This window comes from Pecten maximus, chromosome 13, assembly GCF_902652985.1.
Source record: "Pecten maximus chromosome 13, xPecMax1.1, whole genome shotgun sequence".
Taxonomy (NCBI): Eukaryota; Metazoa; Mollusca; class Bivalvia; order Pectinida; family Pectinidae; genus Pecten; species Pecten maximus.
Window position 1 is genome coordinate 33857822 of NC_047027.1, and position 114521 is coordinate 33972342.

Here is a 114521-nt window from a genome sequence, read left to right on the forward strand (position 1 = left end):
TGTGTTTTATCATGTCTATGCTGTTATGTAATGTCAACCTGTATATATAGGTGTCAGATTTAAATAAGTGTCTTGATACTTGTTTCTGATTCATTTTTGTATCATGTATATGTTATATATATATTTTTACATGAAAATTGACAAATAAAACACAAGTTTAAACTGAAAACAACGTATAAATAAGATACAGCCAGGAAGACGGATTCATTTCCTGTTCAGACAAACTTATAACCGTATTTTCCTTTTCACAAATAACTTAATTAAGTAAAAGTTATAAAACTGATAAAAAAATCCTCACCTGCAACACATTCCAGTTCAGAACATTTAGTCCTTTAGATTGGAATTGTAAAATGTATTGGAGAAATGACAAGTTTGATTACAGCAAACTTTACGATTCCATATCCTATTTAGCAGTTTAAACTCCATTTTCTCACGGTCCTAGATATAAGCCTGTGTTTACGCTCACGAAGACCATTTGAGGCACACCCGGATATTTCTCTGAATAATTCATAATTCGACATTTAAAGTTTAACATAGTTACATTTTTTGTCAATTAGACATTTTACGTTATGATTATACGTATACATAAAATAGTTGGTATGCATTATATATATTCACGTGTAAACCTCCCCTCCTGCATGTATCCGGAACTTGCGCCTCTGAAAGACTTAATATGATTTGTGGGGCATACTACCCCTGACTGTGTGAAATGCAAGAATTTGGAAAGTTTAATTTTACCTCCGGTGGATTTCACTAGGCAGATAATTAGTTGGGCAAGCACATGAGACGTAGCCGCAGTTATACGGTATAGAAATGTTTGCCGGGTAACGGTCTTACAATAGCTAGCTTAGTGTTAATCTCGACCAAGTATGCCAATTGGTTTCTCGGATACAGGGCTCTGTGGAATTAACAAAAAATACACAACTACTCACCTGTCGGCGGGATGTCCCCCATGGCAGTGAACTGATCCATGTGGTCTAAATAAACCTCTCGTCGACTAGTAAACGGTGTGCACTCTAGCAGACGTAATTAAAACTCAAAAATTGTATCTGTCAACCTAGTCCGGATCACTCCGTCACCGAATTTGGGTTTAATTTTAGAATACTACGTCAATTTGTCATTCCGTCTGTTATACAATTAAGATGATCGTATGAAGAAGTTGTACATAAAATACTTTTTTTTTATGATTCTTATCACGTGATCATTTGGTCAGACCTTTTAAATATGCATGAAGACAGCATTTGATGTCGTGAAGACTCCTTGTCCTACAGTATAGCGCGTGCTTGTTAGCGTGCTGTAAGAGCGAGATTTGATTGGTTAAGAAAAAGCTGCAGACACTGGTGATGACAATAAAGGATCAGGATGAAGTAAAGTGTTATGCTAGTTTTTGTGTGTGAAGTTTCTGAGCTCTTTAAAGTAAACAACATTAGTTTCTACGTGTATTTGTAGATTAAATGTTAATTAAAGATAAAAGCTCGAATACAAGCCGTAATGGCTCTTAGAGTGACAAAGATGTAATTGATGCTCTTTTGAAATATCATCAGACATAATGTTGAAAATAGCATAAACTCTGGTGACTTAGTTTAGACCGTTTATGACGAAATCATGTTAAAAGGACTGTTCAGCCTAAATATTTCAATTGCACTCAATTTCTCTTACACTTTCTCTCTTTTTCGGTTTTTTTCTGGGTTTTTTTTCCCTGTCTCTTCTCTATCATTTCATATCATCCGCGTATTTATATTGAAAATGACTCTTCTTACAGTTTGGGAACTATTTCCAGGGCCCAGTTGTTCAAAATGTGATTAGCTTAACCACTTGATTAGTGAAGTTATCTCAGTTCTCCTTTACTTCAAATCCTATGTGTTTATATTCTTCAAAATAAGCAGATCGAAAGAGACTGATAAGTGTTATAGTTTTATGACATTTTGCTAAGTTAGTGTTACCAGAAATTACTATATCAGGATTTTGATTTTGTTGTTTAACTGTGAATAGTCTAATCACCTTTTGAACAACTGGGCCCAGATGATTTGTGACGTCACTAATTTCTGTCGGATTTCAATGGGGCTCTCGATGGGGGCGTGGACAAGGTGACCATTCCACATGAGGGCTCTTTTGTGTTTTTGTATTTTCTGTTTTTATAAGAACAACATTAGAAATTGCAGCTGAATATGAAAATGAGCAAATAGAAGTAAAAGACGAAAATAACTTAACGAATAAATAATAATGAAAGCTTTTAGAATGGAAACTGACTCTCCACACATTTGAAATTGAAAATGAGAAGACATGATGAGAAATTATTACCGAGGGTATCAAATAATTTTGTACGCAAAAATAGTTGTACAGTATATCGGAAGAACTTCAAAGGACAAACTAAACAAGAAAACGCCAGGGAATTTGTCGGACATTGACAGAGTGAAGTTTTCAAACTGTAAAGGAGGATTTAAGAATAATTGACCAGGATTGTAAACAAGCAGAGAGACTCGGATTTAGATGTAGACGTGCTTGACTTTGTGCCTCCTCGGTGAAAGCAGCAATACGGATCTGATCCCTTCAGTTACAGGTACAATGGCCGAGACGCCCCTCCCTCGCTCTCCGTCATCAATTACTACTTTATCACCGGATTAGGGAAATAAAAATCGCAGCTTTTAATAAAATTTGAATAAAGTCGTTACATTCCTCCAAACTCTTATCCTGTCTGGTAAAAGCAGAAAACTGGAGGTGAATTACTAAATATACCGGTATTTATACCTGGGCCTTGGTTCAGTAAAAGGCTTTCCGGGATAGTATATGTTATTGTTCTTCTAGTTTAAAAACTGGCTTTATTGAATAACCGGCATATCGAAATTATAATATCAGCTTATAGTTAAAAGTGGAAATTTTAAATGAATAACTCTTCAAAGTTAGTATAACATTTAAAAAAAGAGTTGAGTTTTTAAAAAATATCTTGATGCATAAAATAATATTTTCACTTCGGGATAACTGATTTGTTTTCGAAATATCCGAGTTTTAATTAATAAGAAAAAGAAGGATTTTTGCTGGGATCGGAATAATACTTCGAGTTAAACGGGGTCTTTAAGATATCCGAGATCGAGTTGACGAAGTTTGATTGTATTTTAGATATAAAAAATTTCAATTTGTTTAGTAAATTCATGATGGCATTTCTGTAAAGAATAACTTGCAACGCTTATGATTGAATTTTCATTTTAGTATTCAAAAATTCTTAAATTGTGTGAAAGTGAAATTTCCTATTGATGAAAATTAAATACCCAAATTATATTCAAATGCATTTCTACACAGCTAGTATCAATATCCATTGAGTGGTAATATTTTAGTGTGCTGGGTCCAATCGAGTTTTTTTCACTAATCTGTATTGAACACTAGTTGGTCATGCAATACAATTATATGTACTTGAATCTATTTCGCGCGAAAAGGGCTTTATATCTACTTGGTTTGAAGCATGTGTGCTTAGATTGAGTGACCTAATTAAAAACTCAGATCATTTGGTATATGACGAAAAATGAAGTTATATTTCCTGAAAAACCGTTTACGCAGCTAATCCTCAACTTCAGCCACTTTAAACATGTTCAGTTTCTTAATCTTTAAACAGGAGAGATTGTGTACAAACTAATTGGCTAATTCAAACTCTGTATAACCAAGTTAGACTTCAAAGGAAAGAAGATAGAGGTCAGACAGTCATTTTTTTTTTAATTTCAGATCTACATCGCTACCCGCTTTTGTAATGATCGAAGTCTCAACACCAAGTCACCAATTACAGTTCAACAGCTAAATTATGCTATTAACTTATTCTTCCTTATAATTTAAATCAAAATATTTTAGCAGGCTTGTTTCGCGGTGGCCGAGTGGTTAAGGTGTCCCGACACTTTATCACAAGCCCTCCACCTCTGGGTTGCGAGTTCGAAACCTACGTGGGGCAGTTGCCAGGTACTGACTGTAGACCGGTGGTTTTTCTCCGGGTACTCCGGCTTACCTCCACCTCCAAAACCTGGCACGTCCTTAAATGACCCTGACTGTTAATAGGACGTTAAACAAAAACAAACCAAAGTTTCGTGGTGTGCTTGTAATGAGAAATATTGCGTGATAATAATTTCTGTTGTGTCTTAGTTCACAGGCGTCTGTGTCTAGCATCTGGTTGGTATTTACAGAAAAAAAAGAAGATTTTCCCCTACATGTGTATATCTGGTAGGATTAATGACTATTATAACCGGATTCAAATGCCTGTGCTCAGATGTATTAATTTATACTCAATGCCAGTAGATAATGTGATATCTATTTGGTGTAGACTATTTTTTTTTTTTTATTCGTTTCTGAGGATTTAACAAAAAATTAAATTGACAGCAAACAAGAAACAAGTCCATGGCATGATGGTACATGCAATTCATATGTGTGATATTGTTTTCATCGAAAACAAAGGTTAAGAATTCAAGAGTTCACACTATTAGATAAAATAAAAAATATTCTCTGCCAAGCAACATTTGTGAAGTACATAAACATATCTATGAGCAATTTTCAAATTTTTAAGTTTGGAAGAAAATATCAATGCAGTCGTAAAAATAATTAAAAAAAAACACGTAAAACTGAGATGTATTCAAGAAGACACACATTGTTTATTTAAAGCTATATTTTCCCTTCAACAAATGATTAAAACAGAAAAAAAAAAAAAAAAAAAAAAATGAAAGAATTCCTTACATGTATTACATTCAATTTCTAAGCCTTTAGTCTTTTAGATTAGGATATTATAACACATTTGGGAGATGACATTTTTGTTTAAAACAAACTTTGCGATTGTGTTCAGATTTTAATGTAAGCCAGAATGTCATAACTTTCTTTTGAACGACCATTTTTAGTCCATGGAATGTTTAAAATTCATTGATATAGAATATCTATTTCGTCAGAAACAACAGAGAATATATAAGTATAAATATCTAGATATAAATATACATAGTATATACAGTACATGTATATTGTACCTACACGGTATGAATGTTAAACTTCACTCCATTTGTCAAGGCAATACAAATGTAAATATTAAAAGAGATTTTGTATATCTTCAAATGACGACATTTGTACAGAAATATAAATGACTAAATAAATAAAATATAGATGTATTAATGAAACGGCCATGAACATGATTTTCATTCTACTTAATTTGAAGCATGTGTGCTTACATTGAGTGACCTAATTAAAAACTCAGATCATTTGATTTTCTACTCGTTTGATGAATCTATCATTTGCACACCAACTTTCTATAGTATCATGGACTAATAAATGCACTACAGCACTTTCTAAGAAAACATAACACTTATTTAGAAAGACCCTCTCTGCCAGCTATACCACAGCTTTAGAAAATATTTTTCAAGAGTAAAAGATGATCAAAATATTTCTATATTTGTATTCTTACTCAAACATTGTTGCCAATTGGGATCAGAAAGTGGAACCAGGAGTTTGATTTTGATAAAGAACATGGGCCAAGATATCTAAAATACCCTTTTCTGCTACTATAAGTTCAAAGTTACAGTGGTTCCAATTTAGAATCATATATCATATTTTGGTTACAAATTCTTTCCTTTGTAAGATAAACATAACTGTTAGCCCGTCATGTACTTTATGTAACATGGAACATGAGACAATGGTTCATTGTTCATGGTGGGGTCAAGAGGTGCAACATTTACTTCAGAGATTTGAAACTCTGCTTGACCTACATTGTATAACTTAATTAATTTGCTTATAACAAGGAATAATTTCATTTTGGAATAGTAACACAATATTATCATCATGTGGATAAAGAAATTTTAATTATCATCAAACATTTTATCTACAAAAAGAGTATGCTTGAGCAACTCCTTAACATAAATGCACTCATCAATGTTATCAAAGATCATTTCCTGGTTCAAAAATGTGTAAACAAAAGTAAAAATGAGCGTATCAAAAAGGATTTTGAAAACGGTTGGAGAAAATGGAAACCTCTTTTGGAATTATAGTAATATAATTCAATAATATGTATGGTATCTATCAATATTAAAAATATATTATGTCTAATACATTCTTTTTCTCTTTCTCAAATGTGCGTACATATATGTGTTCATGCATTTATGATAAATGTGTGTGTGTGTGTTTGTAAATATTTTCTTGGATTATTATGAATGACAAATATTGATATAATGGATGAGCTGTGTATCTTGAAAAAAATGAGGTAATTTTAATTGATACTTTTATATACATATAATTACATATCAGTGTGACAGTGCTTTTTGTGTTGCTGTTGACAATGTTGATGACGATGAAATCAACTGTTTCATTGGGATTTTTATTTGATTTTCATTGCTAATACTATTATTATAATGATGATGTTAACGGTATGGAATATACTGACGACAGATTGTGTGAAATGTACTGACGACGACGACAACAACGACGACGATATGAGATAAGAAATATATTCATACATCAAAAACTCAATTTCAAAGTGATGATTATTGTATGAGTGAAATGTGCCAATGAAGACGATTACTTATATACCCATCCGTATACATTATTGTGTGTGTGAAAGAAAATGTGTGTGGATATTTTTGTAATGTAAAAATCTTTGGAAAAACAATAATAATAAAAAAAAAAAAATATTAAAAAAAAAAATAAACAAATAAATCGGCCAAGCCTAGTCATGCTTATAAAGTAGCTTGTTTTAGAATTGGACAAATATATAAATACATGTAATGAAAAACTATTCAAAAAGTATATGCAGCTTACCACAAAAGATAAAATTTCACTCATAGTAAAATAAACGGCCTGACAGTATACTGTGTTGTGATAGTCTAGCCATTAAACGATATCTTTCCCGTTTCTCAAATACAAATAAAATCCACAATTAAATACAGATATTTCAAGCCCATTTGCCGGTATTAATACACGCACTGAACACCAGCATATGCAAAACATGATTAAATCCGCCTCATGTCGCCTCCTTATTAATTACGAGTGCTGGAGCATAGGGCAGAGTGACACGGTCAAATTAGTAATCGGTTATCCCTCGCGCGCGTCGCTCATATTGTCAATCACGAGCTTAACACGTGCGTGACGGATGCATTTTGAAGTAATAGAGATTATAAGAAGTAAAAACGATTGGTTCTTCAAAATTCCACGACTGACACGCTTAGCCATCAGGGTCATACATAAGATAGTAATAGATTGGCTTATGATTATTTATGGTAATCACGTGACTAGTACTGGTCACAAACCAAATGGAATGGAAATTATCATCACTCATCTTTTTTAATGTGAAAAAGAAAAAACTTCCACAAACAATATTCATACTTGTGTAAGAGAATCCTATTGGAAAGTTGAAAGCCATTTTATGAGTATACAGTAATTATAATTTTGTATTATTATGATGTAGGATAGACAAGGCCATTCATTTCATGTGAAAAATGGAAAACTTCACAAACACCGTTACATTATTCAAAGAAACATTCTCTTTCAGAAGTTAAATGATTTAAAATTACATTACCCTTAGATTTAAACTTTCTGTTATATGGTAATCAAGAAATGTCTTTTAATATTAATTCTGAAGTATTCTTATGTGTTCAACATTTTATAAAGGACAGTAACAGGTTTTAAGAAATCAATCGATTTATATTCTAAAGTAAAACGTGTACCATTGTGTCTTAAATGGACTGTTTTCCTTATTACTTGTTTGTTATATGCGTTATACGTTATTGAATGTATAGAGGATATCTAACAGTGTCTTCAGTAATACCAAATATATGTCACGAGTGGGGCTAATATTTTGATATTTTCCACGAGTGCGCAGCACGAGTGAAAAATATCAAAATATTAGCCACACGAGTGAAATCTATTTGGTATTACTGAAGACACTGTTAGATATTCTGTTAATTACATTTTTTATCAACGAAAAACCTACCCTGTATGCTAGCTAGCCCTACAGCGATAATTTGTAAACAAAAAAGTAGTTCCCCCTGTCCAGGTGCTGACATATATGTCGGGCTTTCTGATTGGTCAATTATTTTCGTATTTTCTAATCATTAATTTGATTGGTCAAATCAGCAAAAGTGATATTTTTCACTAGTGAAAAATATGATATTTCTCACTAGTGAAAAATATCACTTTTATAGAATGAATAATTTTTGATATTTCACTGGTAAAAATGTAATAAATACCATTGTTGCCTGTGTCATTTTGTACATTTTTTATTGCCCATCCTTTAATTATCTCTCTCTCCCTCTCCCCATCTCTCTCCCCCTCACTCTCTCCCCTCTCTCTCTCCATCTTTCTATAAAAATATATATCTATTATTCAATACTAAATATGTATTTTAAAGCATTTTGTAATTATTTATATGTCATTGTGTTAGGAGAGGGCGTTTATAAGTTGTAATAACTTGTGCCCAATCCTGTAGTAAATTTGTTACAATAAAATACGTTTAAACTCAACAATATTCATTCCAGTGAAAAATAATCCCATTGGAAAGTTTAAAGTAATTTTCTGAGTATACAGTATTTAGAATTTTGTATTACTATGACGTAGGATAGACAATTGCCTATTTACACATTGAATTATCTCATTGATATTACAGCATAATGAAAAATTAAAGGTAAAGTTGATATCAGTAGGTGTTTACATCAAAAAGAGGAAAAAGTCTCCATATAGAACATCTGTATAGACGAGATGTCAGAACGATTAATTATCTAACGAACTGTTCATTCAACGATGTAATACAGGACTTATGGACCAGGGGGTAAAACAGGGGACAGCGATGACTGGAAAATCGATGGATTCTAACAGAGGACGAAGTGCCGCGGATTTTAATCAGCTTGGATCACATATTTGAGTTTGGTTTATTTTGTTTAACGTCCTATTAACAGCCAGGGTCATTTAAGGACGTGCCGGATTTCGAAGGTGGAGGAAAGCCGGAGTACCCGGAGAAAAAACCACCAGCCTACGGTCAGTACCTGGCAGATGCCCCACGTAGGTTTCGAACTCGCAACCCAGAGGTGGAGGGCTAGTGTTAAAGTGTCGTGACACTTTAACCACTCGGCCACCGCGGCCCCACGCACATATTTGAGTCATGGAAGGAGATCAAAACATGATTGATAACGTCGAAGTGCTTCCTTTTAATGGTAATTTAATATGGATGTTAATACTGTAAAAAATTTTTTATATATCAATTGATCTTATCTCAAAATACAAACGAATCGCGAAAATTACCACAACGCGTATAGTTTACATATCGAAATCGCGAAGTTTTGTTACCCCTGCGAGATTCATTTATCATTCTTGAACTTTTAAGAATAATATATGTTTTTCATTCTTGAATGTCCATGCAATATTTCATTCATGAGAATTAATCATAGTTTACAGTTCATGCAAATTCATGAAAATTCATCAACTATAATGAATCCATGATGAAAAACTTTCTTACATAAATCATGAATCTTCCTGAACATAATTTGAAAAAATGAATAATTCATGAACTTTCATAATCATTTCACAGGGTAAACCCCGCGTAAATAACCACGTTAACAGTATGTTGATATGATAGAATTGTACATTTAGGGTGTATAACAGTTAAACGTTCCAACGTATCTGGTTTATAAATTTTAACATTTGTATACATCTGATTCATACCAGTTCACACATGTGTGCTCACCTGATGTATAATAGTTACATGGTAGACAGTTTTACATTCCTTATTTCTAATACAGTAGTAAGATACATATTGAATTACACAGACTTGGAAAAAGGGCTTAATGGGCGATGGTTAAACTATTGTTATGGTTCTCCCATACATTGTATCGGCTTGCATTGTTTTGATAGTTCAACGAGGTTTACTAAACGGGGAAGTGTTGATATAATCTCGCATATCCTCATAAACGTCACCGTCACCATCTTCATCAGCATGTACTGTACACGGACGCGATTCACTTCCTTGATCTCCATTAACTAAATCTGACTTTTGATATATTTTATCATCTTGTGGAAGATTTAATCCACTCATATCTAAATAGTACTCTGACTGCTGGTTGTCGTCAATAGTATCCGGAGCTTCTACTTCTTCATACAGATCACCATGAGTTGTCTCCCCTCCCTTTTCCAGACCACTCGGACCTGGTTCATCCATATCAATGTATCTGTAAAAAATATCGAATCGATTATATTTATCAACATTTATTAAAGTATAAACCGTATTTTTTTTCATAAAGATGAGTTTTATTCATATGTGAGGTTGTTATTTTTACAAGCAGTTAAAAAAAATCAGAATTAAGTTGTTGAATTTAAAGCAATCTGTAAGCAGAAAGTATAATAGATAAGAAGAACAATTGATTCAACGAAAAAACAAATCACACAAGTAGCATCGATTCAGTAATTGAAAAAGGAAGGGAATAAATAGTTTTTTTCCCCGATAAACTCAAAATATATATATATATAATTATATATATCGCTGCAATTTCTCTTTACAAAATTGAATACTTTATTTTTGGAAATGAAAAGTTATGTATGCTGTTCTGTGTACAAGGACGCGGTACTACATTAGTGACAAAGGCCACACACACATGACAAAATGCTATATCACAATGAAAACAAATGATCAATATATTTTAATGAATATAATGTCAAATCAACAGATTGAAAACACAGGAAAATATACCAATGAAACAAATAATAAACATAAAAAACGGAAAAAACCCCGAAAACCCACCAAAACTAAAAAATTCAAACTCAGCCAGGATGAACAAGGCGTGAAGAAATAAATATAATTTGAGATGAAGATAAACATGGCGTAGGAGGTTCTATTATTTCCCCCCAAACCAAACCTATACTCACCGTTGCGGTTTGTTTTGCTGCTTTTTCGATTGTCGTGTTCTCATTTTCATTCCGATGGTGTTCACTGAAAACAAAGTGTAAACTCTATCAAACCATGCTATTTAAAATGAGAACACAAAATAAAATAGCTAAAAGAAGTGTAAATAAATAAAACATATCAACATATTAATATATTTATATACGTAGACATATTCCAACCTATCATACCTGTTATAAAACCAGTCCGTGTGTACAAGCAGCGTGCACTATATAAATCCAGGTATTCAATGACACTTTAGCTGTACCTTGTTTAGGAGTCATGCCTTTTGTTTGGTGTTTTCGATAACAATACATGTCTGTCTATTGATAAAACATGTTTATTATTTAATTTGGAACGAATAAAAATATTTATTATTGTCTTGAAGAATTAATTGTATAAATACCATTCTGTAAACAAACTGAAATCTACATGTTAATGTTTTTTGGCGAGTACCAATAAAAAGTGATTACCACAATTTTTAATTAACCTGCAATGCTTGCATGAGAAAATATAACTCAGAAACCGCAGTAAGCGTGGACATCAATACATGATTGTAACACAACCATCATATGAAGTTTGAAATGCGTTTAAAAATGCTAGAACGCCGCGAGATTTCCGCGAGATTTCCCTCAATACCAATGGTGTCTTTGACCTTGACAATTCTTTTGAGGTGTACTCATACTTGACCAATTTATGAAGTTTATTTGGTATCCGATTAAATACGTAGTCACTAGATCGCCGACGACGATTTCCTGTAACTAGCAACGGTGGCGCCGCCATCCGATCGAGGTATACTGACTTCCCTAACTAGTCATGGGCAAAATACATCAAAATTTATTCGAAAATGCCCAGTTACCTCCCCTTTCCTCAAATCTGTTTAGACTTCTTCATTACAAGCCCAATCTACCTGTATTTTTGGTGGACTCAGCCAATTCCTCGGATGTGTTAGGAAACATGTCGAGGGTGTTTGTTTTTATGTTTAAAAATTTTAAACAGACAGCTGATGATCTGGCTATTGGCATGAGGACAAATGCAAATAAATTTAATGCGTGCATATGATTATAAACAGGTAGACACATTATTGATAAATATTACATTAATAACTTAAATGTCGTTGGAGACATTTACCTGACGTTTTGCTCATGCGTCGTTTTTGATAATTCCGGCAGACCAGCACATGCGCAATGATACTAATGAAAAGGAGGCTACCAAGTGAAGATGTTGAAGCGATCCAATTAGTATATTGGCCGGATTCCAGTGATTCCAGAGATTCCGGAGATTCTGTAATTGTATGACAATGAATACAAATTGTTGAATCGGCGAAATTGTTACCTACTGTACACACATGACCTAAATGCTTTATATTTTTTCAATAGTCAGAAATTTTATGAATATCTTTTCAACATCCATCCCAATCAGTTAACGAGTTTGAATTTAATATAAAGTACAGTACTGGAATTATGAATATATACTATAATAAACAATAGTTTTCTCATTGATACCAACAAACTGAAACACTGAAGCATAAATTCTCCAAATTTTCCATGTAACCCATGAGACTAAAATCAATGGTCACGATTATTCATTTGAAAAAAAAAACAAAAAAACAAAAACAAAACAAAAAAACTGAAAACAAAACGTTACAACCTTTCATCCAACCATGCTTATGACCAAAACACAACATACGCCTGCTGATGAATAAATTAAACATACTTCCACCTAGTCATCTTGAATGAAGGTCAAGATAATTAATTTGAACAAATGTGGTAATCTGATATCACGACCCTGTATATTTTTGACGTAGTTTAAAGTAGGTTAAGGTCATCTATATGATCAAACTGGGTAGACATAAATCATAGCACTTTCTCTTAGTTATTCACAAGGTATGAGGAGATTTTAAATAGTTTGATTCCTGTGACCTTGAAGGAAGATAAAGGATATACATTTTAACAACCTTGATAGCCATGGCCCTGGTATTCCAAATACCAGAACTGTAGACTTTGTAAAACTAGACGATACAAATAGAACACTTTTGAACTTCGACCCCATGTTGAAGAACAGAATTTTACCTGTTATCCACGAAAACTTTTGTTTTGCCAAACGCATCCAAAAAAGACTTCCTACTAGTCATCAAAGAAATATTTGCGATTTAGTTAAAAACTTAATCATCACTGCGACCATTTTGTTTGAACAAAGAACACACAGAGAAACTTTTACAGAGAAACTAAATGAAAAAAAAAAAGAAAAGAAAATTTCTCACACATACTATGTTAAACACACTGCCTGTATTTTAAAAAGATGAATGGGAATGTTGATAATTGTATCAGGGCGAACAGGAAATCAAAGTCATCAGGATGACGTACTGCACAAAATGGTTACCTGGTACCCGTTAATGAGGACTTGGTTTGTACAATAATGTAATGATATATAACAGGAAAACGTTTTCTCAAATCTGTCTCTACATATGATGTAATTGCATGGATGCTGTATATTTAATGGTTTTAAATTAAGATAGATTTTTGAGGTATACTAATTAGTTTACCCTCTTAACATTTTTACAATGACCCCTCATGCAATAATCTTATGAACAACAACAACAACAACAACAACAACAACAACAACATTTGGATGGTAAATTGAACTAGATAGATTGCACTCTGTGACCCATCTTCGCTGATTACGTTCGTGCAGTATAAAGTAATCAGAAACCTTGGCTAGCGAAGATATCTTTGACCAGACTCATTACATCATTCCATGCTATCAAGACATTTCATTTACACAGCCGTTACATGTTTTCATTTTTAAAATTTCGAGATGTATAACAAGGGCACTCACTATATTGTGGCATCTGTCTGATATAACATTTTGATATACCAGAGTTTTTTCCCTTCGTTTAGGTAGAGAGTAGTTACAACCTCGACAGCTGATGGGAACAGCCATTGCTACATGTAAAAACCTAAACGATTCCCTTATTGGCCCTATTTAGACAAACAAAACAATCTGTTCTCTCTAAACGTACAAGCAAAGTGACGAAATCCCCGGAACCTATCTATGAATCAATCGAATAAATTGTTGTATGGACCTCAATGTCAAATTTATTTAGATTGTTGATGACAAATGTACTTACCAACCACATCTTTTACTTTGTATGACATTTTGAATGTCGAACTCTCGGTGAAATGACGAACGGTAATCAGAACGAATCTATTCATGGATACAGTGAAGTAAAGAGGACGTCCAATCAAAGCCGATTCCTGGGAAATTTCAATCGTTTTTTTATCTGTGGATTCATCTGTGAAATAACAATGAATCAACACGTAAAACTCCCACTCCAATGAGCGCACCAATAACTGTTTGAAAAAAAGGAAACAAAAAAGGAAAAAAAAAAAAAAAAAAAACCTAAAAAAACAATGAAGTTAGATAAGTTTAACTTAAATATTGAAAATCTGAAGAACATCCTCAATTATGATTTTGATAATGTGTTTTGGTCACACTGTACTAGTGTAGTCTTCTCACAATGGCCTGGCATTATGAGGTGCACACCCAGTTGACAGGACGGATTGTTCCCATTATCAATGGTGTTAAAATCAAAAATATATTTAACATTGGTTCAAGAGTAGAACTGCTTCCGGAACATACCTTTTTTTATTGGTTGACATATGGTCAACCCACTAATACTATTTCAAGAGTGTCAATTAAAATCTATGTTGGTAATTTGTTCTTTTGAGTTTGGAACGATTTCGTTTGAATGTCGGTATTTTATGTTGTTTTTGTAGCATTTATATATCGGAATATTTAAAAGTAACAAAAACCGATCGGATCCATATTGTTTATCATACATTGTTTATCATACATTGTTTAATATATAATAATATGTGTTACTTTTGGTTAATGCCTGTCAATAACTGATGCCTATAGATATAGTTTATACTATTAATATTTTGATGATCAAATACGAAGTATATATATATTATCAAAATGTATGAATGATGTGTGAATGTTTCTGTTTGAGTTACCTCCCTTATATGTTTGGTATACATTTGTTTTTCATTTCAAAGTAAATCTATATTTCTTAATATTTATGTTTATAAGATCATCTAGCCACTTGAGGAGAGAACACATGGGCTTTGCCTGTTATTCAATTCTTTTAACTTATAACAACGAATGTTAATAAAATATGTTGAAATAAAATGTGGTTATCAGAAGGGGTAACAAACCTTGGAAAATGTCGAGCTTTGTCGATCCTGTGGAATTAAATTCCTCCACGACAAGCTGTAGTTCCTGGCTGGTGTCTTCACTTAATGTCAAACAGGGGTCTGTTACGAATACCATCCATTCGCAGATACCATCACTGAAACAGTGTACTTCATATCAATAAAACATCACAACTGAAATGATTACAACATTTTGTCACCATGCAAACTTTGTGAAATTATGTTTAACGATTTCATAATTTTTTGAAAATGTCTGGATGAAAATAGTGTTTGCTGAAATCTTTGATATTGATTAAGCCTGATTCTAACGGTAGAGGGCCAACGTTACATTAACACATTGGGTGGCATCAACTATTTGAGTGAGATTTTGTAATGCAATTAATGTTTGTATTTGATAAAAACACTTAAGTTTGTTAGCATGATATCCATTGCTTATATCTTAAATATAAGGCTGTCGACTATAAACGTAATGTGTATATTAGAGCATTTATAATATCCGGATTATTAATGAGCGGTACCTGCTGTATTCCGGATAGGAGGACGAATATATGTATTTATATTCCTCTATTGCAACCAGCGCAAAAGCTTGACAACCGAACACTGATGTTTTGTTTGTGACGTACAGATCTGGAAAAGACGAATACATAAATAAATAAAAAAGGTATGAAAGCACGGGCACTTATCTAAAAACGTAAAATAGGAATTGTCAAGATATTTTGATTAAAAAACAAAACAAAAACAAAACAGCAACACCATATTACATATACCACGTACATGTACCATGGTTTGTTGATTGTTGTGGTGGATTTGCGTCCACTTAACAACCGGATATGTACCTCATCAAGACGACGGCGACTGTACCATTCATTACACATATACAATTTATACGAATTTACATCATGAGTAATGCACGAAAGACGTGTTATAGCTATTGTGTCAGTCTGTATTGTAGATTTCACATATGTATGCAGCAACTCACCCATAGCCGAGTATGAAATATTAAATCCTATTCCACTTCTTGAGGAATCTGATTGAAATCCAAGACCTGAACTTAAACCAGGGATATGATACACATGACTCGGCAGCATGTCAATGGTTCCATCATCTGGGTCAAAAACAAATAGATTCAAGAAATTATGCTGTAGTTTGTATATCTTAATCACATAACAACATAAGCTAAAGGAATGAACAGGCTAATTAAGTTCAATGATTAGATAAGAAAAAGTTAACAGCACAGCACACTAATTCATTCTTGATTGTTTCGGTTTAGGTTCAACACATTCGAAAGTAATATTTAGTATAAATCTTAGCAGTCATGTTTACATTTTTCAACGTCGGAATCAATGCAATATATATATATTGTTTGATGAGGAAGATATTGTTGCTGAAATACAATTATAATTACCAAACATCAATGTTTTACATTCTGATATGTACTGTTTCGGTTTATGTTCAATATCATAATTCTGATATGTGCTAAGTTTAAATACGCTTACATTAAGTGGAAAACAAATGAAAGTGGGGGAAAATGTTTTTATTTTTTAAATGTTAAATGTTGAAAAATTACAGTCACCTAAATATGACCGTGTTATGGAAAAAAAGAAAGCAAAAATCTATATAGAGCAAAATAATAACAAAAATCAATAGCAATAGTCCTAGGGTATAGCTCGACACCGGAAATTTCGGTTACTAGATCATATTAGGGACAACAACAATATGCTATTTCGAATTAGTCTCCCATTGAAACCTCTTCAAAACAGGAGATGAAATATGATTCCGGTTTACTGCTTGGAAGGGCCAGAACAATATGCAAAATCTATATAACCTGTGAATACATAATGCATAGAGAAGGCAAAAGTAAAGATATAATGTAGATTCAGACTTATATAGCACATCTCAATTTACTTGAAATGTAGCTTCAGACATCTAAAATAGCTGGCTATCGTGACAAACCGTTACACAATACAATACTAAATTATGACATCGTGAGTGTATATAACCTAGTGTTGATTGTAAGGGAACAATGTTAGGTCGGGACCTGTCTCGTTGGGTTTCCCGTACAAAACATGACTAGAGGAAATTTTGTTTGGGAGCTAGTCAAGGCTTCGTCTGATCAGCGAGATCCATTTTGTCCAACTATTCATATTTTCCTGTTTGGAAACGAGTAGAAAAATTATTGAAAGGTAATTTGTCACAGCACAATTCTGTTCTTAATCCCCCTGTTGGCGCGCTACCTCTCCCAACAAAAGATGGCTAACTTTCAGAAATTATAAACTCAGAACTTGGAAATTGCGTATGGAAAGGGTAAATCACACAAATCTTCTGACGGGACATTACACGAAGGAATGCCTACTTAAGTATATTATTAGAAGATGTCCTAATTTAAACAATCACATGTGCAGATATAGTATAGACTCAAAATACATCTTTCAAAAGTTAATCGTCAACTTAAATAATACTTATATAATAAGACTACTATATGTCTAGGAATAAATAACACTTTTGTTAAGTGAATTTATTTCTTGTTGAAAAGAACAGAGTTAACATACCGTATGTCAATTTCAACTTGTCTCTAGCCTCGATTTCAAGATGGACGACTTCCAGCCTCAGAACACTACAAGTTGTAGACAACGTGACGTTCCATCCGCAAATAATGTTTCTGAAAAAAAAGAAGATGTTAATGTTACTCAGGCGTAAATTATGTAAGATCGTAATGTCTTTAATTATGTTTTGAAAAATACAGGTCGTTTTGAACGGTATAGGTTGTTAACATAAACTCATATTGTTACGAAAACGCAATCTGAAAAAAAAATGTTATGGTAACTTCCTCAATATCTAGGTTATAATTGTGTTAGTTGTAATGGCGTTCCTATATAAAACTGCTGTTTGGAGTTGTACTCACGTTGAGTAACCGTACGGGTGTAAGGAGTTGTATTCACGTTGGGTAACCGTGCTAGTGTTTGGAGTTGTACTCACGTGGGGTAACCGTAATAGTGTTTGAAGTTGTACTCACGTGGGGTAACCGTGCTAGTGTTTGGAGTTGTACTCACGTGGGATAACCGTGCTAGTGTTTGGAGTTGTACTCACGTTGAATAACCGTGCTAGTGTTTGGAGTTGTACTCACGTGGGGTAACCGTAATAGTGTTTGAAGTTGTACTCACGTGGGGTAACCGTGCTAGTGTTTGGAGTTGTACTCACGTGGGGTATCCGTACTAGTGTTTGGAGTTGTACTCACGTTGAATAACCGTGCTAGTGTTTGGAGTTGTACTCACGTTGGGTAACCGTACTAGTGTTAGGAGTTGTACTCACGTGGAGTAACCGTGCTAGTGTTTGGAGTTGTAGTCACGTTGGGTAACCGTACTAGTGTTAGGAGTTGTACTCACATGGGTTAACCGTACTAGTGTTTGGAGTTGTACTTACGTGGGGTAACCGTACTAGTGTTTAGAGTTGCACTCACGTTGGATAACCGTACTAGTGTTTTGAGTTGTACTCACGTTGGGTAACTGTACTAGTGTTAGGAGTTGTACTCACGTTTGGTAACCGTACTAGTGTAAGGAGTTGTACTCACGTTTGGTAACCGTACTAGTGTTAGGAGTTGTACACATGTTTGGTAACCGTACTAGTGTTAGTTGTACTCACGTTGGGTAACCGTACTAGTATTAGGAGTTGTACTTACGTTGGGTAACCGTACGGGTATCCCGGCGAGGTGATGTATTGTGTGATTTTCGAAGCGACAACATAATTCACCGGTACTTGATCACATATACAATCTGCAATAACAAACAACGAATTACAACAGTTCAAACGAGAACATATAGTGTTTATCATTAAGGTTATTCGACTACGTTGATTGGTCTAAAATAGTCCGCACATGTCAAAAGTAGACGCGATATTAACATGCAATGGCGTTAATTTGCACGAGAGGTTGATATTGAAATATATATATATATATACCCCCTCCCACACACCCACGCACGATAAAACCCAACAAACCATGAGCCTCGCAGGTTAATAACTGAATCCAAAACACCTGCTGTAAAATATTGACCGATCAGACGCCGGTACAAAATAACTCCGTACAGTAAATATGACAGACGACTCGGTCGCTTCAGTCATGGCAGACGTAAACAAAACGAATAAAACGCGTTTGGAGAACTTTTCCGTGAATCTGTATCATGTCAACTTTTGCTTTAAACAAGTAAACTATCGTATAATAAAATATCTATAAACCCCTTTTCAGGTCAATACGAGGATTTATCAATATATCTCTTTCGAAGATTGATAAATTCTCGTATTAACCTGAAAAAGGTTGATAATTGTACAATGTACTGTACCTCTATACATTATAAAACAATATTCATTACCAAAGTCATATCTCACAAAGCATACAAAATGTCACCCAATATTAAACATTATGTTAAATGAATCCCTTTAAAGAAATGAACTCTCAGGGAAACATCGTACAGTTTTTGCTAAATATAATCGATAACAGGCCATGCTGTTTGCATCTGAAATCTTATTCCCTGAATACTTATTCTATTCTGCTATATGATTTACCAAGAAAATGGATATTCCTGGAGCTCGCATATTCTTATATTTATATCATCTGTACAGTTCAGACTGTGCTCGTGTAATGACGTTTTGTTGGAACCAAAAATTAAGAAATCGTTTAATTATGAAGCATTTGCACCTTCCTGTACATTTCTTGGCACTATTTTTTTGCATAATTACGGCGCCATAGGCGTCATCACTTAAGGCACTAAGCATAACCAAATAATCTTAAAAGGACAAAACAGCATTGTTAGACTCTACAGTATCAAACTCCCAACTTCTACTGAAAGGACACATTTTGTGAAATATTTTTCTATGCAATCTTTCAACATTATGAATGAGAAAATCTAATAATGAAATGATCCAAACATACCTGCCACCTCGTATGATATGTTAAAACCTTCTTCCCTCACACTACTATCGGATGTGAACAAAATTATAACTTTGTTGCTTGGAACTAAACGTACTACAGGCGAAGACTTTCGTAGAATTTCTCTCTCGTTATCTGGTAAACATTCAAAGATTTAAAACGATAATTAATAGATGTGCAATCTTAATACACTTGATGAACAGAACATGATAACAAATAAATAAGTGGTGTAACTGGATTATGTGACCTAATTTTCTAATTGCAGATAATGCCGCTATACTGGTTACCCCAAAACCAAACCAGCAAATTGATTTTACTGTCAAGACACTTACAACACTGTAACGAATTTTGGTGCAAAGACAAACACTGCTTGTACCTATATGTAATCGTTTTTTTGGATTAAGATATCGGTTACCGAAATAGTAGCCTGAACAATTTTCTGAGAAACTTTTAATTGATTTGATCAGTTTTTAATTTCATTATTCGTCATTTCATACCGTTTATTAATATGACGAAGTCGAAACGGCTTTCGAGCTCTAAGAACAGGATCTCAATCCGCATCATGCCACAGCCATCTTTGTCCGATATTTCCCAAAAACACTGGCGGTTACTGTTGATATATTGTAATCAGTCATTAATCAAACAATAAAATTAATAAGAATGTTATTGTAATAATAAAAAGGGCTGATAGAAACCCAATTTAGTTTATAAGCGGTTTCTTAGCGTTGGTGTGATAGCTTATAAAGACGTATGCTGTCATAAAACTTCGTTTTATAATATGATTATCCTAAAACTAGCTGTGATAAGCTGTGGTGTATCTTGGAACATATACTTGGTATTTGATAAACTTAAATATCTTCATGTTTTGATCATTTTGCCAGCAAGATACGAATTGTTATCAAATTTTTGAAAAGATCTAAATGAAATGCTGTCTCACTCATGGTAATGTTAAGATGACATCCTGTATTGTGACAAAGGAGGATATAATACCTTAAGATGGTATCAACAGAAGGACGTTAGACATATTAATCGTACACCATGGGTTGTCAACGTATTGAGACAAGGGATATAACTCTTACACACATTTACATTCAAGAAAAGTTCAAGTAAAACAATCTGGGTCATATACATTTACTTACTTTACTTACGTTACTTTGTTTTGAACATCAGCCAAACAAAATAAATACTTAAGAATCTGCTGATTACCGTTATTCAATCTTCGTATCTTCCATTAAGACATTTTAAATGTATGTATTTATGTAGCTTCTAACTGTTACATTTATATAAAATTGCTTAGTTTTGCACTGTTAATAGTAAAACCTAAATCTGCAATGATATAAATCATTTACAAATATTCATTATGTGCTTTGCTGACTTTTTTTTGTAATTCAATAAAAGCGTTTTGTGGCGCGAAAATTTGTTTTATTTAACACCACCAATTATCTCAGTTTAAACTAGCAAAAATGCTTTTGACAAATGACTATAACGTTATATAAAAACGGCCTACGACATTTTATAATTAAAGCAAATATACAAACTTTTTATATTCGTTAGGGAAGCCAGGTGAAGTAATGAACTGCTTGGTAGAGTTCGCGGTTAGCTTTTCCCCTGGCCACACATTATTGCATGTCGTCTGACAAACTGAAAGAGTAGAATGTAGTCATGGTTAGATTGGACACCTTATCTGCATGTGCATTATAGGGCCAAGGTGGCCGAGTGGTTAATGTGTCCCGACACTTTATCACTAGCCCTCCACCTCTGGGTTGCGAGTTCGAAACCTACGTGGGGCAGCTTCCTGGTCCTGACAGTAGGCCGGTGGTTTTTATCCGTGTACTCCGGCTTTCCTCCAATTCCACAATCCGGTACGTACTCAAATGACCCTGGCTGTTAATAGGACTTTAAACAAAATAAACCATAAACAATCAACATTAACATCAACAGACACGCATTCTTTATTTATGTGAACAAACCCTACGATAATTTAACTGTTGTTTAGCCCATTTGCGATTTATTGTAACATCTTTTTCACAGTTTCCACACACTCACTGCTAGTATATGTTACAAAACCCGATTACTGTATTGAGCATGTACAATTCACATATACTTTGTTTCAGTCATAAATTGAATCTTGAAGTGAATTAACGACAAGATTTAGCCAATATCGATTTTTTTGCTATTACATAAAGAACACGGAATATCAATAGGTGTGTTTATTCTAAATTATTACCACTACCCATAGGGATTTTAATGTTTCAGCGTAAAACTATAGCAAAGAATACTTTATTTTGTCATATCACGAATACTAACAAAAATGCATGTCATTAAATACATTTTGGTATTATCATCTGTATGACGAATACTCACAAACTAATGCAACCATCAAATTAATGTTTGTATGATCATTTGTTTGACGATTACACAAAAATCATTGCATTCCATTAATCCATCTTTGATATTAACATCTGCATGACAAATTCTAAAAAAACTAAAGCATGTCATCAACTAAATTTTGTATGATAATTACTGACAAACTTATCTTTGTCATTAAATAAATTTTGGAATTATCATGTATTATCAAAGTAATGCAGCCGTCAAAAAGATATTAACGTGTATGACGATTACTTAAAAACTAATATGACATAAATATTTTTTAAACTGTGAAAGCAATACACTCATTACAACGAAAATATTTAACATAGATAAATAAAAAAAGATATATCAAATTATCATAAAAAATATCCGAATGAGGCATTATTCATAAGCCATCTTTCTATTTGCTGTAGGTAAATCTATCAAAAAAAAAAAAAAAAAAATAAGAAAAATTATCTTAAAACGCATCATAGCACATGATCATCAACCCATTCGTTAACGCTGTGTGCAGATTGTACGAGCAAAACATGTTGTAGATATAGACACAGGACGGAAAGCAGCCCCTTAGTTAGTAGGTACCTGCCCCGGAAGATAAATCTACTTGCCATGCTCTGTATATGTATGTAAATATATGTGTCAAATGTCAATAGTTTCCGGTCCCTGAAACTGACATCTATGTACATATATCTGAAATGATGATAAGTATTTTGTATGTTGTACAGTTTTACTGACAATTGTTACGGGGGTAACATAAGTTTGGTTCGCATTTCTATCAAAATCGGTTGTCGATTGAATGTTGATGTAAACCCCTCTTTCTCAACAGCCACAGAATTGCGAATCATTTCCACCACGACACTGGTTGTAATGACGTTGACTGAAAGTAGAGGTCGATATAGACAACTTCGAAAATCAGTTTATCTGACGTTAAAAATTGAAATAATCTAAAAATATAGCATCATAACATGTTGCAATCAACCTATTTATAAAAGTTGTATGAACAACGTACGAGGAAATATTTGTATAGAAACAGACACAAGACCGGAAGTAGCGTTTTAGATGTAGGTCACTACCACGGAATACACAAATTCAGTTGATACATATAAATATATGTGTCACGGGTCAATAGTCCATTGTAAGTGTTTTCATATTACTCACGTATTTAAACAAATAACTGGTTCGTTCTGCCATATCATACAGCCATGTGATACATATGTCTGTGATAACACTAATAATTCTTAGCATAGAACTCACTATTTTGTCTTGTACAACTCCATTTAAGGGGTTGACACTGACAGTATTTTGGGCTGGTATATCACTCAGTATTAGCTTTAAACATCGAAGTGAAATCACAAAGTTGCGTTATAAGGTTATAATATGTTGATGCATTTCGGTAACCGATTCTGAAATAGGCAATATCATTTTGATTCGAGTTTCTATCAAATTTGGTTGTTAGTTTGAACTTGATGTACCCACCGAGTCACATAGCCGAACTTCATAACCTCTACAATGCATATAATGGCGTCGGTGGACCAAGGCAAAAGTAAACAGTCACAAAACGGTAATGCATCACAACTACAATGTTTATATGACGGTCGACTGTAAGTTATGATAGACCAAGGCAAAAGTAAACAGTCACAAAACGGTAATGCATCACAACTACAATGTATATATGACGTCGACTGTAAGTTATGATAGACCAAGGCAAAAGTAAACAGTCACAAAACGGTAATGCATCACAACTACAATGTTTATATGACGTCGACTGTAAGTTATGATAGACCAAGGCTACAGTTAACTGTAACAAAACTGTAATTCGTCACAACAACAATGCATATCATGGCGTCGACTGTAAGTTGTGATATTATTACTTACGATTTAAGGCTACATGCATATATCACTTATTTTAAAAAATAGTATGAGACTTGATGAATGATAATTCATAAGGAGAGGAGAAGATTCAGTAATTATAATGAAATATTTGATTCTCATTCAAAATCACTGTAAGGATCTGATCTTGTATCTATTGCTATTTTTATACATTTTCATTTCTTTAAAGGTTGAATATATATAGGGAATTCAGTGTCACTAAATCACCTAAATCACCTAAATCACGTTTGTATTGATCTCAAAGTGATTAATTACATGTATGTTTACTTTCATACGTTCAGGAGTTCGCTTGTTAGTTATATCGATGTTATAATATATTCATATATTACTGAAAGTATTATCATTTAAAATTTATCACATTTTACCATTTTAAATGGAACAAAGACTTTTGCTGTATTTGATATATCAGATTATAAATGAAAACCAACAAATAACTGCGTCCATTAAACATGAACCCCCATTTAGTGTTACATAATAGCATAACTGACTGAAAACCGGTACGTAAACAAAGTCCTGATTCTAATTCTAAAAGGACAAAAGTAGGACCAATTAATACCAATGTAAAGATTTATATTACATCGGCAAAAACCAAGACCAAGTGTCCAGGAATCATCAATGACATCCGTCAACAGAGTGTAGTTAAAATCGACGTGGTGACATTGTCATAACATCACAACCAATGTTTTGACAAGCGAACCATCTTGTTCATATACCATCAAATACCACATACAAATAACACAGTATTACTTATATACTAAATAAGTAGCTCGCTTCGAACATGTACATCAACATCATGCACATATATTCTTACCTACGTATCCGAAACAAGCAAAAAGAAGACAGATAACCGCGCCAAATGTAGTCATTGTTAATCTCCTGTCCACACAATGTTAATGTTCTGATGTTATATATCCCTGTTGCATTTCGAAACAAGTGATGATAATATGCTAATAGGGTGAGGTGTTCGTATTTTCCGAAAACGGAAATGAAATATTTTCCGCTCATTAGAAACCTGCACTATCTCTCCATGTCATCACGTTGTATTCTATATACACTGTTATACATATTCAAAATTGAGTTTGTATCTATCTATCTATCTATCTATCTATCTATCTATCTATCTATCTATCTATTGTCTGTCTGTCTGTGTAATGTCTGTCTGTCTGTCCACTTGTTTGTCTGTCTGTCTGTCATATTGTTTGTCTATTTGGTCTATCTATCTATCTATCTATCTATCTATCTATCTATCTATCTATCTATCTATCTATCTATCTATCTGTCTGTCTGTCTGTCTGTCTGTCTGTCTGTATGTCTGTCTGTCTATTTGGTCTGTCTGTTCCCTGTCTGCCTATTTATCTATTTGTCAATCTAATTTCTGTCTAACTGCTTGTCTGACAGTCATTCCATCTTCTAGTCTGCTGTCTTTATATTTTTTACTTTACAATATTTCCGTCTATTTGTGCGTGTCTGTGTATGTGTCTATGTGACTTTGATTTTCTCTTTTAATCTGCGCGACTGTCTGTGTGTCTGCCCAATGTTTGATTGCATGTCTGACGTTATACCAGAAAACATATATAATCAACAAATATTTATACCAAAGACCAACTAAACGTCATGGTTTAGACTGGCTGTTTATCAAAAAAAGGTAAAAGAGGTAAGAGACAAAACAGTTGTATGATAAGAAGGATTCAAAATGTTTTGCAATAAGACACAACAACGATCAATTGTGTTAGCATTTAATGCTACCAAATGATAGCATACAGCCGATATAAATACAATTTGGGTGAAAGATCAATAGATTGTCGCCCGACTATTTCTTGCCACCCAAAAAACATTCATATCGACTGTATACTATAATTTTGTAACATTCCATGCTTATATTTACATTGATTATGTTTGTTTTTATGTAATGCACCTGATGACGAGTTTAAATATGTCGCTTACACTATCACTGACGTCATCAAGCTAGAATACCGGAGCTACCGAAGTTTCCAGAAGGAATAGTATAGTTCCTTATGTCATTAATAATAACAAGCACATGCAATGGTTTTTGCACATATTTGACTTTATATCATATTTCATATACGTTTGCAGATATCGTAAAATTGTTCACAATGATTTTTTTAATTGTGAAAAATCAAAGCTGTTTTTCTGCGTAATGATATACGGTTATCATTTAGGAGTAATGCGACGTTGAAAGGATATTGCTACGGAGGGACTGGCTTCCTCGGAAGCTCTTATGTTTCTATTGACCAGATTAACGTCATGTTCCGAAGAATATCAGTTTAAAAAACTAAATCAAGGTCTCATAACTACAATTTAGTTTACTCACGACATATAGGCAAATACAACACAGAATGTTAATATACTTATTGATAAGAGTGAAATAGTTTTGTAATAAGTTAGTCTTAGTGTAAACATTGCGTTCTGTCATGCTATTAATAGTTATAACCGTGGGATGATGTGTATCGCATGTATGTAGCGTTCCACTCGGGTATACACGAGACGCTATTAATAAAAGTTCGAGATGGAAGCTGACTACGGCAGGGACAACTATGACACCAGACTAAAGTTCACATAATTTTATTTACACATCTATGAAGTTCAACATATCATACATTAGGTTCACATAAATCCCATTCAGACGTACACATGTACACACTTCGCATCGAATATACACTGTTTCACATAATATCCACGGGTGATAACTTCCAGTAGTAATATGTATTCCATAGTGAGAATAACACACTTAGTAAATCCCATAAAAATGTAAGTTAAATCCAAGTATCAATATCTTATCACAAGTTGCGTGAAGTATTTCCCAAAGCAAAACTTTTTCTCCTTGTTTTCGTCACTTTCACCCCTTATATACCACTTTCATACTGCATTTTCATTGGCTAACATCTGCTCCTCCGACCTATATTTGGCTCCTCTGTCGCTCCTCACTCACGCTGATTGGTTAAGACCTGCTCCTCTCGCTCCTCCGACCTACTTACAGCTCGCTCCTCACTCTCTCTGATTGGTTAAACACTAGTTATAAATAGGACCTGTTACTAAATTTATACGGGCCTTATGCAACCTGTCAATCAGGTTGGGCCCTAATACACAGCTCCACGATGCTACAGAACGTAAACAACTCCTTATAAGGAAAACTAGCTCCCTGCTGCCCCGTATATACACACACACATATATAGACCCTACACACACCCTATGTAATACATATACATAGCCCACTACTATATTACCCTAAACAATAATACAATTAAACTACATTTCTAATTTAATAAACATAAGCGTGAAATATATTTCCACGCTACACTACCCCCAACTTTCTAAGTTTTGTCTCCGACAAAAGTTAAAGAGATAACAATCAAATCCTGTCTATTTCAGAAAAATGTTCAATATACATGTATAAGCATTGAAAACGGTTTACATTATCAACTCACTCGCACAATAATATTTCAATCACAAATGATTCAAATAAAATACAGCGTCAATCATAATGTTATGAACACAAAACACGATGTAAATCCAGTGAGAAAATATCACAACTAGTAGAAAAATGTTCCACATGATGATAACGTAATGTTTGCTTTTATGGTTAAAGTCAATCGTTAACACAGTGTTTATCATATCCGGACCAAATATCGGAGAACGTACCGTTATCCAAATAAAGTTCATTATTCATGTACCAGAGTCGTTTAAATGGTCACACAATAAAATCCATTGAATGTCACGTTATTCAAAAGTCACAGAATGTCTTTTCAGCATCTAAAAGTCTCATTAATAAATCCATTCAGACATCAAATTTTGTGTATTGGCGCGTCCCCATATTGGCAAAATGTTGTGGTATTTCATCCAATGTCTCCCGTACCAATCCCGGAAAGACGACGAACTCAGGGTCCACACCTTCCGAGTAACCAATTGATGTATCCCGTCGGACTTCCTGGACTCCATCTGTAAAGGTGGTTGTGGTCCGAGTCATGGATATCATGATGGTTTGTGTACTGACATTGCACACAAACACATTACTGGTTCCGGTCATAGGTTCATGTTCCACCTCGTCCTCGCTGACGTCACTGTATGCTGGGGCTCGCTCTGCCGTCTGCTTTACCTCCACCTCTTCTTCGCTGACGTCACTGTACCCTAGATCTGCATGTAGTTAATCAGCCGGCCAACTACGGTCCGGACATTCCGGCATACCATCACCAGAAAAAAACATTGTTCTGTTGGCATGGTACAGGTAGGCACGCTAAATGAGTTCTACAGTTCATATCCGGTTTGAAAAGTCTCTTTATGCTTTCAATACTATCCACTTCCGGTTGATCTATTACGTCCGCTTCAGGTTTGTCTATTATTACTTCCGGAATGTCCTGTAATTTCGACATATTCGTATCGATAGCCTCGGATTGTTCAATATCCAACGGCATTTGGCATTGTTTACACGTTGCGGCTTTATCATTAATTAATCTAGACATGGCGTCGGCGTTGCAGTGACGTTTCCCAGGCCTATGTTGTATCTTAAAATCAAATGGACTCAGTCGCTGTATCCACCTGCAAATCTGTCCATCTGGCTCCTTGAATTTGTACAGCCAAGTCAACGATCCATGATCCGTCCGTAACAAGAATTCACGTCCAATCAGATAGTGCCGGAAGTATTTCACAAAGAAAACTACGGCCAACATCTCTTTCCGGGTCACACAATAATTACGCTCAGCTTTACTGAGAGACCTACTGGCGTACGCAATAACCACTTCCTGGCCTTCCTGGACTTGTGACAACACTGCTCCTATAGCGTAATTGCTGGCATCCGTGTCAAGTATGAATTTACCCCCGTTTACGTCTGGATAGCTCAAAATAGGAGTTGATGTTAACCGTTCCTTCAGCTCATTAAAAGCTGTAGAGTGTTCTTCCGTCCACATCCATGATTTACCTTTCTTGGTAAGGTCGTGTAGACACTTCGCTATTAATGCGAAGTTTTTAACAAACTTCCTGTAATAGGACGCTAATCCTAGGAAAGTTCTTAACTCTGAAATGGTCTCTGGCGCTTTCATCTTCGATATTGCCTCTATTTTTGAAGGGTCAGTTCGGACGCCATCCTGTGACACCACATGCCCCAGGAACGTCACTTCTCTGCAGAAAAAGTGACACTTTTTGGCCTTCAACTTTAAATTGGCACCGTCAAGCCTTTCCAAGACTGCCGTCAAGTTGTCCAAATGTTGTCCGAAATCCTTTCCGTACACAATAATATCATCCAGATAAAGCACTGCAATGTTCCACTGTAATCCACTCAGCGCTTTCTCTATTATTCTGGAGAAAGTGGCCGGGGCGTTGGTCAAACCAAACGCCATCACTTTATATTGGTACAATCCACCTCGTGGCGTAGCGAAGGCGGTCAGCTTTTTGTCGTCCTCGCACATAGGCACCTGATGATAAGCCATATTGAGATCCAGAGATGAAAACCATTTAGCTCCACTCAACGCGTCCAGATTGTCGTCAATACGACTAATGGGGTAGGCATCCTTAATAGTTTTCTCATTAAGTCGCCGGTAATCCACACACACTCTCCAGGAATTGTCCCGCTTTTGGACCAAAACAAGTTGTGAACTCCATGGACTCTCCGATCGCTCTATCAATCCTTGTTGTTCTAACTTGGCTATTTCTTCATCCAAGATTTTACGTTTGTATATAGGCACTCTCCGTGGTGCCTCCTTAAATGGTACGGGATCATTTAATTTTATAGTATGCTCGCCCAACGTAGTTCTTCCCATCTTTCCCTTAGGATCCGCAAATGTGGTCTGGTGTTTTATCAAGAACTGCCTGAACTGCGCACGTTCCTCAGAATTCAGGTTAGTACATCCACGTTCGTACATTTCCATCAAATATTCCGGTAACATGTCATCGTGCTCGGCAATGTTATCAACGTCTGAAACCGTCCTGCCGATATCTTTCACCGGTACAAAAACAGCCATGTTGGTCTCTTTCTTCACTGTGACTGGCTCGTCACCAGGGTTAAATAATCTCGTATATAGCGATTTGTGTGAAGTATCAACAAGAACATTCGCTAAGGCTAATCCGTGAGAATGAATAAACACTTTCTCAGGTACGAGAACTCCAACATGTGAGTTAGTTGTTCTGGTCAGTCTTGATCTCACCACCATTTCGTGTTTAGCAGGTATAGTTACAGTGTCCATACTGACCACTCTGCTGCTTTTAAATCCGTTTTCGTTGACAGATTCATCTTTAGGTTTTCTGTCCGTGATGATAAACATCCAGTTGTCATAGTCCCATTGACATTTAAATTGAGTTATGAAGTCCTGGCCCAATAAATTTGTTTTAATTTTGGCCACAAAAACTCTAAAGTTTACACTAATATCTCCAAAAGTCAAACACATAATAGTAGTCCCTAACACCGACAACTCGTTTCCATCGGCTGTCTCGAACTTGGAACGAGCAGGCTCCAATATAGGACGATCCTTTCCATAAATGCTATAGTAGGTATCTTCGGTGATAAAAGTCCGTCTCGCTCCGGTGTCGACTTTCCAGATTAAAGGCGTACCTTCCACCATACCACGCACTTTCATAGCAGCATCGCACTTTACTCTCACTTCGAGTAAGTTATTAATCTCTCCCTGTCTGCAGTTTCCCGCGGAAGAAATAGCACTACAAAACTCTGTTTCTGTATCCCTGTTTTCGGCGTCACTTAGTACAATTTCTTTTTGTCTCAAGGTTCCGCTGGGTACAGTTGAATTTTGTTTCACTCCTGTATTAGGCCTCTGTTCCTGCTCGGCGGGCGCATGGCCTACTGCTCCAGCCGGGACTCGTTTAACGACAGTTCATTTGTTTGATTGGAGGTCGAATTTCTCTTAACATCCGGGCACTTATTTCTCAGATGTTCTTCACTACCACACTCAAAGCACTTCAGTGGTTTCGGCGGTTTGGTGGTACGTTTCCCGGTACTTCCGTTTCCGGGTTGCTTGGCTGACGACATATTTTGCACATTGTACACTGAGCGCTTCTGGTCCTTAGCGTTCCGTTTTTCTCCCAACAGAATACATTCCTCCTGCATGGCAAATGTCACTGCCTCCTGTAATGTCTTGGGGCGCATGCGTTTAACCGCTAAACGGAAATTATCGGAAGAATGACAGTTATTAAGGAAAGTTTTTAAACTGCTCTCCTCCACATATTCTCTGTTGTTGGGGTATGCTCGTCTGTACAAGTCTTCCATAGTCTGTGCGAAATCTCTGTACGATTCGTCTGTTTTCCGTTTCCTTAATTTAGCCTCCGCTACATAACTTTCTTTCATGGATCTGTGTCCAAACCGGTCGTCCATTTTATTCTTTAATGTATCCCAGTCCTGCTTAACGGTATTATTCAGACCGTAAGCATACACCTCGGCTTGACCACGCAGTACAGTGAAAAATATACGCAAAGTCCGGGCAGGTGTCCAGCCATTCAGGTCAGCTACATTTTCGAAATACCGGATATATTCACTCCATATATCTTTACCGGTACCACTGAATGTCCGCTTCAACGGAACTTGCTGACCCCTTAAACTGATATCGTTCCGGGTGGACTGCTCTCCATATTCACGACTGGGCGTCTCCAATACATCTAATCCCTGAGACATATTTTGCACCATGTCTATCATCATGGGATTCCGTAACAACTTCACTATGAGCGAAAATGTGATTAACAGGAGTATCACAAGAGTTCCCAAAACTATAAACTCCTTAGTGAAACAGACGATGACGTGGTTGGGGTATCTGTGGTACAGAATACCAACACAACTTCCCAAACACACCAACACAAGAATCCATTTCAAAATAAATCCTTTGTATTGATTCCCCGTTATGCATGAATTAGTGGTTCTCGCCTGTGAAGTAGTCTCACATCCATAACTACTCCCCGGAGTCCTTTGCCCCACATGCGGAATATCGTTCACATCCGGTGTATCCACATCTGGACTTCTTAAAGTCCGAGCCGGGCTACTTGACCCATCGCTATTCCCGACTTCACTCTCATCGAAATCAAAACTTAAATTTCGACGCACACGCGGTGAAGTAAGCCCACGCTGAGATGGTCTCCTTGGTGTGTCCGGAATATCCATTGTCGAAAATTATCACAGATGTAAAATCCAAATAGTCTTATAATGTGAAAGTCCAGCTACCGTAGTCATAAAACATTCCATCCCCATCGCTGCCACCAATTGTAGCGTTCCACTCGGGTATACACGAGACGCTATTACTAAAAGTTCGAGATGGAAGCTGACTACGGCAGGAACAACTATGACACCAGACTAAAGTTCACATAATTTTATTTACACATCTATGAAGTTCAACATATCATACATTAGGTTCACATAAATCCCATTCAGACGTACACATGTACACACTTCGCATCGAATATACACTGTTTCACATAATATCCACGGGTGATAACTTCCAGTAGTCTTATGTATTCCATAGTGAGAATAACACACTTAGTAAATCCCATAAAAATGTAAGTTAAATCCAAGTATCAATATCTTATCACAAGTTGCGTGAAGTATTTCCCAAAGCAAAACTTTTTCTCCTTGTTTTCGTCACTTTCACCCCTTATATACCACTTTCATACTGCATTTTCATTGGCTAACATCTGCTCCTCCGACCTATATTTGGCTCCTCTGTCGCTCCTCACTCACGCTGATTGGTTAAGACCTGCTCCTCTCGCTCCTCCGACCTACTTACAGCTCGCTCCTCACTCTCTCTGATTGGTTAAACACTAGTTATAAATAGGACCTGTTACTAAATTTATACGGGCCTTATGCAACCTGTCAATCAGGTTGGGCCCTAATACACAGCTCCACGATGCTACAGAACGTAAACAACTCCTTATAAGGAAAACTAGCTCCCTGCTGCCCCGTATATACACACACACACATATAGACCCTACACACACCCTATGTAATACATATACATAGCCCACTACTATATTACCCTAAACAATAATACAATTAAACTACATTTCTAATTTAATAAACATAAGCGTGAAATATATTTCCACGCTACATGTATATATAAATACACAGACTGACTGTTTACATAAACGCAAAGGAGTGTAAACAATTACCTTTTATAGTGGAAATACCAGGAGGGACGGAAATCTGAGGACTTCTGCGAACTAGTTTTATTATGACGTAAACCTTATTTTATGAACGCCCACCACATAGAAAGCCCGATGATAATGTTTGAAGTGATGTTATTGATTATCATCAAAGACAATGAATTACGCAAAAGGAGTAGTGTTGTTCCAGGTAAAAGAAGTTACTGACGTCAGGCCAGTTCTAAGCAGGTTAATGATTTCATAAATCGAAAAAGATAATAAAATGCGTTATTTTTGTTCATTATGATTAATACAATTAGTTTCTGATGGTGTGTGTTCCATGCATTTTATTATCTTTGTTGATATATATTTATTACAACGTTATTTTAAGACATGCTAAACATCATAAGCGTTACAAATTACACTCAATCGCTCTGAAGTAAAATGACCATTCCTAGATTGTAATATTCCTGTTTCCCCAACCTATACTATGAAGATGTCGCTGTTCATTCATTCGATAAATAAGGGCTAATGTCATATACCAAAGATATCTCTATTAATGTACAGTATCGATAGAAGCGAAATAGAACACATTGAAACCATTAAATCAGGTTATATTTACTTGTGCAATATGTAAACAATGTTTGATAACCATCTATATACTAGGTGGAGCCGTTCTTACCACCAGGTGCTCGTTATGAGAACGTGATATTGCCAGGATGTCACAAATTATAAAAGAATTAGTGTATTGAATGCATTTTAATGAAATTGTTTACTTTTAATTGTGTTATCAAATATTTACAAATGCTTCATCAAGAAATTTCGTCCTAGGTCAATATTTGTTTCAGGTTAATAAACCCATGTATCAACCTACTATTAATATTTTACATTGAATATATCATGCAACTGTATAATATAAAACCTGGCAATGCAATTTGATGCTGTAGGTCATTACATCAAAGCCTTGATATTGACAAGCCTTGATATTGACAAGCCTTGATATTGACAGGCATTGATATTGACAAGCCTGGATATTGACAGGCCTTGATATTGGCAGGCCTTGATATTGACAAGCCTTGATATTGACAAGCCTTGATATTGACAAGCCTTGATATTGACAGGCCTTGATATTAACAAGCCTTGATATTGACAGGCCTTGATATTGACAGGCCTTGATATTGACAAGCCACGATATTGACAAGCCTTGATATTGACAGGCATTGATATTGACAAGCCTTGATATTGACAAGCCTTGATATTGACAGGCATTGATATTGACAGGCATTGATATTGACAAGCCTTGATATTGACAAGCCTTGATATTGACAGGCCTTGATATTGACAAGCCACGATATTGACAAGCCTTGATATTGAAAGGCCTGATATTGACAGGCCTTGATATTGACAGGCCTTGATATTGACAGGCCTTGATATTGACAAGCCTTGATATTGACATGCCTTGATATTGACAGGCCTTGATATTGACAAGCCACGATATTGACAAGCCTTGATATTGACAAACCTTGATATTGACAGGCCTTGATATTGACAGGCCTTGATATTGACAAGCCTTGATATTGACAGGCCTTGATATTGACAGGCCTTGATATTGACAGGTCTTGATATTGACAAGCCACGATATTGACAAGCCTTGATATTGACAAACCTTGATATTGACAGGCCTTGATATTTACAGGCCTTGATATTGACCGCCTTGATGTTGACAAGCCTTGTATTCCTGTGTTCGTATCTAATTATAAACAAACAATGCATCATATAAACAAAGAGGGGAAATCATGTGACTTATAATAATTGCACATTGTTTGGGTCAAATATTACACTGCCGTGACTCAAACTTCCGTTTATAATACGACAATTGCATATTTATGTCTCTTATGACGGAAATGTTAAACAGAATGAACTCGTCCATGTCGTTGTGAACATGATTGTAGCAAGCACTTTAATATCCATTGTTGTATATTACTGAATGACGCCGGCGGGCGGCGAGGAAACTCCTTCTGACCGATTCTCAAATACAATGTAATGCCAGATATTACCAATGAAGTCTAGAGAGACTAATAAATGATTACAAATTAGAGAAAAAAAATCTAAAATTAATAGTGATTGATAGGAACCCTCCCCCCCCCCCCCCAAAAAAAGCAAAAAAAATTAAGCAGATAACTTGACTAGTGTTCCGTGCTCACCTTGAAGCGACGGTCTTCGGCGACAAATCCTCTCATGGCAACCCTCGCGAATCTCAGTTAAAATTGGTACACACATAACGTTATGCTGTGAAGAGTAGGGATGTAGTTGAATAAAGTAGGACAAACAGTCACTGCTCTTTGTTCGCATATAGATAATTCGATTAATTAAATTATTCCCCTATTGTATATCTTTATTTGTTTAAGATATTGGTGTCGTTATCCCTACAGTATATAATCTATGTTTAAAATAACAAATTATATATGGAAATAACAAAAAAAAAAAATAAAAAAAAACAAAAAAAAAAACAACAAACAAACAAAACACCCCCCCCCAAAAAAACAAAAACAAAACCAGAAGCAACAGAAGAACTTAAACAAATAATTTGACTAGTGTTTAACGCACACCTTCGAGGGACGATCATCGGTACACAATCATCTCATAGAAATCCTCGTAAATCACAGTGGAAATTGTATAATTATTTTGTATATATCGAAATAATCAAATATATCACCTGAATACTAAGGGGGCGACAACAGCAACATTAAACCAATATACTTCCAAACCCCTTTGGCTTGACTAGACTTAATTCATTGCGTTTTGTTCATGATACATTGCAATGGTAAAATAACGACCACCTCTCGAACATATTGATATAAAGTGCCATCTTTGGTGTTGTAGGCAGACACCCGTATACCTGTCATAGACCGATTACCAGTGTACAAAAAAACTGTAACACTACTGCGGTTTACCTATAGGCAGCAGTGACAATCCAATGATCAGATGAGGTGAATGTGAGCAACGCAGAAGAAGAGAAAAAAAATACTGCTAAGGAAATGAGTTTATAATTTGGCACAAGTATATAAAAAGGAGTTCATTCGGGGAATAGCGATCATTCTGAACATGTATGTAGGGACAATTTTACCTGTCATAATGTTTGGCTGTTCTTGCACTGGTAAGTTGAATATTAATAATTGCTATTCTGGATTGACAATTTTACCTGTCGTATTTTCCGGCTGTTCTTGTACAGGTAATTGAAACTTAATCATTATTTTTCCGGAATGACAATTTTAACCTGTCAAATGTTTTGGGTATTCTTATACAGGTAAATTAAATCTTAATCATTGTTATTCCGGAAAGACAATTTTACCTGTCATGTTCAACTGTTCCTGTTCAAGTAAATGCTATCTCTGTTATTATAATTCCACGTGTTTTTCAGTTACGTCAAAGTGTTTTTGTATACTAAGTATTCCTGTGTCACGTGTAAATGTTTTTGTTGATTTAAGCATTAAGCTGTCTTGATATGGCATCTCTTTTATCTCGTTTATATCGAACAGAGATGCCATATCAAGACAGTTTAATGCTTATATTTACGTTTGATGAATTGTTTTTATTTAAAAAATATGTTGGTTTCGACTTATAATTTAGATTTCTCGCCTTTTTCGTCAATCGCGAAATTACCGTTTCAAAACTGGAACAGCCTTTCTTCTCACGTGCAGATTGCCACACAAAAAAGTGCATTCAAAAACGACAAAAGTAATGATATTAGTTTTCACAATGTTTTATTTATTATTATATTTTCTTGATTTGATGTGTTTTTGTCGATATTATACCATTTAGTTTAGTTGTTTCAAATTTCTTGTGTTTGGTCACTCAGGAGTTCAGAGTTCGATTCACATTGGCCGCCATCTTTGTTACATTGCACATGTATTCTTACGCACTGGAATCATGGTATGCTTTGGATGTCAGTTATACTCTCATAGACAACACTTTGTTTTATCGATAATTTCTCTTATTTTCATGATTATGACAGTGCACAACGACAATTCCAAATTTCCCTCGTCATTTTAATTTGAATTGTGACTTTATTATGGTTTATTCATACATTTCACAAACATTGTAGTTCCTATCTATCAACATCGATTGTTGCATGTTAAATTTCATAGTTCATCCCCAAGGATGGAGTTGTTGTGTATTGCATTACATGATATCTTAGTAAATCATTAGGGCCCTAATGTACCGGGATGTGATATAATCTATATTTTCTTTGTCCACAGGTCTACGGAAAGATTATTATAGAGCAGACGAAAGATACAGCGGCGTTTTACCTGTGTCTGATATACTCTGGACCAAACCTGGGAACCTACTTCGCTGTGGAATCGAATGCTTCAATGATGCCAGCTGTGAATCTATCTTCTATGGCAATGGCGAATGTCACGGATACATCCGTAAACTCCACGACTTGGTGACCACAACAACTTCTATTGGAATAAAGTATTACGAATCGGCAGGTATGACACCATAATAAAGTCAAATATTATACAAAATTTGTTTACATGACGTTTGATCGCACACACATATAAACATCTTATTATTCAATTGTTATAATTCATGGGGTAATATTTCGCTGTTGTCCTACTTAGAGCTTGTCTTTAAGTATTACATTACGCCCATTTGGTTTGGTTTTTTAACGCCCTATTAACAGCCAGGGTCTTTTAATGACGTGCCAGGTTTTGGAGGTGGAGGAAAGCCACCGGCCTACAGTCAGTACCTGACATCTGCCCCACGTAGGTTTCGAACTCTTAACCCAGAGGTAGAGGGCTAGTGACAAAGTGTCGGGACACCTTAACCACACGGCCACCGCTGTAAACAAGTATTCACAGTTGCTTACGTAAATTGAGATTTTCGCCGAGTAATCATTTGACGCTATGTCTTACTAACCCGTAAAAGCAAAATAAGAATTTCTGCGGAAATTACCAACTATATTTTAACATACTGCATATTTACTACACGATGGGATTTAAACCGATCTGCTTAAAAACATCAGAGAATATCGACATATTAACGAAACCGTACTTCTTACTCAAAATAAACTTAACGAGCGCAATAAACAAACAAAAAGTATGGATTTTCACGGAGGCCATTGAGAAAATTCAAGTAGAGAATAGTCGCATGCAGACCGGTAAACCATAATAGTTCATAGGAACAATGTAAATAATGTAAACATGCGTGGTACATTGTATTATCATTATATATTATCAATAAAATCATTTAACAGATCAAAGTCATTTGTTACCTTTTGTTTTATTTCTTTTTTCGAATGTTCGCGCAAAAAAAAGTTTTTGATAAATACACTATACACCGTCAAGCCGCCATTTGTATACGACCGCGAAGAATTTAGAATTTTAAAATTGCAGCTTGAAAACGCAAACAAACAGACAAACAAACATAGTTTGAACTTATTCATGTAATATATAAAGGCATTTGTCAGCTGCTAAAACAGTTCGAATTTCAGACAATAAGCGAGGAACGCGGTCCAATTGATCCGGGATATCGAGATAGACTGAATTTTGTTTGTTTGTTTGTTTTTGTTTAACGTCCTATTAACAGCCAGGGCCATTTAAGGACGTGCCAGGTTTTGGAGGTGGAGGAAAGCCGGAGTACCCGGAGAAAAAACACCGGCCTACGGTCAGTACCTGGCAACTGCCCCACGTAGGTTTCGAACTCGCAACCCAGCGGTGGAGGGCTAGTGTTAAAGAGTCGGACACCTTAACCACTCGGCCACCGCGGCCCCATATAGACTGAAACATTAGTAACGGGCGGAACACAGGGACACGTAGACTTTACATTCAGTTGAGTTTTCTGTTTACTTTATCACCCAAACGTATGCAAAGCAAGACGATAACCCTGTGATACGGTATAATTTTATGTGTTTTCATTTATATGTCGGGTCTCAAAATTTCGTCCAATCAATTATTGAACAGTTGAATAATCCTGTGCGTTTAAATAAAATATACCATGTATGGAATGATGTCACGATACCCGTTCTGCTGTTTAGCTAGTTTAGGCTATAAGGGAAAATATTGTCAAAGCAAAAAAAAAAACAACAACAACAATAATAATAATAAAAACAAAAAACCCGAAAAAAACAAAGATGTTCTTTCCGTGTTAATTCCTTTTCCTTCGTTTTCATTTTAATCAAACGGTTCCTACAAAGCCGCCAGATTCAACCAAATCTGTAAATAAGTTTGAAAATAATAGTGGATTTCCGTCATATGATGACGTCACGTCATTACTGGTATTTTGAACCCTTTCAATTTAACAGAAAGGGAACAGAAATGTGACCATTTGTATATAAAGACAAAATAATCTGTCGAGAGCTCTGATATATGTAACTCATCCCGCTTTTCGTCATGGTCATTTAAGGGTTGAATAAAGTTATGTTGTGGTGTATAGGGGAATAAACCTCAACATAACTCTATTCAATCCTTATATTTATATTTTTTTTGATATTTTGGTATAATATTTTTGCCCTTGACAAATAGGGACTTATGCAAGTCTACCACGGAACTTACCGAAATGTACGTCATCACTCTTTGTCTACATATGGTTATTACTTTCAGGATTTCTTTGGTGAACAAACTTAAATACGAATTAAAACAAATATTATTTTTAATGAAGAGAGAATTTATTTCATATAAATCTGATAACTTTGAACAGGAATTAAAAAATATAGTCCAAGCTCGACAAATGTATTCCTACGCCGGACTTGATATAGTTCATTGAAAAATGACTTAAGTTAACTGTGGTGGGTTCATTGAGTAATAAGTATTACAGTTTATCTTTATGAATCACATGCACGCTCACAACATTGTAAACAGTATGAATGGGTTATTTAGATTTTGTTATTACGACATTTATACTAAGCCGGTATCATCAATTACGTAAAATACGTCCGGGTAGCAGTGATGAAAACTAAGTTCAGTTTGTTTAGCAGTAGATCTAGGTGCATATGTATGCATCTTTTTTCGCTGTAAAGTTAAAATAAAAATACAATTCAAAAGTCATGCAAATTATTCTGAAATGATCAAAATTGACGATTTTATTTTAGAGTCAAAATCAGTCCCCATGACAGAAGAAGGTATTGATTTCATTGTTTTTATTTTGCCTTAACATTTTTTTTACATACGTACATTTTTGTGACGGTTACTAAAATCACTCAGGTTCTGATATTCAGACACATCATGTTTTGGTTTTCGCAGGACCAGTTGGTAATCTAGCAGCAGGGAAACCTACCACTCAGTCATCAAACCTTGACAACAGAAACTTCGGGTCAAGTTTCGCCGTTGATTCTCGTCGTAATTCTCCCCAGAATACTCCAGAATCTCTTCGATCCTGATCACATACCGAGGTGGATGGACGAGGAGATGATACACCCTTCTGGGAAGTTGATTTGATATCTCGTCATCAAATTACGCTGTTGCTTTTCTGAGTCGAAAGGAAGCTTGTGGTACGTATCATTAATGATAATACCACGTTTTCAGTTTTAGTTAAAACAACAGAAAGTACGGACATTTAAATGATACAGTATCTATAACTTAATATCGACATAACCATTACAAAATACGACTGAAGATTAACGTGATGACTATTGAAAAAATACAAGCAGAATATTTTTTTCTATATATTGTATTGGTATCCGCCTTATTTTTTATATCATATAGATATTTGTCCTTATCTATATATTATATTGGTATCCGTCCTAATCTATATATTATATTGGTATCCTTCCTAACTATATATAATATTCATATCCGTCCTAATCTATATATTATATTGGTATTCGTCCTTATCTATATATTAGATTGGTATCCGTCTTAATCTGTATATTATATTGATATCCATCCTAATCTATATATAGTATTGTTATCCGTGCTAATCTATATATTATATTGTTATCCGTCCTTATCTGTATATTATATTGGTATCCGTCCTAATCTATATATTATATATGTATCCGTCCTAATCTATATATTATATTGGTATCCTTCCTAACTATATATAATATTCATATCCGTCCTAATCTATATATTATATTGGTATTCCGTCCTTATCTATATATCATATTGGTCTCCTTCCTAATACATATATTATATTGGTTTCCGTCCTAATCTATATATAATATTGTTATCCGTGCTAATCTATATATTATATTGTTATCCGTCCTTATCTGTATATTATATTGGTATCCGTCCTAATCTATATATTATATATGTATCCGTCCTAATCTATATATTATATTGTTATCCGTCCTAATCTATATATTATATTGGTATCCGTCCTAATCTATATATTATATTGGTATCCGTCCTCATTTATATATTATATTGGTATCGGTCCTAATCTATATATTATATTGGTATCCGTCATAATTGATATATCATATTGGTCTCCTTCCTAATACATATATTATATTGGTTTCCGTCCTAATCTATATATAATATTGGTATCCGTTCTAATCTATATATTATATTGGTATTCGTCCTAATATATATATTAGATTGCTATCCGTCTTAATCTGTATATTATATTGATATCAATCTTAATCTATATATTATATTGGTATCGGTCCTAATCTATATATAATATTTGTATCCGTCCTAATCTATATATTATATTGGTATCCATCCTAATCTAGATATTATATTGATATCCGTCCTTATTTATATATAATATTGGTATCCGTCCTAATCCATATATAATATTGGTATCCGTCCTCATTTATATATTATATTGTTATCCGTCCTAATCTATATATTATATTGGTATCGGTCCTAATCTATATATTATATTGTATCCGTCCTAATCCATATATAATATTGGTATCCGTCCTCATTTATATATTATATTGTATCCGTCCTAATCCATATATAATATTGGTATCCGTCCTCATTTATATATTATATTGTTATCCGTCCTAATCTGTATATTATATTGTTATCCGTCCTAATCTATATATTATATTGGTATCCGTCCTAATCTATATATTATATTGTATCCGTCCTAATCTGTATATTATATTGGTATCCGTCCTAATCTATATATTATATTGATATCGGTCCTAATCTATGTATTATATCGGTATCCGTCCTAATCTATATATTATATTGGTATCCGTCATAATCTATATATATTTGTATCCGTCCTAATCCATATATAATATTGGTATCCGTCCTCATTTATATATTATATTGTTATCCGTCCTAATCTGTATATTATATTGTTATCCGTCCTAATCTATATATTATATTGGTATCCGTCCTAATCTATATATTATATTGTATCCGTCCTAATCTGTATATTATATTGGTATCCGTCCTAATCTATATATTATATTGATATCGGTCCTAATCTATGTATTATATCGGTATCCGTCCTAATCTATATATTATATTGGTATCCGTCATAATCTATATATATTTGTATCCGTCCTAATCTATATATTATATTGGTATCCATCCTAATCTAGATATTATATTGATATCCGTCCTTATTTATATATAATATTGGTATCCGTCCTAATCCATATATAATATTGGTATCCGTCCTCATTTATATATTATATTGTTATCCGTCCTAATCTATATATTATATTGGTATCGGTCCTAATCTATATATTATATTGTTATCCGTCCTAATCTGTATATTATATTGTTATCCGTCCTAATCTATATATTATATTGATATCCGTCCTAATCTATATATTATATTGATATCGGTCCTAATCTATGTATTATATCGGTATCCGTCCTAATCTATATATTATATTGGTATCCGTCATAATCTATACAGTATATAATATTTGTATCCGTCCTAATCTATATATTATATTGGTATCCATCCTTATCTAGATATTATATTGATATCCGTCCTTATTTATATATAATATTGGTATCCGTCCTAATCTATATATTATATTGTTATCCGTCCTAATCTATATATTATATTGTTATCCGTCCTAATCTATATATTATATTGTATCCGTCCTAATCTGTACATTATATTGTTATCCGTCCTAATTGATATATTATATTGGTATCCGTCATAATCTATATATAATATTTGTATCCGTCCTAATCTATATATTATATTGGTATCCATCCTAATCTAGATATTATATTGATATCCGTCCTAATTTATATATAATATTGGTATCCGTCCTAATCTAGATATTATATTGTATCCGTCCTAATCTGTATATTATATTGGTATCCGTCCTAATCCATATATTATATTGTATCCGTCCTAATCTGTATATTATATTGGTATCCGTCCTAATCTATATATTATATTGGTATCCGTCATAATCTATATATAATATTTGTATCCGTCCTAATCTATATATTATATTGGTATCCATCCTAATCTAGATATTATATTGATATCCGTCCTTATTTATATATAATATTGGTATCCGTCCTAATCCATATATGATATTGGTATCCGTCCTCATTTATATATTATATTGTTATCCGTCCTAATCTATATATTATATTGGTATCGGTCCTAATCTATATATTATATTGTTATCCGTCCTAATCTGTATATTATATTGTTATCCGTCCTAATCTATATATTATATTGGTATCCGTCCTAATCTATATATATTATATTGTATCCGTCCTAATCTGTATATTATATTGGTATCCGTCCTAATCTATATATTATATTGGTATCCATCCTAATCTAGATATTATATTGATATCCGTCCTTATTTATATATAATATTGGTATCCGTCCTAATCCATATATAATATTGGTATCCGTCCTCATTTATATATTATATTGGTATCCTTCCTTATCTATATATTATACTAATATCGGTCCTAATCTATGTATTATATCGGTATCCGTCCTAATTTGTATATTATATTGATAACCGTCCTTATTTATATATTATATTGGTATCCGTCCTAATCTATATATAATATTGGTATCCGTCCTAATATATATATAATATTGGTATCCGTCTTAATCTACATATTATATTGGTATCCATCCTAATCTAGATATTATATTGGTATCCGTCCTAATCTATATATAATATTGGTTCTCGTCCTAATCTGTACATTATATTGTTATCCGTCCTATTCTATATATTATATTGGTATCCGTCATAATCTATATATAATATTGATATCCGTCTTAATCTACATATTATATTGGTATCCGTCCTAATCTAGATATTATCTTGGTATCCGTCATAATCTTTATATTATATTGTTATCCGTCCTCATTTATATATTATATTGGTATCGGTCCTAATCTATATATTATATTGGTATCGGTCCTAATCTATATATTATATTGGTATCCGAGATAATTTATATATCATATTGGTCTCCTTCCTAATACATATATTATATTGGTTTCCGTTCTAATACATATATTATATTGGTTTCCGTCCTAATCTATATATAATATTTGTATCCGTTCTAATCTATGTATTATATTGGTATCGTCCTAATCTATATATTATATTGGTATCCGTCCTAATCTATATATCATATTGGTATACGTCCTAATCTATATATTATATTGGTATATAGGTGTTCGTCCTAATCTGTATATTATATTGGTATCCGTTGTTATGTATAATGGAAATTACTGGTCTGGGAACTGTGGTAAGGGCGATAACTCCCAACTTGCAGTTTTGAGGTTTGTTGAACTCTTTTGTGTTTAGAGGAAAATAAATAGAGAGAAGGCGATTGTTGAGAGAAAACGAAACACGTGTTACTAGTGTTTTTTTTTGATTTTTAAAAGAGAATATTGAGCTAATTCCCCGGACAAACACTACATGGTGGAGAATCCGAATTGAGAAGAAGGTTTGTGAGTTTTAGCGCGATATGTGACGGATTGTTATGAGTAAGTGTGTTTTATTTAGCGATTCCCGATTTGCTGGTGCTCATTTGGACGAGTTAACATTGCGAGTATCAAGGGGGTCAACACTTCGAGACCACATAGGTTTACTTAGGAACTTCGACCACACCGATTATAAGCTCTACATATTTTGTGTTGGTATCAATGACATCCCTGATGATATAGCTAACTATACTGACCAATGTAAAACTAATCTATATGAAAGTCCTGTTTCTACAATTTTGAACATCGAACAACACATTCTAAATAAAAATCCATCGGCTTTAATACTTTTCGGCACCGTTCCACCAAAAGATATCAGACGTACAGTTGCCAAATATCCCTCTAAATCACGCTTGACTCTTGCTGAAGTATGTCCAAGATATCAGCAACACTTTGAGGACTTTTTAATGGGGCTGAATGACTTCATATCAAATTTCAATACCGCACACACTGGAGTACATTTAGGCCTTCACACTGACCTTCGGATCCATAGATCACGTGGCTGCATATCCAGGTTTTCATACTTTAAATTGCATGATGGCCTACATCCACGACAAAGTTTACTTTCTGTGTGGCAGCGCAAAGTTTTGTTTGTATATCATGAACTTGTCCAATAAAAACTGCTGATTTTGAGTCGAAAGCCCACCGGCCGACTATATCAACGTACAAACTCTACTTGTCTTTTCATTTGCATATTTACTGACCTTAGTCACATGGTTTTGTTGTTGAAAGCCCACCGGCCGACACAAAATTGTGATATATATGAATTTGTATACTATATACTATATAGTATAGGCCTACAGTTTGTGTGTGTATATATGACAAATATTATAAAAGTCACATGTTTTGTTGAAAGCCCACCGGACGACATACATGTGTGTGTTTCATTGGCTGCATATTATTAATTGCATTTATTGACTCGAAATTAACCTGCAGAGTGAAAACTTTCAATTTTTTTTTATATAAATGTGTTCACTATTTTAAATCTTGAAAGCCTACCGGCCAACATCTGTGAACTATTCTTCCAAGGATGAACAACAGAGGTGAAATTTGTAAAATAACTGGTCACATGTCATTAATTGCCTTACACCTCCATTAATTTACAATGTGGAAAATGAATATGATAGTGATTCGGACATTCTTGATGACAATTTTTTAAAAACAAATCAACTTTTTGAGGACTCATTCAAATTTGAAAATGATAGTTCTTCATGTTCTATTACAAGTATTACTGATGATAAACTGAACATTACTGACAACTTATTAGAAGTTACATTTCCAAATTTAGATACATATGAGACAGCAGATGAACTAAATTTCAACATCATGGCTAAAGCAATTACTTGCACAAAATTTACAGGATATCCTCATGAGAATGCAGATAAATTTTTGAATGAATTTAGTTCCTATGCCACATTAATAAATGTTATTGACTCTGATGCTAGAAAAATCGCTGCATTCCATCTTCACCTGCAGGGACCAGCTTTGACATGGTTCAATAATCTACCCTTTTCTACAAAAGATAGCTGGGACACTGTAATTAGTGCTTTTCATGGACGGTTTCTAGCCTTGGACTGGCACAGTCCCCAGATGCTCACAGAAACTGCTAACTTCCAGTCTCTCCACTTGCTTCCTGGTCAGCCAATCGAAGATTTCTATTGCTTGGTACTGGAAAAGGGCCAATTAATGAAAAAACCTGAACATGAATTAATGGCAAAATTTATTACAGGTCTACCAAAGGATTTAGCATTGTACGTTAGTGCAGGTTCTCCTACCACCCTTGACCAGGCCCTCTCAAAAGCAAAAATGGCAGAGAGTTGTGGTATTCGCTTGGACAACACTATTTGTGCAGTATCACAGAACAAAACAAATTCTTCTGAACTTGAGGACCTTAAGACTCAAGTGAAGTCCTTGACAGAGATGGTTGCCACATTGACAACAGTGCACGGCCATGACTCTTCCCACCAGCAACCACAGTACAGACCGTTCCGTCATAGTCAGGGTCATGTCCAAAGTCAAGATTATACCCAGGGTCAAGGTTATACCCATGGACAAGGTCATACTCAAGATCAAGCCTATACACAAGGTCAAAGACAAGGTCAAAGTTATACCCAAGGTCATAGACAAGGTCAAGGTTATACCCAAGGATACAGACAAGGTCAAGGTCAGAGTCGCGACACTCAACAGATAGAATGTTTCTCGTGTCATGGTATGGGACATATGAGTCGTCAGTGTAATTGGACTGGTGTTGGTGAATCTGCTATTGGTATCCAATGCCAACTCTGTTCCCAGTATGGCCACCCAGCTTTCCAATGCAGACTATGTGTATCATCACAAAGCAGACCATCTACACATCACCAGGGAAACTTCAACAACCTGATGAGAGACAGGCCCAACTCCTCAGGGTCTCAGCATTAACTGATTGGAGGAATCGGTACACCCAACACTTCATACCTCAAAACCTCAATTTTTGTTTCTTCCAGTTGACATTAATTCTATCAAGATAGCAGCCCTGTTGGATACTGGTAGTTAGATCAACATTGTCAGCAATGATTTGTTTTCGCGCATTCCTACGACCTGGAAGTTTGGTTTTGAACATTCACAAAGTGATCAAATAATTCTTGCTAACAACCAAACAATATCTCTTGTAGGAACAGCAATGGTTAATATGCGTATCCAAGGCAATGTTCATAGCATACCAGTACATATCCTGCCACACACATCCCATCCAATGATTCTAGGGACTAGTTTTCTACATGACAAGGGTGTTATTTTAGATTTCAAACAAAATACTTATTCATTCGGCCAAAACTGTGTAAAATGTCCACGCCGTACAACCATACAAGCAAATTCTGAAATGGTTATCTGGGGATCTGTTCCTAACCATGTATTATATGGTTCACAAGGTGTTTGCTCTAGTAGTTCATATAGTGTTCACAAACATCTTTTGATATCAAAAACTTTAGTGACAGTTTCTCATGAACATTCAGTGCCAATTAAAATCCTTAACGCTGGTACAAGTCCAATTACAATTCTCGAAGGTAAGACTATCGCTCATTTTTCTTACGCGTCGGCAGATTTTGAAAGCACCGATGTATCTGACTGTTTTGTTCAGAATGTTGAACGAGATACTCGAAATAACAGCGAATTGGACGCCTATCTTGCCAATTTCAATATTCCTGAGCACATGTCACCATCAGAACAGAATAGCCTAAAAGAACTCTTGCTGAAGCATAAAGGATTGTTTGTGACTCCAGACACACCTGACTTAGGCTATACTGATGTTGTTACCCACAAGATACTTTTAAAACCAGATGCCAAACCAAAACACCAGAGACCCTATAGACTTCCTCCAGACAAAAAGGAAGTACTACGGCATCAACTGGATGAACTTTTACGCCAAGGTATCATTGCCCCAATAAGCGAGTCGGAGGAAATAATCATCACTAGCCCAGTGGTCCTTGTTTCTAAGCGAGGAAGAGACACCAAGCCATCTCAACCAATTACTAAAGACTCCAGTCTATCCCAGTTTAGATTTTGTGTCGACTTCAGATACCTTAACTCACAGACCCAAACTTTTCAGTATGAAATACCCAACCTTCAAGAATTAACTGAATCTTTCTCCAACAACACACCTCAATATTTCACATCAATTGATCTTTCGTCTGGATTTTTTCAGATGCCTATTGATTCGAATAGTGCAAGACTGACCGCATTTAATACATGTTATGGCACCTTTCAGTTCCAAAGGTTACCAATGGGATTAAGCTCCGCCCCTAGCACATTCCAGCTGTTAATGGACAAAGTACTTAGAAGGCTGACATTTAAGTCTTGTCTGTGTTATCTTGATGACATCCTCATCAGCTCATCAACATTTTCACAACATTTAATAGATTTAGAGGAGGTTTTCCGTAGACTTGAGTCTGCTGGACTAAAACTGGGACCCAAAAAGTGTTCTTTTGCCCAAGACTCATGCATTTTCTTAGGACACAAAATATCCAGCAAAGGAATTTCCCCTCCACCTGATCGCATAGATGCTGTGCAGAAAATCAGTCCTCCAACCGATGTTAAATCTCTTCGAAGGATCCTCGGCCTTTTCAACTGGTTTCGAAAGTTTATTCCCAATTACAGTGCTGAGGCACAGCCTTTGATCAATCTTACACGGAAAGGTATTCGATTTCATTGGACAATGGAATGTCAAGATGCTTTAGACCGTCTAAAATCTCTCTTGGAACATTCAGAAGTCTTAGCATTTCCAAATTTTGACAAAACCTTCCATGTTAGTGTAGACACATGCTCAAAAGGAATAGGTTATATGTTATATCAATCTACTTCTGACTCTACCACAGATGATATCCATGTTGTCAGGTTTGGATCAAAGTCGCTGAACCGCTACCAAAGATCATATGGTCCAACCAAACTTGAGCTTCTTGGAATGGTTACTGCTGTTCTTGATTGTGCTGCATATCTGAGAGGACGGAAGTTCTTTGTGGAATGTGACCACCAAGCCCTTCGACCTCTATTTCAGAAGCAGATGAAAGGAGCGATCTACGAACGCTGGATAGCTATCCTACAGCAGTTTGATGTAGAAATTCGCTACAACCCTGCAACACAGATGCAGGTAGCCGATGCACTTTCTAGGGATGCCCAACAGGTGGAAAATTTCCACAGTCCTTCAGAAGACGATCCGTATTTTCCATATGTACCTGAAGCAAAAGCCGACATTGTGGTTCCCGAAGACCATTTCCTAAGAGGTCTACTTGCGCGTGACTCAGACTCGCATAATGAAGTGAACAACGTTGATTTGTTTATTCCTGATGTACCTCTGCCTTTCAAATTACCTTTAAAGACAGTTACCGGTAATCAAGAATCTGCCTATGATGCGGACACTGATGATAAGGCAGAGTTATCGTGTTTGCGAAAGAAACTGAAGCGAAAAACATGTCCTGCTCTACGGATGTCAGCCTCAAACCAAAAGGACATGGTTCTCCCAAGTTTAGGATACGACAACCAGTTACTGGGGGGAAAATGTAGCTCGATTAAACGTACAATGGTTGGCGTGCCCACCGGCCCCACCTCTAGTGGTATCGATGATCATCAAATACCCACCTCTTACGATATCGATGATAATCAAATAGCCAGTGACGCTATACGAATTCCCACTTCTGCTGAGGAGTTGAACTCTAAGGTACTGACAGACCAATCAGTGTCTCATTCTAGTGTCAACGACCACAGTCAAATATCCTCAGTAGATATTCCTGCAGACACTGGTGATTCCTTTGTTACCAACACTTTTGATTTGTTTTCCAATGGTGTATTTGATGTAAACACTGTAAGAACTATGCAGATGCAGGACATTGATTTAAGGAAAATCATTGACTACCTTTCGGAAAATCGATTGCCCGAATCTCAGAAAGAGTCGAGGAGGATTTTGCTCGAATGCTCTGACTACTTGCTTGTCGACGGTTTACTTTTACATACAAGAGTAGCCAAGTCATCAAGAACGAAAGCTCTGGAAAACTATCAGTTGGTCGTCCCAAATACAATGGTCAAAACAGTTATTGCTCAATACCATGATAGTAGCATGGGTGGACATGGAGGAATACAGCATACGATTGATTCACTCAAAACATCGTATTTCTTTCCACGACTAGCAACCTTAGTCGCAGATTATGTTAGATCGTGCCCGCAATGCCAAGCTCGCAAAACTACTAAGACACATACAAAGAGTGGTATTGTAGCTTTCCCTACTCCAGCCAATCCATTTGATGTGTGGGAAGTCGATTTGTATGGACCAGTTCCAGTTTCCAGGAAAGGAAATGCCTATGTGTTTACTGCAATTGACTTATTCAGCAAATACGTGTATGCAATACCAATTCCATCAAAAGATGCCATTACAGTATCAGACGCTATGTACTCAATGTTTACCACTTTTGGAGTGTGCAAAACTATTGTATCAGATCAGGGAACGGAATTCATTTCCAGATGTACAAAAGAAATCCATCGCCTGCTGGACATAAAGCAAGAGTTTACACCCAGTTTTTCCCATCACTGTCTTGGAGCAGTTGAGCGCAGTCATCGCACTCTAGCAGAACGGTTAACTCCATTCATACAAGAAGGAAAGCAATGGGACGAAATTCTTCCGTCAGTTGTATTCTCGATGAACAACACTGTAAATTCGACTCTTGGTTATAGTCCATTCGAAATTGTTTTCGGTTGTCGACCCAGATTTCCTCTTTCGGATCACATTCTTCCGACTGATTTAACCTCTATTCCCAAAGACTGTCACTCGTATATAAAGAGGCTCACGGAACGTCTCACTGCCATTCGGGAAGATGTTAAGAAACATGCAATCGCGAAACAAGAAGCATTTCTTCGGAATGCAAATTCGAAGACCAACCCACTGAAGGTCGATGTTGGAGACTACGTCTATCTGCTGAAAGACCCTACTGGTCAAGGACAGAAGTTCCAACCTCGTTATATAGGCCCATATGCAATACAGGAGCTATGTTCTCCTCATCTTGTTCGCTTACAGGATATTTCATCAGGAAAGTCGATGCGTCCTGTTCATATCGACAGACTTAAGATAGCGTACGTGCGTGTTCCTGATCCGTCAGGGTATCTTGTACCAACAGTGGTTACATCAAAGGACCATTACTACATGGTGTCAACAGACATAGATACTCCAGCTGAAGTATCGTTTGACGTGCCCTCAGAAAATGTGTCATCGGAACAGAGTAATAGCACCGCTATACTAAAGGCGTCTTTTTCTCCGGTATCCCACGGACAACGCAGAATTCTTCCGCCTACGCCAACGTCTCCTCCCCGTCAGAAATCATCCAAAGGTAGGAAACGCCTGTTACCAATAATACCTACGGACCAAAGTTCAAAGAACTCTTCAAGTTCGGACAACCCAACAAGCTCCCACATGAAGACAACAGTACAAGAGACACGTCCCCGTCGTACACGACAAAAACCTTTGCGTTATCGCGATAATGATCATGTTGATCCAGCTGACGTTACATCAAGTGAATCTAATTCGTGTCTTGTTCGTCGTGTTCTTGCCAGGAAACATACTAGTACAGGTGACAAGTGCTTGCTTCATTTTAAAGGTGAACCAGCCCAGAATGCCAGGTGGATGCCTCTACAAAACTTGGATGCAAAAACCAAAAGGAAGCTCATTGCTAATCCGCCACCTTTAGTGTTGTAACATTACATGATGTATGATCATGATGATTTTCTATATATACTTACCTTGTTCGGAATTTCCTGTGTGTAGTAGTAGTGCATATTGTCTTAGTTGTGACTAGTTATATGGTTGTCTGCAATCTTCAGCTGATCATTGCGCTTATCATTCATTGCATAGAGCATATCCATATGTTGAAATGAATGACATTTAATATAGTCTACACTTTCTATGTTTTCATCGGTTCTCAGTTAATGCTGAACAATATAATGCATGTAATGATTTTGTATCATTTCAAACGTGTTTTTCATGCAGTCAATATACATTATTTTGTATCACCGAAGTAATTCAATATTGATGACTTTTACATTTTAGAATACTAATTGGGATGTTTTGAAATAATGCAGATAGCATTTCATCCGGTTTATTGTTTGATGGGTTAATTACGGTGCCTTCATAATTAACATGATGTATAGCTGTGAGCTCAAATTTCGGTTTGCTTTATAGTCGTTAGATATGGCATATACGCTTATGTGAACAATGTACTCCGATTATATACGGATACATTGACATTGTGATCACGTTTAGCCTCTGACTAGAAGCATTATATATTACAGTGTTTAGTCATTACCGCATGTTTCTCTTTTTATGACGTCACCAGCTGATATATTCACTGTGTCATACCATATGATACATGTAGTTGATTGTAATGATATTTGATTTCTTGTTCGTTGCATATACATGTAAGTGGTTATTACGATTTGGAAAAGGGATGTGATTTAAGTGTATGTATATTCATTTCTAATGTTTTGTAAAGTTATCGTCTTCCATAGTTACCAGACCAGTTTGCACCCTGTGCAAGTTTTGTAGTGGCGGGGATGTTATGTATAATGGAAATTACTGGTCTGGGAACTGTGGTAAGGGCGATAACTCCCAACTTGCAGTTTTGAGGTTTGTTGAACTCTTTTGTGTTTAGAGGAAAATAAATAGAGAGAAGGCGATTGTTGAGAGAAAACGAAACACGTGTCACTAGTGTTTTTTTTTGATTTTTAAAAGAGAATATTGAGCTAATTCCCCGGACAAACACTACACCGTCCTTTTTTATATATTATATTGGTATCCGTCCTTATTTATATATTATATTGGTATCCGTCCGAATCTATATATTATATTGATATCCGTCCTAATCTGTATATTATATTGGTATCCGTCTTAATCTATACATTTTATTGTCATCTGCTTAAGTCTAGGATCTCCATGCCGATATGTATTTTTGTATGTATTTTGCTCCTGTTTGAGAGAGTTTGTTCTGTCAATATCCCTGTTACATTTCTTTTTTCACCTGAATACATTCAACGGGAACATTAATTAAAACCTAGTCGAAAAGAAGGCCCCGGTCTACCAACATAATTACGAGGGTCTACATACCAAACAATAGTTTTTTATCCAATACACAATATGACTAACGTTGATCAAACGACTGGTTTTAACCGCAAATTCTAAGAAATGGTATTAAAAGAGGGTTTGTATAAATACCTTTGTATTAACAGAACTTCTTGATGTTAAACGGACAAATGATTGTAACCATTGCAGGTAGGATAATATTCAGTGATCAATTAAAAAGATAAGAAGCAAAATATTGACGCACTGATTATTTATTATAATTAAATATTGATAAAACATGTCAACAAATTAACAAAATTTAGCATATACAGTCTATAACAGTAATACACGGACTTTGTCTTTACTAGTTTTAAGTAAATACAATCAATATAACTGATAAAGCCAAACGTCGTTAACTCGAGCTCTGATGATTCCACTTTCCTGCTTTACTCGAACGAAAAATCAGTTTAAGAATAAAATACCAATATAACACTTGGTTACCTCAAATACTCTGATATCCCGTTTTTTTTCGATATAACAGATCCACAGCTTCATTCATAATAACACCAAGTCATTACAAACACTAAGTTATCAACAGTATGAATACTACTTAACGCCTTATAGAAGATAATGTTTAGAACGTCTGTTATTGGTCAGGGACATTTTTTCTTCTTTTGCACATCAGAAACATGCACATTTTCTATTGATGAAACCTATATCAGAACGATGCTATCAGTGTCATACCACTTTTAACACAACTACCCTATTACCAGCGTTATAACAGTTTTCAAATAACTACCCTGTTATCAGTGTTATAACATTTTTCAAATGACTACCCTGTTATCAGTGTTATAACAGTTTTCAAATAACTACCCTGTTATCAGTGTTATAACAGTTTTGAAATAACTACCCTGTTATCAGTGTTATAACATTTTTCAAATAACTACCCTGTTATCAGCGTTATAACATTTTTCAAATAACTACCCTGTTATCAGTGTTATAACAGTTTTCAAATAACTACCCTGTTATCAGTGTTATAACAGTTTTCAAATAACTACCCTGTTATCAGTGTTATAACAGTTTTCAAATGACTACCCTGTTATCAGTGTTATAACAGTTTTCGAATAACTACCCTGTTATCAGTGTTATAACATTTTTCAAATGACTACCCTGTTATCAGTGTTATAACAGTTTTTAAATAACTACCCTGTTATCAGTGTTATAACAGTTTTCAAATGACTACCCTGTTATCAGTATTATAACAGTTTTGAAATAACTACCCTGTTATCAGTGTTATAACAGTTTTCAAATAACTACCCTGTTATCAGTGTTATAACAGTTTTCAAATGACTACCCTGTTATTAGTGTTATAACATTTTTCAAATAACTACCCTGTTATCAGCGTTATAACAGTTTTTAAATAACTACCCTGTTATCAGTGTTATAACAGTTTTGAAATAACTACCCTGTTATCAGTGTTATAACATTTTTCAAATAACTACGCTGTTATCAGTGTTATAACAGTTTTTAAATAACTACCCTGTTATCAGTGTTATAACAGTTTTCAAACAACTACCCTGTTATCAGTGTTATAACAGTTTGCAAGTAACTACCCTGTTATCAGTATCATATTTCAATCATGGAAGAGGATCAGAACATGATTGATAACGTTGAAGTGCTTTCATTTAATGGTAATTTAACATGGATGTAAATATTGAAATACTGTAAAAGTGGAAATTTACGCCAGAGAAAAATATGCTTATTACGCGGAATCCAAATGATCGCAAAAAAAAATCACCCACGCGTATCATTTATCCAGGAAATAAAATATCCAACACCGGAAGTATGGCAACCAGTTTATAGGTAAGTATCAACTTGAAACCAATTACCATGCATGAGATCTACATTTACATATTGTACATAATATTTAAACAGCGTTTGCATTTCCTAAATTTGCATTGACCATTTAACTAAATTGTACAAACACACCTCATATCTACAATGAGAATTAATGCATTAATGAACATAAATCACTCTTATCTGAAGAATACAAAAAAGTTTATTGGTCCACCTGATTGTGTACAATAGCCATTTCTCCAGGTCTACTTCAAGCAGTTTTATATTGGAAACGAATGATGGACCAATTTGTATGCCATTATTAATGAAAGGACTACAAGGATCTTGTCAAACATGCATATTGTTACAGTTCATGACGAACTTTGATTGAATTAAGTGGTGAAATGCATGCACATTTATTTATTAGATTAGTTCATAGCTCTTGAATGCTCATGAATTCAAAAAACTATATTTGGATTGTCATTTCATTCAAAAACTAATCATGAATTGTCATGAATCGAAAAGTTCATGAACATTCAAATATTGATTTCAGGATTCATGAATGTCCATGAAATATTTCATTCATGAGTATTAATCATTGTTTACATTTCATGAAAATTCATGAAATCATCATAGTTTATGAATTTTCATGAAGGAAAAAAAAATTCCTACAAAATGCATGGATCTCCATGAACATAATTTGAAAAAAAATATTTATGAAGTTTTAAGTTCATGAATTTCATGAATGAAACAGTTCACGAACATTCATGAACGAACTATAAAGATTTTATGAATGAAAAACTTCATGAACATAATTTGAAAACAAATATTCATAAGTTTTAAGTTCATGAATTTCATGAAAATATTCATGAATAAATCAAAATTAATCATGAATTTTGTTCATGAATAATTCATGAACTATTCATAATCATTTGACAGGGTAAACCCCGCGTAAATAACCACGTTAACATTATGTTGATATGATAGAATTGTATATTTAGGGTGTATAACAGTTAAACGTTCCAACGTATCTGGTTTATAAAGTTTAACATATGTATACATCTGATTCATACCAGTTCACACGTGTGTGCTCACCTGATGTATAATAGTTACATGGTAGACAGTTTTACATTCCTTATTTCTAATACAGTAGTAAGATACATATTGAATTACACAGACTTGGAAAAAGGGCTTAATGGGCGATGGTTAAACTGTTGTTAGGGCTCTCCCATACATAGTAGTTTGTATCAGCTTGAATTGTTTTGATAGTTCAACGAGGTTTACTAAACGGGGAAGTGTTGATGTAATCTCGCATTTCCTCATAAACGTCACCGTCACCATCTTCATCAGCATGATCCGTACAAGGACGCGATTCACTTCCTTGATCTCCATTAACTAAATCTGAGTTTTGATATATTTCATCATCCCGTGGAAAATTTGACCCACTCATATCTAAATAGTACTCTGACTGCTGGTTGTCGTCAATAGTATTCGGAGCTTCTACTTCTTCATACAGATCACCATGAGTTGTCTCCCCTCCTTTTCCAGACCACTCGGACCTGGTTCATCCATATCAATGTATCTGTAAAAACATTGAATCGATTATATTTATCAACATTTATTAAAGTATAAACCGTATTTTTTTTCATAAAGATGAGTTTTATTAATATGTGAGGTTGTTATTTTTACAAGCAGTTAAAAAAAATCAGAATTAAGTTGTTGAATTTAAAGCAATCTGTAAGCAGAAAGTATAATAGATAAGAAGAACAATTGATTCAATGAAAAAACAAATCACACAAGTAGCATCGATTCAGTAATTGAAAAAGGAAGGGAATAAATAGTTTTTTTCCCCGATAAACTCAAAATATATATATGTATAATTATATATATCGCTGCAATTTCTCTTTACAAAATTGAATACTTTATTTTTGGAAATGAAAAGTTATGTATGCTGTTCTGTGTACAAGGACGCGGTACTACATTAGTGACAAAGGCCACACACACATGACAAAATGCTATATCACAATGAAAACAAATGATCAATATATTTTAATGAATATAATGTCAAATCAACAGATTGAAAACACAGGAAAATATACCAATGAAACAAATAATAAACATAAAAAACGGAAAAAACCCCGAAAACCCACCAAAACTAAAAAAATCAAACTCAGCCAGGATGAACAAGGCGTGAAGAAATAAATATAATTTGAGATGAAGATAAACATGGCGTAGGAGGTTCTATTATTTCCCCCCAAACCAAACCTATACTCACCGTTGCGGTTTGTTTTGCTGCTTTATCGACTGTCGTGTTTTCCTTTTCATTTCGATGGTGTTCACTGAAAACAGAGTGTAAAATCTATCAAACCATGATAATTAAAATGGAAACAAAAATAAGATAGCTAAAAGAAGTGTAAATAAATAAATAAATGAACAGATAAATAAAAAAAATCATATTAATATATTTATATACGCATACATATTCCAACCTATCATATCTGTTTTAAAACCAGACCCTGTGTACAAACAGCGTGCACTGTATAAATCCAGGTATTCAATGACCTTTTAGCTGTACCTTGTTTAGGAGGCGTGTCTATTGATTGGTGTTTTCGATAACTATATTTGTATGTCTGTCTATTGATAAAAATATTTTATTGATTATTTTGGAACAAATGATAATATCTATTATTGTCTTGAAGAATTAATTGTATCAATACCATTCTGTAAACAAACTGAAATTTACATGTTAATGTTTTTTGGCGCGTACCAATATAAAGTGATTACCACAATTTTTAATTAACCTGCAATGCTTGCATGAGAAAATATAACTCAGAAACCGCAGTAAGCGTGGACATCAATACATGATTGTAACACAACCATCATATGAAGTTTGAAATGCGTTTAAAAATGCTAGATTTCCGCGAGATTTCCCTCAATACCAATGGTGTCCTTGACCTTGACAATTCTTTTGAGGTGTACTCATACTTGACCAATTTATGAAGTTTATTTGGTATCCGATTAAATACGTAGTCACTAGATCGCCGACGACGATTTCCTGTAACTAGCAACGGTGGCGCCGCCATCCGATCGAGGTATACTGACTTCCCTAACTAGTCATGGGCAAAATACATCAAAATTTATTCGAAAATGCCCAGTTACCTCCCCTTTCCTCAAATCTGTTTAGACTTCTTCATTACAAGCCAAATCTACCTGTATTTTTGGTGGACTCAGCCAATTCCTCGGATGTGTTAGGAAACATGTCGAGGGTGTTTGTTTTTATGTTTTATAAATTTTAAACAGACAGCTGATGATCTGGCAATTGACACGAGGACAAATGCAAATAAATTTAATGCATGCATATGATTATAAACAGGTAGACACATTATTGATAAATATTACATTAATAACTTAAATGTCGTTGGAGACATTTACCTGACGTTTTGCTCATGCGTCGTTTTTGATAATTCCGGCAGACCAGCACATGTGCAATGATACTAATGAAAAGGAGGCTACCAAGTGAAGATGTTGAAGCGATCCAATAAGTATATTGGCAGGATTCCAGAGATTCTGTAATTGTAGACAATGGATACAAATTGTTGAATTAGCGAACTTGTTATCTACCGTACACACATTACCTAAAGGTTTTATATTTTTTCAATAGTCAGAACTTTTATGAATATCTGTTCAACATCCATCTCAATCAGTTAACGAGTTTGAATTATATATATATATATAATATAACAAACAAGTTTTTCGATTAATACCAACATACTGAATTAGTTTATTTGTTTTTGTTTAACGTCCTATTAACAGCCAGGGTCATTTAAGGACGTGCCAGGTTTTAGAGGTGGAGGAAAGCCGGAGCACCCGGAGAAAAAACACCGGCCTACGGTCAGTACCTGGCAACTGCCCCACGTAGGTTTCGAACTCGCAACCCAGAGGTGGAGGGCTAGTGTCAAAGTGTCGGGACACCTTAACCACTCGGCCACCGCGGCCCCCTGCCAGCATACTGAAACACTGATGCATAAATTCTCAAAACATCCCCATGTTACCCATGAGACTTTGATCAATGGTCACAGTTATTCATTTAAAAAATATAAGTAAAATAAAAATAAAAATAAAAATAAAACTTTACAACCTTTCATCAAACCATGCTTATGGCCAAAACACAACATATGCCTGCTGGTAAATGAGAATCGTTCATGTACAGACTTAAACATACTTCAACCTAGTCACATTGAATGCAGGTCAAGATAATTAATTTGAACAAATGTGGTAACCTGGTATCATGACCCTGTATCTTTTGGACGACGTTTACAGTAGGTTAATGCCATCTATATGATCAAACTGGGTAGAAATAAATCCTAGCACTTTCTCTTAGTTATTCACAAGGTATGAGAAGATTTTAAATAGTTTGATTCTTGTGACCTTGAAGGAAGATAAAGAATGTACATTTAACAACCATGATAGCCAGGGCCCTGGTATTCCAAATATCAGAACTGTAGACCTTGTAAAACTAGACGATACAAATAAAACACTTTTGAACTTCGACCCCCTGTTGAAGAACATAATTTGACCTGTTACCCACGAAAACTTTTGTTTTGCAAAACGCATCCAAAAAAGAATTCCTACTAGTCATCAAAGAAATATTTGCGATTTAGTTAAAAACTTAATCATCACTGCGACCATTTTGTTTGAACAAAGAACACACAGAGAAACTTTTACAGAGAAACTAAATGAAAAAAAAAAGAAAAGAAAATTTCTCACACATACTATGTTAAACACACTGCCTGTATTTTAAAAAGATGAATGGGAATGTTGATAATTGTATCAGGGCGAACAGGAAATCAAATTCAACAGGATGACATAATGCACAAAATGGTTACCTGGTACCCGTTAATGAGGACTTGGTTTGTACAATAATGTAATAATATATAACAGGAAAACGTTTTCTCAAATCTGTCTCTACATATGATGTAATTGCATGGATGCTGTATATTTAATGGTTTTAAATTAAGATAGATTTTTGAGGTATACTAATTAGTTTACCCTCTTAACATTTTTACAATGACCCCTCATGCAATAATCTTATGAACAACAACAACAACAACAACAACAACAACAACAACAACATTTGGATGGTAAATTGAACTAGATAGATTGCACTCTGTGACCCATCTTCGCTGATTACGTTCGTGCAGTATAAGGTAATCAGAAACCTTGGCTAGCGAAGATATCTTTGACCAGACTCATTACATCATTCCATGCTATCAAGACATTTCATTTACACAGCCATTACATGTTTTCATTTTTAAAATTTCGAGATGTATAACAAGGGCACTCACTATATTGTGGCATCTGTCTGATATAACATTTTGATATACCAGAGTTATTTCCTTTCGTTTAAATAGAGAGTAGTTACAACCTCGACAGCTGATGGGAGCAGCCATTGCTACATGTAAAAACCTAAACGATTCCCTTATTGGCCCTGTTTAGACAAACAAAACAAGCTGTTCTCACTAAATGTACAAGCAAAGTGACGAAATCCCCGGAACCTATCTATGGATCAATCGAATAAATTGTTGTATGGACCTCAATGTCAAATTTCATTTAGATTGTTGATGACAAATGTACTTACCAGTTAGAACTTTGTATGACATTTTAATTGCAGAACTCTCGCTGAAATGACGAATGGTAATCAGAACAAATCTATTTACGGATACAGTGAAGTAAAGAGGACGTCCAATCAAAGCCGATTCCTGGGAAATTTCAATCCGTTTCTGATCTGTGGATTCATCTGTGAAATAATAAATTAACATTTAGATAATGTGTTTTGGTCACGTTGCGCTATTGTAGTCTTTCACTAGCGATCTTAGGAGAGAACTCATATGCTTTGCCTGTTATACAATTCTTTAAACTTATAACAACGAATATCATTACAATTTTTTGAAATGAAATGTGGTGTATCAAAAGGGACATCAACCCTGGAAAATGTCGAGCTTTGTCGATCCCGTGGAATTAAATTCCTCCACGACAAGCTGTAGTTCCTGGCTGTTGTCTTCACTTAATGTCAAACAGGGGTCTGTAACAAATACCATCCACTCGCAGATACCATCACTGAAACAATGTATTTCACACCAGTAAAACATTACAACTGAAATAATTACAACATTTTGTCGCCATGCAAACTTTGTGAAATTATATTTAACGATTTCATAATTTCTTGAGATAGCCTGGATGAAAATTGTTTTTGCTGAAATCTTCTATTTGACTTTTGTAGGTAATTTAATGTATTGTATTTTTTAAGAAAACCTTTAAGTTTGCTAGCATGATATTCCTTGCTTATGTCTTAAATACATGATTTTTATCTATAAAAGTAATGTGTATATTAGAGCATTTACAATATCTGGAATATTACAGGGCGGTACCTGTTGTATTCCGGATAGCTGGACGAATATATGTATTTAGATTCCTCTGATGCAACGAGAGCAAAATCTTGACAACCGAACACTGATGTTTTGTTTGTGACACACAGATCTGAAAAGAAGAATGCATAAATAAATAAAAAAAGGTATGAAAGCACTTATGTAAAAACGTACAATTGGAATTTTCGAAAAAAGTTGATTAAAAAAAAAAAACAAAAAAAAAAACAACAACACCAACGCCATATTTATAGACCACATACATATACCATGGTTTGTTGATTATTGTGGTGAATTTGCGTCCACTTCACAACCGGATATATAGCTCATCCAGAGGGCGACTGTACGATTCATTACACACATACAGTGTATACGAATTTACATCATGAGTAATGCACGACAGACGTGTTATAGCTTTTGTGTCAGTCTGTATTGTACATTTTACATATGTATGCATCAACTCACCCATAGCTGAGTATGAAATATTAAATCCTATTCCGCTTTTTGAGGAATCTGATTGAAATCTAAGACCTGAACTTATACCAGGGATATGATACACATTTCTCGGCAGCAAGTCAATGGTTCCTCGATCTAGATAAAAAACCAAATAGATTTAACAAATTAGGTTGTATTTTGTAAATCTGAATAGCATAACAGCACGAGACGAACAAAGGCAAATAATCAAATAAATTTAATATTTTTGATGCAGCATTTATCTTTTTATAAACATGTAATGGGAACAATTCATCAGCAAATGTCAAAGAATGTGTTTTAAAAATTATGATTCATAAAAGTATACAAATAAATTAGAAAACTGCACACTCATTGATTGTGCGTGTTTGTTTTGGTTAAGGTTCGACATATTAGAAAACTATATAGTCAAAGTTGGACTGCAACTGTATATATACTAGCAGTAATTTAGTTAAATACCTTTCCCTGTTGTAAACAACGCAATATATATGTGAATATATATAAAACATTATTATAGAGCAATTAATGGTGTACTAAAATGATTATTACCGTACAGCAAAGTTTGACTCTGATATACTCTTCAAGTTAAGTGCGCCAATTAATTTGCCGTAATGGTAAGTGGAAAACTGATACAAATCTTGATACTCCAGGAAAAATTGAGTTTCTATAACTTTCAATGGCAGTAAAAAACTCATGTTCTGCAAAATATTTCTTATCAGTCACTTTCAAAGTAGTGTCTGTTGGCATATTGCCTGCTACACTGGGATTTGTATGTAAAATTTTATTCAGTATAGCATGACCCCGTTATGTACATGTAAATAATATTTATAAATGATATTAACTGATACTCTGCACCAGGAGAAGAAATGAGGAGTAGCTATTTCAATCAACTACATTACATCTCGACACACAACAGGAATGTACGGCATCACGACAAAAATGAAACCAAAGCTACTATACCGAATATGTCCCTACCTTCCGGTTTGGCGGGCTAGCTCCACCATCAAAAGATGAAATACCTATTTTAGTCCAGTACAAGTTTAATGAGGTTGTCCTTATTAAAAGAATTGCATGTACACTAATTTGGAAGACGTCTTCCAACAATTTATCATCATCTTAGATAATGCTACAAGGCAAATGTTTATGTTTTATAATTATAAACAAATTTTAACAAACCGTATGCCAATGTCAGATTGTCTCTAGGCTCGATTTCTAGATTGACGACTTCCAACCTCAGAATACTACACGTTGTAGACAACGTGAAGTTCCATCTGCATGTAATACTTCTGGAGCGAAGAACACAATGATCTTTACTTATACATGATAATATGATAGTTTAATGTTGCTTGTAACCAGCATTTTCACTGGTTTGAAAAAAATGTTTCAACATTTACGCATAAAATGATATTGTCGTTTGTAACGTCATTTTTGATGGGTGATAAAGTGGCATGATAATTTCTAAGAGAAAAAGAGTCCATTAATTAAGATAAATGTCATCGGAGTTTTGTAGAGAAGATCATGTCACAACAAGTTGTAATTAATTAGCTGTAAAGCTAATGTTGGGAGTTAAAATCGCACTCACCTTGGGTAACTGTATGGATATCCAGGTGACGAGAGGTATTGTGTAGTTTCCGTAGCGATGATGTATATCTCTGATGCTTCATCACATATACAGTCTGCAAAACGGCAGTAAAATATAACAACGTTAATCGAGACATAGGGTTGTAATTATTCATTTTACCTGTATATCAATATCTACATGTTTGTAGGTGAATACGATGATTTATCAACCTGATTAAAATTTTATTTCCTTATGCCGAAGGTAGCAATAACAATGACTATTGTTTTATTATATAACATATCTTATCAGTCCCTAACCTTAGATTGGATAGACGTAACAGAAAAAATGGCGTATGATTGAAAGTTTGAAGTGAGAATTACAATAACATAATTTTAAACAAGCTCAGTTATAAATAATTCATTCATTTAAATCAATATTGTCTTAAAATCAACTAAATGGTTATATGTAAATTATGTGTAACATGATTTCAAATGGAAGTTCATTTTGAAGCATGACGCTGTCAATCACTGTTTCATAAGACTCGATGTTGCAGCGCTTGGTTTTTAGGTAATTCCGGACAGTGAATAAAATCGATGTCGAGGAAAAGGGAAAAACACAGACGTATAATGATATGTTGTATTATGTCTTGCAAACGACATTTCTCCCGAATCATGTGAAAATCCCCCAAGGTGAAATATTACTTGAAAAGAATCCCTGGTATTCCAGTTTTCTCGATGGCAGGTAGTGTTGTTTACAATTATGTTTTATCCAATGCCTGCTTGCTTATTTAATCTATTTTACTAAGGAAACGGAGATTCCGGGACCTCGCATACACCCAACAATGATAGAGCATTTGAGCCGCCGGCTGGCATTTAGGTCCTTAAGGCATAAAAAATCAAAATTGAGTTTTTGGTATTTTCATAATTTAGAGATAATGGCGGTTAAATTGGTGTAAAAATAACTTTGGTGTGTCAATAACTGACGATTTGACGCTACATTGAATATATGTCGCATTTGGTATGCTAGATGACGTTGGCGTTAATAACGACGTCATTTTACCAGTGCCATTTTTGACGTCATTTTTTGCAACGTCATTTATCACAGACAGTTGCATAATGCTTTGCTGTTACAGGTCTTGAATTGAAGACTGTTATTTTGTAATTGTTATTATTATAATAATATATAATTTTTATCTATAGTCATTTAAAAAGAAAAAAGTCCTTTTTCAGTTGTCATGATTCATTTATTTACAAGGATAAAATTTGTGATTCACATATCAACTTGAACACAAACAAGTATCTTGCAATAAACAGGTAACATCCCTTGTAATTACACACAAAAACAATCAGTCACATCCCTTACACACAAAAACAATCAGTCACATCCCTTACCTAATACAAAAACAATCAGTCACATCCCTTACCTAATACAAAAACAATCAGTCACATCCCTTACCTAATACAAATAACAATCATTTTATATTTTATTTGGTAGAAACAGATTGCAAAGTGAACTCCAGGACTCCATCAGGATTATATTGTTACAATTAATTACATGTAGTGTAAGAAGATAAAACATTTATTTTGAAATTGTATTTAACTGTATCCTAACAAGCAATGCTCATTTCATAATATAAAATAAAAGCATGAGTACAGTATTTAAGTTTTCATCAATAACAATTTTGATCTCAACTTTCAGTTCATTCTTCTGTGTGGGTGGGTCTAGAGGTGGGCTGTGGGACAGTGGGCAGGGGACATAGAAGGTCCTTAGACGGATCCTTTACAAAAGGCCTGATATTTTTGTACAGGTACCATGCACGTTCTGCGGAAAAACCTTTTGCCTCCAGTCTCACTGGCAAACCCTGTGGAATAATCTTTCCCCTCTTCACAAGCCTCACTGGCGTTGTCTCCCCGTCAACACCTTTTTTAACAGTAACCATTCCTGAAAGAAAGAAACAGGAATGGCATGTTGTAATTGAACTTAGTTTTGAAAGGGATACACATAAAAATCAAAAAACCTGTACAAAACCATTTTATTTTTAAATCGGATAAAAATTCTGCATGCCCCACATACCAAATACATCATTAGAATCAGACTCATAAATCTAGCGGAATTACCCATGGAGGTAATTGATAATGAAAGCGCAGTACATTATATAAATTAAATGGATTGAAATATGTAAATATAGCAGTACATGTACCTGAAGTGGTGGAAGCAAAGTGAAAGTGATGGTATTTCCCAATACCAGGAACCGCTCTAAATACAGGCTTGAAGAATTGTTTCCAGTCTCTCCAGATCCACGAATTTGGTGACATCTCACTGTATAAATCTGCCTGGTTATGTGTGGATGAAGCATGAATTGTCATCTTCAGGTCAGACAAACTATCCACATCATTGCGTCTGATTTTCCTTCGGGCAATACCAAACATCCCATCCACAAGACAACGGGCATGATATGGCTTCATGAAATGAAGATGGATGTCTTCATGATATCCATTTGCCACTCTCCAAGCCAGATAGCTTGTGACAACCTGAATCATAAAAAAATAAAATTAGGTTCATTGTATAAAGCAGTGTAAGAACCTGTATTATTAAGTTTATTATATTACTGGCCTGCTTTCTACTAGCATGTCAAAAATAAGACACCTGTATAATAACACTATTGTGACTTCACAATTACAAAATTTTGGAGAAATCGGAGATGAGTGGGTATCAACATTCAACAGCTTCAAAAATATGTAACTTATAATTTCATAATGATTATGTAATGCTGAATAATTGTTTCAGTACAAAGAAACATACAGCCTGCTCCTTATATTTGCATAACTACCAGTTTTGTGATAAACAGAAACTTACACTGCTGACTTTTTTGAATGAATTCAGTTCAACTTGGCAAATGATCTTAACTGATGTGCCACACTCCTTTAAGGTGTTTTCTTAACTCAACAACAAATATTCCATACCTGATTCTTATTTTGGCCACCACAATTGTCTGCATTCAAGTACACAGTTTTTTCTCCTTCCCCATGGTATTCGAAGAAGTGGTGTAACATAGATACAACAGCATTGGCCGAGTGGCTCTGGGCACCATCCAGACCAATGGACTGATCCTCGCCAAACAAATAATTTGTTTGCAGGGACCGACCATCATTGCAAATACCAAATAGATTAGCTTTATATGGTGACCTGAAAGAAAAAGCTGTACAATATCAGAGAAGCATAGTGTTCAAGATCATTTCTTTTAATTTCAATCCGATATTTTTTTATTCTGATATTCAAGATTGAAACTTTACATCTTTAATACATGAATTACATTTTATGAAATATGATCCAATACTACAGAGATTTAATGGTTTTAAATGTAACCTGTTTTACCTACTGCTTCTCCCTTTTAACAGACTTAAATTGTTTTTTACCTGAAGTACAAAGCTCCTTCCTGTCTGCAATGACTGGGCAGAAGTACACTTTGAGCATAATCAAATGTGTAGTGGACATCATTTAGGTCCATGGAAGTTGGAGGAACAGGAACAGTAGACTTTGGATGACCCTGAAGACCTGCAATAGCAGCATGACATTTTTGTCGATAATGGTCTCTCTCCTTTTGGGCTGATGAAATGTGTTCTGCAAAGTCTGTGCTAGCCTCCATTTTATCTGCCTCAGTGATGGCCTAGATACAATATATGTACAAAAATCTTATCTTAACATGTCATCAAAATGTTCTATATACATCGTACATACAAAATGTATATAATGAACCTATAAAAATGTATAACAAGATGTTTAAAGCAATAAAAGTTTTCTTTGTAATTTTACTAATAAATTCATACCATTATTGTTATGAATGAATATGAATGTAGAATTATTACAATATCACTATCTGTTTATCTAAAATTAGAACACAAATATATTAAGATATTTTGGTTTTAATGTCCATGGATATTAAATTAGACTTGTTTTGATTAGGTTCTTACCTTCTGTATCCGATTCCTAAAGGATTCACATTTGTGACATACATCTGTCTTGCAGGACATGAACTGGATGTGTGGGAGACACTGGTGCCATATTCTTCTGAAAGTGGTCTCAGATAGGCATCGGTTTTCTGTTTCACTGTTGAAAATAGATATGTCACTAGATCATAAAATTGGAGGGTGACGATTATAAACAATACTAAAACCAAATAATTCAATGTCATTTCCAAAGTTTGAAATATATTATTTTCATTTTAACAAATAATTTGGACAAATTCTAAGATATCTAGTGATGGAAGATAATTTATTAGCAGCTTGTTTGTGTTTATAATTAAAGCATACATAGTTAAAAAAAATATTCTTATAGCTAAACCAATTTATAAAGGCATTATTTCAAATGTTTTATGATTATAAATTAAATGTATCTGTAGACAATATTTAATTCATAACAGTGAAAATTGACACTGGTGTATCATGGATTGCTGTATGAATTGATTACCAAGTACTTTTTTCATTATGAGGATAATACTTACATACATACTTGGCTGTATTTCTTATGGACAGATAGATAGGTTTCACTTCCAGGTAAATATATTGGTGGAAAGCTGTCCCGTCCACGTGGTGCAGCAGGTTGGGGCAATCCCATCTCATCTGCATACCTAACATATAAATGTAACTGCATTAAAAAATAATTAACATCAAAATTCATTTCCAAATATCTCATTGTGCTGATAGTAAAATATGTATAATGGAAATTTCGAAACAGACAAGGTCTGTATCAAACTGTGACCTATTACAATTGAATGTATGTAAATAAATAATATAGCTATTATACTTCAAAATACATGTACCCGGTATGTTTATATTTAATCAAGGTGACTTGAGATGATTTTTTTAAATTAAGTTTTGCACATGTTAAGTTAAATTACTAACAGTTGTATTATTTATTTATTTTTCCCCAGCAAAAGAGAACAAAATACAGACTGCACAGATAGTTTGATGTTAATCATGACATGCACGACAAGTATGAATATTCTACATACAGAACTATGGGTTTCATTTTAATTTTTTTTTTAATGTTAAATACCTGTGTATAAGTATACATACGGCACAGCACTTACCTTGAAATAAACTGGACAACTTGTTGAACATTATCATAGGTCACTGCATTTTTGGGTTTTTTCCCTGTATTTCCATGTATCCGTGGAACAGCACCATTCTTGACGAAATGGGCCCTGATGTTTTTCAAGTAATGTGCATTTATGTTATTAACATAAAGGAAACAAGCCTTGCAAACACTTGTGTTCTGGAATTGGTAGTCAAAGCGATGCCGTTTGACGTTAGTTTGACCATGTATTCCCCTTGTCATGCCACATGCCTGGAGCTGTCCAATAATTAACATGTCCCTGCCATCTCTCTCCATTCCCTGCACATTCAATCTGTTATCTTTGATATCCATATTGGGAAATTTGGACAGACCCCTTCTTACATTTACCGAGTTATTTTCGTCGTCATCATCATCATCATCAACCTCGTTGTCATCACTACGTAGTGTGTCTTGATCAGAATCATTTTCTGTGTCCCTTTCAACGTCATTTCTGATAAAAACTCTCATCCGAGTATGTAGAATCGGCGAATTAATAACGCTAATGCCGTTACTCACATCATCATCATCATTATCACTCTCGATGTCATAGTCAAAATCAACATCTTCATCCTGATTACCGGAGACAGAACTCACCTCTTCAGCTGTACCACAGGTGCCTGACTCGTTTTTATAAAATAATAACATATAGAGTACATATAAATGAGAAAGGTTCTGAACTCCCCCAGGCTTGAAATCTGATGTATTTATTTCTAAGTACCGTAGCTTCGGTTGTATTGGGTGGATTTTTTCGAAGTAGGACTTAAATTGAAGAGAAATGGTCAATCTTTAAAATAAGCCATAACATGTTGTCGATTTCTCGATATTAATTTACCAAATCGGGCGTGAAACTTCAAAATCCCCTCGATTTTGTTTAGTCGGACAAGTTGACGTAACGGGGTCACCACACTTTGACTCTATTGGACATAGCTTTAAATACGAAGTCCATGGGTTAATCACGAGGTACGCTTCATCAGATCACCGAATACAACTATTACATACACTTACTTTATGTATACGAGCACCCTATCGACGGCCCCGGGACATTTTATGCATACTGATAGCAGATTTTCCACTTGAGTAGCCATGTTGTGTCAGCCGCGGTAAATTTGAACAAGCATTCTGATTGGTTATAGAAAATGTGTTGAACCAATCAGAATGCTTGTTCAAATTTACCGCGGCTGACACAACATGGCTACTCAAGTGGAAAATCTGCTATCAGTATGCATAAAATGTCCCGGGGCCGTCGATAGGGTGCTCGTATACATAAAGTAAGTGTATGTAATAGTTGTATTCGGTGATCTGATGAAGCGTACCTCGTGATTAACCCGTGGACTTCGTATTTAAAGCTATGTCCAATAGAGTCAAAGTGTGGTGACCCCGTTACGTCAACTTGTCCGTCTAAACAAAATCGAGGGGATTTTGAAGTTTCACGCCCGATTTGGTAAATTAATATCGAGAAATCGACAACATGTTATGGCTTATTTTAAAGATTGACCATTTCTCTTCAATTTAAGTCCTACTTCGAAAAAATCCACCCAATACAACCGAAGCTACGGTACTTAGAAATAAATACATCAGATTTCAAGCCTGGGGGAGTTCAGAACCTTTCTCATTTATATGTACTCTATATGTTATTATTTTATAAAAACGAGTCAGGCACCTGTGGCTGTACCACTGTTTACCCGACTTGTACACGGAAAGAAATGGCTAAAATCATCGTCTATCTCACTTGCTAAATCGTTATCACACCCGACTACGTTAAAATTTGGCGGAAGAGACATCATATACGATTTCTTGATGCGTTAGACCTAAACACTCCCATCTGCCATCTTCGTAGCGAATGTAAACAACTACGTAAATACCGGAAGTGTGTTCGGCAGAAAACGGGGAAACCCCATTCGCGTCAATATTTTTGTTGAATAAACACTTTTATTTACATTTACCGTTAATGTTATTGAATGGAAAATTAACAGACATATCTAAAGTTTAAGGACAGGTATTTAAAGTTCATCTATAACAAAGTATATCAGCTGCATTTTGTGTTTTTGCAACGCAAGTGGGATTCCCGTTTTCGCGCGAAACGGAAATAGAATGGAAATAATAACTCTGACGGAATTCCCTTTTTTCTCCGTTTTCATTGGATAGAACTTAAGGACCTAAATGCCAGCCGGCGGCTCATTTGTGGCCCAACTAGCTTTCAAGCTTATCACTATACTGACAGAGTGAAAAGGGAGGTAACTCTGTTGAATGAGCATATCCGTAGGTGCTGATTAGATAATTGTTTAATATCATCACGAACCCATACCTATTCCTTTTTTAATAACATTTTTTTATAGTGTAAGATTGACTTTATTACTATTCAGTAATGCCCTAAATCAACGGCATCATTTTGATGATTCTTGAATTAAAAGATGTCCATCTGTCACCAGAAATGCTAGCTACTGAGAACATTGATAGACTCAATTAGTTAATACAAAAACAATTAAGAATATCGACATGATAACAATGGTAAGAAGTAAATATCGATGTTACATATCATTTGTATGGCAAGATTTGCTTCATTTGAATATGGATATTGTTCGGAATATGTAATTGATGCTCTGTCGAAACCTTAAATTGAAAATTCTGAAAAATAAATTTATGATCTTTTGCAACTCCTGATGAACATTTGGACATTTCTTTGGATAATCTAGTCTATATAGTTACGAACGCCTCCTAGGCTTCACAACTTTAGGCCCTTAATATTACTGAATGATTCCATGATGACAAAACAACCGTATGGTGCAGTTTATTTCAATTTTCGCTCTTATGTTTATACAGTATCAAACTCCAAATTTATACTGAAATGAGATAATGTATTGTTTTTTCTTCAATATATTTTAAAAGCACGAATAGAAAAATATCACAGTGAAATGAACCAAACATACCTTCCTCCTCATATGATATGTTAAAACCTCTGCCGACGATACCGCCATCTGATGTGAACAAGATTGTAACGTCCTTGCTTGGAATTACACGTACTTTAGGGGAAGACATTTGAAGGATTTCTCTCTCGGTATCTAGTAAATATTTGAAGACTTATTTCGATAATAAATATATCTACTTATTGACAGTCTTAAACTTTATGCACAGAATAATGTGAAATATAAAAAATGAATTCTGTAGAATTAATCATTTCCGATTGCAAATCGTGCCAAAATGCTGATTATCCAATAACGAGCTCACGAAAACTGGTACTACTGTCGTGGCGTTTTTAACGTTATAACGATTTTGATGCAAAACAAAATCAGCATGGACCTGTATATAATGTTGGTGGGATTAAGACACAACATTGCTTATAATAACATTGCCTAGAAGATTTTCGGAGAAACCCTTCTTTTTTTTTTTTTTTTATTATTTTCAAAAATCATCATTACATACCGTATGTTAATATGGCGTGGTCGTAATTGTGTTCGAGATCAAATGACATGATCTCAATGCGTATCAGGCCACAAGCATTTTTGTCGGATATTCTCCAATAACACTGGCGATTGCTGTTGATATATATATTTTATACAGAAAATACAGAAAATTAATGAGCATATCAATGTTATCACAGAAATAGAAATACATAAAAACAGGCCTTGAGAAAGCCTTGAATTTCACCTTGGGTCTTAAAAAGCCTTGAATTTCATTCTAGGCCTTGAAAAGCCTTGAAAATTGGTTTACAGCCTTGAAAAGTCCTTGAATATTAAGGTTTCATTAGGATAAGAGAAACTCTAACCACTGATCAATTGGATTCAGCTTTATCTATGCCGCCTCCTCTATAGACGTTAATAATTACCATGTCATGTTGTATTTTGATCAAGTGGATAATTATAAGTTGCTTTTATGTTCTCTGGTTCCCTCTCAAGATGACTTCGATGACGGGTAAAATGGGCCTTGGATATTTAATTAAGACATTGGAAAAGCCTTGAAATGGCCTTGAATTTGGTTTGACTTAATCCGTATGAACCCTGTATTATTGAGGACACTATTTGAAATTAGCTGTTTAAGCGTTAATGGAGTTATCCAGAATCACGTTATACTATGATAATTCAAATAATGGCTGATAATTTGTGGTATATATTGGAACATGTTAACTTTGTCTTTACATGTGAACTCCTGATTAATCCGCTACTGTGGTTTAATCTATGTAAAATGTTAATGGACTTCTTACTCATTTACATGCTATTAATGATATAGGCTAGCAACAATATATAAACTCTTTTTAGATTTCTGAAATATGACCTCTACTGTCTCATTCATGCTAAGTTGGTATTATGTACTGAAATAAAGGAGAAAAATAGTCCTAAAGTTGGAAGTATCAGAACGACAAACGAAAAACAAACAAAAAACAACCAAACAAACAAACAAAATGACAAACAAATGCTTTGATCATTGTTTGATTTTAATAATCCTCTTTCTTGAGTGATTTTTTATATGAATTGGGCAAGGTGATAGAGTCATTTATTGAATAGCTACATGTTTTATGGTTGTATTTATCATAAAAACACCGACTTGTTACTATGGTAAAATAGGCTGTGTAAAAAAATGTCATATTTTGGCCAAACCGATTTAAATACCCAGACAATTAAAAGTTTTAGTATTAATATCTTTTGTGATTTGGTGGGTTGTTACACCCCCAACGCCCCAACATTACGAAAGTACGTTAGGGAGTATCATTTTTCTATCGGTATTGTCTTAACAACACTATCAATAAGCTTAGTTTGGCGACTAAAGTAGCAAAAACATCCAGGTGCAAATGAATATAATCTAATAAAATCATTATACTAGATATTTATTCAATTGAAACAGTAGCAAAGAACATATATACCATCCTACAATGTATTCAAATCGGATATACAAACTTAGTATAGTTGTAAGGAAATCCGGGTGAAGAAATGAACTGCTTGTTAGAGTTCGCTGTCAACTGTTTCCCTGGCGGAAAACGATTGCATTTGTCCTGAGAAACTGAAACATCATAATATAGTCAATGACGGAATGGACAGTTCATCACATGCATGAACAACACCAATAATGTCTTCGCGCTATGTACTACAAGCAATTGTTCGTTATTTATGTCTTCAGTCCATACGGCAACTTAACTGTTGTTTAGCCAGTTTGCGATTTTCTGTAATATTTCACCAATTAAGCATTGATGTAAATTTTTTTTAGTTTCATACCCCGATGAAACTAAAAAATAATTGACATCAACGCTTATAATCAATTTTTGAAAATTATTTTCTAATTCAAAACATGTTTAATGTACAATTTTACTGGTTTTAAATGGGATTCTTTTTCTCAAATCAATACGCAACGTCAATTGTCGTATTGTGACGTCACATTTTTCGCGCCATTCTCGGAATTTCTTTCATAGAAGAATGAAAAGAATTTGTCATTCACAATTTGAGTATTTACCATGAAAACAAAGAAAAATTAATGATTTTCCATATATTCAACGCTAGTATCAATATCGAATCATGACAACTGTATTCAGCATACACTCTGTTTATTACAGTATCCGTACTGAACTAAATCTAGAAATACACTATAATTTGTCAATATCCTAGTTTTGGCCATAAGATAAATTGAAAGAACATACAAATCAATACGTGTGCATATTTATGTGTCACAACAGCAAGGGATACTTCAATTATGTCATACCACGATATATAAGTCATACATAAGACATGGCAACGTATCCTAGACTTTAGAATAACTAGCCCTTTTCTCCAAACGATCATTGCTATAACAAAACTACATATCTAATGGTATAATGCATATGCCAAACAAGAACAGGAAACAAACCTATTTCATCAATATGACTGAACATCTAAAATGTCAAATAAGACGATCTATTAATTTATAACAAAGATAAGAGGAAGAAAAATGAATATATCAAATTATCTAGATAAATATTTAAATGGTAAATATGGCATTGATCATTATCCGCCATTCTGTTTGCTGTACGTCAGTTTATCTAACGTTAAAAATTTGAATAATCTAAAAATATAGCATCATTACATGTTACAATCAACCTATTTATAAAAGTTGTATGAACAACGTACGAGGAAATATTTGTATAGAAACAGACACAAGAGCGGAAGTAGCGTTTTAGATGTAGGTCCCTACCACGGAATACACAAATTCAGTTGATACATATAAATATATGTGTCACGGGTCAATAGTCCCTTGTAAGTGTTTTCATATTACTCATGTATTTTAACAAATAACTGGTTCGTTCTGCCATACCATACAGCCATGTGATACATATGTCTGTGATAACACTAATAATTCTTAGCATAGAACTCACTATTTTGTCTTGTACAACTCCATTTAAGGGGTTGACACTGACAGTATTTTGGGCTGGTATATCACTCAGTATGTGCTTTAAACATCGAAGTGAAATCACAAAGTTGCGTTATAAGGTTATAATATGTTGATGCATTTCGGTAACCGATTCTGAAATAGGCAATATCATTTTGATTCGAGTTTCTATCAAATTTGGTTGTTAGTTTAAACTTGATGTACACACCGAGTCATATAGCCGAACTTCATAACCTCTACAATGCATATAATGGCGTCGGTGGACCAAAGCAAAAGTAAACAGTCACAAAACGGCAATGCATCACAACTACAATGTTTATATGACGTCGACTGTAAGTTATGATAGACCAAGGCTACAGTTAACTGTAACAAAACTGTAATTCGTCACAACAACAATATATATCATGGCGTCGACTGTAAGTTGTGATATTATTACTTACGATTTAAGGCTACATGCAAATATCACTTGTTTTAAAAAATAGTATGAGACTTGATGAATGATAATTCATAAGGAGAGGAGAAGATTCAGTAATTATAATGAAATATTTGATTCTCATTCAAAATCACTGTAAGGATCTGATCTTGTACCTATTGCTATTTTTATACATTTTCATTTCTTTAAAGGTTGAATATATATAGGGAATTCAGTGTCACTAAATCACCTAAATCACCTAAATCACGTTTGTATTGATCTCAAAGTGATTAATTACATATATGTTTACTTTCATACGTTCAGGAGTTCGCTTGTTAGTTATATCGATGTTATAATATATTCATATATTACTGAAAGTATTATCATTTAAAATTTATCACATTTTACCATTTTAAATGGAACAAAGACTTTTGCTGTATTTGATATATCAGATTATAAATGAAAACCAACAAATAACTGCGTCCATTAAACATGAACCCCCATTTAGTGTTACATAATAGCATAACTGACTGAAAACCGGTACGTAAACAAAGTCCTGATTCTAATTCTAAAAGGACAAAAGTAGGACCAATTAATACCAATGTAAAGATTTATATTACATCGGCAAAAACCAAGACCAAGTGTCCAGGAATCATCAATGACATCCGTCAACAGAGTGTAGTTAAAATCGACGTGGTGCCATTGTCATAACATCACAACCAGTGTTTTGACAAGCGAACCATCTTGTTCATATACCATCAAATACCACATACAAATAACACAGTATTACTTATATACTAAATAAGTAGCTCGCTTCGAACATGTACATCAACATCATGCACATATATACTTACCAACGTATCCGAAACAAGCAAAAAGAAGACAGATAACCGCGCCAAATGTAGTCATTGTTAATCTCCTGTCCACACAATGTTAATGTTCTGATGTTATATATCCCTGTTGCAGTTCGAAACAAGTGATGATAATATGCTAATAGGTTGAGGTGTTCGTATTTTCCGAAAACGGAAATGAAATATTTTCCGCTCATTAGAAACCTGCACTATCTCTCCATGTCATCACGTTGTATTCTATATACACTGTTATACATATTCAAAATTGAGTTTGTATCTATCTATCTATCTATCTATCTATCTATCTATCTATCTATCTATCTATCTATCTATTGTCTGTCTGTCTGTGTAATGTCTGTCTGTCTGTCCACTTGTTTGTCTGTCTGTCTGTCATATTGTTTGTCTAATTGGTCTGTCTGTTTGTTATCTATCTATCTATCTATCTATCTATCTATCTATCTATCTATCTATCTATCTATCTATCTATCTATCTATCTATCTATCTATCTATCTATCTGTCTGTCTGTCTGTCTGTCTGTCTGTCTGTCTGTCTATTTGGTCTGTCTGTTCCCTGTCTGCCTACTTATCTATTTGTCAATCTAATTTCTGTCTAACTGCTTGTCTGACAGTCATTCCATCTTCTAGTCTGCTGTCTTTATATTTTTTACTTTACAATATTTCCGTCTATTTGTGCGTGTCTGTGTATGTGTCTATGTGACTTTGATTTTCTCTTTTAATCTGCGCGACTGTCTGTGTGTCTGCCCAATGTTTGATTGCATGTCTGACGTTATACCAGAAAACATATATAATCAACAAATATTTATACCAAAGACCAACTAAACGTCATGGTTTAGACTGGCTGTTTATCAAAAAAGGGTAAAAGAGGTAAGAGACAAAACAGTTGTATGATAAGAATGATTCAAAATGTTTTGCAATAAGACACAACAACGATCAATTGTGTTAGCATTTAATGCTACCAAATGATAGCATACAGCCGATATAAATACAATTTGGGTGAAAGATCAATAGATTGTCGCCCGACTATTTCTTGCCACCCAAAAAACATTCATATCGACTGTATACTATAATTTTGTAACATTCCATGCTTATATTTACATTGATTATGTTTGTTTTTATGTAATGCACCTGATGACGAGTTTAAATATGTCGCTTACACTATCACTGACGTCATCAAGCTAGAATACCGGAGCTACCGAAGTTTCCAGAAGGAATAGTATAGTTCCTTATGTCATTAATAATAACAAGCACATGCAATGGTTTTTGCACATATTTGACTTTATATCATATTTCATATACGTTTGCAGATATCGTAAAATTGTTCACAATGAATTTTTTAATTGTGAAAAATCAAAGCTGTTTTTCTGCGTAATGATATACGGTTATCATTTAGGAGTAATGCGACGTTGAAAGGATATTGCTACGGAGGGACTGGCTTCCTCGGAAGCTCTTATGTTTCTATTGACCAGATTAACGTCATGTTCCGAAGAATATCAGTTTAAAAAACTAAATCAAGGTCTCATAACTACAATTTAGTTTACTCACGACATATAGGCAAATACAACACAGAATGTTAATATACTTATTGATAAGAGTGAAATAGTTTTGTAATAAGTTAGTCTTAATGTAAACATTGCGTTCTGTCATGCTATTAATAGTTATAACCGTGGGATGATGTGTATCGCATGTATATATAAATACACCGACTGACTGTTTACATAAACGCAAAGGAGTGTAAACAATTACCTTTTATAGTGGAAATACCAGGAGGGACGGAAATCTGAGGACTTCTGCGAACTAGTTTTACTATGACATAAACCTTATTTTATGAACGCCCACCACATAGAAAGCCCGGTGATAATGTTTGAAGTGATGTTATTGATTATCATCAAAGACAATGAATTACGCAAAAGGAGTAGTGTTGTTCCAGGTAAAAGAAGTTACTGACGTCAGGCCAGTTCTAAGCAGGTTAATGATTTCATGAATCGAAAAAGATAATAAAATGCGTTATATTTGTTCATTATGATTAATACAATTAGTTTCTGATGGTGTGTGTTCCATCCATTTTAATATCTTTGTTGATATATATTTATTACAACGTTATTTTAAGACATGCTAAACATCATAAGCGTTACAAATTACACTCAATCGCTCTGAAGTAAAATGACCATTCCTAGATTGTAATATTCCTGTTTCCCCCACCTATACTATGCAGATGTCGCTGTTCATTCATTCGATAAATAAGGGCTAATGTCATATACCAAAGATATCTCTATTAATGTACAGTATCGATAGAAGCGAAATAGAACACATTGAAACCATTAAATCAGGTTATATTTACTTGTGCAATATGTAAACAATGTTTGATAACCATCTATATACTAGGTGGAGCCGTTCTTACCACCAGGTGCTCGTTATGAGAACGTGATATTGCCAGGATGTCACAAATTATAAAAGAATTAGTGTATTGAATGCATTTTAATGAAATTGTTTACTTTTAATTGTGTTATCAAATATTTACAAATGCTTCATCAAGAAATTTCGTCCTAGGTCAATATTTGTTTCAGGTTAATAAACCCATGTATCAACCTACTATTAATATTTTACATTGAATATATCATGCAACTGTATAATATAAAACCTGGCAATGCAATTTGATGCTGTAGGTCATTACATCAAAGCCTTGATATTGACAAGCCTTGATATTGACAAGCCTTGATATTGACAGGCATTGATATTGACAAGCCTGGATATTGACAGGCCTTGATATTGGCAGGCCTTGATATTGACAAGCCTTGATATTGACAAGCCTTGATATTGACAAGCCTTGATATTGACAGGCCTTGATATTAACAAGCCTTGATATTGACAGGCCTTGATATTGACAGGCCTTGATATTGACAAGCCACGATATTGACAAGCCTTGATATTGACAGGCATTGATATTGACAAGCCTTGATATTGACAAGCCTTGATATTGACAGGCATTGATATTGACAGGCATTGATATTGACAAGCCTTGATATTGACAAGCCTTGATATTGACAGGCCTTGATATTGACAAGCCACGATATTGACAAGCCTTGATATTGACAGGCCTGATATTGACAGGCCTTGATATTGACAGGCATTGATATTGACAAGTCTTGATATTGACAGGCCTTGATATTGACAGGCCTTGATATTGACAAGCCACGATATTGACAAGCCTTGATATTGACAAACCTTGATATTGACAGGCCTTGATATTGAAAGGCCTTTATATTGACAAGTCTTGATATTGACAGGCCTTGATATTGACAGGCCTTGATATTGACAGGCCTTAATATTGACCGCCTTGATGTTGACAGGCCTTGATATTTACAGGCCTTGATATTGACCGCCTTGATGTTGACAAGTGTTCGTATCTAATTATAAACAAACAATGCATCATATAAACAAAGAGGGGAAATCATGTGACTTATAATAATTGCACATTGTTTGGGTCAAATATTACACTGCCGTGACTCAAACTTCCGTTTATAATACGACAATTGCATATTTATGTCTCTTATGACGGAAATGTTAAACAGAATGAACTCGTCTATGTCGTTGTGAACATGATTGTAGCAAGCACTTTAATATCCATTGTTGTATATTACTGAATGACGCCGGCGGGCGGCTGGGAAACTCCTTCAGACCGATACTCAAATATACTGCAATGCCAGATATTACCAATGAAGTCTAGAGAGAGTAATAAATGATTACAAATTAGAGAAAAAAATTCTAAAATTAATAGTGATTGATAGAACCCCCCTCCCCCCCCCCCCCCAAAAAAAGCAAAAAACTTAAGCAGATAACTTTACTAGTATTCCACGCTCACCTTGAAGCGACGGTCTTCGGCGACAAATCCTCTCATGGCAACCCTCGCGAATCTCAGTTAAAATTGGTACACACATAACGTTATGCTGTGAAGAGTAGGGATGTAGTTGAGTAAAGTAGGACAAACAGTCACTGCTCTTTGTTCGCATATAGATAATTCGATTAATTAAATTATTCCCCTATTGTATATCTTTATTTGTTTAAGATATTGGTGTCGTTATACCTACAGTATATAATCTATGTTTAAAATAACAAATTATATATGGAAATAACAAACAAATAAAAAATAAAAAAACAAAAAAAAAAAAAAAAAAAAAACCCAAAACCCCCCAAAACCCAACAAGCAACAGAAGAACTTAAACAAATAATTTGACTAGTGTTTAACGCACACCTTCAAGGGACGATTATCGGCACACAATCATTTGAGAGAAATCCTCGTAAATCACATTGGAAATTGTATAATTGTTTTGTATATATCGAAATAATCAAATATATCACCTGAATACTAAGGGGCTACGACAGCGACATTAAACAAATTTACTTCCAAACCCCTTTGGCTTGACTAGACTTAATTCATTGCGTTTTGTTAATGATACATTGCAATGATAAAAAAACGACCATCTCTCGAACAAACTGATATAAAATATCATCTACGCTGTTGTAGGCAGACATCCGTATACCTATCATAGACCGATTACCATTGTACATCCAAGGTGTAACACTACCGTTGTTTACCTATAAGCAGTACCGAACAATCCAATGATCAGATGAGGTGAATGCGAGCCGTGCGGAAGCAGAGAAAAATGACTGCTAAGGAAATGAGTTGATAGTTTAGCATAAGTATTTAAAAAGGAGTTCAGTCGGGGAATAGCGACCATTTTGAACATGCATATAGGGACAGTTTTACCTGTAATAATTTTCGGCTGTTCTTGTACAGGTAAGTGAAATCTGAATAAGTGTTCTTCCGCAGTGACAATTTTACCTGCCATCGTTTTAGGCTGTTCTCGTACAGGTTAGTGAAATCTGAATCATTGTTATTCTGGAGTGACAATTTACATATCACAATTGTCGGCTGTTCTTGTACAGGTAAGTGAAATATTAAGCATACTTATTCCGGAGTGACAGTTTTACCTGTCATAATGGTCGCCTGTTCCTGTTCAGGTAAATGCTATCTCTGTTATTGTAATTCCATGTGTTTTGCAATTTCGTCAATGTATTTTTGCATACTAAATACCCCTGTGTCACGTGTAAATGTTTCTGGTGATAACAAAATATATACAGACAGTATTGGCGTTATTTTCATACGGTACTGCTATATATGACAAAGTAATGTATGCTATTTTTACGTATAAACAGCAAATGTATACCCATGTTTCCCTTCTCATTGTTATTCAACAGACGTGCTTTCTTTATTTTACATGTTATTATTGTTTATCAGTTACAGTTTTATCGATAATTCCTATTATTATCATGATTATGACAGTGTACAACGACAAATTTGGAATTTTCCTCGTCATTTTATTTGAATTATGACTTTATCATGATTTATTTATACATTTTATATAATTCTTATCTATCAACATCGATTGTTGCATGTTAAATTTCATAGTTCATCCCCAAGGATGGATGTGTTGTGTAGTGAGGAAACACGCTATCTAAGAAAATCATTAGTACCCATTAATGTACAAGGATGTGCTATAATCTATATTTTCTTTGTCTACAGGTCTCCGGGAAGATTATTATAGAGCAGATGAAAGATACAGCGGCGTTTTACCCGTGTCTGATATACTCTGGACCAAACCTGGGAACCTACTTCGCTGTGGAATCGAATGCTTCAATGATGCAGACTGTGAATCTATCTTCTATGGCAATGGCCAATGTCACGGATACATCCGTAAACTCCACGACATGGTGACCACAACAGCTGCTATTGGAATAAAGTATTACGAATCGGCAGGTATGACACCGTCATATAGTCAAATATTATACAAATATTGTTTATATGAAGTTTTATAGCACACACATGTAAACATGTTATCATTCAATTGTTAGAATTCATGAGGTAATATTTTGCTGTTGTCCTACTTAGAGCTTGTCTTTAAGTATTACATTACGCCCATTTGGTTTGGTTTTTTAACGCCCTATTAACAGCCAGTGTCATTTAATGACGTGCCAGGTTTTGGAGGTGGAGGAAAGCCACCGGCCTACAGTCAGTACTTGACATCTGCCCCACGTAGGTTTCGAACTCGCAACCCAGAGGTGGAGGGCTAGTGATAAAAGTGTTGGGACACCTTAACCACACGGCCACCGCTGTAAACAAGTATTCACAGTTGCTTACGTAAATTTAGATTTTCGCCGAGTAATCATTTGACGCTATGTCTTACTAACCCGTAAAAGCAAAATAAAAATCTCGGCGGAAATTACCAACTATATTTTAACATACTGCATATTTACTACACGATGGGATTTAAACCGAGCTGCTTAAAAACATCAGAGAATATCCACATATTAACAAAACCGTACTTCTTACTCAAAATAAACAAAACAAATGCAATAAACAAACACTAAGTATAGATTTTCAAGGAGGCCATTGAGAAAATTCAAGTAGAGAATAGTCGCATGCAGACCGGTAAACCATAAAAGTGCATAGGAACAATGTTAATAATGTAAACATGCGTGGTATTATCATTATATATTATCAATAAAATCATTTAACAGATCAAAGTCATTTGTTACCTTTTGTTTTATTTCTTTTTTTTCAAATTTTTTTACGCACAAAAAAAAGTTTTTGATAAATACACTATACACCGTCAAGCCGCCATTTGTATACGACCGCGAAGATTTTAGAATTTTAAAATTGCAGCTTGAAAACGCAAGCAAACAGACAAACAAACATAGTTTGAACTTATTCATGTAATGTATACAGGCATTTGTCAGCTACTAAAACAGTTCGAATTTTAGACAATAAGCGAGGAACGCGGTCCAAATGATCCGGGATATCGAGATAGACTGAAACATTAGTAACGGGCGGAACACAGGGACCCGTAAACTTAACATTCAATTGAGTTGTCTGTTTACTTTATCACCCAAACGTATGCAAAGCAAGACGATAACACGTGTCCCTGTGATACGGTATAATTTTATGTGTTTTCATTTATATGTCGGGTCTCAAAATTTCGTCTATTCAATTATTGAACAGTTGAATGATCATGTACGTTTAAATAAAATATACCATGCATGGAATGATATCACGATACCCGTTCTGCTGTTTAGCTAGTTTAGGCTGTAAGGGAAAATATTGTTAAAGCAAAAAAAAAAAAAAAAAATAATAATAATAATAAAAAAAACCCGAAAAAAAAGATGTTCTTTCCGTGTTAATTCCTTTTCCTTCGTTTTCATTTTAATCAAACTGTTCCTACAAAGCCGCCAGATTCAACCTTAATCTGTAAAAACAGATTGAAAATAATCGTGGATTACCGTCATATGACTGGTATTTTGAACCCTTTCAATTTAACAGAAAGGGAACAGAAATGTGACCATTTGTATATAAAGACACAATAATCTGTCGAGAGCTCTGATATATGTAACTCATCCCGCTTTTCGTCATGGTCATTTAAGGATTGAATAAAGTTATGTTGAGGTGTTTAGGGGAATAAACCTCAACATAACTCTATTCAATCATTATATTTATATATTTTTTGATATTTTGGTATAATATTTTTGCCCTTGACAAATAGGGACTTATGCAAGTCTACCACGGAACTTACCGAAATGTACGTCATCACTCTTTGTCTAACATATGGTTATTACTTTCAGGATTTCTTTGGTGAACAAACTTAAATACGAATTAAAACAAATATTATTTTTAATGAAGAGAGAATTTATTTCATATAAATCTGATCACTTTTGAACAGGAATTAAAAAATATAGTCCGAGCTCGACAAATGTATTCCTACGCCGGACTTGATATAGTTCATTGAAAAATGACTTGAGTTAACTGTGGTGGGTTCATTGAGTAATAAGTATTACAGTTTATCTTTATGAATCACATGCACGCTCACAACATTGTAAACAGTATGGATGGGTTATTTAGATTTTGTTATTACGACATTTATACTAAGCCGGTATCATCAAGTACGTTAAACACGTCCCGGTAGCAGTGATGGATATTGATGAAAACTATTTATGGAAACTAAGTTCAGTTTGTTTAGCAGTAGGTGCATATGTATGCATCTTTTTTCGCTGTAAAGTTAAAATATAAAAATAATTCAAAAGTCATGCAAAATATTTTAAATTATCAAAATTGACGATTTTATTTTAGAGGCAAAATCAGTCCACATGACAGAAGAAGGTATTGATTTCATTGTTTTTATTTTGCCTTTACATCTTTTTTACATACCTCCAATTTTTGTGACGGTTAATAAAATCACTCAGGTTCTGATATTCAGACACATAATTTTTGGTTTTCGCAGGACCAGTTGGTAATTTAGCAGCAGGCAAACCAACCACTCAATCATCAAACCTTGACAACGATAACTTCGGGTCAAGTTTCGCCGTTGATTCGCGCCGCTATTCTCTCCAGAATACTCCAGAGTATCTTCGTTCCTGTTCACATACCGAGGTTGATGGACGAGGAGATGATACACCCTTCTGGGAAGTTGATTTGATATCTCGTCATCAAATTAACGCTGTGTCTTTTCTGAGTCGACAGGAATGTTGTGGTGAGTGTTATTTCTGATAATACCGCATTATGAGTATTTTAAACGACAGAAAAGACTGATATTTAAAAGAGACCATCATTCGACCTCAATATCGACATAACGAGTACAAAATAACAATCGATGGCGATGACTCTTTAAAAATAAATGCTAATAAGATCAGGTAGTCCGGAAAAGTTTTTGTTGCTTCATTGATGACGTCCGCCATTAACATAGGTAAAACCCAGGACAAGTAAAGCTCTCTAACTGAGAACTAGAGTGCTGGAAACGGAACTACCAGGCATATAGGGTATCACCATAGACATCTGTATATTATTGTTATATTATGCGATGATGTACATTCACATTTCATTGAAATGCATACTATCCAATTATACCAATCTCATTAAAATATAGATGGTCATTCTTACTACGTTACATGCACATCTAACGACATCGCATAAGGGGTCACGTTGTGGTGACCATTGTTATCTCAATATTTCACTTTCAGGTCTAATTGTCATTTTTTCGATGTCACCGATCTCGCTCATTCGTCACATCATGCATCTGAAGCTAACCATTTCGATACAAAATGCATATAGCTATATGCGTCGTTGAAAGAAGTGACTTAAAATAGATGGACAGATTATGCAAGCTATGCACTCTAGTCATGCCATTTCGTACATACGGAATTCACTTCCAAGATGATGTAAGTAGTAATTTGATTAATTAATCGATAAGTTCTTCCTGACGTGACCCCTTATGGGATGTTGTTAGATGTTCATGTAACATAGTGAGAATGACCATCTTTATTTAAATTAAATTGCAACTATGCGCCTTTGACTTATTATACTTCTGTTATTTCAGGGTCCATATATATTATCCATATATAAAGTCAAAAAGTTGTCTTCCTTCGTCATTTTTGTTTCTATGATTTATATCTAATTATAACATTTTGACCACTGAAATATCGAAAATTATTCTTTCAATAGAAGTAATATCTTTCACTAGTGATTTAACAAATGAAAACATTGCTTGCTGTCGACATAAAGCTTACCCATTTAATTCGCTATGAAAATGTAATAAACAGAATATCTTACAGTATTTCCGATAAAGCCAAATATGTTTTTATTCTTGGGGCTTATGTTTTGATATTTTCTCACGAATGCGCATTCATTAAGCTTTGCCTTCATCATTGTTTGGATTATTGTTAGAAATCAACATACGAACCCATTGTACGGTGCATCGAACTTTTAACAATGGTCTCTGATAAGACAATATCGATTGCAACAAATCCAATATAAATGTCGTACACAAGAAAACATACCATCGTGTTGTATTACACGGACATACAAAAGTAGTTATTGATTTCATTAATGCCATGATAAAAACTTGTAAAAAAACACCTCGTATCCCGCTTCGACAGTTCATTATCTGAACAAGTAAAATAATTAATCTTAAGCTTGCCACAAGCGAAATTTTTTATTTTTTTTTTTATATAAAAAATAGAACAACTTGTATGAACATCATGATCATTTCATGGTCATATTGATTTTAAGATATACATATCATTTTTGCCTGTATAAGTAAAACTTAGTCATATTCTTTATAAAGGGGCGCATTAGACGTTAATGATATTGAACAAAACTATGTTTGTTTGTTTTTTGTTTAAACATATGTCAAATATGATTTCCATGCTCTATAACTGTTTTACATCCTCTGTGCCAATGGTAAATAAGGTTAAAAACAAATTGAGATGAAATATTCAAATATCAGTCATTTGATCGGGTACCAGTTAATATTGAATGCCCGAAAACTTGAACCCGAGGGTAGTCGAGTGGCACAGTATGAAAACACTTGCCTTTCACCTAGGCGGGCGTGGTTTAATTCCCCGATCGGACGTTAAACGTTAAGGTGTCTCATGCCCCACCACGTGGGTTTTCCCCGGGCATACATGTTTTCTCTCTCAGTAGGACCCACGGCGCGCTTCAACACGCGTGTTAAAATGATTTGACATAACTGTTTCGCAATTGTTGTATGAATAGATAAGATATTTATATAAATAAAAAATATATCAAAACAAAAAAAGATCGTAATTACATGTATGCCTTAAGTGCATTGGAAGACAGTACCATCGATCATATTATGACGTGAACAGTCATATTCGTATAAGGAAAATTGATCATTATTATGCAAAACCAAGAATCAAGCTTATTGACAATGAGCCTAAGGATCTAGCGGTTACAACGTTAACGATCTTAATGAGGATTTGCTATCAGATCCGCCGCTTTCAGATAAGATACTGTCATCCCTTACATACAGAATCATTTTTTTTTATCTTTATGAAAGGTGAAATATATGCATAACGGAAATTGATTCAAACTAATCCCAGCTATAGAAATGACACAAAAACTGGTCAATGATACAAGGATTTGCTATGACTGCAAGACACTGAGCATTGTGAATATACTTTTATACATGTTCAGGAGTTTAAGCATGACGTTTCAGAGCCTTTATTGTGCTCCATTTTTCACAGAAATGATATAAACACTGTGAGGACCTGGTTAGTGAACGAGTCATAAAATGATCATACTTCGTCATTTATATTACTATGTTATACAAAAAATACTTTTTTTGTATTTTATTTGGTTAAAAACTATACTATCAGCCCAGAACAAAAAGATGACATCGCCTTGTGTGGGCGTTCTTCCCACTATCTTAGCTGTACATCCTTAAAACCGATATCATGCTAATTTGTCTGTGTTGTAGGTGAACGTAACACTGGACTAACTATAACTGTGGCAGAAACATCATCAGGGCCATACCTCTTGTGTTACTATTATCCACCTGGACCCGGCTTTGTTAATGAGATGAAAACCTTCTACTGTACACAGCCATTAACTGGACGGCTGGTGCGGATATCACGTGACCTGCCAATCATAAATGCGTGTGAGATCGAGGTTTATGGGTACCCACTAAGCTAATTATGAAGATCATATATGCTTACTGACATTATTTTATAGATCATATTTATCAACGAAGACTAATAGCTTAAAGTACAAATCATATTTCTAAAGTAAGCTAATTGTAAAGATCATATGTATCCACTAAGCTTATTATACAAAGCATATGTATCCACTAAGCTTATTACACAGAGCATATATATCCACTAAGCTTATTATACAAAGCATATGTATACACTAAGCTTATTATACAAAGCATATGTATCCACTAAGCTTATTATACAGAGCATATGCATCCACTAAGCTTATTACACAGAGCATATATATCCACTAAGCTTATTATACAAAGCATATGTATACACTAAGCTTATTATACAGAGCATATGTATCCACTAAGCTTATTATACAGAGCATATGTATCCACTAAGCTTATTATACAAAGCATATGTATCCACTAAGCTTATTATACAGAGCATATATATCCACTAAGCTTATTATACAAAGCATATGTATACACTAAGCTTATTATACAAAGCATATGTATCCACTAAGCTTATTATACAAAGCATATGTATCCACTAAGCTTATTATACAGAGCATATGTATCCACTAAGCTTATTATACAAAGCATATGTATACACTAAGCTTATTATACAAAGCATATGTATCCACTAAGCTTATCATACAAAGCATATGTATCCACTAAGCTTATCATACAAAGCATATGTATCCACTTAGCTTATTATACAAAGCATATGTATCCACTAAGCTTATTATACAAAGCATATGTATACACTAAGCTTATTATACAGAGCATATGTATCCACTAAGCTTATTATACAAAGCATTGTATCCACTAAGCTTATTATACAAAGTATATGTATCCACTAAGCTTATTATACAGAGCATATGTATCCACTAAGCTTATCATACAAAGCATATGTATCCACTAAGCTTATCATACAAAGCATATGTATCCACTAAGCTTATTATACAGAGCATATGTATCCACTAAGCTTATTATACAGAGCATATATATCCACTAAGCTTATTATACAAAGCATATGTATCCACTAAGCTTATTATACAAAGCATATGTATCCACTAAGCTTATCATACAAAGCATATGTATCCACTAAGCTTATTATACAAAGCATATGTATCCACTAAGCTTATTATACAGAGCATATGTATCCACTAAGCTTATTATACAAAGCATATGTATCCACTAAGCTTAGTATTCAAAGCATATGTATCCACTAAGCTTATTATACAGAGCATATGTATCCACTAAGCTTATTATACAAAGCATATGTATCCACTAAGCTTATTATACAGAGCATATGTATCCACTAAGCTTATTATACAGAGCATATATATCCACTAAGCTTATTATACAAAGCATATATATCCACTAAGCTTATTATACAAAGCATATATATCCACTAAGCTTATTATACAGAGCATATGTATCCATTAAGCTTATTATACAGAGCATATGTATCCACTAAGCTTATTATACAGAGCATATATATCCACTAAGCTTATTATACAGAGCATATGTATCCACTAAGCTTATTATACAAAGCATATGTATCCACTAAGCTTATTATACAAAGCATATGTATCCACTAAGCTTATTATACAGAGCATATGCATCCACTAAGCTTATTACACAGAGCATATATATACACTAAGCTTATTACACAGAGCATATATATACACTAAGCTTATTATACAAAGCATATGTATCCACTAAGCTTATTATACAAAGCATATGTATCCACTAAGCTTATTATACAGAGCATATGTATCCACTAAGCTTATTATACAAAGCATATGTATCCACTAAGCTTATTATACAGAGCATATATATCCACTAAGCTTATTATACAAAGCATATGTATCCACTAAGCTTATTATACAGAGCATATATATCCACTAAGCTTATTATACAAAGCATATGTATCCACTAAGCTTATCATACAAAGCATATGTATCCACTAAGCTTATTATACAAAGCATATGTATCCACTAAGCTTATCATACAAAGCATATGTATCCACTAAGCTTATTATACAAAGCATATGTATCCACTAAGCTTATCATACAAAGCATATATATCCACTAAGCTTATTATACAGAGCATATGTATCCACTAAGCTTATTATACAAAGCATATGTATCCACTAAGCTTATCATACAGAGCATATGTATCCACTAAGCTTATTATACAGAGCATATGTATCCACTAAGCTTATTATACAAAGCATATGTATCCACTAAGCTTATTATACAGAGCATATGTATCCACTAAGCTTATTATACAGAGCATATATATCCACTAAGCTTATTATACAAAGCATATGTATACACTAAGCTTATTATACAGAGCATATGTATCCACTAAGCTTATTATACAGAGCATATGTATCCACTAAGCTTATTATACAGAGCATATGTATCCACTAAGCTTATTATACAGAGCATATGTATCCACTAAGCTTATTATACAAAGCATATGTATCCACTAAGCTTATTATACAGAGCATATGTATCCACTAAGCTTATTATACAAAGCATATGTATCCACTAAGCTTATTATACAGAGCATATGTATCCACTAAGCTTATTATACAGAGCATATGTAGCTACTAAGTGTATTATATAGATTATTATATATTCGATATATATCATTATAGCTTATTACAAATATTAATTGACAGCTTAATATACAGATGATATGTAGCAACTTAGTAAATTCTACATATCATACTTATCCACTAAGGTAATTATACAGATCATATATACAAACTAATCTTATCATACCACAGGCGTCTGCTTCTGTTTAGTAGTCATAGAAAAATATTAGACTCTACTCATACTATATGAACAAGGTGTAACACTCAAAGATCTACGATGCATCGACTGTCGAGCGGATGTACACTTGATTGGTCGACAATTATAGTATTGTTAATTGAGCGCCCCCTGCATACCACTCTGAAATATACATACTACTTCCGTTCAACAGTCGATACATCGGCGGCTATCAAGATCGCTTTTGATCCATCTTCTAATCTTTAAATCGTGGTCATACGACAAAAGAATAACATGTATTTACATTTAGGGTCCTAATCCAAGGTACGTTACTTAAGTTTACGTGTATTTGATATTTTAATCGGATTTAACTTATATTAAAACTGAATCAACGCTCACCCCTACTTCTGGGTTTTAGATTGTTACACCTTGTTGATATAATATGAATAGGGTCTAATCTATGTTTCTATTAATACTAACTAGAAGCCTGTGATCATCCACTTCATATATATCAACGAAGCCAATTGTACAGATGATATGTATCTGGTAATCTTAATAGCTTAATAAAAAGATCATATGTACCATCTAAGCTAACTATACATATAATACATATCCTATAAGCTTAATAGCTTAATAAAAAGATCATATGTACCATCTAAGCTAATAATACATACCATATGTATCCATCAAGCGAATTGTACATATCATTTGTATCCGCTGTTCTTTATAGCTGATATATACAGATCCTAAGCTAATTATACCGACCATATATAACCGGTAAGCTTAATAGCTTAGATGTACAGATCATATACGTGATTTTCCAAAGTGTCATTTATTTGTATCCCAAATTTAATAGGTTATATTGATTTTCTTAATTGTGTTGTTTGCATTGTCTTTACATTTTCATTAAATTTGCACGTGTTTTAAAAAAAAAATTGTATGTATATGAGACCGTCTGTAAATTACCACAGCGTTGAAACTTCAGACCAAACTACACGTACAATTGTATTAATCCCTTCTCATTTAATATGATGATTAAGCCGATTAAAGACTTAGTGTAACCTTAACATCTATGACACCACAAACTTGTCAACATCAGCCGCCTATCTTGATCTGCACTTATATTCATTAGGGTTACCTATAGCAGAAATTTGGGGACTTTCCATGGTATCCTACAGGGATCGTTAAACTGTATAAAAAGCGTGATGATTTGAATAGGGTAATTTTCCAATTCTTGATAGTAACATACTTTTTCCCCGGCCTGATTTGTTTCCCCATCACATGCGATTCGATATTGAATATATGTATCCCAACCTCACCATACCATACCATATCATACCATACCATACCATACCATACCATACCATATACCATACCATACCATACCATACCATACCATACCATACCATACTATACCATACCATACCATACCATACCATATCATACCATACCATACCACATGTGGGACCAATGGCGGAAAAATAGCACGGAGTTTCGTGAGAAACAGATGGATGTAGATTATAAGAATGTCCAATGATAGCCTCCATGATCTCATTCATTACTTTTTATCTTCTATGACATCAATAGAGCTTGTGCAATACTCGAAAATATGACTTATGCTATGTTGCAACAACTGATTTTTGTTCTTATTATGGGTTAATCATGACAACTGTATTTTTTGTCCTAGATCGATGTTAGCCACAGGTCCTTCAACAAAAATTTAACAAAACATACAATGAATATATGGACCCCTGGTAGGGTATTCACGCCAAAGTGCTGTATCTGTAACAGGAGATAACCAATTGAGATATGTGGTACATGTAGGTGTCAAGGACTTGTTCCTGTTCTAACGATTTCCGTGTCGCCCACTGACGGAAATACTAACAACACACGGTTTCGGGAGATGAAGTTTGATGAAGATCATTGTGAAGTTTAATGGCCGACATATTTGGAGATAAATTGTCTTTTGCGATATGACGTCAGAGGTTGACGATGTTTGTTAATATGCCATGTGGATCCATTGTTATCATCCTACCTCACATTTTGGGGATTCTTGGTTTGTTTGGTTTGGTTTATTTTCTTTAACGTCCTCTTAGGACCAGGGTCATTTAAGGACGTGTCAGGTTTTGGAGGTGGAGGAAAGCCGGAGTACAAGGAGAAAAACCACCGACCGGTCAATACCTGGCAACTGCCTCACGTATGTTTTGAACTCGCAACCCCGAGGTGGAGGGCTAGTGATAAAGTGTCTGGACACCTTAACCACTCGGCCACCGCGGCCTCATACAATGGAGATGCATCTTAACCAGAATTTAACCAGGATCTATATGGCTGGTGAAGTCGATGAAGCAGAAGACACTCATGGATCACCTAGTATTATTATCATTGAACTTTTACAAAGACCTCCACGCCAATATATGTTTTGTCCTATTTTGCCCTTGTTTTAGAGAATTATTTTGTCGGTAATCTCTGTTATTTGGCTGTAAACGTGTTTTATGTTGTTAACTGAATAACAATGAATAAAAAGATAGGGGTGCCCATCAAAGGCAAACTTTTTTTTTTTTATTTTGGTTGGTGCGCTAATCTGTTGTTACAGTAAAACTCGGTTATAACGAACTTCAAGGGACCTGGATATCGAATTCGTTATACAAGTAGCACGTTTTATAGATAGAAGAAATGGAAATAAAAATTGATACATATTTCGTTTTACATCTATTTTCAGTGCCTTATAACGGTTTGGGAGATAACTATCATACATTAAATATTGCCCGATTTAAATCTCGATACCTTGTTTGTTTGCATTCTATTGTAAAGCACTTTAACATATAGAACATGTCTACAAACTGTAGTTGAATCGTGCTTAAAATGGAAATTTCAATATAGTTTCGCATGAAGACACCAGCTATATACATTGATTTACGTAACCTAGTTTTACTTCCTCGCAGTTATTAAACGAAATGAATCACAAAAAGTATTTATAGATTTATAAACGTGCCTATAAACGCAGGAGATAAAATTTAAAAAAGTGTATGGAGACTCTTGACAAAGTACATTGAGAACCAAACCAGTTTTTCCTGAAGGGACATTGCATTACATTTATCAATAGTTTGTTCCGGAAGGGACATTGCATTACATTTATCAATAGTTAGCTAAATAAAGACTTCAGTGTTGATAGTGATGTTCTTGTTTATATTTACAATGCTATTCAATCCAGTATTGTTGTTTAAACTTGCTAATGGAATAGATAAAACGATATACTAATGTAAACCTTCTTCAAATAAAAGATTGAAAAGGGATATTTGAACACAAATATGAAAGGAGAGTATTAATAGAAGTTGTCGATTCTGTGAAATGGTCAAAGGGAGACAATGACTTCAAGTACCTAGTGTTACATGTAAGTAGTTAAAGCGAATATTATCTATAATGTGTCCACATGCTATTGTTTTATCTTTGTATTAATATGATGTATACCTGATACAATAATAGAAATTATAAAAAAAACAATTAGAAATGAAAAACATTAACATCAATGAAAAAAAGCATTAGAAATAATTATAAAACAAGGAAAAACATTAAAATCAACGGGGAAAAAAGCATTAAAAACAATTACAAAACAATGAAAACCATTAAAACTAATGATAAAATTAAAAAGCATTAATAAACCAAAATGAAACAATGAAAACCGATGAAAAAAGACAAAACAATGAAAAAATAAGATCGGCATATAAAAAACATAATGCTGACATATTGATGATATAATACAGACAAATGCTATCAATAGATAGAAGTGAATATGTGAATCGTTGAATTTCGAAATAGCAATAGGCAGCCACGAAGGCAACATTCTCTGATAAGTAACCAACATTTCACTTCAAAGAAATTAATTCTGATAGTTTTTGGTATTTTCTATAAAAAAGAATTTAATAAGAGATTCACCTGAAACTCTATCTTCAAATAAGTCTACTTTTAAATATTTTTTCAAAGATTTCAGGTACGTCCTCAAAAATCAAAAACCTTGTATCGTTATCTTGTTAATGTTAGCCACAAAACAACAAGTTACATATGACATATTTAATTTATCGGTGTAAAACACTTTTGCTTTGCTTTCTTCCTTTGTTCTTTCTCGTCAACCGTCTTCAATTGACACTGACGGGGACGTAAAACCCTAAAACAGAATTAATCATCACACACAATTCATCATACACACCAACTGTTGTTGATCTGAATGTTTCCATAGCAACAATATGTAAGTATAATGCAATAGACAATGGATTGACCTGGAAACCCCCTATACCTCAACAAGATAGGACCTCCCTAGAGCCCAATTTCGGACACTAGATAACTTAATAAGGCACTTACATGAGTCAGAGGGGATATGACCACGCTAACATTGTGGACAACACATACAGAATGTAAACAGACTTAGTGTTTCTTTATTGGGTTCATACAAGGTGTACCAAATAGGTCCCGTATCATACACTAAAATGCAATTGAATTTCATGCATTTTTCCATGATGGTGGCCTTTACTTCTATACTTCTAACATAAGACAAATATTATGTTCCCTTTCTACAGCGTACCAGATGTAAAATCAATAGTTGAATAGTTCAGGCAAACATAGATATATACAATTTTATCGCAAATCGAGAGTCCCCGTCGCATTTTAAACAAAATGTACATTTGCAGGATAAATGATGAATCACTGTTCCGCCATTTGGATCCCCAAATGGTACCTGTAAAAAAGCGATCCGCGAGATTACGTTCGGTTCTGCTGCTACAGCGCGTTGCATTATGAGTACAGCAGATTCGTATCGGTAAACGAGTAAGAAAAAAAATGTGCTCAAATGTTTGAAACTTGGATAATCCTTTCACAAACACATTTTTATTCAGTGTGACGAAGTTGACTTTTTGTCTGGCTGTTTATTTTTGTTTAACGTCCTTTTAACAGCCAGAGTCATTTAAGGACGTGCGAGGTTTTGGAGATGGAGGAAAGCCGGGGTACCAGGAGAAAAAATACCGGCCTACGGTCAGTACCTGGCAACTATCCCACGTAGGTTTCTAACTCGCAACCCAGAAGTGGAGGGCTAGTGATAAAGTGTCGGGACACCTTAACCATTTGGCCACTGAGGCCCCTTGGATTTGACTACCATGAAGTCTGCCTAAATTTCTCAATGAACAGACATATTTCTATCAGATTGTAAACCCTGGAAAACAGAATCGCCTTCTACATGTAAATACCCTAGATTGGGGAATTAATTTTACACTATCAAGAAAAGGAAAGTTCAAACAAATCAAAGGACATCATCTGTTTTTGAGATATTTTGTGATAAAGTATGAGCTAGATATTTGTAAAAGCAGCGTATTTTTCATTTGATCAATTAAACTAAATCATCACATTTAAAGTCAATGTAGCTTATACATTTTTCATCGTAGCTAATACTTAAAGTCATCTTTGTGGACTTTAACATCCATCTCAAACTGCGGATATTAGTGTAGAACGATTACAGAAAAGTAACATGATGTATTTTTCACAAGTTATATAGTCATTTATCAGTATTTACAATTTCTCTTTTGAATATTGGGAAAAAATCCTTGTTAGCGGTGATGTTAGTAGTGTGGGAATAAATAGGAAATTAATGAAAGAGAAATTATATATGATTAAAATAATAATAAAAATAGAAATAAGCACTTAATGCTTTAAACTGAAACGCACGGAAACAATCTAACACAGTTTCTGGTTTCATGTTTGACTTATGCATCGCGCACTGATCTTGTGACTGACTATTAGCGATACTGAAATAAAACAAATAAAAGATATGTCCAGCAAAAAATAAAACAAGACCTCCACGATGTCTTAGCATCGTTAGACGGGACAATGAGATTTGTTTTGCATTAAATGAGTCAAATAACTTAAGATAATAGAAAACAAAAAGATATATCAAACTTATACAATATAAAGTTCGAACCTGATAGCTCGAAAGATTCCCTTAACTCGAGAGTATTTTGAGAACCAAACTGTTTTTGAGATAAAGAGGTTCAACTGTATTCAGAATTGATAAAGTGTTTTATGCATTCCAAGGTACGTTGTATTGATGATATGATGAAACTAGGTTCATAAAATACAAGGATTGTACAGAACACAAAAACGGGATATTAAAACCTTCTGAAAAATGAGTTCGATGGAATGAAAAATAAATAATAATAATAAAAAAAAACCACAAAAAACCCCCCAAAACGCAACAGCATTAAACACCTGGTTGGTCCGTCTAGGACTCGCTAGTGATGTTTTGGACATTAAACAGCTGTTTCGTCCATCTAAGCCTCGCCAGTGATGTTTTTTGACATCACAGAGCTATTTAGTCATTTTAAGTCTCGCGAGTGATATTTTGGACATTAAGCACCTGTGCCGTCCGTCTAAGTCTCGCCATGGAAGTTTTGGACATCACACAGCCTGTTTCGTCCTTACATGGACACGTTTTAATCACCAACAGTTAGATTAATAATTACTTTGTTGGCCTTGGCAACAGTTCTTCTATTTCTTTTATTAACATGTCATTGTATAGAAACATCCTTGAAAATAAATTAATCTTTCCCATTTAACGACATGCCGCAAATCGGTGCAGTTGTCAAGTGTAAACACGGACCTGCTGTGCTTTGTTACCATCAATACTTTTTTGTAAGTTTTTCACTGCTTTTTATTGTATTAACCAGCGGTAAAATTTCCAAAACACAGCTGAAGTCTCGAGTCCAGAAATAGAAGCAACTAAGAGGACTGCAAAATATCAACAGAGGTGTTAGATCTGATGACATTTCATTTAAAACCTGCCTACAATCTCTGAGGACGGTCATCTTCAGGATGGAGGAAAGTCATTTTTTAATGTAAGCCATTCTATGCCGGTAAGGGAAATAACACGTCCCAAAATACGAAGTCATAATAAAAGAAGATATCAGTACAAGCGTCATTGCGTATTAATGTCGGCAAAACTCTTATCACAGATAAGAAAACTGATGACGAAATGCTGCTAATACATTCGTTATCTCCCTTCCCCAACATTTTAACGGTGGGGTGAAATTGTGTATCCCGAGCAGAGCCCGCGTTTTAATTGTTTTCGTTTTTCTCCTCAATGACTGAATTGATTAAAGTCACCGTTTCACATCCTCCTCTACTTCTGTACTATTGTTGTCCAAAACTTTAGTGTCAATATCCATTATGGCAGCATATATATGCTTCATGCCCCTTGAATCGTTCACCGACAGTGAACGTTTGTCAATAAAACCATGTGTGTTGAAAACTGGCACTGCCTTGACAGAGGTAGAACTTGTGGCATGGACTATATCCTCGAGCTCAGAATTCGATGGTTTCATGAGCTCCTGTTAAACTTGGCTGACTTTTCCCCGTGTTCAGTGATGGCCTAGATCACACATTAACAATGTTTCCCCTTTCTTGACCATTTGACAACGGCGATGACGACATTTGACACTCGATCTTCCACAGAGAATCGAAAACTCATCCGTATCCCAATCATAACCACAACCAATGTCTGTGTTGACTGGGACCAGGAGTAACGACACATTGACAGAGTTCATCATTTGACTTTGACTGGCTGAATTATCGTCATGTGTCAACTTACCACAGGTAGGACTAGTAGAGTATTTAGCACTGTCTCTATTACCTAGTAAAACTGCCATTTTTTGACCATTAGGGAGTCGAATGTATCCAGTGGGATCTGGTTCATATGCAAAATGATGATCTTCCTCATCATGAATTTCACATTTGCCATTATTAAACAGAATGAACTCGCCCAAGTCTGTGACGATGATTTTAGCAGACCCTTGAGTATGCATCATTGTATATTGTCAAAGGACTCCAGTGGGCGGGCGCGGAAACTCCTCCTGACTGATACTCAAATCTAACGCAAATCACCAATGAAGTCTTAAGAGACTAATAAATAATTACGAATTAGAGAAAATATCATACTTTAAATCTCCTAATCTGTAAAATCTGTAAAAGACCACGAAAGTCAACTTATAAAAAATCATACATAAAAGAAAGAAGAGAGAGAGAGAGAGAGAGAGAGAGAGAGAGAGAGAGAGAGCAAAATACCTTAAGCAGATAACTTGACTAGTGTTTCGCGCACACCTTCAAGCGACGATTTTTTGCCAAAAATCCTCTCTTAGAAAACCTTCATAAATCACAGAGAAAATTGTATAATAATTTTTTCATATATCGAAAGACACAAATATATTACCTAAATACTGAAAGAGCTACAATTGCGACATGGAACGAGTTCATGTCCAAACCCTTTTGGCGGAACTTGTCCTAATTCAGTGCGTTTTGTTAATAATAACAATAATGAAATAACGACCACCTCTAAAATATACTGACATATGGTTTTCATCTACGCTGTTGTAGGAAGACATTCGTATGCATATCATAGACCGATTACCACTGTACATCCTAACTGTCATATTATATATGTGTATATATAGGTAATGCTGAACCATTCAATATTCAGATGTGTGTGAGCAGCGCGGAGGCGAGGAAAATTACTGCTAAAGAAATGAGATCTTTATTTGACACAATGTTTTGAAAAGGAGTTCATTCGGGGAAAATCATCATTTTGAACATGCATGTAGGGATAGTTTTACCTATCATAATCTTCGGCTGTTCTTGTACAGGTAAGTTGAATATTAATAATTATTATTCTGGAATGACAATTTTACGTGTCATATTTTCCGGGTGTTCTTGTACAGGTAAATGAAATCTTAATCATTGTTATTCAGGAATGACAATTTTGCGTGTCATATTTTCCGGGTGTTCTTGTACAGGTAAATGAAATCTTAATCATTGTTATTCTGAAATGACAATTTTGCGTGTCATATTTTCCGGGTGTTCTTGTACAGGTAAATGAAATCTTAATCATTGTTATTCTGGAATGACCATTTTACCTGTTATAATTCTGGACTGTTCTTGTACAGGTAAGTAAAATCTTAATAAATAAACCTGTCATAATTTTCGGCTGTTCTTGAAGAGGTAAATGAAACCGTAGTTATTGTTATTCCACCTGTTTTTACGCTTAGTCAATGTATATCTGTATATCCCTGTGACACGTGTCATTGTTCCTTTTCAGTGTTATTTAACAGAAATATGTTCCTTTATTTACGTTTTCCATGTTTACCGATATCTGTTTTGTCGGTAATTCCAATTATCTTTATAGATTTAACAGTCAACGACCAATTTCAAAATATCCCGTATGATTTTGTTTATGTCGTTTTCATTAAAATTTTGACTTCTTAATGAATTCTTTATATATTTATATAAATCTTATCTATCCGTAGGAACTGGTCTAATTTTTCTTTTTTTTTATATCGAGAATTATTCATTCTATAAAAGTGATATTTTTCACTAGTGTTTAGTTTTTATGATTTCACCAATCAGAACATTGCTTACGAACGGCAACGGAGAAAGTTAAAATTTGCATATATCTCTCCGTCAGGCTACATGACGTCACAATGAAAGATAGAATACATAACGTCACGATTTCGCGTATATTCGTGAGCCGTTGACAGAGGACCGCATTGAATTCAGAGAGAGAGAGAGAGATTGAGCTGCCTCGGTATATTGTGCTATATATGAATAGAATATTAACAGTATCTTCAGTAATACCAAATATATTTCAGCAGTGTGGCTAATATTTTGATAATTTTCACTCGTGCTATGCAATTGTGAAAAACATAATTTTAGCCATACTCGTGAAATATATTTGGTGTAACTGAAAACACTGTTAGATATCCTCTATATCTTAGTAACTCGTAAGAACGCATTATTGTACCAGAATGTGTTATAAACTGTTTTGTCTTTTTCTACAGGTCTCCGGGAAGTTTAATACAGGGCAGATGAAAGATACAGCGGCGTTTTACCCGTGTCTGATATACTCTGGACCAAACCTGGGAACCTACTTCGCTGTGGAATCGAATGTTTCAATGTTGCCAAGTGTGAATCTATCTTCTATGGCAATGGCCAATGTCACGGGTACATCCGCAAACTCCACGACTTGGTGACCACATCAACTGTTGTCGGAATGAAATATTATGAAATGGCAGGTATGAAACTGTGATAGTATACAAATACATATATAAACCGGTACTTTACAATTGTTACAGTTCACGGGCTTACATTTCGTGGGAATCAAATTTCGCGTTACACCGTCTGATAAACATTCATTGGGTAATAATTTCGCGTTACACCGTCTGATACATATTCATTGGGTAATAATGTCGCGTTACACCGTCTGATACATATTCATTTGGTAATTATTTCGTGTTACACCGTCTGATACATATTCATTGGGTAATAATTTCGCGTTACACCGTCTGATACATATTCATTGAGTAATAATTTCGCGTTACACCGTCTGATACATATTCATTGGGTAATAATTTCGCGTTACACCGTCTGATACATATTCATTGAGTAATAATTTCGCGTTACACCGTCTGATACATATTTATTGGGTAATAATTTCGCGTTACACCGTCTGATACATATTAATTGAGTAATAATTTAGCGCTGTATCCCTGCGAAATTAAAAAAAGAACATTTAAAACTAAATTAATCTGCTTACAAAAACATCAGAAACCGAAATTCTCACTCAAAATCTATAAAATTAATTTATACATAAACACAACATATCGATTTGCAGGAATAGCATTGGAAATAATCAAGTATAGTATAGAATAGTTGCATGCAGATTGGTAAACAAAATAGTACATGAAAATAAAATAAATATATATATATATAAAATGTGGAATAAACCAAGGATTTTTTTTATCATCATTTATTATCAATGGAATCATGTCATATATATATATATCCTTTGTTTTATTGAACATCGTGATGATATTTAAAAAACGTAGATTTTGTTTGAGCTATTATCCGGAACAAAGTTTCGCATGGACGGATACGCTATTCACTGCCAAGCCGCCATCTGCATACGACTGCGTCGATTTTAGAATACTAAAAGTGTAGATTGAATAAGCAAAGCAATATGGCGTGAATAATTAATCTACTGCACTGAGGCACGACGTCAGTTTCATGGTTTTACAACAGTTCAATATTTAGACAATATGCCAGAACCATGATCCGTTTGATAACGAATACATTATAAGCCTTTACATTGCTACGTGAAAGTACACGTCACTATCGTAGTCTTTGTATTTCGCTTGAGTTATCCGTTTTCGTTGTCACTATGCCATACAATATTTATATTGTCATATTTTGTGGCAGTTATTGGCTGATAACGCCAACTGGACAAAGGCAAATTTAACGATTCGCACTAGCGCTTCATTTTAAAGGTGCGTTTTCAAGCAATGTAAATCCCATAGGTGTCGACCAGAATAATGTTTACAGATAGAAACTACTCACCGTTACATTGCTTTGTTCCGTAACCGTGACTCTACATTTAACTCAATTTAATCGATAATGCCATTGCCTTACTAACTAATAACGTAACTTAAATACTAAACTAATAACGTAACTTAACTACTAAAATAATAACGTAACTTAACTACTAAAATAATAAAACGTAACTTAACTACTAAACTAATAACGTAACTTAACTACTAAAATAATAACGTAACTTAACTACTAAAATAATAAAACGTAACTTAACTACTAAACTAATAACGTAACTTAACTACTAAAATAATAAAACGTAACTTAACTACTAAACTAATAACGTAACTTAACTACTAAAATAATAACGTAACTTAACTACTAAACTAATAACGGAACTTAACTACTAAACTAATAACGTAACTTAACTACTAAACTAATAACGTAACTTAACTACTAAAATAATAACGTAACTTAACTACTAAACTAATAACGTAACTTAACTACTAAACTAATAACGTAACTTAACTACTAAAATAATAACGTAACTTAACTACTAAAATAATAAAACGTAACTTAACTACTAAACTAATAACGTAACTTAACTACTAAATAATAACGTAACTTAACTACTAAACTAATAACGTAACTTAACTACTAAACTAATAACGTAACTTAACTACTAAAATAATAACGTAACTTAACTACTAAAATAATAAAACGTAACTTAACTACTAAACTAATAACGTAACTTAACTACTAAAATAATAACGTAACTTAACTACTAAACTAATAACGTAACTTAACTACTAAAATAATAACGTAACTTAACTACTAAATTAATAACGTAACTTAACTACTAAAATAATAACGTAACTTAACTACTAAACTAATAACGTAACTTAACTACTAAACTAATAACGTAACTTAACTACTAAAATAATAACGTAACTTAACTACTAAACTAATAACGTAACTTAACTACTAAACTAATAACGTAACTTAACTACTAAAATAATAACGTAACTTAACTGCTAAACTAAGAACGTAACTTAACTACTAAACTAATAACGTAACTTAACTACTAAACTAATAACGTAACTTAACTACTAAACTAATAACGTAACTTAACTACTAAACTAATAACGTAACTTAACTACTAAACTAATAACGTAACTTAACTACTAAACTAAGAACGCAGACTGTCACAAAACAAATAAAAAGTAATCATATATTTTAACGAAGTAGGAAACTAAATACAAAAATGCTAAAACATTAAATTTTGTGAACACATGACATTTTAAATGTTTCCCACATTCAGCCAATTCAAAATTATCAAGTGAATAGAGATCTTAGATCAAAGCTTTACCATTTGTTCAAAGTGTTGCTTGTTTGGCTTTGATGTGTGTCATCCCAAAGATATGACATCAATTCGGATCTATCCAAGCGTAAGTTCAGGGCCTCTTGTGTGTTATTCAATGAGGTAGTCACCAACCACTACAAGGAGATCAAGCCTCAAAATGATCCTGACTGAACCATATACACGTGGTGATAAATCAAGCAAACAAACCTAAGTCTCAAAATAATCCTACATGACTAAACCGTATATGTGGTGATACAACCAGCAAACACACCAAACTAAGTTCAGCTTAGGAACAAATGCAGTATTCTAATCCATGAACAGTGACATACCATCAAAGTTTTAAAAATGTCATGCATCATTTGAGGTCAAAATCATCCAGAGCAATAAGGGTAAAGTGGTCTTGCCCAAAGACACAACCACGCCAGCACATACCGGCCTGATTGTCAGCTTCTCTTTTTTATGTAGGATAATTGTTCAAACTTTTCTATACTTCTTATATATATACAGTGGGCCCGCGATAATCCGGACGCCGATAGTCCGGAAAACTCACAGTCCGGACGGAAATGCACGGGAACGGATTTCCGTAACGTTATTTGTACTCACCAGTCCGGAAATTCGGATTCCGATTCCGGAAGCCCATTTTGGGAACGGAACGTACTTTTCATTAGTAAATTTCCCTCAATAATCCGGACGATTTTTTCACCACGAGGAGAAAAAAATGTCGGGGCAAGTCACCCGTGTCGACAGCTGTACAGACTATCGCTTGACACTGTGCGTAGTCATAGCGACCGCTGCCAGGTCATAGCCCCGGATGTTTACCTGTGTTACAATGTGTAGCTTTTGTTTTTATAACGGTACATTGCTTTTTCTCTACGACCTAAATGTTACAGAATTTATGCACAAACATACTGTACGTGATACGATAATTAATCAATCTCAAATACATGTAATAAATTTATGATCATTAACATTTGTATTGGGTAAACACGGATATCGGCTTTGTAACACCGTTACGTGAAACTGCTCCATATACGTTTCGAACTCGCAACCCAGAGTTGGAGGGCTAGTGTTAAGGTGTCGGCCACCGCGGTCCCCGTTAGGAAGCACATTAACACCAAGAAAGCTGCTAGAGTCCTATATGATAAGGAGTTTTTCTTTAGTCTGCGTTTGTCCTCTGTGGATCATCTATATTTTACAGTCTTGACAGGTTGGAAAAAAACACAGAACCACGAGAATAGTCTGCTGTTGTTCTGTGTAAAAATGTAGACGGACATATCATTGAAACAGTGTTCAACTCTTTTTGACATGTCAGTTTCCAATATATCGTAAACCTTTCATTGCATAATAAAACAATACACTTATCTTTATTCCAAATAGCTCTGATCAAAAGCTCCATAAAATCTCCTACTGTGGCTAGAAGAACCGTAATTATTTGAAGTACATGAGCATAGCTCAACCTAATGGTTATCTTTTGGACACTATTTCATTAATGTCATCGAGGCACTTATTCCAATTGTAACAGCCTGTCTGTATGGAACCTGAGGACCCATATTTGTTAGAACACCAGAGCGAGACGCAAAGGATAGAGCGCTGGAGGACAAAATGAAAGCCCCTTAGTGTTCACAACGCCTTAGCTCAGCTCGTGAAAGATGAGCCAGATCTTACCGGAAAGGCCAAGTCATTATTTGTCAAACTAGATGCAACTGCGGATAATTATGACTTTTCAAAGTTAGACATGGAATACCGTCGGACAATCTTCTGTGGTACCAACCAAATATCACTGGCAGCTGGCTACATTAGTGAGTATCTCAGTGATGATGATGACTATAAGATCTGGATCTATCGGCACACACAGGAAATTAAGCGATGTCAGATTCACTCGAGGCATAAGAAGAGTATGAAGTACAAAATTTGTATCCAGTATGACAACTTCGACATCATTAATTCCATAAAAAAGATTATTATTGCTAGTGTCCTACTGGACAGAGAACCAAGGGGTTCTGTCCCCACGTAGCCAGAATCAGATCAGTATACCAGTATGTACCAGTAAGCCTTTGAATCCAAAAGTCAAAAAGGTTTAAGACAAACCTCAAGTAATGTAGATTTCTCTACCAAGTTCCATCTTCCTGGTATTAGGTATGCTCGACTAGGACAATTTAACTACGGTGTAAACTGTTTGGTTTGTTTTTGTTTTACGTCCTATTAACAGCCAGGGTCATTTAAGGACGTGCCAGGTTTTGGAGGTGGAGGAAAGCCGGAGTACCCGGAGAACAACCACCGGCCTACGGTCAGTACCTGGCAACTGCCCCACGTAGGTTTCGAACTCGCAACCCAGTGGTGGAGGGCTAGTGTTAAAGTGTTGGTACACCTTAACCACTCGGCCACCGCGGCCTCAATTCTCAGGGAACATGGTGGCCATTTTGACAGTGGAAATTTTACATTAGATGGTTGTTATTGTAGGTGTCAGTCCCTGCATACGAATAACACCAAGTATCAACATTTTATTTCAGTTCACTTAACAATATTTCAATGCTAAAGAAAATTTCAATGTTCTCGTTATTCTTTTCAAAATCAGATATCAATACACTATTGTTTATTAGATAAACGAATAATTGTTATCAGGTACAATTCATTTCTTTGTTTCTTTGTTATTATTTATTGTTTATTTTCGACCATGTTATCAAGCACTTATTTGGCATACAGCCGATGATACTCGGGTATTTTGTCTCCGTTTACTAACGAACACGGATAAGTCGAACCATCGGATAAGTCGAATATTTTGCTTGGTCCCGTGGACTTTGACTTATCCGACTTTCAATGTATTGTCAATCAATTTTAATTACATTTCACAAAACTCCTAATTATTCTTTTTGTGTAATGTATTTTATACTGTTTGAAGATGGCTTTTAAACACATAATTACGAATCGACTGCAAGAGGAAGTTGTATTTTTTGACCTTCAAACATTTTCGCTTTATGAAAAAAAGAGCACGTTCTTACTCAAAATCCATCACATTTTTATTCTCGTATTTCATTTTTTCCCCCCAAAATTGCAATATCTTGCTTTGCATATGCGATATCTGACAAGTTAATAACAACCTGTCGTAGTTAGTTATCTTTACAAAAATGAAAATTTGATAATTAGCATTTACACCAAAAACATGCTTTTTTAACTTAAAAATTAGAAAAGGCGCTGTATTCTTGCTTATGTACATGTTTGGACATAAATCATTTGAATACCAAAATCGAAAACTACCTAGAAAGCAGTTGCAATTATTGTTTATTGTGAAATTGACGTTTTGTATCTTAAAGACAAAATCATTTCGCCTAAAGGGTGACAAAACAAAATCTAGATTTTTTGTTTTTGTTTGTTGTATTTGTATGCTTGTTTTTTTCCCAATATAACAGATGAGACAAAAAAATAATCACGTTCTCATTTTCAAAGGCACAATCATTTGATTTTTGCAGGACCAGTTGGTAATTTAGCAGCAGGGAAACCTACCACTCAGTCTTCAAACCTTGGCAACCTTGACTTCGGGTCTAGATTCGCCGTTGATTCTCGTCGTTATTCTCTCCAGAATGCTCCAGAGTTTCTTCGCTCCTGTTCACATACCGAGGAGGTTGGACGAGGAGATGATACACCCTTCTGGGAAGTTGATTTGATATCTCGTCATCAAATTAACGCTGTTGCTTTTCTGAGTCGACAGGAATGTTGTGGTGAGTATAATTCATGATTACACCGTTTTGCATTTGTGTTTAAACAACAGGCGATATCGACATTTAAATCAGACCGTATCTCTAACTCAATGTTACATAGTGTACTTATTGCAATATGTCACACATGTTTGTGTCGTCTTGCATGTACCCGTGTCACCACAGGTATATCGTGTGCTGCGAGAGAGCGAGTTGCACGTGATTTCAACAGCACACGTCACTAGCGTGTCGGTCTCGTTTATCCCCGTCACTTATCGCCTAGCTGTCAAACAGGAATGATCTAAACGTTCTAAACTCCCTCTTTGGTCTCTGGTATATAGCCGCCTCTATGTAATGTACACATTCTTATAATGTTTGTCCATGTATAGGGAACGTTTAGGTAGTAAGCTTCAGATTTATATTCATATATATGTTCCGCTATTTATGGCAAGCCAAACTATATCCCATGTATATATTATCAGTGATAGTTTCGTATGATTTATTGCAGGTTTCTTAAAATGCAAATATTTTTTTGAAACCATATTTACTCTTCGAGTGATGATTGTCAAGGGCTGGCTAAGGGTTACATCAAAATCGACATCATTAGGATGAAACACGAACGAAAATTTACATGGTCACACTTGAAAAAGTAAAATTTGAAAAAGACCAGGCAGTCCGGTAGAGTAAGCGTTTTTTGTTGTTTCATCTATGACGTCAGCCATATAAATCTGGTAAAAGCCGGGTAACATCCTCTAAATAAGAGCTTAAATGGTGGAAACGGAAGTAACAGGCATTTAGGGATTCACAATAGACGTATGTACATTTTATATCATTGTTATACATTGTTGTACATTCGTGTTTCATTGATATATATGTATTATACAGATACACGCATTTGACTTGTTATAATTCTGCTATTTTAAGGTCTCAATTTATACATGTATCGATATATTGTCCATATATCACAGGTAAAATACAGTACCTTAGCCATATTCTTTATGGCTTGGCTCAGTATGTGGATAATGGTATTAAACAAAATTATGTTTGTTTGAAAGATATATATTAAATATGATTTACATAATATAAAACTGAATAGTTTATTGTTCAAATACATCCGCTGTTTCTGGGGTTGATAAAGATAAACGCAACAAATCGAGATAAAATGTTCAACATTTGTTTATTTGATTGGATCTTGATCATAGTCATACATGACCTAATTGAATGAGCACTTCATTTCATACACGAACACTTTAGCCCCTCAAAAGTATGTACATGACTGAAGTGCAAGACAATACAGTACTAGTAATCATTTCATTAAGTAAAAAATGATCTCAATAATGCGTTCCCACTATTCAAGCTTACTGACAATGAAATCACGGATCTAGCGATCTGAAACTTCACCATCTTAATGAGGAATGGATATCAGCTCCGCTTTTGGACACGATGCTGTTATCCTTATATACATAATCAATTTTTATCCTATATATGAAGGTTGACTGAAATATATATGCAGAAAGGAAATTGATTGAAACAAATCCCAGATATAGAAATGACACCAAAACTTGTCAATGATACCAGGATTCGTTATGATTGCAAAACATTGAACATTGTGAATATACTTTGATATATGTATTGAAGTTGATGCTTAGCGTGTCCATGGCTTTATACTGCTTCGTGTATCAGAAAAATAACAAATCAGATTTATATACACCAATGAAAATGCGGTTAGCGCACAAGTCATGAAATTGATTTCTTTTGTCATTTTAAGTTACTGTCTAAAATCAAATATTACTTGTATTTTATTATCTTACGCACGCACGTAGTGTACCACCATTATAAACCGCTCGGCGATAATTTAGTCTACACTACGTTTTCTGTGTTTCATATCTATAACATAAAAATATATTCAAGTTGATCCATACAAATGTATTGAATTGAATTCCTGTCGCAAGAGTACTGTTCTGAATATATACACACATATATATGTATGTAAAGTATGTTATTGAATATGAGGCTGTAAGCAGTGTACTATACAGCTTCGTGTATCAGAAAATAACAAATCAAATATTTATACACCAATGAAGATACGGTTAGCGCACCAGTCATGAAATTGATTTGTTTCGTCATTTATGTTACTGCTATAATGAAATCTTGCTAGTATTTTATTGTCATACGTACGCACGTAGTGTACTGCCATTATATACCGTTTCGTGGTGATGTAGTGTACACGCTTTTTGTGTGTTACATCTCTATAACATAAAAATATGTTCAAGTTGATCCATAAAAATGTTTCTTGTCATTGACACAATGTATCATATGACATTTTTGGTGTTTATATGAAGGTTAAAGACTTAAAATAATGTATCATATGCACTATTTCTTGTTTATCTGAAGGTAAATGAGTTAAAGCAATGTATCATATGCACTTTTTGCTGCTTACCTGAAGGTTAACAAGTTAAAAAATGTAACATATGCACTATATATTGTTTATCTGAAGATTAAAGAGTTAACACAATGTAGTATATGCACAATTTGTTGTTTATCTGAAGGTTAAATGATTGAATTCCTGTCGTGAGAGTACTGTTCTGAATATATATAGAGAATACATGGTCAGTGTCCTAAAATATAAGCTGTATTTTGGCGAGGGTAAAGAAAGACAAAAGTGGCGAGCCTTGGCGAGCCACTTTTGTCTTTCTGTCCCGAGCCAAAAATACAGCTTATATTTTAAGACACTGACCATGTATTCTATTTATCCTGCAACATACATCAAAATAATCATCAAAAATAATTATTTTGAAGTGAAACGGTGTCAAAAATGACAGAAATATATTCGCCTTTTAAACGTAGTTTCACTTTGAAGTAGGTCAGTCGAACTGACGCACGTGCTAAGATTCCAAAATACAGCTGTTTTCCGTCACTGCCGTATACAGCAAAAATATATACGGTGGGTGTATTCCGACAATGCGGTGGCAGTTGCAGGATAAATATATATATATATACACACACACATATATATATATATATTATGTATGTAAAGTATATTATTGACTATGAGGCTGTTTAGCAGTGTACTAGTGGATGTCTGATGAAAGTGTAATAAACGGGTCGACAATCGAATAAAATTCACAACTGCGATATACGAACGTGTATAAACAAACTGTAAATGTTTTTATCAAATATCAATTGTATCAATATTTTAGCTCACAATGACAAACTGGCGTACCAACTTAACTACATATAGAAATCATACGCAGACAGCATGATTAGCGCATTCATAATTTAGCATACTGACTTATATGTGGGAATGTTAAAGTAAGATAACCGCTAAAATAAGACTACCGCTTAAAAATACAACTGAAATAAGATTACCCCTAAAAATATACATTTATTGAATAAAGTACGTACATACCAACCAAGGAAAAACATATGATAATAAACATTGTATTGCTAAAAAAGATGCGAGCAGGTCTAACAAAAGAATAGCGATATTGTTTTTCTAGTAATTAATTTTAATATTAATTAATCATATACATGTATGTCCTTTATGTTATGCCTCTTAAAATATTCAATAAAAAAGTCAAATTAATGATTTTTTGGTTCCCTCCCACTACCGTAAAACCGATATCATGTTAATTTGTCTGTGTTTCAGGTGACCGTAACACTGGACTAACTATAACTGTGGCAGAAACATCATCAGGGCCATACCTCTTGTGTTACTATTATCCACCTGGACCCGGCTTTGTCAATGAGATGAAAACCTTCTACTGTACACAGCCATTAACTGGACGACTGGTGCGGATTTCACGTGACCTGCCGGTTATTAATGCGTGTGAGATCGAGGTTTATGGGTACCCACTAAGCTAATTATGAAGATCATATACATGTATACAGATCATGTGTATCCAATAAGCTTATTACACACATCATATCATATGTATTCAGTAAGTTTGATATATAGATCATATGTATTCAGTAAGTTTATTATATAGATCATACGTATCCAGTAAGTTTATTATATATATAATATGTATTCAGTAAGTGTATTATATAGAGCATATGTATTCAGTAAGTTTATTATATAGATCATATGTATTCAGTAAGTTTATTATATAGATCATATGTATCCAGTAAGTTTATTATATATATAATATGTATTCAGTAAGTGTATTATATAGAGCATATGTATTCAGTAAGTTTATTATATAGATCATATGTATTCAGTAAGTTTATTATATAGATCATATGTATCCAGTAAGTTTATTATATAGATCATATGTATTCAGTAAGTTTATTATATAGATAATATGTATTCAGTAAGTTTATTATATAGAGCATATGCATTCAGTAAGTTTATTATATAGATCATATGTATTCAGTTAGTTTATTATATAGATAATATGTGTTCAGTAAGTTTATTATATAGAGCATATGTATTCAGTAAGTTTATTATATAGATCATATATATTCAGTAAGTTTATTATATAGATCATATGTATTCAGTAAGTTTATTATATAGATCATATGTATTCAGTAAGTTTATTATACAGATAATATGTATTCAGTAAGTTTGTTATACAGATCATATGTATTCAGTTAGTTTATTATATAGATCATATGTATTCAGTAAGTTTATTATATAGAGCATATGCATTCAGTAAGTTTATTATATAGATCATATGTATTCAGTTAGTTTATTATATAGATAATATGTGTTCAGTAAGTTTATTATATAGAGCATATGTATTCAGTTAGTTTATTATATAGATCATATGTATTCAGTAAGTTTATTATATAGAGCATATGCATTCAGTAAGTTTATTATATCGATCATATGCATTCAGTAAGTTTATTATATAGATCATATGGATTCAGTAAGTTTATTATATAAATCATATGTATTCAGTAAGTTTATTATATAGATCATATGTATTCGGTAAGTTTATTATATAGATAATATGTATTCGGTAAGTGTTTTATATAGATCGTATATATTCAGTAAGTTTATTATATAGAGCATATGTATCCACTTAGTTTATTATATAGAGCATATGTATTCAGTAAGTTTATTATATAGATCATATGTATTCAGTTAGTTTATTATATAGACCATATGTATTCAGTTAGTTTATTATATAGACCATATATATTCAGTAAGTTTATTATATATATCATATGTACCCAGAAAACTTATTATACATATCATATATATTCATGTATATTTTTTCGTATCCTCTTTTGTTTTAGCGAGTAATCATCTCGGTATTTTCTGCTTTTTTAACCGTTTACCTGGTATCTGTTGTGAACTGGATTTTTCTTTTACTCCTTCATCCGTTATTATTTTGTCAATGCCTTATAACGATTTTTACTTTAAAATATTGCTTGGAGATTAATATGATGCATGACATATTGCCTGAATGAATATCTTGGCTGTTGTCTGTTGGTACTATCACATGGTATAACATCGTGACAATTAAAACATGTCTACAAACTGTAGTCGAATCTGTGCTGAAAATGGAGAACTCAAATAAAAAGTCTCGCATGAACATATTTATATATATTATGACTGTTAGGTTGCGCATGCGCTACTTGACGGACGTCTTTCTCTTCCTGCTCGGTAAGGTATCTGTTTTCTAACCAATTTAACGCTTTCTACTTCGTATTTTTTCTCCACACTTCGCCACCATCAATTTTACATCCCCAACAGCTCTACTTTATCTACTTATACCCCAACCCTCCCTGCCCTAGCTACTCGAAATCCCCTTTCTTTCGTCTCTGAACCAATTCATATTTCCCGCCATCTTCCTTAGGTATTCTATCAACATCCGGTTTACCACCGCGACTCCCACACACAGGTAAGACCATGAAAATTGCATTCAAAACATTCACCACAGCTCTCTTTATTTTCTGGTTAGTTAACAAAGCATCACAACTTCACACAAACAAATTCCACACATACAATGACGCAACTACATCTCAACCCGACACACACGTAACGCTAGCAATCTGTCCGACACTCACCACTAGACTAAAACACAAAATAATAAGACCTAGCTGCAACTACCTATTCATCCTCCTACTCTCCATATCTGCAGACACTGAATCAAACCCCGGTCCAAGGGCTCCCAGGTACCCCTGTGGGTCGTGTGGGAAGGCAGTCTCTTGGAAATCCAGCGCAATATGCTGTGATACATGCAATACTTGGTTCCATGTAGACTGCCAAGGAATGAATAGGTCATTCCTTAAGTACTACACGCCCATTGATGTGTCCTGGGAGTGCCTGAACTGTGGCATGCCAACTTTATCATCGACACTCTTTGACAACAACACAACAAACACATCCAACAGATTTAAAAATCTTAGCACCATATCAGACGACCCTACCAGCCCAGGAATACACACAGCATCCTCATCCCCCATAAAAACCCATACTAACTGTACACAAACCAACAAATTCACAACACCAATCAGAATAGCTACAATCAATTTCCAATCTATATCAAACAAAAACATGACCTAGACGAACTCATACACACACTCAAACCAGATATGATAATTGGTACAGAAACATGGTTAAACAACTCCATATCTTCACACGAGTACTTCCCAATCGATCAGTACAATGTTTACATGGGCCAGCATCACAATGTCCAACTCACATAACCTCATAATAACATCATATTATAGGCCACCTTCAGACAAAGGCACCTCACCCCAACAACTAGAAATTTCCATGCACAGACTCAACGCAAACAACAACAACAACAACACAATCACATACATCGGTGGTGATTTTAATCTCCAACACATAGACTGGCAGTCACACCAAACCATAACAGGTAAACCAGACCAAATCCAACACCAACACTTACTTGACATCA

At 34.5% G+C, this 114521-nt stretch overlaps 2 protein-coding genes and 2 long non-coding RNA genes across 4 annotated transcripts; all 4 read right to left on the reverse strand.

Annotated features, from left to right (window-relative positions):
- Nucleotides 1-9137: 9137 nt before the first annotated feature.
- On the reverse strand, nucleotides 9138-76961 carry LOC117340894. Its single transcript, XM_033902674.1, has 13 exons — nucleotides 76845-76961; nucleotides 74120-74222; nucleotides 72651-72763; nucleotides 72158-72289; nucleotides 64137-64230; nucleotides 63731-63840; nucleotides 62549-62674; nucleotides 62090-62198; nucleotides 61645-61778; nucleotides 61300-61458; nucleotides 12005-12157; nucleotides 10858-10921; nucleotides 9138-10163 (listed from the first exon to the last, which is right to left on the reverse strand). The coding sequence occupies exons 1-13, from the start codon at nucleotides 76897-76899 to the stop codon at nucleotides 9851-9853; spliced, it is 1665 nt and encodes a 554-aa protein (XP_033758565.1). The 5' UTR covers nucleotides 76900-76961; the 3' UTR covers nucleotides 9138-9850.
- Nucleotides 14016-15698, reverse strand: LOC117340896. The gene is made up of 3 exons (XR_004535495.1): nucleotides 15609-15698; nucleotides 15094-15227; nucleotides 14016-14168 (listed from the first exon to the last, which is right to left on the reverse strand). It is a non-coding gene; the product is annotated as an uncharacterized LOC117340896 (long non-coding RNA).
- LOC117340895 lies at nucleotides 56576-59228 on the reverse strand. Its single transcript, XR_004535494.1, has 3 exons — nucleotides 59094-59228; nucleotides 57937-58000; nucleotides 56576-57243 (listed from the first exon to the last, which is right to left on the reverse strand). It is a non-coding gene; the product is annotated as an uncharacterized LOC117340895 (long non-coding RNA).
- LOC117340893 lies at nucleotides 65337-71403 on the reverse strand. Its single transcript, XM_033902673.1, has 8 exons — nucleotides 70903-71403; nucleotides 69205-69838; nucleotides 68617-68742; nucleotides 68087-68222; nucleotides 67532-67782; nucleotides 67079-67301; nucleotides 66316-66646; nucleotides 65337-66056 (listed from the first exon to the last, which is right to left on the reverse strand). Exons 1-8 carry the CDS (start codon nucleotides 71012-71014, stop codon nucleotides 65815-65817), a joined length of 2055 nt encoding a protein of 684 aa, XP_033758564.1. The 5' UTR covers nucleotides 71015-71403; the 3' UTR covers nucleotides 65337-65814.
- Nucleotides 76962-114521: the final 37560 nt, after the last annotated feature.

Coding starts and splice junctions, on each gene's coding strand:
- LOC117340893 (XM_033902673.1), bottom strand. CDS start 71,014: ATGATGTCTCTTCCGCCAAATTTTAACGTAGTCGGGTGTGATAACGAT. Junction 68,743..69,204: donor GTTGTCCAGTTTATTTCAAG/GTAAGTGCTGTG, acceptor TTTATATGTTAG/GTATGCAGATGAGATGGGAT. Junction 66,647..67,078: donor GTGGCCAAAATAAGAATCAG/GTATGGAATATT, acceptor TTTATGATTCAG/GTTGTCACAAGCTATCTGGC.
- LOC117340894 (XM_033902674.1), bottom strand. CDS start 76,899: ATGACTACATTTGGCGCGGTTATCTGTCTTCTTTTTGCTTGTTTCGGA. Junction 72,764..74,119: donor TTTCCTTACAACTATACTAA/GTTTGTATATCC, acceptor ATATATCAACAG/CAATCGCCAGTGTTATTGGA. Junction 10,164..10,857: donor CAGCAAAACAAACCGCAACG/GTGAGTATAGGT, acceptor TATTTTTTACAG/ATACATTGATATGGATGAAC.